The sequence below is a fragment of the Oncorhynchus mykiss genome, unplaced genomic scaffold (genome assembly GCF_013265735.2).
Source record: "Oncorhynchus mykiss isolate Arlee unplaced genomic scaffold, USDA_OmykA_1.1 un_scaffold_121, whole genome shotgun sequence".
In the NCBI taxonomy this organism is placed as follows: domain Eukaryota; kingdom Metazoa; phylum Chordata; class Actinopteri; order Salmoniformes; family Salmonidae; genus Oncorhynchus; species Oncorhynchus mykiss.
The window spans coordinates 717,079-861,257 of record NW_023493662.1 but is presented as its reverse complement, the minus strand read 5'-3'; the positions used below and the strand labels follow the sequence as shown (position 1 = coordinate 861,257).

General features: G+C 45.3%; 5 protein-coding genes across 8 annotated transcripts in view; 2 read left to right on the top strand and 3 right to left on the bottom strand.

Annotated features, from left to right (window-relative positions):
* Positions 1-21,719, bottom strand: part of LOC110517712 (E3 ubiquitin/ISG15 ligase TRIM25-like) — a 26,134-nt gene extending 4,415 nt beyond the window's left edge. Inside the window, exons 1-5 of one of the 2 annotated variants that reach the window (XM_036972181.1) lie at positions 21,082-21,718; positions 20,563-20,658; positions 13,317-13,476; positions 13,132-13,191; positions 4,475-4,547 (exon numbers count right to left, since the gene is read on the bottom strand). In XM_036972181.1, the coding sequence (XP_036828076.1) occupies positions 4,475-4,547; positions 13,132-13,191; positions 13,317-13,476; positions 20,563-20,658; positions 21,082-21,678 (986 nt within the window). In that variant the 5' untranslated portion in view covers positions 21,679-21,718. Of the gene's footprint in view, positions 1-4,474; positions 4,548-12,315; positions 12,901-13,131; positions 13,192-13,316; positions 13,477-20,562; positions 20,659-21,081 lie in introns of those variants that run through there. The other variant, XM_036972180.1, reaches the window with a different exon arrangement.
* Positions 21,720-32,892: 11,173 nt separating this feature from the next.
* LOC118947075 (E3 ubiquitin/ISG15 ligase TRIM25-like) lies at positions 32,893-59,392 on the top strand. The gene is made up of 4 exons (XM_036972149.1): positions 32,893-33,648; positions 34,077-34,172; positions 37,905-38,138; positions 59,282-59,392. Exons 1-4 carry the CDS (start codon positions 33,067-33,069, stop codon positions 59,390-59,392), a joined length of 1,023 nt encoding a protein of 340 aa, XP_036828044.1. The 5' UTR covers positions 32,893-33,066.
* Positions 59,393-60,337: 945 nt separating this feature from the next.
* LOC110518290 (tripartite motif-containing protein 16) lies at positions 60,338-105,462 on the bottom strand. 2 transcript variants are annotated; one of them, XM_036972174.1, is made up of 7 exons: positions 104,820-105,461; positions 104,297-104,392; positions 100,845-101,078; positions 90,914-91,073; positions 90,729-90,788; positions 89,957-90,497; positions 60,338-61,159 (listed from the first exon to the last, which is right to left on the bottom strand). In XM_036972174.1, the coding sequence occupies exons 1-6, from the start codon at positions 105,399-105,401 to the stop codon at positions 89,986-89,988; spliced, it is 1,644 nt and encodes a 547-aa protein (XP_036828069.1). In that variant the 5' UTR covers positions 105,402-105,461; the 3' UTR covers positions 60,338-61,159; positions 89,957-89,985. The 2 variants fall into 2 exon arrangements, with proteins under 2 accessions (XP_036828069.1, XP_036828070.1); XM_036972175.1 differs by lacking the exons at positions 89,957-90,497; positions 90,729-90,788 and adding an exon at positions 61,935-61,994 and having other exon boundaries at positions 60,346-60,849; positions 104,820-105,462.
* On the bottom strand, positions 60,340-71,724 carry LOC110491257 (E3 ubiquitin/ISG15 ligase TRIM25). 2 transcript variants are annotated; one of them, XM_036972196.1, is made up of 3 exons: positions 71,035-71,724; positions 70,505-70,600; positions 62,952-63,309 (listed from the first exon to the last, which is right to left on the bottom strand). In XM_036972196.1, exons 1-3 carry the CDS (start codon positions 71,629-71,631, stop codon positions 63,049-63,051), a joined length of 954 nt encoding a protein of 317 aa, XP_036828091.1. In that variant the 5' UTR covers positions 71,632-71,724; the 3' UTR covers positions 62,952-63,048. The 2 variants fall into 2 exon arrangements, with proteins under 2 accessions (XP_036828092.1, XP_036828091.1); XM_036972197.1 differs by lacking the exons at positions 62,952-63,309; positions 70,505-70,600 and adding an exon at positions 60,340-60,686 and having other exon boundaries at positions 71,035-71,723.
* Positions 105,463-123,632: 18,170 nt separating the features above from the next.
* Positions 123,633-135,720, top strand: LOC110510765 (tripartite motif-containing protein 16). The gene is made up of 6 exons (XM_036972231.1): positions 123,633-124,299; positions 129,663-129,758; positions 133,821-134,054; positions 134,532-134,691; positions 134,817-134,876; positions 135,108-135,720. The coding sequence occupies exons 1-6, from the start codon at positions 123,703-123,705 to the stop codon at positions 135,614-135,616; spliced, it is 1,656 nt and encodes a 551-aa protein (XP_036828126.1). The 5' UTR covers positions 123,633-123,702; the 3' UTR covers positions 135,617-135,720.
* The last annotated feature ends 8,459 nt before the right edge of the window (positions 135,721-144,179 follow it).

Here is a 144,179-nt window from a genome sequence, read left to right as displayed (position 1 = left end):
GATCTCATACACCTTCCTTCACATAGAATCTGTAACCTCTATCGATCGAACCGAGGCTATACACCGATATGTGACATTTCCTCTCCTGCTGCTCTCAAAAGGATGAATCGAACCGAGGCTAACCCAGTCTTTTTATAGGTTTTGTTCCAGTCCCACTTTACTCTCCCTTCTCCAATGACCAAATAGCCCCACCCCTAAAACAGTACTCTGTCTCCCTACGCTGTGATGTCTTTACTCTCCCTTTTCCAATGACCAATAGCCCCACCCCTAAAACAGTACTCTGTCTCCCTACGCTGTGATGTCTTTACACTCCCTTTTCCAATGACCAATAGCCCCACCCCTAAAACAGGACCCAGTCTTTTTGTAGCTAAGTAAGTGGAGGTTTTGCCAACTATTCCACCTTCTTCCTGTCTGACTTTTCATTCTTTCTTCAACATTCCTCCAGTTTTCTTTATACTTTCCAACAATCCTTCTGCTTTGAACATGTTTATCACCTCGTGTTCTCTTTCCTTTTCTTTCCTGTGTCACTAGTTTTATGTGTTTTTATTAGAGTTTCCATTTCCTCACATACTGAGACATCAAATGTTCCCTCCTCTGGCCATTTAGTGCCCATTTTCCTGCTGCGTTTTCCCATTTCTAAACATTTCTATTAGTTCTTCCTTACATAGGGGACGCCTGGCGCCCAGAATTTATACTGCTGTTTTACTCATTTTTGCAGCCTGTATTTGTGGTCTTCCTACCTGCTAGTTACTAGTATTGTCTTTAATATTAGTCTACTGACAGTTTATATTTTTATTATTGCTGCTCTTTCATTTATTAACTTCCTTATTTGTTCTAACGTTACTGATATTCTTATTTCCGGGTTTATTTGTCTGTTTATTCCTTTAACTTCCTGCGATATTCCTATTTATTTTGCTCCCTAGTTTCGTTGTATTGTGCTCTTCACTTTATTAAAACCTCTCTGTTTCTCTTGTTGTTATATTTCTCCCTCCTGGTCCAGGGCCAAACCTTCCTAACAGTCCGTTAAGTCCTGGATGTCTTGACCCCACGCTGTTCCCTCCTATTGATATCCACATTACTTTTCTTTCTCTGATTATTGCACTATTGGTTATTGGTTATTACCCCTGTCTCTAGGTTTTATAATTGTTCTCTCTTATTGAGTATCTGCTTACTTCAAATGTTATTACTTGTATGTTTCTCTGTACTGTATATTCTTCTACCTTGCAGCACAGTATGTAATGTTTAATGGTCTTACTGGTCAATCGCTGATATCGTCATGACATTTATTACCATTTTATTTTGTAGTGTTCATGTATTTTTAATTTATCCTGTTCAAACTTCTAGTATTATATTAGTTCAATGGTTATTCATGTTCCATTCACACTTGCCTCCTTCAGTGTGGGAATGGGTTTGTCCTCCCTGCCAGGTCACAGTCAAGTGACGGTCCGGGAGAAGTAGTGTGGGACTGGGTGCGTCCTCCCTACCAGGTCACAGTCAAGTGTCGGTCCGGGAGAAGTAGTGTGGGACTGGGTGCATCCTCACTGCCAGGTCACAGTCAAGTGTCGGTCCGGGAGAAGTAGTGTGGGACTGGGTGCATCCTCACTGCCAGGTCACAGTCAAGTGACGTTCCAGGAGAAGTAGTGTGGGACTGGATGTGTCCTCCCTGCCAGGTCACAGTCAAGTGACGGTCCGGGAGAAGTAGTGTGGGACTGGGTGTGTCCTCCCTGCCAGGTCACAGTCAAGTGACGGTCCGGGAGAAGTAGTGTGGGACTGGGTGTGTCCTCCCTGCCAGGTCACAGTCAAGTGACGGTCCGGGAGAACTAGTGTGGGACTGGGTGCGTCCTCCCTACCAGGTCACAGTCAAGTGACGGTCCGGGAGAAGTAGTGTGGGACTGGGTGCGTCCTCCCTACCAGGTCACAGTCAAGTGACGGTCCGGGAGAAGTAGTGTGGGACTGGGTGCGTCCTCCCTACCAGGTCACAGTCAAGTGACGGTCCGGGAGAAGTAGTGTGGGACTGGGTGCGTCCTCCCTACCAGGTCACAGTCAAGTGACGGTCCGGGAGAAGTAGTGTGGGACTGGGTGCGTCCTCCCTGCCAGGTCACAGTCAAGTGACGGTCCGGGAGAAGTAGTGTGGGACTGGGTGTGTCCTCCCTACCAGGTCACAGTCAAGTGACGGTCCGGGAGAAGTGTGCAACCCCTTCAGCACCAACAGCAGAGAACTTTTACACTCACCTTTACACAACTCTTACGCTTTCCTAAACCACCTGCAAATTCAGCCTTTTTCTGATATACTTCCTCGTCACAGAAAAAAGCGGTATTAAACGGGGTTTTACCTGTCTGAGTAGTCCTTTACTGATTCACTTCCTCAACACAGCCAAGCAGTAACCACAGGATTTTACCTGTCTGAGTAGTAACCACAGGGTTTTACCTGTCTGAGTAGTAACCTCAGGGTTTTACCTGTCTGAGTAGTAACCACAGGGTTTTACCTGTCTGAGTAGTAACCTCAGGGTTTTACCTGTCTGAGTAGTAACCACAGGGTTTTACCTGTCTGAGTAGTCCTTTACTGATTCACTTCCTCAACACAGCCAAGCAGTAACCACAGGGTTTTACCTGTCTGAGTAGTAACCACAGGGTTTTACCTGTCTGAGTAGTCCTTTACTGATTCACTTCCTCAACACAGCCAAGCGGTAACAACAGGATCTTTGCCTATCTGAGCAGTCCCTAATTGATTCACTTCATTTTCACAATAGGCGGTCAACATAGGTATTTTTGCCTGTCTGATCAGTCCCCTATCAATACACTTCCTAGACACTATAGGGCAGTAACCACAGGTCTTTTTGCCTGTCTGATCAGTCCCCTATCGATACATTTCCTAGACACTATAGGACAGTAACCATAGGTATTTTTGTCTGTCTGATCAGTCCCCTATCGATACATGTCCTAGACACTATAGGACAGTAACCACAGGTCTATTTGCCTGTCTGATCAGTCCCCTATCGATACATGTCCACTCAACTGAACCATCCAGAACAGATGAATCACACAACTCCCAATCTGCAGCCACACTATTATTTATTTTATACTTTCATTGTTGCAACTCCTTTTATACAGTTTCAAGCTTATAGAAGTGTCATCGTCCCTCCACTTTATGCTAATAACCAGATCCCCTCGGCTTTACTCCACCATTGTTTCCAAATCTAAGTTCTTTCCTCTAGGCGGGGTTCCCCTCCCCTCTAGTTCCTTGGATCAATTATATTGGTGGCACACCTATACATTATTTCCAGGAAATAATAAGTACAGATTACTATAGTTCATTATAGAATTATACCAATAAGTACAGATAACTATAGTTCATTATAGAATTATACCAATAAGTACAGATAACTATAGTTCATTATAGAGTTATACCAATAACTACAGATAACTATAGTTCACTATATATGGGCCATTATAGGATTAAGTACAGATAACTATAGGTGAACAGATGATCTCAGCATGTGTATTTTCCATCGTGAAGCATGGAGGAGGAGGTGTGATGGTGCTTTGCTGGTGACTGTCAGTGATTTATTTAGAATTCAAGGCACACTTAACCAGCATAGCTACCACAGCATTCTGCAGTGATACGACATCCCATCTGGTTTGGGCTTAGTGGGACTATAATTAGTTTTTCAGCAGGACAATGACCCAACACCCCTCCAGGCTGTGTAAGGGCTATTTGACCAATAAGGAGAGTGATGGAGTGCTGCATCAGTTGACCTGACCTCCACTTGATTTGTTTAACACGTTGTTGGTTACTACATGATTCCATATGTGTTATTTCATAGTTTTGATGTCTTCACTATTATTCTACAATGTAGAAAATAGTAAAAATATGCCTTGAATGAGTAGGTGTGTCCAAACTTTTGACTGGTACTGTATGTTAAGGGGATGGTTCACCCCAATAGAAAGGTTCCATTGTGATGTCATTATGGAGTATTGTGATGTCATTATGGAGTATTGTGAGGTCAATGTGGAGTATTGTGATGTCATTATGGGGTATGGTGTGTAGATTGAATAGGAACATGATTTATTTAATCCATTGTAGAATGAGGCTGTAACGTGACAAAATGTTTCTGAATGCCCTGTATGTATGTTAATGGAATTTGTTCACCCCAATAGTACAGTTTGTGATGTTTTTCTCCATACCTCTAAATACCATCTTATTAGATGGATCCATTTCCCCCCATTAGTTTGGGATTCAGACCTGCAGTCATCTTGATTTCAGACCACTTTGGAGAAGTGATCCACAGGCAGTAAATCTAATGTAGAATAAATGGAACCTGGATCCATTTCATTCTATTAACATGGTTTATGTATTATAGCAGTAATGGGGTTAAACTGATATTAAAATGACAACTCCATAGGTGGTACCAGGTCAGGGGAGTTCATCTCTGCTCCCAGCATCCCTGGGACAGTACTGATCAACATAGCTGACCTGATGCAGAGGTGGACCAGTGATGTTTTCCTCTCAGTGGTGAGACTTGCCCTTCCATTTGACACACCTTTACCTGATGAGATCATACAAGACGTTACAGGCTTATTGCATGTGGAAACAGACCTGCGTTAAAATAATGTTGAATACTTAATAAGCAGTGTTTGATTGAGTTTGTTGTAATGGAACCAATAGAAAAGTCCTAAAAATACAAACAAACCCCGCCTACCTGGAGGACAAAGGAAATGCTCAAAGTGTTGGAAAGATTTCAAATAGTATTTGAATCCAGGGTGTTATTCGTTAGAGAACACTGTAGCAAAACATTTAGCAACAGAATTATTTTAGTTCAGTTAGTCCCTTCGTGTTTCAGTTCATATTCTTCAGTTTGGTGCCTCGTGGATATGATTCATGTCTTCGTGGAAACATCAATGTAAATTCACCTTTGATTTTTACTCCTCACTTTCCCTTTCAGGTCCATAGGGTTTTACTGCCCCTTGCTGGTGACTGGAGCACACTGCCATCCCTTTCAGGTTCATAGGGTTTTACTGCCCCCTGCTGGAGACTGGAGCACACTGCAGTCCCTTTCAGGTCCATAGGGTTTTACTGCCCCCTGCTGGAGACTGGAGCACACTGCAGTCCCTTTCAGGTCAATAGGGTTTTCCTGCCCTTTGCGGGTGACTGGAGCACACTGCCATCCCTTTCAGGTTCATAGGGTTTTACTGCCCCCTGCTGGAGACTGGAACACACTGCAGTCCCTTTCAGGTCCATAGGGTTTTACTGCCCCTTGCTGGTGACTGGAGCACACTGCAGTCCCTTTCAGGTCCATAGGGTTTTACTGCCCCTTGCTGGTGACTGGAGCACACTGCCATCCCTTTCAGGTTCATAGGGTTTTACTGCCCCCTGCTGGAGACTGGAGCACACTGCAGTCCCTTTCAGGTCCATAAAACATAAAGCAAAATCTACAATGGAATGGTTCAAAAATAAACATATCCAGGTGTTAGAATAGCCAAGTCAAAGTCCAGACCTGAATCCAATCAAGAATCTGTGGAAAGAACTGAAAACTGCTGTTCACAAATGCTCTCCATCCAACCTTTTTTATTTATTTTTATTTATTTTACCTTTATTTAACCAGGTAGGCCAGTTGAGAACAAGTTCTCATTTACAATTGCGACCTGGCCAAGATAAAGCAAAGCAGTTCGACACATACAACGACACAGAGTTACACATGGAGTAAAACAAACATACAGTCAATAATACAGTATAAACAAGCCTATATACGATGTAAGCAAATGAGGTGAGATAAGGGAGGTAAAGGCAAAAAGGCCATGGTGGCAAAGTAAATACAATATAGCAAGTAAAACACTGGAATGGTAGATTTGCAATGGGAGAATGTGCAAAGTAGAAATAAAAAATAATGGGGTGCAAAGGAGCAAAATAAATAAATACAGTTACACTCAAACAGTTCTAATCAAACAAGTCTGGCCAAACTGAATCAGACAACACAATCCTAACTCAAACAGACGGAACAAACAAGTCTGGCCAAACTGAATCAGACAACACAATCCTAACTCAAACAGACTGAACAAACAAGTCTGGCCAAACTGAATCAGACAACACAATCCTAACTCAAACAGACTGAACAAACTGAATCAGACAACACAATCCTAACTCAAATAGACTGAACAAACAAGTCTGGCCAAACTGAATCAGACAACACAATCCTAACTCAAACAGACTGAACAAACAAGTCTGGCCAAACTGAATCAGACAACATAATCCTAACTCAAACAGACTGAACAAACTGAATCAGACAACACAATCCTAACTCAAACAGACTGAACAAACAAGTCTGGCCACACTGAATCAGACAACACAATCCTAACTCAAACAGACTGAACAAACAGAATCAGACAACACAATCCTAACTCAAACAGACTGAACAAACTGAATCAGACAACACAATCCTAACTCAAACAGACTGAACAAACTGAATCAGACAACACAATCCTAACTCAAACAGACTGAACAAACTGAATCAGACAACACAATCCTAACTCAAACAGACTGAACAAACTGAATCAGACAACACAATCCTAACTCAAACAGACTGAACAGACTGAATCAGACAACACAATCCTAACTCAAACAGACTGAACAAACTGAATCAGACAACACAATCCTAACTCAAACAGACTGAACAAACTGAATCAGACAACACAATCCTAACTCAAACAGACTGAACAAACTGAATCAGACAACACAATCCTAACTCAAACAGACTGAACAGACAAGTCTGGCCAAACTGAATCAGACAACACAATCCTAACTCAAACAGACTGAACAAACTGAATCAGACAACACAATCCTAACTCAAACAGACTGAACAAACAAGCCTGGCCAAACTGAATCAGACAACACAATCCTAACTCAAACAGACTGAACAGACAAGTCTGGCCAAACTGAATCAGTCAACACAATCCTAACTCAAACAGACTGAACAGACAAGTCTGGCCAAACTGAATCAGTCAACACAATCCTAACTCAAACAGACTGAACAGACAAGTCTGGCCAAACTGAATCAGTCAACACAATCCTAACTCAAACAGACTGAACAGACAAGTCTGGCCAAACTGAATCAGTCAACACAATCCTAACTCAAACAGACTGAACAAACTGAATCAGACAACACAATCCTAACTCAATCAGACTGAACAGACTGGTCAGATGAACCACCTGAACAAGACAGGTGAATAACTCCACTCAACTGAACCATCCAGAACAGATGAAACACACAACTCCCAATCTGCAGCGGCCACAATATTATTTATTTTATACTTTCATTGTTGCAACTCCTTTTATACAGTTTCAAGCTTATAGAAGTGTCATCGTCCCTCCACTTTATGCTAATAACCAGATCCCCTCGGCTTTACTCCACCATTGTTTCCAAATCTAAGTTCTTTCCTCTAGGCGGGGTTCCCCTCCCCTCTAGTTCCTTGGATCAATTATATTGGTGGCACACCTATACATTATTTCCAGGAAATAATAAGTACAGATTACTATAGTTCATTATAGAATTATACCAATAAGTACAGATAACTATAGTTCATTATAGAATTATACCAATAAGTACAGACCACTATAGTTCATTATAGAATTATACCAATAAGTACAGACCACTATAGTTCATTATAGAATTATACCAATAAGTACAGATAACTATAGTTCACTATAGAATTATACCAATAAGTACAGATCACTATAGTTCACTATAGAATTATACCAATAAGTACAGATCACTATAGTTCACTATATAATTATACCAATAAGTACAGACCACTATAGTTCATTATAGAATTATACCAATAAGTACAGATAACTATAGTTCACTATAGAATTATACCAATAAGTACAGATCACTATAGTTCACTATAGAATTATACCAATAAGTACAGATCACTATAGTTCACTATATAATTATACCAATAAGTACAGACCACTATAGTTCATTATAGAATTATACCAATAAGTACAGACCACTATAGTTCATTATAGAATTATACCAATAAGTACAGACCACTATAGTTCATTATAGAATTATACCAATAAGTACAGATAACTATAGTTCATTATAGAATTATACCAATAAGTACAGATAACTATAGTTCATTATAGAATTATACCAATAAGTACAGATCACTATAGTTCATTATAGAATTATACCATTAAGTACAGATAACTATAGTTCATTATAGAATTATACCAATAAGTACAGATAACTATAGTTCATTATAGAATTATACCAATAAGTACAGATAACTATAGTTCATTATAGAATTATACCAATAAGTACAGATAACTATAGTTCATTATAGAATTATACCAATAAGTACAGATAACTATAGTTCATTATAGAATTATACCAATAAGTACAGATAACTATAGTTCATGATAGAATTATACCAATAAGTACAGATAACTATAGTTCATAACTCATTTCTAGAATTACACATAGTGTCTTTGCTTATTCCCTTTAGTGATATTCAGTCTTTTAACAAGAAACACATTCTGTTAACAGAAAACTCCCTCACTATCAATTGCTGCAAAGAAACCACTACTAAAGGACACCAATAATAAGAAGAGACTTGCTTGGGTCAAGAAACACGAGCAATGGACATTAGACCGGTGGAAATCTGTCCTTTGGTTTGATGAGTCCAGATTTAAGACTTCTGGTTCCAACCGCCGTGTCTTTGTGAGAAGCAGAGTAGGTGAACAGATGATCTCTGCATATGTATTTTCCACCGTGAAGCATGGAGGAGGAGGTGTTGTGTCTTTGTGAGAAGCAGAGTAGGTGAACAGATGATCTCTGCATATGTATTTTCCACCGTGAAGCATGGAGGAGGAGGTGTGATGGTGCTTTGCTGGTGACACTGTCAGTGATTTATTTAGAATACAAGGCACACTTAACCAGCATAGCAACCACAGCATTCTGCAGCGATACGCCATCTCATCTGGTTTGTGCTTAGTGGGACTATAATTTGTTTTTTCTGCAGGACAATGACCCAACACCCCTCCAGGCTGTGTAAGGGCTATTTGACCAAGAAGGAGAGTGATGGAGTGCTGCATCAGATGACCTGGCCTCCACTTAATTTGTTGAACACGTTGTTGGTTACTACATGATTCCATATGTGTTATTTTATAGTTTTGATGTCTTCACTATTATTCTACAATGTTGAAAATAGTAAAAATAAAGAAAAACCCTTGAATGAGTTGGTGTGTCCAAACTTTTCCCTGGCTTTCTTTGTGCAGCTTGATGATGAGGTCCTCATCAATACAGGTACTGTATGTAGAACCATAGTAAAGACCAGTATGGACTATCAATACAGGTACTGTATGTAGAACCATAGTAAAGACCAGTATGGACTATCAACACAGATACTGTATGTAGAACCATAGTAAAGACCAGTATGGACTATCAACACAGATACTGTATGTAGAACCATAGTAAAGACCAGTATGGACTATCAATACAGATACTGTATGTAGAACCATAGTAAAGACCAGTATGGACTATCAATACAGGTACTGTATGTAGAACCATAGTAAAGACCAGTATGGACTATCAATACAGATACTGTATGTAGAACCATAGTAAAGACCAGTATGGACTATCAATACAGATACTGTATGTAGAACCATAGTAAAGACCAGTATGGACTATCAATACAGATACTGTATGTAGAACCATAGTAAAGACCACTATGGACTATCAATACAAAGTGACCATTTAGATTGAGGCCCAGTTCAATGAGAGGAAGTCTTAACAGAACTGGGGGATGACAGACAGGAAGTGGGGGGATGGAGATCTAATATATTTTGTGCCAAACACTAAAGCATGATATTGTAATAAATCTACACCCTATTCCCTACGTAGAACACTACTTTAGACCTGGTCAGAAGCACCGTAGTGCACTACATAGGGAATAGGGAACCATTTGGAACAGAGACAGTAATTCCCCTGAACATCTTCCTCTTCCTCATCTGGTTTCTTGAACAGCCCTTCACTCCTCCCCTCTTCCTCCCCTCCTCCCTTTTCATTCTATTCTATCAGCCACACCACTAGCTCACCTCCACACAATACATTTACAAGTTAAAGACACACCTTGGAATAAATAACAAAGGAAAACTATTACTAGATGAAGTTGAGTGTTTTTTATTATTTCCCATCACCATAAATCATATTTAATCACTGAACAGTAGCAGACCTAACTTCATCTGTTCCTGACTCTGGATAGTGGATTAAAAAGACCATCAATCTCCAATGATATTAAAGTACTATTCTGAACATTACTGATATACTGAGTGGCAAGTCAAGATATCTGCTGGTTTTATTGTTTGGTCAACAGCACCACCTGCTGGACAGGTTTAATGTTGCTGGACTGAGCAGTATGGGAGGATGAAAGATGACACATTTAGGGCCGGTTTCCTGGACATCTACATTGAACATACTGTTTAGTCCAGGACTAGGATTCATCTGTGTCTGGGAAACCAGACCATATAGTTTAGTAGAAAGTAAGTGATACCAGCTTGTAGTGGGAAGTGAGTAGTCCTGAATTGTCCTTTAGTTCCTGGACCATTTTCCATGCAGCTCCAGGTGACAGAGAACACATCAATTAGGACCGAGCCAACAAGCTGATCAATGATACTGAGGAGAATTACATAGAGACAGAGAACCAACTGAGAAAACATATCAATGGTTCTGAATGACAACCAATATACATCAACACCAGACATCATGATTCATGGAAATGTACAAGATTAAAACATTGTATTGAATTTTAATTAATAACAAATCAGTTTACAGTTTAACCAGCTCAGCTATAGACTACACCAGCATGACTAGTATCTATGTGGACCCTACTACAGTTTAACCAGCTCAGCTATAGACTACACCAGCATGACTAGTATCTATGTGGACCCTACTACAGTTTAACCAGCTCAGCTATAGACTACACCAGCATGACTAGTATCTATGTGGACCCTACTACAGTTTAACCAGCTCAGCTATAGACTACACCAGCATGACTAGTATCTATGTGGACCCTACTACAGTTTGACCAGCTCAGCTATAGACTACACCAGCATGACTAGTATCTATGTGGACCCTACTACAGTTTAACCAGCTCAGCTATAGACTACACCAGCATGACTAGTATCTATGTGGACCCTACTACAGTTTGACCAGCTCAGCTATAGACTACACCAGCATGACTAGTATCTATGTGGACCCTACTACAGTTTAACCAGCTCAGCTATAGACTACACCAGCATGACTAGTATCTATGTGGACCCTACTACAGTTTGACCAGCTCAGCTATAGACTACACCAGCATGACTAGTATCTATGTGGACCCTACTACAGTTTAACCAGCTCAGCTATAGACTACACCAGCATGACTAGTATCTATGTGGACCCTACTACAGTTTGACCAGCTCAGCTATAGACTACACCAGCATGACTAGTATCTATGTGGACCCTACTACAGTTTAACCAGCTCAGCTATAGACTACACCAGCATGACTAGTATCTATGTGGACCCTACTACAGTTTAACCAGCTCAGCTATAGACTACACCAGCATGACTAGTATCTATGTGGACCCTACTACAGTTTAACCAGCTCAGCTATAGACTACACCAGCATGACTAGTATCTATGTGGACCCTACTACAGTTTAACCAGCTCAGCTATAGACTACACCAGCATGACTAGTATCTATGTGGACCCTACTACAGTTTAACCAGCTCAGCTATAGACTACACCAGCATGACTAGTATCTATGTGGACCCTACTACAGTTTAACCAGCTCAGCTATAGACTACACCAGCATGACTAGTATCTATGTGGACCCTACTACAGTTTAACCAGCTCAGCTATAGACTACACCAGCATGACTAGTATCTATGTGGACCCTACTACAGTTTAACCAGCTCAGCTATAGACTACACCAGCATGACTAGTATCTATGTGGACCCTACTACAGTTTAACCAGCTCAGCTATAGACTACACCAGCATGACTAGTATCTATGTGGACCCTACTACAGTTTAACCAGCTCAGCTATAGACTACACCAGCATGACTAGTATCTATGTGGACCCTACTACAGTTTAACCAGCTCAGCTATAGACTACACCAACATGACTAGTATCTATGTGGACCCTACTACAGTTTAACCAGCTCAGCTATAGACTACACCAGCATGACTAGTATCTATGTGGACCCTACTACAGTTTAACCAGCTCAGCTATAGACTACACCAGCATGACTAGTATCTATGTGGACCCTACTACAGTTTAACCAGCTCAGCTATAGACTACACCAGCATGACTAGTATCTATGTGGACCCTCCTACAGTTTAACCAGCTCAGCAGAACCATCGAAAATAGAATTGAAACAAAACCCAGGATAGAGGGGCTGAGTGAATGTGGTCTGGACTCTGTGGAGGAGGGTCATTGTTTCAGAGACACTGTAGAAGGAAAGAGTACCTGCCTTGTGATCCAGGTACACTCCTACTCTGGAGGACTGAGGACCTGATACTTTAGTCACAACATTATTGTGTCTGAAACAATAACCACCACTATAGTACTCTAAACTCCAGGACTTGTTATTGAGTCCAAATCCACCATCATCCTCTGTTCTGCTGATGTCTTTATATGAGACTGCTGGAACAACAACACCACCAGTCCTCTCCACCTCCCAGTAACAGCATCCAGACAGACCCTCTCTACACAGAACCTGCCAACAGTAGGTGAATCTGTCTGGATGGTCAGGATATGGTTGGACTTGGTCTGTAAAGGTCACCTTTCTGTTCCCTTCAGACAGAGAGAGGCGTGTGTGTGCTGTGTTTGGGTCCAGTGTGAGCTGACAGGAATCTGGGAGAAGAGCAGAGACCAATGAGGGGAGTCAGAACAATAAGTTAAGTCAGATACTGTATCTACCCTGTCTTTGATTAGAGCACAGCAGAGATCAAATCAGAGAAATATGAGGAGTCAGATAGATACCCAGTCTTTGATTAGATCTACTATTGCTATATATTTCTAGAGGGATTGTTAGGAGTGTCAGTAAAAAGAGACTGTTAGTTACTTCACAATAAAGAGACTCACATTGTAACAACTGTTCTCTGGTCTTGGGCTCTGGAGGCAGTACAACATCCACTATATTCACTACAGACACACAAACACATTGACAGAGAGAGGGAATGTTATCATCAGACCATATTCCACATGTATATGACTAGTAGGGAACTTTCAATGGTCTAAAGTTGATGTTCTTATTGTTTTCAACACACCTGTAGTGGAGATCTTGGTCCATTCTCCTTTAAGGAAGTCTTCTAGTTTCTCTCTCAGTTCAGACACAGTCTTACTCACATCTCCAAAGTACTGAAGAGGACGGACAACGATGCTGGATAAGTCTGAAGATACACTGATACTGGAGAGAGACTGATACCTCTGGAGAGAGAGAGAGAGAGAGAGAGAGACTGATAACTCTGGAGAGAGAGAGAGAGAGAGAGAGACTGATAACTCTGGAGAGAGAGAGAGAGAGAGAGAGAGACTGATAACTCTGGAGAGAGAGAGAGAGAGAGACTGATAACTCTGGAGAGAGAGAGAGAGAGAGACTGATAACTCTGGAGAGAGAGAGAGAGAGAGACTGATAACTCTGGAGAGAGAGAGAGAGAGAGACTGATAACTCTGGAGAGAGAGAGAGAGAGAGAGAGACTGATAACTCTGGAGAGAGAGAGAGAGAGAGAGAGAGAGAGGGACGGACAGAGAGAGAGAGGGACGGACAGAGAGAGAGAGGGACGGACAGAGAGAAAGAGGGACAGACAGAGAGAGAGAGGGACGGACAGAGAGAGAGAGAGAGAGGGACGGACAGAGAGAGAGCGAGGGACGGACAGAGAGAGAGAGAGAGGGACGGACAGAAAGAGAGAGAGAGAGAGGGACGGACAGAAAGAGAGAGAGAGAGGGACGGACAGAGAGAGAGAGGGACGGACAGAGAGAGAGAGAGAGAGGGACGGACAGAGAGAGAGAGAGGGACGGACAAAGAGAGAGAGAGAGGGACGGACAGAAGGAGAGAGAGACGGACGGACAGAGAGAGAGGGACGGACAGAGAGAGAGAGGGACAGAGAGAGAGAGGGGCGGACAGAGAGAGACGGACAGAGAGAGAGGCGCGGACAGAAAGAGAGAGAAGGACGGACAGAGAGAGAGAAGGACGGACAGAGAGAGAGAGGACCCTGACCCTAAACAGAGAATATGAATTGGCTGATTATCTCTACTCTGTCAGAGATACGAAGCAGAGACAGATCCTTACCAAGTACAGGCTGAGTGACCACCGATTGGCAATAGAAACCGGCAGACATAAAAAGACATGGCTACCCAAAGAGGAGCGTGTATGTGGTCACTGCATGACAGGGGAGGTAGAGACAGAGATGCACTTTCTCCTTTACTGTGATAAATATTCCTCACAAAGAGATTCATTATTCACAGAAATGAATACATATATTCCACATTTTTACAAATTGAACCCAGAGGAAAAACTAAGAATACTCATGGGCGAAGGAGCAATGGCTCCTCTTGCAGCCAAATATGTATTTTCCTGCCATAGCCTGAGGGACACTGAATAATAACATCTGCATAGTAAACAGTAACTTACTTATTATTACTATTATTGTTATTACTATAATTATTAATGTTTACTGTAGACTGTTACCATTTTATTGTTATTATTTTTGTATTTAATTTTGTATTATTATTGACTACCATTTTATATTATTATTTGCTATAATTTATAATTTTGTTACAATGTATATTGTATACATTGTTGCTTTGGCAATATTGACACAATGTTTTTCATGCCAAAAAAGCAGCTTGAATTTGAATTTGAATTTGAGAGGGACGGACAGAGAGAGAGAGGGACGGACAGAGAGAGAGAGGGGCGGACAGAGAGAGAGAGGGACGGACAGAGAGAGAGAGGGGCGGACAGAGAGAGAGAGGGACAGAAAGAGAGAGGGACGGACAGAGAGAGAGGGACGGACAGAGAGAGAGAGAGAGAGAGAGGGACAGAGAGAGAGAGGGACGGACAGAGAGAGAGGGGCGGACAGAGAGAGAGGGGCGGACAGAGAGAGAGGAACGGACAGAGAGAGAGGGGCGGACAGAGAGAGAGAGGGGCGGACAGAGAGAGAGAGGGGCGGACAGAGAGAGAGAGGGGCGGACAGAGAGAGAGAGGGGCGGACAGAGAGAGAGAGGGACGGACAGAGAGAGAGGGACGGACAGAGAGAGAGGGACGGACAGAGAGAGAGAGGGGCGGACAGAGAGAGAGAGGGGCGGACAGAAAGAGAGAGGGACGGACAGAGAGAGAGGGACGGACAGAGAGAGAGGGACGGACAGAGAGAGAGAGGGACGGATAGAGAGAGAGAGGGGCGGACAGAGAGAGAGAGGGGCGGACAGAGAGAGAGAGAGGGGCGGACAGAGAGAGAGAGAGGGGCGGACAGAGAGAGAGAGGGGCGGACAGAGAGAGAGAGGGGCGGACAGAGAGAGAGAGGGGCGGACAGAGAGAGAGGGACGGACAGAGAGAGAGAGGGAAGGACAGAGAGAGAGGGGCGGACAGAAAGAGAGAGGGACGGACAGAGAGAGAGAGAGAGGGACGGACAGAGAGAGAGAGGGACGGACAGAGAGAGAGAGGGACGGATAGAGAGAGAGAGGGGCGGACAGAGAGAGAGAGGGACGGACAGAGAGACAGGGACGGATAGAGAGAGAGGAACGGATAGAGAGAGAGAGGGGCGGACAGAGAGAGACAGGGACGGATAGAGAGAGAGAGGGGCGGACAGAGAGAGAGGGGCGGACAGAGAGAGAGAGGGACGGATAGAGAGAGAGAGGGACGGACAGAGAGAGAGAGGGACGGACAGAGAGAGAGAGGGACGGACAGAGAGAGAGAGGGACGGACAGAGAGAGAGGGACGGATAGAGAGAGAGGGGCGGACAGAGAGAGAGAGGGACGGATAGAGAGAGAGAGGGACGGACAGAGAGAGAGAGGGACGGACAGAGAGAGAGGGACGGACAGAGAGAGAGAGGGACGGACAGAGAGAGAGGGACGGATAGAGAGAGAGAGGGACAGACAGAGAGAGAGAGAGGGGGACGGACAGAGAGAGAGGGACGGACAGAGAGAGAGAGAGGGACGGACAGAGAGAGAGGGACGGACAGAGAGAGAGAGGGACGGACAGAGAGAGAGAGAGGGGGACGGACAGAGAGAGAGGGACGGATAGAGAAAGAGAGGGACGGACAGAGAGAGAGAGGGACGGACAGAGAGAGAGAGGGACGGACAGAGAGAGAGGGACGGATAGAGAGAGAGAGGGACGGACAGAGAGAGAGAGGGACGGACAGAGAGAGAGAGGGACGGATAGAGAGAGAGAGGGACGGACAGAGAGAGAGAGGGACGGACAGAGAGAGAGAGGGACAGAAAGAGAGAGGGGAGGACAGAGAGAGAGAGGGACGGACAGAGAGAGAGAGGGACGGATAGATAGAGGGAGAGAGAGAGGGGGACGGACAGAGAGAAAGAGGGAGAGAGGGACAGATAGAGAGGGAGGGACGGACAGAGAGAGAGAGAGGGACGGACAGAGAGAGAGAGAGCGAGAGAGAGGGACAGACAGAGAGAGAGAGGGACGGACAGAGAGAGAGAGGGACGGACAGAGAGAGAGAGGGACGGACAGAGAGAGAGAGGGACGGACAGAGAGAGAGAGGGACGGACAGAGAGAGAGAGAGGGACGGACAGAGAGAGAGAGGGACATGGCTCTCAAGAGAAGACAGGCTATGTGCTCACTGCCCACAAAATGAGGTGGAAACTGAGCTGCACTTCCTAACCTCCTGCCCAATGTATGACCATATTAGAGAGACATATTTCCCTCAGATTACACAGATCCACAAAGAATTCGAAAACAAATCCAATTTTGAAAAACTCCCATATCTACTGGGTGAAATTCAACAGTGTGCCATCACAGCAGCAAGATTTGTGACCTGTTGCCACGAGAAAAGGGCAACCAGTGAAGAACACACACCATTGTAAATACAACCCATATCTATGCTTATTTATTTTATCTTGTGTCCTTTAACCATTTGTACATTGTTAAAACACTGTATATATATATAATATGACATTTGTAATGTCTTTATTGTTTTGAAACAGACAGTTTAGTTACCAGGAGGAAATGGATGTGATCCTCTGTGTGTGAGAGCTGCTCCAGCTCAGTGCTTCTCTTCCTCAGCTCAGCTATCTCCTGCTTCAGTTGCTCCAGGAGTCCTTCAGCTTGACTCACTTGAGCCTTCTCTTGGGCTCTGATCAGCTCCTTCACCTCAGAGCTCCTTCTCTCAATGGAGCGGATCAGCTCAGTAAAGATCTGATCACTGTCCTCCACTGCTGACTGTGCAGAGCGCAGGAGAGAGAGAGACAGAGACAGAGAGAGAGAAAGACAGAGAGAGACAGAGACAGAGACAGAGAGAGAGAGAGAGAGAGAGAGAGAGAGAGAGAGAGAGAGAGAGAGAGAGAGAGAGAGAGAGAGAGAGAGAGAGAGAGAGAGAGAGAGAGAGAGAGAGAGAGAGAGAGAGAGACAGAGAGACAGAGAGACAGTAGGTTCAGGTTCTCTGCACCTCATTGAGTCAGAACAGGTCCAGAACCAGGTCCACCAGGCCTTGTCCTCCCTCCTGGACAGACAGGTACAGAACACCTCTTGGTCCTGCTCTACTCTCCTCCCTCCTGGACAGACAGATACAGAACACCTCTTGGTCCTGCTCTACTCTCCTCCCTCCTGGACAGACAGGTACAGAACACCTCTTGGTCCTGCTCTACTCTCCTCCCTCCTGGACAGACAGGTACAGAACACCTCTTGGTCCTGCTCTACTCTCCTCCCTCCTGGACAGACAGGTACAGAACACCAGTCTCTCTTTTCCGGGAAAGAAAATTTCTGTCCACCAACATGTCTTCTGTTTTGACATCAATACCGTAGTTCTTGGTAAACTCAGTTCAGCATGATGTATCTAGGAAGTTGTTTGAGTTTTATTTTAGTTTTACTATTGAGAGTTCCCTCTATTTGTGTTTTCACTAGATTCATAATTGTCACAGAAAGAGAGTCCCTGTCTTCCTAACATTGATGTGACCACAACAATTCTCCTCAGATACTCCCTTCTCTCTGCAATATCACCAGCATGGTCAGATGTTCAAACCCATCAATTAAATACAACGTTAACTAGATATTATCTGTGTCATTTATAGCCTGGCACAGATAGTAAAACTACATTAAATACAACGTTAACTAGATATTATCTGTGTCATTTATAGCCTGGCACAGATAGTAAAACTACATTAAATACAACGTTAACTAGATATTATCTGTGTCATTTATAGCCTGGCACAGATAGTAAAACTACTGTAGCGACCCGCACAGACAGCTGTGTGTTATGTGTTCGGCTAGTAGGTGGTTGTGTTGTACTTACCAGTTCCCAGTGTTCGCGGGGTCCGACATGCCAATCAACCTGCTATCTGCCAATCACAGGAATGCCTGGGATGTTCTGATGCCGGGCATCCTGGTGGTTGGCGGAGTGGCGTGGAGGGGGCGGGGCATTGGAAGTTAAGGTTCAGCCTTTGTTCTCTCTCTTACGTCTGGGCGTCACAAGAGAAGGTCCCGATTGGCTTGTGGGGTATCTTTCATTTATTTGGCGTGAGCTAAGGCCAAACAGTAGCCTGTGTAAAGTTGCTAATAAACCGTCAATTCGTAACTCAATCCTCTGTCTGGACAATTGTTCCTTTATGATCTAGTCAGGTCATTACACTACATTAAATACAACGTTAACTAGATATCATCGCCACATAACTTATGTCGAATTTAAAAGACACCGTTACCGTTAGTAACGTCTGTTACACTGTAACTTACAGGCAGCCTCACATAAAAACCTATTGGTTAACAAAGCTTTGATTATGACCAAAGTCTATAGTAGTGAAAACTCTCTCTCTCTATTCTAACTTACCACACATTCACATCACTGCCTCGACATGAATGTGTCCTGTCAGAGCCGTTTCCTGTCCGTTAACTGTTAACAGTCTCGAGCCACAGCTTAACCAATGAGCTACAAGGAGGACTGACAGTCACGAGCGGTGCAGCAGCCTCTGCAGCAGCAGCCTCCCCCGGGTCCTAGTGCCCGCCCGGTAAGACGGTTAAGATGCGATGGAACGGTTGACGGAGAGAAAATAAATCACAGAGAAAATATATTGACTGATATATTGAATTTTTTAGGGAAGCTTTAGCTTTGGCTTTAATACATTCTGAAAATACTTGAAAACCAAAAGAGAAAAGAATAGTAGCCCTCCTCAGGAACAACAAAACCCTCACAGACCAACTTCTTCTTCTATGATATAATGGAGGTCCTCAAATCTTATTTTAGGGATATGGAGGCGTCTCGTGTGGCCAATAGCCTGGGGAAATGCATAGCGCCAAATTCAAATAATACGCGATAAAACTCAAACTTTCATTAAATCACACATGCAGGGTACTCAATTAAAGCTACACTCGTTGTGAATCCAGCCAACATGTCAGATTTTAAAAATGCTTTTCGGCGAAAGCATGAGAAGCTATTATCTGATAGCATGCACCCCCCTGAATCAAACCCCTAACCTCTGCCTCTTCTTCATTTCACCAATGATTAACTTCAACTCAATTCCAAAGACTGGTGACATCCTGTGGAAGTTGTAGGAACTGTAAACTGGGCGCTATCTAATTTCCCTTGACAAAGACAATTCAGGCAACTGCCAGAGTGATTTTTTTTTTCTGAACAGTTTTTCCTTGGGGTTTTGCCTGCTACATAAGTTCTGTTATAGTCACAGACATGATTGAACCAGTTTTAGAAACTTCAGAGTGTTTTCTATCCACACATACTAATCATATGCATATACTATATTCCTGGCATGAGTAGCAGGAAGTTGAACAACAAAACCCTCACAGACCAACTTCTTCTTCTATGATATAATGGAGGTCCTCAAACCAACGTTAAAGGGGCATGGCGCCACCTCCTGTTCTGGAGTGTGTTCAATCACAGTTTACACCACTCTAAATCCTCCTACCTAACTCAGAACTTCTGAGAAAATAAAAGAGTCCTACTAACTTCTAATAGACCCTCCCCCATCCCCCAAATCACTTCCAAGTGTAATGTTTACTGTTCATTTCTGATTGTTTATTTCACTTTTGTTTATTGTCTATTTCACTTGTTTTGGCAATGTAAACATATATTTCCATGCCAATAAAGCCCTATGAATTTAATTCAATTGAGAGAGAGAGACAGCTCCATGTTAATGTATAGGGATATGGGTCGTCATGGTTACTCATGGTTATGTGATGAGGCAGCCCAGTCAGTTACATGAACCAGTCTATTCTCTGAAAGGGGTCCAGACAGCCTGTTCCCAACAGTGGGGTCAGTGGGATTGGATAGGGGCCCCTCTATCTCTCTGACTGGAGGAGAGAAGTGAAATGGTGTGTCTCCTCTGGTCAACAATACTCACCTTGAGAGACTCCACAGCCTGTTGGAGCTCCTTCAGCTCCTTCTCTCTCTCCTGGAATCTCTGATGGACCTTCTGCTGACTCATCCCCAGCTGCCTCTGTGGAGAATCACTCTTCAATGAGCTATCAAGCTTTATTAGTCCAGTAGATCAATAGTATAGTAATGTGACATAGGACCCATAGAGAGGAAGGTCTACAATCCTGAGGAAGTCCCTTTACAATATTATATTATGTTGCTATGTGAATGATTATAGTTTTTATGGTAGGCCTACGTGTATCAAGGGGTTGAGACTGAACTTTGGACTCATAAAAGGCCATTCAGAATGATAATAGTGTTTGACTTTAGAAAATGGTGATACATTTGTAACAAACTCAATATACTCAAGGTTTGTGTTCATATTTGTGGATCCATTTCATATTGTATATAATATAATGATCTCATATTCAAACAGATTTAGTTCCTACTGTATCTTTAATTCTTTGTTTATCAGACAGTCACCAACAAGTTGTTCTGGTCTTACCTGTTTCTCAGTCCTCTCTGCTGCAGCTGACACTGTATCATGGCCTTTATGTTCATCCATTGTACACAGCAGACAGATACACTGCTGATCGGTACGACAGTAAACCTCCAGCAGTTTGTCATGATGAGAGCAGATCTTCTCTTGTAGGTGTGCGGTGGCTTTGTCCAGCTTGTGCTTCTTCAAAGCAGGAAATTCATAGTGAGGTTGGAGGTGAGTCTCACAGTAAGAGGCCAGACACACCAGACAGGACATGAGGGCTTTCTGCTTTCTGGTCCCAGTGCAGAAATCACACACCACATCTCCAGGTCCAGCATAGCACAGAGCAGGAGGGGGAGCAGCCTGGTGTCCTGTCTTCTTCAGTTTCTCCACATGCTCAGCCAACATGTTATTTTTCCTCAGATTAGGCCTTGGAGCGAAAGTCTCTCTGCACTGAGGACAGCTATAGACCCCTTTCAGATCATCCTGATCCCAGCAGCCCTCAATACAGATTCTACAGTAATTGTGTCCACAGGCAGTAGTGACCGGCTCCTTCAGTAGATCCAGACAGACAGAACAACAGAACTGGTCCTGGTCCAGCAGATCTCCCTGCTGAGCCATTTGGACGGTTGTTCACTGTCACACAGACAGACGACAGAGAGACTCAGATCAGTTTCGTTTCCACAGAAGTTATTTTTGGGGAGTTGTGGACTTTCTGGTTCTGCCAGAGGTGAGTTTAGGGGGAGGGAGAACTGCATGCAACGTTGAGAAGAAGGAGGGAGGGGTTAGCGGGAGGGTGGGGTTAGAGGGACGGAGGGGTTAGATGAATGGAGGGGTTAGAAGGAGGGAGGGGTTAGAGGGAGGGAGAGAGAACTGCATGCAACGTTGAGAAGAAGGAGGGAGTGAGAGAGGGAGGGGTTAGAAAGAGGGAGGGGTTAGAGGGAGGGAGGGGTTAGAGGGAGGGAGGGGTTAGAGGAAGGAAGAGAGAGAGAACTGCATGCAACGTTGAGAAGAAGGAGGGAGTGAGAGAGGGAGGGGTTAGAGAGAGGGAGGGGTTAGAGGGAGGGAGGGGTTAGAGGAAGGAAGAGAGAGAGAGAACTGCATGCAATGTCGAGAAGGAGACAAATATTTTAGATCCCAGGTTAGGACCCTTAATATTAAATAGAGTGGTTAGAATATATAAAGGGTAACAGTTTCTATGAAGTACATATCTATAATTATTTTAATGATCTTTATAATGCCTTATAACTCACGTATGTATTATAACACTGATTATAAGTGTCTATAATGATTAATACGTGGTTGTAATGAGGAGGGAACTTGATATTGATACAATGTACTGTAGGTGAAATGAATACTGTATGTATTGACTGATCATTGAGAATGAGGTAATACTTTACATTACAGTGTGGTTATTACTGACAGGTCTAGGGTCAGGGTTAGAGGTACTACATTCAGCAGTAACCCTAGAATGGAACACTTTACATTACAGTGTGGTTATTACTGACAGGTCTAGGATCAGGGTTAGAGGTACTACATTCAGCAGTAACCCTAGAATGGAACACTTTACATTACAGTGTGGTTATTACTGACAGGTCTAGGGTCAGGGTTAGAGGTACTACATTCAGCAGTAACCCTAGAATGGAACACTTTACATTACAGTGTGGTTATTACTGACAGGTCTAGGATCAGGGTTAGAGGTACTACATTCAGCAGTAACCCTAGAATGGAACACTTTACATTACAGTGTGGTTATTACTGACAGGTCTAGGGTCAGGGTTAGAGGTACTACATTCAGCAGTAACCCTAGAATGGAACACTTTACATTACAGTGTGGTTATTACTGACAGGTCCAGGGTCAGGGTTAGAGGTACTACATTCAGCAGTAACCCTAGAATGGAACACTTTACATTACAGTGTGGTTATTACTGACAGGTCTAGGATCAGGGTTAGAGGTACTACATTCAGCAGTAACCCTAGAATGGAACACTTTACATTACAGTGTGGTTATTACTGACAGGTCTAGGATCAGGGTTAGAGGTACTACATTCAGCAGTAACCCTAGAATGGAACACTTTACATTACAGTGTGGTTATTACTGACAGGTCTAGGATCAGGGTTAGAGGTACTACATTCAGCAGTAACCCTAGAATGGAACACTTTACATTACAGTGTGGTTATTACTGACAGGTCTAGGATCAGGGTTAGAGACATATCTAGGACTAAAAAGAGAAGACGTTTTACTATCAGAGTTCTTTGTGTCTCTTCTTAGTCACACAGATCCCCCACATCTTATAGGTGGACGGGGTTATGAACATATACAATACATTATTTCTGAAACCAGATGAAATTAAACTGTCTTTCAGCAGGAAATGCTTCTCTAATAATCCTAACCATGGCTGGGTGTCTTCAGAGACTGAGAGGTAGAGAGACACACTGTCAAGGTGACAGGTATCCTAGTGGTTTAGAGACTGAGAGGTACAGAGACACACTGTCAAGGTGACAGGTATCCTAGTGGTTTAGAGACTGAGAGGTACAGAGACACACTGTCAAGGTGACAGGTATCCTAGTGGTTTAGAGACACACTGTCAAGGTGACAGGTATCCCAGTGGTTCAGAGACTGAGAGGTTTAGAGACACACTGTCAAGATGACAGGTATCCTAGTGGTTTAGAGACTGAGAGGTACAGAGACACACTGTCAAGATGACAGGTATCCTAGTGGTTTAGAGACTGAGAGGTACAGAGACACACTGTCAAGGTGACAGGTATCCTAGTGGTTTAGAGACTGAGAGGTACAGAGACACACTGTCAAGGTGACAGGTATCCTAGTGGTTTAGAGACTGAGAGGTACAGAGACACACTGTCAAGGTGACAGGTATCCTAGTGGTTTAGAGACTGAGAGGTACAGAGACACACTGTCAAGGTGACAGGTATCCTAGTGGTTTAGAGACTGAGAGGTACAGAGACACACTGTCAAGGTGACAGGTATCCTAGTGGTTTAGAGACTGAGAGGTACAGAGACACACTGTCAAGGTGACAGGTATCCTAGTGGTTCAGAGACTGAGAGGTACAGAGACACACTGTCAAGGTGACAGGTATCCTAGTGGTTTAGAGACTGAGAGTTATAGAGACACACTGTCAAGGTGACAAGTATCCTAGTGGTTTAGATACTGAGAGGTACAGAGACACACTGTCAAGGTGACAGGTATCCTAGTGGTTTAGAGACTGAGAGGTACAGAGACACACTGTCAAGATGACAGGTATCCTAGTGGTTTAGAGACTGAGAGGTACAGAGACACACTGTCAAGGTGACAGGTATCCTAGTGGTTTAGAGACTAAGAGTTATAGAGACACACTGTCAAGGTGACAGGTATCCTAGTGGTTTAGAGACACACTGTCAAGGTGACAGGTATCCTAGTGGTTTAGAGACTGAGAGGTACAGAGACACACTGTCAAGGTGACAGGTATCCTAGTGGTTTAGAGACTGAGAGGTTTAGAGACACACTGTCAAGGTGACAGGTATCCTAGTGGTTTAGAGACTGAGAGGTACAGAGACAAGTCAAAACATCTGGCTCTTTCATGTCCAAACTCTTATTCTATTCTAGTCATTATATGATATTGTATTATATAATATGATGATATATTACATCCATAGAATCCACTCAGTGTAATGATGACTGATTGTTGTGTACATTGATTGAATGGTTAGTACTCTCTCTCTGTAGTCACAGTTTATATCCCAAGAGACCAGGAGACCTAAAGGAAGCATTCAACACTGCATCCCTACATCCAGTCATAGTAAACTGTCTGTCTGTCTGTCTGTCTGTCTGTCTGTCTGTCTGTCTGTCTGTCTGTCTGTCTGTCTGTCTGTCTGTCTGTCTGTCTGTCTGTCTGTCTGTCTGTCTCTCTACTGTGACAGATGTAAATACAACCAACTTCCCTGAGGTGGTTGTTGTTGCTGTCTGTGCTGCACAGCTATTTTCAGTTCTCTCCAGAGATGGTTGATCAGGTTCAACTCTGGCTGGGCCAGTCAGAGACATTCAGAGACTTGTCCCAAAGCCACTCCTGAGTTGTCTTGGCTGTGTTCTTAGGGCTGTTGTACTGTTGGAAGGTGAACCTTCACCCCAGTCTGAGATCCTGAGCGCTCTGAAGCAGGTTTTCATATTGGATCTATCTGTACTTTGCTCTGTTCATCTTGCCCTCAATCCTGACTAGTCTCCCAGTCCGTGCCGCTGAAGAACATCCCCACAGCTTGATGCTGCACCACCATGCTTCACCGTAGAAATGGTGCCAGGTTTCCTCCAGACGTGACGCTTGGCATTCAGGCCATAGAGTTCAATCTTGGTTTCATCAGACCAGAGCATCTTATTTCTCATGGTCTGAGAGTTCGTTAGGTTCGTTAGGTGCCTTTTGGCAAACTCCAAGCGGGCTGTCATGTGCCTTTTACTGAGGAGTGGCTTCCGTCTGGCCACGCAAACATATAGGCCTGATTGTGGGAGTGCTGCAGAGATGGTTGTCCTTCTGGAAGGTTCTCCCATCTCCACAGAGGAACTCTGGAGCTCTGTTAGAGTGGCCATCAGGTTATTGGTCACCTACCTGACAAAGGCTCTTCTCTCGCGAATGCTCAGTTTTTCGGGTGGCCAGCTTGAAGGAAGAGTCTTGGTGATTCCAAATTTCTTAATTTAAGAATGATGGAGGCCACTGTGTTCTTGGGGACCTTCAATTCTGCAGAAATGTTTTGGTACCCTTCCCCAGATCTGTGCCTTAACACAATCCTGTCTCGGAGCTCTGCGGACAATTCCTTTTCCCTCATGGCTGGTTTTTGCTCTGACATGCACTGTATTGGACCTTATATAGACAGGTACACACCTGGTCAGAGAAACCACAACCTTCTGGCCTGCAGCCCTGTGTGCTGTCAGAGAACCCTCAACCTTCTGGCCTTCTGTCCTGTGTGCTGTCAGAGAACCCTCAACCTTCTGGCCTGCAGTCCTGTGTGCTGTCAGAGAACCCTCAACCTTCTGGCCAGCAGCCCTGTGTGCTATCAGAGAACCCACAACCTTCTGGCCAGCAGTCCTGTGTGCTGTCAGAGAACCCACAACCTTCTGGCCAGCAGCCCTGTGTGCTATCAGAGAACCCACAACCTTCTGGCCAGCAGTCCTGTGTGCTATCAGAGAATCCACAACCTTCTGGCCAGCAGTCCTGTGTGCTATCAGAGAACCCACAACCTTCTGGCCAGCAGTCCTGTGTGCTATCAGAGAACCCTCAACCTTCTGGCCAGCAGTCCTGTGTGCTGTCAGGATGAAGAACAGTTTGTTCAACTGCAGAGACCAATCACAGTCCCTGGTCTGTCCTAGAAGTAGTGGTAAACAGTTGTTTTCTGCTATCCACTTAATGTGTCTCTCTGCCTAGTAGGTCCATCAATGAATCATATCATCTCTTTGATCATTACGTTAAGCCTACTACTAACTTCAATGTCTATATTGTCATCCACCTGAACTCAACCCGGTTGATGCTGTCCTCTGTTGCTGGTCTCTATTGAAGCTGGGTTGTGTTCACACACCATAATGTCTATATTGTCATCCACCTGAACTCAACCCTGTTGATGCTGTCCTCTGTTGCTGGTCTCTATTGAAGCTGGGTTGTGTTCACACACCATAATGTCTATATTGTCATCCACCTGAACTCAACCCTGTTGATGCTGTCCTCTGTTGCTGGTCTCTATTGAAGCTGGGTTGTGTTCATTTGAGCACAAATCATAACAAAATGTGTTGCAAAACCAAACAGTCATTTGATATTTCAGATAGTTTTCTACCTCCTGTTTTACTGTGTTTTCTTCTGTATTGAGCTTCTAAACACGACCCTGTCCATTATTGACTTCTTCTCTGTCCGTCTCTGTAGTGGTCTGTTGTTGTTGTTGTTGTTGTTGTATTGACCATGTTGTCCTCTGTTCTTAGTTCCCTCAGTGGTCTGTTGTTGTTGTTGTTTTGACCATGTTGTCCTCTGTTCTTATGTCCCCCAGTGGTGTTGTTGTTGTTGTTGTTGTTGTTGTTGTTGTTGTTGTTGTTGTTGTTGTTTTGACCATGTTGTCCTCTGTTCTTATGTCCCCCAGTGGTGTTGTTGTTGTTGTTGTTGTTGTTGTTGTTGTATTGACCATGTTGTCCTCTGTTCTTATTTCCCCCACTGGTCTTGTTGTTGTTGTTGTTGTTGTATTGACCATGTTGTCCTCTGTTGAGCCGCTCTGCTCTGACCTCCCTAGAGACACTGGTAGGAGGCAGCCTCAGCAATGGCAACAGACCCAGAAACAGGTGAGGAATGGATGAGGGGAGACGACACACAGAGAGATGCACACACACACACACACACACACACACACACAGATGTGGTAAAGTACTGTACTACAACAAGCAGGCTTAGCATCCCCTCTCCACACACACACACACACACACATACACACACACACACACACACACACACACACACACACACACACACACACACACACACACACACAGACGTGGTAAAGTACCTTACTCCAACAAGCAGGCTTAGCATCCCCTCCACACACACACACACACACACACACACACACACACACACACACACACACACACACACACACACACACACACACACACACACACACACACGTGGTACAGTACTGTACTCCAACAAGCAGGCTTAGCATCCCCTCTCCACATACACACACACACACACACACACACACACACACACACACACACACACACACACACACACACACACACACACACACACACACACACACACACACACACACACACACACACACACACACACACACACACACACAGAGATGTGGTAAAGTACTGTACTACAACAAGCAGGCTTAGCATCCCCTCTCCAAACACACACACACACATACACACACTTTACATATTAATGCAAGGCTCCATGGGAAATTAAATGTTAGCACTATTAGATCAGCCCCCCTTTTGAGAACATGTTTGAAGTTGACGACCAGTCTTCAACTACCATAAGACAGTCAGATCTTCTACCTTCCATCCTGACTGGGATTTACATGTAGTCATTTAGCAGACCCTCTTATCCAGAGACTTACAGGAGCATTTAGGGTTATGTTCCTTGCTAAAGGGCACACCGGCAGATTTTTCACCTTGTGGGCAGATTTATAGTAGAGGGTAGGTTAGTCAGATAAATCATTGATGTGACTGAGGGGGAGTAGAGATGATTTACCTGAAATATTTCCCCTGAGGACCAAGAAGGTATGTAACACAGATAAGAGGAGAGATGTCTTCCACTGTTCTGTTCTCACCACAACATGCTCTTACACATTCTCACACACATTCCTCACTGCTGCAGACCTTAGCCTGAGTCCCAGTCTATTTGTGTCATCATGCCAACTCCTTGTCACTCATGGTGATGCCAAATGTTTGGCTTGACAATGACATCAATAGAGTTGGCGAGGACACAAATCTATGACCAGGCTACAGACACCTTGGATCATTTCTGTAGTCAACTCACACTGCACCACAAAAACACACACTAACACACAACCTGTAGGTCCCCTCTGTCTAGGATCAGTAACCCACACTAACCCACTACCTGTATGTCCCCTCTGTCTAGGATCAGTAACCCACACTAACCCACTACCTGTAGGTCTCCTCTGTCTAGGATCAGTAACCCACACTAACCCACTACCTGTAGGTCTCCTCTGTCTAGGATCAATAACCCACACTAACCCACAACCTGTATGTCTCCTCTGTCTAGGATCAGTAACCCACACTAACCCACTACCTGTATGTCTCCTCTGTCTAGGATCAGTAACCCACACTAACCCACTACCTGTATGTCTCCTCTGTCTAGGATCAGTAACCCCACACTAACCCACTACCGGTATGTCTCCTCTGTCTAGGATCAGTAACCCACTACCTGTATGTCTCCTCTGTCTAGGATCAGTAACCCACACTAACCCACAACCTGTAGGTCCCCTCTGTCTAGGATCAGTAACCCACACTAACCCACTACCTGTAGATCCCCTCTGTCTAGGATCAGTAACCCACACTAACCCACTACCTGTATGTCTCCTCTGTCTAGGATCACTAACCCACACTAACCCACTACCTGTAGGTCTCCTCTGTCTAGGATCAGTAACCCACACTAATCCACTACCTGTATGTCTCCTCTGTCTAGGATCAGTAACCCACAATAACCCATTACCTGTATGTCTCCTCTGTCTAGGATCAGTAACCCACGCTAACCCACAACCTGTAGGTCCCCTCTGTCTAGGATCAGTAACCCACTACCTGTATGTCTCCTCTGTCTAGGATCAGTAACCCACACTAACCCACTACCTGGATGTCTCCTCTGTCTAGGATCAGTAACCCACTACCTGTAGGCCTCCTTTGTCTAGGATCAGTAACCCACTACCTGTATGTCTCCTCTGTCTAGGATCAGTAACCCACTACCTGTAGGCCTCCTCTGTCTAGGATCAGTAACCCACTACCTCTATGTCTCCTCTGTCTAGGATCAGTAACCCACTCTAACCCATTACCTGTATGTCTCCTCTGTCTAGGATCAGTAACCCACACTAACCCACTACCATCTATGTCTCCTCTGTCTACGATCAGTAACCCACACTAACCCACTACCTGTATGTCTCCTCTGTCTAGGATCAGTAACCCACACTAACCCACTACCTGTAGGTCCCCTCTGTCTAGGATCAGTTTCCCACTACCTGTATGTCTCCTCTGTCTAGGATCAGTAACCCACTCTAACCCATTACCTGTATGTCTCCTCTGTCTATGATCAGTAACCCACACTAACCCACTACCTGTAGGCCTCCTCTGTCTAGGATCAGTAACCCACACTAACCCACTACCTGTATGTCTCCTCTGTCTAGGATCAGTAACCCACTACCTGTATGTCTCCTCTGTCTAGGATAAGTAACCCACACTAACCCACTACCTGTATGTCTCCTCTGTCTAGGATCAGTAACCCACACTAACCCACTACCTGGATGTCTCCTCTGTCTAGGATCACTAACCCACACTAACCCACTACCTGTATGTCTCCTCTGTCTAGGATCAGTAACCCACTACCTGTATGTCTCCTCTGTCTAGGATCAGTAACCCACTACCTTTATGTCTCCTCTGTCTAGGATCAGTAACCCACTACCTGTAGACCCCCTCTGTCTAGGATCAGTAACCCACACTAACCCACTACCTTTATGTCTCCTCTGTCTAGTATCAGTAACTCACTACCTGTATGTCTCCTCTGTCTAGGATCAGTAACCCACACTAACCCACAACCTGTAGGTCCCCTCTGTCTAGGATCAGTAACCCACTACCTGTATGTCTCCTCTGTCTAGGATCAGTAACCCACACTAACCCACTACCTGGATGTCTCCTCTGTCTAGGATCAGTAACCCACTACCTGTAGGCCTCCTTTGTCTAGGATCAGTAACCCACTACCTGTATGTCTCCTCTGTCTAGGATCAGTAACCCACTACCTGTAGGCCTCCTCTGTCTAGGATCAGTAACCCACTACCTCTATGTCTCCTCTGTCTAGGATCAGTAACCCACTCTAACCCATTACCTGTATGTCTCCTCTGTCTAGGATCAGTAACCCACACTAACCCACTACCATCTATGTCTCCTCTGTCTACGATCAGTAACCCACACTAACCCACTACCTGTATGTCTCCTCTGTCTAGGATCAGTAACCCACACTAACCCACTACCTGTAGGTCCCCTCTGTCTAGGATCAGTTTCCCACTACCTGTATGTCTCCTCTGTCTAGGATCAGTAACCCACTCTAACCCATTACCTGTATGTCTCCTCTGTCTACGATCAGTAACCCACACTAACCCACTACCTGTAGGCCTCCTCTGTCTAGGATCAGTAACCCACACTAACCCACTACCTGTATGTCTCCTCTGTCTAGGATCAGTAACCCACTACCTGTATGTCTCCTCTGTCTAGGATAAGTAACCCACACTAACCCACTACCTGTATGTCTCCTCTGTCTAGGATCAGTAACCCACACTAACCCACTACCTGGATGTCTCCTCTGTCTAGGATCACTAACCCACACTAACCCACTACCTGTATGTCTCCTCTGTCTAGGATCAGTAACCCACTACCTGTATGTCTCCTCTGTCTAGGATCAGTAACCCACTACCTTTATGTCTCCTCTGTCTAGGATCAGTAACCCACTACCTGTAGACCCCCTCTGTCTAGGATCAGTAACCCACACTAACCCACTACCTTTATGTCTCCTCTGTCTAGTATCAGTAACTCACTACCTGTATGTCTCCTCTGTCTAGGATCAGTAACCCACACTAACCCACTACCTGTATGTCTCCTCTGTCAATCCTCTGTCAATCCTCTGTTTTCTACTCAGAGAATGATGCATAGTTATTAGCTAGTAAGTTTCTACTGAAACAAACTGCCTTTGTGTACCTCAGGAATGCGGCCAAGTGCTGTTTGGGTGTGACCACTGTAAGTGACATGTCCTGTTTTTTGGTATCTGCAAAGGATCCAGCTGGGTGGAGACATGCCAGAGAACAGAAACTAGCTGGAGCAGCAGCACCTAAATATCATCAGAAAAGAGTCATGAAACTGGTGGTTATCACTGTCTGCACTCTATGCCTCCACCCATGTCTTCACACAGCTGCTACCTGCCATGTAGACAAAGAGGTTGTACTTTTCTAGAAAAGAAGACCCAACAGTGTTTGTTGAACTTTAGACTCTGCACTGTTGAGTGATGGTCAACTGATCCAGATTTGATCTGATAATAAAGTTGCTGTTTGAATAATCTAGTCTCTCTCCCTATTGGTTAGAATCTCCATGACAGGCCTCCCGAGTTGTCGGTGTCCTAAGGCACTGTATCTTACTGCTGTGCCACTAGAGATCCTGGTTTGAGTCCAAACTCTGTTGACCCAGTAGACCCATGGGGCGGTCCACATTTTGCCCAGCGTTGTCCGGGTTTGGGGAGTGTTTGGCCGGCAGGGATGTCCTTGTGCCAACGCGCACGAGCGACTCCTGTGGCGGGCCGGGCGCAGTGCACGCTGACATGGTCGCCGGGTGTACAGTGCACGCTGACACGGTCGCCGGGTGTACAGTGCACGCTGACACGGTCGCCGGGTGTACAGTGCACGCTGACACGGTCGCCAGTGTTTCCTCCGACACATTGGTGCTTCCGGGTTAAGAGGGCATTGTGTCAAGAAGCAGTGCGGCTTGGTTGGGTTGCGTTTCGGGAGGACGCAAGGCTCTCGACTTTTGCCTCTCGAGTCCTTATGGATGGTTCAGCGATGGGACGAGATTGTAACTACCAATTGGAAACTAGGAAAAAGGGGTAAAAAATACAACTATTTCGGATTTTAAATAAAAAATACAAAATACATTGGAGAGCAGTTCAGCCCAGTGTAATTCAAACGACAAAATACTCAGAAGTAATTCAAATATATGTTTCAAATACATATAACATAAATACTGACCACCTCTGTCTACTACCCAACACACTGTCACACTTCCTTTCAAAGAAACCACACCCCCTCTACATACAGAGAACCCAGTCCAATAGGAAGCCACTCCCCCGCTACATACAGGGAACACAGTCCAGAAGGAAGCCACTCCCCCTCTACATACAGAGAACCCAGTCCAGGAGGAAGCCACTCCCCCTCTACATACAGAGAACCCAGTCCAGGAGGAAGCCACTCCCCCTCTACATACAGAGAACCCAGTCCAGGAGGAAGCCACTCCCCCTCTACATACAGAGAACACAGTCCAGTAGGAAGCCACTCCCCCTCTACATACAGAGAACCCAGTCCAGGAGGAAGCCACTCCCCCTCTACATACAGAGAACCCAGTCCAGGAGGAAGCCACTCCCCCTCTACATACAGAGAACCCAGTCCAGTAGGAAGCCACTCCCTGTCCTCTGGTGTAGAGTTCCATGAAACAGAAAGTAATCTTTCACACTGCCACTGCTTAACCTACGGGAGAGAGCACCAAAATGGCAGAGAATCAGGAACTGTTCTGTTGCTCCATCTGTCTGGGTCTACTGAAGGATCCGGTGACTACTGCCTGTGGACACAGTTACTGTATGGGCTGTATTAAAGAAAGCTGGGATCAGGATGATCTGAAAGGTGTCTACAGCTGTCCACAGTGCAGACAGACCTTTATCCCAAGGCCTGTTCTGAACAGGAGCACTGTGCTGACTGAAGTGGTGAAGAAACTGAAGAAGACAGGACTCCAGGCTGCTCCCCCTCAGGCTCTGTGCTATGATGGACCTGGAGATGTGGTGTGTGATGTCTGCACTGGGACCAGAAAGCAGAAAGCCCTCATGTCCTGTCTGGCGTGTCTGGCCTCTTACTGTGAGACTCACCTCCAACCTCACTATGAATCTCCTGCTTTCAAGAAGCACAAGCTGGTCAAAGCCACCGCACAACTACAGGAGAAGATCTGCTCTCATCATGACAAACTGCTGGAGGTTTACTGTCGTACCGATCAGCAGTGTATCTGTCTGCTGTGTGTGATGGATGAACATAAAGGCCATGATACAGTGTCAGCTGAGGCAGAGAGGACTGAGAAACAGGTAAGACCAGAACAACTTATTGGTGACTGTCTGATAAACAAAGAATTTAAGATACAGTAGGAACTAAATCTGTTTGAATATGAGATTCAAATTAAATCAATCCACGGCAGAACAAATATGAACACAAACCTTGAGTATATAGATATGTTAACCCAGATTCTCCAAATGTATCTCCATTTTCTAAAGTCAAACACTATTATCATTCTGAATGGCCTTTTATGAGTCCAAAGTTCAGTCTCAACCCCTTGATACATGTAGGCCTACCATAAAAACTATAATCATTCACATAGCAACATAATATAATATTGTAAAGGGACTTCCTCAGGATTGTAGACCTTCCTCTCTATGGGTCCTATGTCACATTACTATACTATTGATCTACTGGACTAATAAAGCTTGATAGCTCATTGAAGAGTGATTCTCCACAGAGGCAGCTGGGGATGAGTCAGCAGAAGGTCCAGCAGAGATTCCAGGAGAGAGAGAAGAAGCTGAAGGAGCTCCAACAGGCTGTGGAGTCTCTCAAGGTGAGTATTGTTGACCAGAGGAGACACACCATTTCACTTCTCTCCTCCAGTCAGAGAGAGAGAGGGGCCCCTATCCAATCCCACTGACCCCACTGTTGGGACCAGGCTGTCTGGACCCCTTTCAGAGAATAGACTGGTTCATGTAACCAGCTGGGCTGCCTCATTACATAACCATGAGTAACCATGACGACTCATGTCCCCTAGACATTAATATGGAACTGTCTCTCTCTCAATTGAATTAAATTCATAGGGCTTTATTGGCATGGAAATATATGTTTACATTGCCAAAGCAAGTGAAATAGACAATAAACAAAGTGAAATAAACAATCAGAAATGGACAGTAAACATTACACTTGGAAGTGATTTGGGGGATGGGGGAGGGTCTATTAGAAGTTAGTAGGACTCTTTTATTTTCTCAGAAGTTCTAAGGTAGGAGGATTTAGAGTGGTGTAAACCGTGATTGAACACACTCCAGAACAGTAGGTGGCGCCATGCACCTTTAACGTTGGTTTGAGGACCTCCATTATATCATAGAAGAAGAAGTTGGTCTGTGAGGGTTTTGTTGTTCCTGAGGAGGGCTACTATTCTTTTCTCTTTTGGTTTTCAAGTATTTTCAGAATGTATTAAAGCCAAAGCTAAAGCTTCCCTAAACAATTCAATATATCAGTCAATATATTTTCTCTGTGATTTATTTTCTCTCCGTCAACCGTTCCATCGCATCTTAACCGTCTTACCGGGCGGGCACTAGGACCCGGGGGAGGCTGCTGCTGCAGGGGCTGCTGCACCGCTCGTGACTGTCAGTCCTCCTTGTAGCTCATTGGTTAAGCTGTGGCTCGAGACTGTTAACAGTTAACGGACAGGAAACGGCTCTGACAGGACACATTCATGTCGAGGCAGTGATGTGAATGTGTGGTAAGTTAGAATAGAGAGAGAGAGTTTTCACTACTATAGACTTTGGTCATAATCAAAGCTTTGTTAACCAATAGGTTTTTATGTGAGGCTGCCTGTAAATTACAGTGTAACAGACGTTACTAACGGTAACGGTGTCTTTTAAATTCGACATAAGTTATGTGGCGATGATATCTAGTTAACGTTGTATTTAATGTAGTGTAATGACCTGACTAGATCATAAAGGAACAATTGTCCAGACAGAGGATTGAGTTACGAATTGACGGTTTATTAGCAACTTTACACAGGCTACTGTTTGGCCTTAGCTCACGCCAAATAAATGAAAGATACCCCACAAGCCAATCGGGACCTTCTCTTGTGAAGCCCAGACGTAAGAGAGAGAACAAAGGCTGAACCTTAACTTCCAATGCCCCGCCCCCTCCACGCCACTCCGCCAACCACCAGGATGCCCGGCATCAGAACATCCCAGGCATTCCTGTGATTGGCAGATAGCAGGTTGATTGGCATGTCGGACCCCGCGAACACTGGGAACTGGTAAGTACAACACAACCACCTACTAGCCGAACACATAACACACAGCTGTCTGTGCGGGTCGCTACAGTAGTTTTACTATCTGTGCCAGGCTATAAATGACACAGATAATATCTAGTTAACGTTGTATTTAATGTAGTTTTACTATCTGTGCCAGGCTATAAATGACACAGATAATATCTAGTTAACGTTGTATTTAATGTAGTTTTACTATCTGTGCCAGGCTATAAATGACACAGATAATATCTAGTTAACGTTGTATTTAATGTAGTTTTACTATCTGTGCCAGGCTATAAATGACACAGATAATATCTAGTTAACGTTGTATTTAATATAGTTTTACTATCTGTGCCAGGCTATAAATGACACAGATAATATCTAGTTAACGTTGTATTTAATATAGTTTTACTATCTGTGCCAGGCTATAAATGACACAGATGATATCTAGTTAACGTTGTATTTAATGTAGTTTTACTATCTGTGCCAGGCTATAAATGACACAGATGATATCTAGTTAACGTTGTATTTAATGTAGTTTTACTATCTGTGCCAGGCTATAAATGACACAGATAATATCTAGTTAACGTTGTATTTAATTGATCACAGCTTTCTGCTTTCCATGTAGAGTTTTTGGTAAAAAACATTACATTTGATTATTTTGTCAGTAATGGCTGCAAAAATGGGAAAAAAAATCTTAGTTTATCTTTGATAATATCTTTGTCAAACATGAGATGACACAAACACACAGAGACAGTGTTGTGGCAAAGCTACCAGGAAACTATCAATCATGGGAACATTGCTCAGATTTGAACATCTGACCATGCTGGTGATATTGCAGAGAGAAGGGAGTATCTGAGGAGAATTGTTGTGGTCACATCAATGTTAGGAAGACAGGGACTCTCTTTCCGTGACAATGATGAATCTAGTGAAAACACAAATAGAGGGAACTCTCAATAGTAAAACTAAAATAAAACTCAAACAACTTCCTAGATACATCATGCTGAACTGAGTTTACCAAGAACTACGGTATTGATGTCAAAACAGAAGACATGTTGGTGGACAGAAACTTTCTTGCCCGGAAAAGAGAGACTGGACGTCCTCCCAAAGATATGCTTGTTGTGCAGGAGGAGGAGAGTAGAGCAGGACCAAGAGGTGTTCTGTACCTGTCTGTCCAGGAGGGAGGAGAGTAGAGCAGGACCAAGAGGTGTTCTGTACCTGTCTGTCCAGGAGGGAGGAGAGTAGAGCAGGACCAAGAGGTGTTCTGTACCTGTCTGTCCAGGAGGGAGGAGAGTAGAGCAGGACCAAGAGGTGTTCTGTACCTGTCTGTCCAGGAGGGAGGAGAGTAGAGCAGGACCAAGAGGTGTTCTGTACCTGTCTGTCTAGGAGGGAGGAGAGTAGAGCAGGACCAAGAGGTGTTCTGTACCTGTCTGTCTAGGAGGGAGGAGAGTAGAGCAGGACCAAGAGGTGTTCTGTACCTGTCTGTCCAGGAGGGAGGAGAGTAGAGCAGGACCAAGAGGTGTTCTGTACCTGTCTGTCCAGGAGGGAGGAGAGTAGAGCAGGACCAAGAGGTGTTCTGTACCTGTCTGTCCAGGAGGGAGGAGAGTAGAGCAGGACCAAGAGGTGTTCTGTACCTGTCTGTCCAGGAGGGAGGAGAGTAGAGCAGGACCAAGAGGTGTTCTGTACCTGTCTGTCCAGGAGGGAGGAGAGTAGAGCAGGACCAAGAGGTGTTCTGTACCTGTCTGTCCAGGAGGGAGGAGAGTAGAGCAGGACCAAGAGGTGTTCTGTACCTGTCTGTCCAGGAGGGAGGAGAGTAGAGCAGGACCAAGAGGTGTTCTGTACCTGTCTGTCCAGGAGGGAGGAGAGTAGAGCAGGACCAAGAGGTGTTCTGTACCTGTCTGTCCAGGAGGGAGGAGAGTAGAGCAGGACCAAGAGGTGTTCTGTACCTGTCTGTCCAGGAGGGAGGAGAGTAGAGCAGGATCAAGAGGTGTTCTGTACCTGTCTGTCCAGGAGGGAGGAGAGAAGAGCAGGACCAAGAGGTGTTCTGTACCTGTCTGTCCAGGAGGGAGGACAAGGCCTGGTGGACCTGGAGAGCAGTAGAGAGGTAATGAGGTGTAGAGAGACTACTGAACCTACTGTCTCACTCTGTCTTTCTCTCTCTCTCTCTCTCTCTCTCTGTCTGTCTGTCTGTCTCTCTCTGTCTGTCTCTCTCTCTCTGTCTCTCTCTCTCTGTCTCTCTCTCTCTGTCTCTCTCTCTGTCTCTCTCTCTCTCTCTCTGTCTCTCTCTCTCTCCAGCGCTCTGCACAGTCAGCAGTGGAGGACAGTGATCAGATCTTTACTGAGCTGATCCGCTCCATTGAGAGAAGGAGCTCTGAGGTGAAGGAGCTGATCAGAGCCCAAGAGAAGGCTCAAGTGAGTCAAGCTGAAGGACTCCTGGAGCAACTGAAGCAGGAGATAGCTGAGCTGAGGAAGAGAAGCACTGAGCTGGAGCAGCTCTCACACACAGAGGATCACATCCATTTCCTCCAGGTAACTAAACTGTCTTGTTACATGTGATATGAAATTAACTTCATGTGGAACTATTCATCTCAATCATTATGTTGTCCTGTCTGTCTCTCTGTCCCTGTCTGTCCCTCTGTCTGTCTCTCCCTCTGTCTGTCTGTCCCTCTCCCTCTCTCTCTGTGTGTCACTCTCTCTCTGTCTGTCCCTGTCTATCCCTCTCTCTGTCTCTTCCTCTCTCTTTCCCTGTCTCTCCCTCTCTCTGTCCCTGTCTCTCCCTCTCTCTGTCCCTGTCTTTCCCTCTCTCTGTCCCTGTCTCTCTCTGTCTCTCCCTCTCTCTGTCCCTGTCTATCCCTCTCTCTGTCTCTTCCTCTCTCTTTCCCTGTCTCTCCCTCTCTCTGTCCCTGTCTCTCCCTCTCTCTGTCCCTGTCTTTCCCTCTCTCTGTCGGTCTCTCCCTCTCTCTGTCACTCTCTTCCTCTCTCCGTCCCTGTCTCTCCCTCTCTCCGTCCCTGTCTCTCCCTCTCTCTGTCGGTCTCTCCCTCTCTCTGTCGGTCTCTCCCTCTCTCCGTCCCTGTCTCTCCCTCTCTCTGTCGGTCTCTCCCTCTCTCTGTCGGTCTCTCCCTCTCTCTGTCGGTCTCTCCCTCTCTCTGTCGGTCTCTCCCTCTCTCTGTCCCTGTCTCTCCCTCTCTCTGTCTCTGTCTCTCCCTCTCTCTGTCCCTGTCTTTCCCTCTCTCTGTCCCTGTCTCTCTCTCTCTCTCTCCAGAGGTATCAGTCTCTCTCTCTCTCTCTCCAGAGTTATCAGTCTCTCTCTCTCTCTCTCTCTCTCTCTCTCTTTCTCTCTCTCTCTCTCTCCAGAGGTATCAGTCTCTCTTTCTCTCTCTCCAGAGTTATCAGTCTCTCTCTCTCTCTCTCTCTCTCCAGAGGTATCAGTCTCTCTCCAGTATCAGTGTATCTTCAGACTTACCCAGCATCGTTGTCCGTCCTCTTCAGTACTTTGGAGATGTGAGTAAGACTGTGTCTGAACTGAGAGAGAAACTAGAAGACTTCCTTAAAGGAGAATGGACCAAGATCTCCACTACAGGTGTGTTGAAAACAATAAGAACATCAACTTTAGACCATTGAAAGTTCCCTACTAGTCATATACATGTGGAATATGGTCTGATGATAACATTCCCTCTCTCTGTCAATGTGTTTGTGTGTCTGTAGTGAATATAGTGGATGTTGTACTGCCTCCAGAGCCCAAGACCAGAGAACAGTTGTTACAATGTGAGTCTCTTTATTGTGAAGTAACTAACAGTCTCTTTTTACTGACACTCCTAACAATCCCTCTAGAAATATATAGCAATAGTAGATCTAATCAAAGACTGGGTATCTGACTCCTCATATTTCTCTGATTTGACCTCTGCTGTGCTCTAATCAAAGACAGGGTAGATACAGTATCTGACTTAACTTATTGTTCTGACTCCCCTCATTGGTCTCTGCTCTTCTCCCAGATTCCTGTCAGCTCACACTGGACCCAAACACAGCACACACACGCCTCTCTCTGTCTGAAGGGAACAGAAAGGTGACCTATACAGACCAAGTCCAACCATATCCTGTCCATCCAGACAGATTCACCTACTGGTGTCAGGTTCTGTGTAGAGAGGGTCTGTCTGGACGCTGTTACTGGGAGGTGGAGAGGACTGGTTATGTTGTTACAGCAGTCTCATATAAAGACATCAGCAGAACAGAGAGAGGTAATGGTGGTAGATTTGGATACAATAACAAGTCCTGGAGTTTAGAGTGCTCTAGAGGTGGTTATTGTTTCAGACACAATAATGTTGAGACTAAAGTATCAGGCCCTCAGTCCTCCAGAGTAGGAGTGTACCTGGATCACAAGGCAGGTACTCTGTCCTTCTACAGTGTCTCTGACACAATGACCCTCCTCCACAGAGTCCAGACCACGTTCACTCAGCCCCTCTATCCTGGGTTTGGTCTCTCTGGTTCTGCTGAGCTGGTTAAACTGTAGTAGGGTCCACATAGATACTAGTCATGCTGGTGTAGTCTATAGCTGAGCTGGTTAAACTGTAGTAGGGTCCACATAGATACTAGTCATGCTGGTGTAGTCTATAGCTGAGCTGGTTAAACTGTAGTAGGGTCCACATAGATACTAGTCATGCTGGTGTAGTCTATAGCTGAGCTGGTTAAACTGTAGTAGGGTCCACATAGATACTAGTCATACTGGTGTAGTCTATAGCTGACCTGGTTAAACTGTAGTAGGGTCCACATAGATACTAGTCATGCTGGTGTAGTCTATAGCTGAGCTGGTTAAACTGTAGTAGGGTCCACATAGATACTAGTCATGCTGGTGGAGTCTATAGCTGAGCTGGTTAAACTGTAGTAGGGTCCACATAGATACTAGTCATGCTGGTGTAGTCTATAGCTGAGCTGGTTAAACTGTAGTAGGGTCCACATAGATACTAGTCATGCTGGTGTAGTCTATAGCTGAGCTGGTTAAACTGTAGTAGGGTCCACATAGATACTAGTCATGCTGGTGTAGTCTATAGCTGAGCTGGTTAAACTGTAGTAGGGTCCACATAGATACTAGTCATGCTGGTGTAGTCTATAGCTGAGCTGGTTAAACTGTAGTAGGGTCCACATAGATACTAGTCATGCTGGTGTAGTCTATAGCTGAGCTGGTTAAACTGTAAACTGATTTGTTATTAATTAAAATTCAATACAATGTTTTAATCTTGTACATTTCCATGAATCATGATGTCTGGTGTTGATGTATATTGGTTGTCATTCAGAACCATTGATATGTTTTCTCAGTTGGTTCTCTGTCTCTATGTAATTCTCCTCAGTATCATTGATCAGCTTGTTGGCTCGGTCCTAATTGATGTGTTCTCTGTCACCTGGAGCTGCATGGAAAATGGTCCAGGAACTAAACAATAAAACCAGCAGATATCTTGACTTGCCACTCAGTATATCAGTAATGTTCAGAATAGTACTTTAATATCATTGGAGATTGATGGTCTTTTTAATCCACTATCCAGAGTCAGGAACAGATGAAGTTAGGTCTGCTACTGTTCAGTGATTAAATATGATTTATGGTGATGGGAAATAATAAAAAACACTCAACTTCATCTAGTAATAGTTTTCCTTTGTTATTTATTCCAAGGTGTGTCTTTAACTTGTAAATGTATTGTGTGGAGGTGAGCTAGTGGTGTGGCTGATAGAATAGAATGAAAAGGGAGGAGGGGAGGAAGAGGGGAGGAGTGAAGGGCTATTCAAGAAACCAGATGAGGAAGAGGAAGATGTTCAGGGGAATTACTGTCTCTGTTCCAAATGGTTCCCTATTCCCTATGTAGTGCACTACGGTGCTTCTGACCAGGTCTAAAGTAGTGTTCTACATAGGGAATAGGGTGTAGATTTATTACAATATCATGCTTTAGTGTTTGGCACAACAATATATTAGATCTCCACCCCCCCACTTCCTGTCTGTCATCCCCCAGTTCTGTTAAGACTTCCTCTCATTGAACTGGGCCTCATTCTAAATGGTCACTTTGTATTTGTTACGGATACCATTATCCTGTGTGTGTGTGTATCCTGTGTGTTTCTTTTCTCTCCGTCTCCCCTCACAGGTGAAAATCATCACTCCCCAATCAGTCAACAATCAATCATCAATCTGAAGACACACCTCCTCCTGTTTCCTACCCTATCACAGTTCCTTCCCCATGGTTTAAAAACCCCATCATTTGTTTGCTCCCCCCTAGACTGTCGGGCCAAAAAGGGATTCGTAACAGTATTGATAGTCCATACTGGTCTTTACTATGGTTCTACATACAGTATCTGTATTGATAGTCCATACTGGTCTTTACTATGGTTCTACATACAGTATCTGTATTGATAGTCCATACTGGTCTTTACTATGGTTCTACATACAGTACCTGTATTGATAGTCCATACTGGTCTTTACTATGGTTCTACATACAGTACCTGTATTGATAGTCCATACTGGTCTTTACTATGGTTCTACATACAGTACCTGTATTGATAGTCCATACTGGTCTTTACTATGGTTATACATACAGTATCTGTATTGATAGTCCATACTGGTCTTTACTGTGGTTCTACATACAGTACCTGTATTGATAGTCCATACTGGTCTTTACTATGGTTCTACATACAGTACCTGTATTGATAGTCCATACTGGTCTTTACTATGGTTCTACATACAGTATCTGTATTGATAGTCCATACTGGTCTTTACTATGGTTCTACATACAGTACCTGTATTGATAGTCCATACTGGTCTTTACTATGGTTCTACATACAGTACCTGTATTGATAGTCCATACTGGTCATTACTATGGTTCTACATACAGTATCTGTATTGATTTTTTATTATAGTTTTTATTTTACCTTTATTTAACACAACATTAAACAACACTATAAACACACAAAGAACACCAATTACATATTACATTAAAAACACAAACATCTTGACTAATAACAGCTGGCCTAAAAACAATAACACTCTTCTATGATATATACATCGATCAAGTGTTTAAACTCCACCAACGGAACTAGATCATCACATTCTAAAATGTTCAGGAGAGAATTCCAGAACCACGTTGCTTAGTAACTAAATCTATTTCTACCAGGACCTGTTCTACTTCTTGGTTCTGTTAGAAGCAAATCAGAATGGGACCGTAATTTATATTTATTTACTGACCTGACTAAAAAATAACTATGGCATTTTTCCCAATATAAATCAGTGTATACCAGTGTTTAAGCCTACAATATGACCTTATAAATCAGAGATTCATGACGTGGTGAGACAGTTCATCATAACACCTTTCCATAAAGAGATGGAGTCATACACATGTTTTAAACGTACACACTATCTGCCTACATCCTCCATTAAAATATAGGATATTTTAAACAGACACGGATTGAACCCCTATGAAAAGGTCCAAAAATACACAAACCTCTTGCAAAGATATTTGGCCTTGGTAAAACAATGTGAGAGAGAGACCAACCATCAACCTCTTGGATCCGGGAGAATTGTCATCAACTACACTCATTAGCATAGCGGTCACAAAATATTACTAGAAAATATTCATATTCATGAAATCACAAGTGAAATATAGCGAAACACAGCTTAGCCTTTTGTTAATCACCCTGTCATCTCAGATTTTGAAATTATGTTTTACAGCCAAAGCAAGACAAGCGTTTGTGTAAGTTTATCGATAGCCTAGAATAGCATTATGTCCAGCTAGCAGCAGGAAGCTTGGTCACGAAAATCCGAAAAGCAATCAAATTAATCGTTTACCTTTGATGATCTTCGCATGTTTTCACTCACGAGACTCCCAGTTAGACAGCAAATGTTCCTTTTGTTCCTAAAGATAATTTTTATACCCAAAATAACTCAGTTTGTTGGTCAAATTATGTTGAGAAATCCACCGGAAATAGTGGTCACGACAACGGCGAAAAAAATTATATCCACAATATCGACAGAAACATGGCAAACATTTTTTATAATCAATCCTCAAGGTGTTTTTCAAATACGTAAATTAAACTACGTCTAAAGGCTGTAGACACCTTCTGGAATACGTAGAAAAAGGAATCTGGTTGATATCCCTTTCAATGGCCAATAGGGATACATAGGAGCACAACGGTTTCAAAATAAGAGGCACTTCCGAATTGGATTTTCCTCAGGGTTTCACCTGCAATATCAGTTCTGTTATACTCATAGACAACATTTTGACAGTTTTGGAAACGTTAGAGTGTTTCCTATCCTAAGCTGTCAATTATATGCATATTCTAGTATCTGGTCCTGAGAAATAGGCCGTTTACTTTGGGAACGTTATTTTTCCAAAAATAAAAATAGTGCCACCTAGTTTCAAGAGGTTATTAAGCGCTTTCCCTACCGGACCCTTTAAAATATGACGCGAGAGAACCAAGCCCCTGTAATGCCTGGACCGGCGATCTTACCTGTTGAAGATCAAATGCATGTTGAAGATAATGTTATGCACAACATGTTGACACATGTTCCGGCACGTAACAGGAAAAATGTTAGAGACATTATGAACAAGATAAAAGACTCAAAGGGGGCCGCTACTTGGAATGACAAAGGAGAGTTTATCTTTCAGGGGGATGTTCTCATATGATGGACTTGCTTAAAAGTACCACAGCATCCCACAAGGTTGCTGATGACAGAAGACCTCCAGGATGGCTTCAGTTTCTTAAGGCAATCCTCAACATTCTCCTCTCGGGTCTACCCAACTATAAGCTTCGTCAACACATTCAAACTTTAAAACAAAAACCTTCAACGAGCTACAGACGTTCTAACAACCCCTCCCCCCTTTGAAAGGGCTGATAATAACTCATTTACACCACTAATCCTGATCTCTCAGGGTGGTTAGACTTCTGAATAACTTTCGAATGACTATGATTAAATTCAATGCATTTTATTTGAAAAAAATTATACAATTTAACATTTGTGAAACATTTGACGTGATCATACGCCTTGATTACAGGCTCTTAAAACTTCATACTACACCCGATCCCTTCAGCGGGATCATTGACATCTACGTCCGGTGAATTGCAGAGCGCCAAATTCAAATTAAATATAAAAAATATTTAATCTTCATGAAATCACAAGTGCAATACATCGAAACACAGCTTAACTAGTTGTTTATCCAGCTGGCATATCAGATTTCAAAAATACTTTATGGTGAAAGCAAACCATGCGATTATGTGATGACATCGCTCAGCTGACAAAACATTACAAACAGCTAGCAGCAAAGAAGATTTGTCACGAAAGTCAGAAAAGCAATAAAATGAATCGCTTGCCTTTGATGATCTTCGTATATTTGCACTCACGAGACTCCCAGTTACACAATAAATGTTTGTTTTGTTCCATAAAGACTTTCTGTATATCTGTATATTCTGATTGTCTTTATATCCAAAAACCTCCATTTGGTTGGTGCGTTTTGTTCAGTAATTCCACAGGCTCGTGAGGCCACGATGGGCATTATCCGTAAAGTTCGTAAAAACATGTCAAACATTTTTTATAATCAATCCTTAGGTTGTTTTTTACAAAAAATAATAAATAATATTTCAACCGGCCTTTTCATTAGAATAGAGAAAGAAAATGTGTTCCTCCCAGCGCGAGCGCATAAAAAATTCAACGGACACCACTGGCGCAATGTGATCATTCTCGCTTATTTTTCAGAATAAAAGTCTGAAACTATGTCTAAAGACTGGTCACACCTTGTGGAAGCCATAGGGAAAGGAATCTGGGTCCTTTCTTTTGAAATGGAGGATAGGCTTGCTATGGAAAACAGTACTTTCAGAATAACAGCCATTTCCTGGTTGGATTTTCCTAGCATTTGCCTGCTATATCAGTTATGTTATACTCACAGACAATATTTTGACAGTTTTGGAAACTTTAGAGTGTTTTCTATCTTAATCTGTCATTATATGCATATTCTAGCTTCTGGGCATGAGAAATATGCAGTTTAATTTGGGCACGTTTTTCATCCAAATATCACAATTACTGCCCCTGGTGTTCTATGAATTAAGTAAGAGAAACCACTTACCCGTGTGCCCCTACTGCTGGTCAGGTGTATCATGTGAAGGATCGGTGTAATTAATAGATTGTTTAAAACTGTGAAATGAACATGGTTGATTTTTAAGGTTCCGGAGAAGTGCAGTGATTAGTGACACTCTATGGGATGTGTATTTATGGTTGTTTGTAATTTAGTCTTTTAATCATTATATTTGTTATTGCTTTCATCATGGAAGACCACTTTGGAAACGTTTTAATGAATACCTTCAAGTGATTTCCTCTGGGTTCACATTGTACAGTTTGTTGTATATGTCTGTTACCCAAAATACATTAAATTCAACACAAAGTAATCAGATCACGTTGACCCCACAGTAATCAGATCACGGTGACCCCACAGTAATCAGATCACGGTGACCCCACAGTAATCAGATCACGGTGACCCCACAGTAATCAGATCACGTTGACCCCACAGTAATCAGATCACGGTGACCCCACAGTAATCAGATCACGGTGACCCCACAGTAATCAGATCACAGTGACCCCACAGTAATCAGATCACAGTGACCCCACAGTAATCAGATCACGGTGACCCCACAGTAATCAGATCACGGTGACCCCACAGTAATCAGATCACGGTGACCCCACAGTAATCAGATCACCGTGACCCCACAGTAATCAGATCACGGTGACCCCACAGTAATCAGATCACGGTGACCCCACAGTAATCAGATCACGGTGACCCCACAGTAATCAGATCACGGTGACCCCACAGTAATCAAATCACGGTGACCCCAGAGTGAAACGGTGACCCCACAGTAATCAGATCACGGTGACCCCACAGTAATCAGATCACGGTGACCCCACAGTAATCAGATCACGGTGACCCCACAGTAATCAGATCACGGTGACCCCACAGTAATCAGATCACAGTGACCCCACAGTAATCAGATCACCGTGACCCCACAGTAATCAGATCACCGTGACCCCACAGTAATCAGATCACGGTGACCCCACAGTAATCAGATCACGGTGACCCCACAGTAATCAGATCACGGTGACCCCACAGTAATCAGATCACGGTGACCCCACAGTAATCAGATCACGGTGACCCCACAGTAATCAGATCACAGTGACCCCACAGTAATCAGATCACCGTGACCCCACAGTAATCAGATCACCGTGACCCCACAGTAATCAGATCACGGTGACCCCACAGTAATCAGATCACGGTGACCCCACAGTAATCAGATCACCGTGACCCCACAGTAATCAGATCACCGTGACCCCACAGTAATCAGATCACGGTGACCCCACAGTAATCAGATCACGGTGACCCCACAGTAATCAGATCACCGTGACCCCACAGTAATCAGATCACGGTGACCCCACAGTAATCAGATCACCGTGACCCCACAGTAATCAGATCACGGTGACCCCACAGTAATCAGATCACGGTGACCCCACAGTAATCAGATCACGGTGACCCCACAGTAATCAGATCACGGTGACCCCACAGTAATCAGATCACGGTGACCCCACAGTAATCAGATCACGGTGACCCCACAGTAATCAGATCACGGTGACCCCAGAGTGACACGGTGACCCCACAGTAATCAGATCACGGTGACCCCACAGTAATCAGATCACGTTGACCCCACAGTAATCAGATCACGGTGACCCCACAGTAATCAGATCACGGTGACCCCACAGTAATCAGATCACGGTGACCCCACAGTAATCAGATCACGGTGACCCCACAGTAATCAGATCACGGTGACCCCACAGTAATCAGATCACGGTGACCCCACAGTAATCAGATCACGGTGACCCCACAGTAATCAGATCACGGTGACCCCACAGTAATCAGATCACGGTGACCCCACAGTAATCAGATCACGGTGACCCCACAGTAATCAGATCACGGTGACCCCACAGTAATCAGATCACGGTGACCCCACAGTAATCAGATCACGGTGACCCCACAGTAATCAGATCACGGTGACCCCACAGTAATCAGATCACGGTGACCCCACAGTAATCAGATCACGGTGACCCCACAGTAATCAGATCACGGTGACCCCACAGTAATCAGATCACGGTGACCCCACAGTAATCAGATCACGGTGACCCCACAGTAATCAGATCACGGTGACCCCACAGTAATCAGATCACGGTGACCCCACAGTAATCAGATCACGGTGACCCCACAGTAATCAGATCACGGTGACCCCACAGTAATCAGATCACGGTGACCCCACAGTAATCAGATCACGGTGACCCCACAGTAATCAGATCACCGTGACCCCACAGTAATCAGATCACGGTGACCCCACAGTAATCAGATCACGGTGACCCCACAGTAATCAGATCACGGTGACCCCACAGTAATCAGATCACGGTGACCCCACAGTAATCAGATCACCGTGACCCCACAGTAATCAGATCACGGTGACCCCACAGTAATCAGATCACGGTGACCCCACAGTAATCAGATCACGGTGACCCCAGAGTGACACGGTGACCCCACAGTAATCAGATCACGGTGACCCCAGAGTGACACGGTGACCCCACAGTAATCAGATCACGGTGACCCCAGAGTGACACGGTGACCCCACAGTAATCAGATAACAGTGAACATCCTCATAGTTCGTTGTTTTTACAGTATAGTTCCAATATGATGTTGTGAAGTAGAATGTACATTTAATAATACTTGTTTACCTTCATTTAACTCAGCAAGTCAGTTAAGAACAAATTCTTATTTCCAATGACGGCCTACCGGGGAACAGTGGGTTAACTGTCTTGTTCAGGGGAACAGTGGGTTAACTGTCTTGTTCAGGGGAACAGTGGGTTAGCTGCCTTGTTCAGGGGAACAGTGAGTTAACTGCCTTGTTCAGGGGAACAGTGGGTTAACTGTCTTGTTCAGGGGAACAGTGGGTTAACTGCCTTGTTCAGGGGAACAGTGGGTTAACTGTCTTGTTCAGGGGAACAGTGGGGTTAACTATCTTGTTCAGGGGAACAGTGGGGTTAACTGCCTTGTTCAGGGGAACAGTGGGTTAACTGTCTTGTTCAGGGGAACAGTGGGGTTAACTGCCTTGTTCAGGGGAACAGTGGGTTAACTGCCTTGTTCAGGGGAACAGTGGGTTAACTGCCTTGTTCAGGGGAACAGTGGGATAACTGCCTTGTTCAGGGGAACAGTGAGTTAACTGCCTTGTTCAGGGGAACAGTGGGCTAACTGTCTTGTTCAGGGGAACAGTGGGTTAACTGTCTTGTTCAGGGGAACAGTGGGGTTAACTGCCTTGTTCAGGGGAACAGTGGGGTTAACTGTCTTGTTCAGGGGAACAGTGGGGTTAACTGTCTTGTTCAGGGGAACAGTGGGTTAACTGCCTTGTTCAGGGGAACAGTGGGTTAACTGCCTTGTTCAGGGGAACAGTGGGGTTAACTGCCTTGTTCAGGGGAACAGTGAGGTTAACTGCCTTGTTCAGGGGAACAGTGGGTTAACTGTCTTGTTCAGGGGAACAGTGGGTTAACTGTCTTGTTCAGGGGAACAGTGGGTTAGCTGCCTAGTTCAGGGGAACAGTGGGTTAACTGTCTTGTTCAGGGGAACAGTGGGTTAACTGCCTTGTTCAGGGGAACAGTGGGGTTAACTGCCTTGTTCAGGGGAACAGTGGGTTAACTGCCTTGTTCAGGGGAACAGTGGGTTAACTGCCTTGTTCAGGGGAACAGTGGGTTTACTGCCTTGTTCAGGGGAACAGTGGGGTTAACTGTCTTGTTCAGGGGAACAGTGGGTTAACTGTCTTGTTCAGGGGAACAGTGGGGTTAACTGCCTTGTTTAGGGGAACAGTGGGGTTAACTGCCTTGTTCAGGGGAACAGTGGGTTGGCTGCCTTGTTCAGGGGAACAGTGGGGTTAACTGCTTTGTTTCTCGGAACAGTGGGTTAACTGCCTTGTTCAGGGGAACAGTGGGTTAACTGCCTTGCTCAGGGGAACAGTGGGGTTAACTGCCTTGTTCAGGGGAACAGTGGGTAAACTGCCTTGTTCAGGGGAACAGTGGGTAAACTGCCTTGTTCAGGGGAACAGTGGGTAAACTGCCTTGTTCAGGGGAACAGTGGGTTAACTGCCTTGTTCAGGGGAACAGTGGGTTAACTGCCTTGTTCAGGGGAACAGTGGGTTAGCTGCCTTGTTCAGGGGAACAGTGGAGTTAACTGCCTTGTTCAGGGGAACAGTGGGGTTAACTGCCTTGTTCAGGGGAACAGTGGGGTTAACTGCCTTGTTCAGGGGAACAGTGGGGTTAACTGCTTTGTTCAGGGGAACAGTGGGTTAACTGCCTTGTTCAGGGGAACAGTGGGTTAACTGCCTTGTTCAGGGGAACAGTGGGTTAACTGCCTTGTTCAGGGGAACAGTGGGTTAACTGCCTTGTTCAGGGGAACAGTGGCTTAACTGCCTTGTTCAGGGGAACAGTGGCTTAACTGCCTTGTTCAGGGGAACAGTGGCTTAACTGCCTTGTTCAGGGGAACAGTGGCTTAACTGCCTTGTTCAGGGGAACAGTGGGGTTAACTGCTTTGTTCAGGGGAACAGTGGGTTAACTGTCTTGTTCAGGGGAACAGTGGGTTAACTGTCTTGTTCAGGGGAACAGTGGGGTTAACTGCCTTGTTCAGGGGAACAGTGGGGTTAACTGCTTTGTTAACTGTCTTGTTCAGGGGAACAGTGAGTTAACTGCCTTGTTCAGGGGAACAGTGGGTTAACTGTCTTGTTCAGGGGAACAGTGGGTTAACTACCTTGTTCAGGGGAACAGTGGGTTATCTGCCTTGTTCAGGGGAACAGTGGGTTAACTGTCTTGTTCAGGGGAACAGTGGGTTAACTGCCTTGATCAGGGGAACAGTGGGGTTAACTGCTTTGTTCAGGGGAACAGTGGGTTAACTGCCTTGTTCAGGGGAACAATGGGGTTAACTGCCTTGTTCAGGGGAACAGTGGGGTTAACTGCTTTGTTCAGGGGAACAGTGGGTTAACTGCCTTGTTCAGGGGAACAGTGGGTTGGCTGCCTTGTTCAGGGGAACAGTGGGTTGGCTGCCTTGTTCAGGGGAACAGTGGGTTGGCTGCCTTGTTCAGGGGAACAGTGGGGTTAACTGCTTTGTTTCTCGGAACAGTGGGTTAACTGCTTTGTTCAGGGGAACAGTGGGTTAACTGCCTTGTTCAGGGGAACAGTGGGTTAGCTGCCTTGTTCAGGGGAACAGTGGAGTTAACTGCCTTGTTCAGGGGAACAGTGGGGTTAACTGCCTTGTTCAGGGGAACAGTGGGGTTAACTGCCTTGTTCAGGGGAACAGTGGGGTTAACTGCTTTGTTCAGGGGAACAGTGGGTTAACTGCCTTGTTCAGGGGAACAGTGGGTTAACTGCCTTGTTCAGGGGAACAGTGGGTTAACTGCCTTGTTCAGGGGAACAGTGGGTTAACTGCCTTGTTCAGGGGAACAGTGGCTTAACTGCCTTGTTCAGGGGAACAGTGGCTTAACTGCCTTGTTCAGGGGAACAGTGGCTTAACTGCCTTGTTCAGGGGAACAGTGGCTTAACTGCCTTGTTCAGGGGAACAGTGGGGTTAACTGCTTTGTTCAGGGGAACAGTGGGTTAACTGTCTTGTTCAGGGGAACAGTGGGTTAACTGTCTTGTTCAGGGGAACAGTGGGGTTAACTGCCTTGTTCAGGGGAACAGTGGGGTTAACTGCTTTGTTAACTGTCTTGTTCAGGGGAACAGTGAGTTAACTGCCTTGTTCAGGGGAACAGTGGGTTAACTGTCTTGTTCAGGGGAACAGTGGGTTAACTACCTTGTTCAGGGGAACAGTGGGTTATCTGCCTTGTTCAGGGGAACAGTGGGTTAACTGTCTTGTTCAGGGGAACAGTGGGTTAACTGCCTTGATCAGGGGAACAGTGGGGTTAACTGCTTTGTTCAGGGGAACAGTGGGTTAACTGCCTTGTTCAGGGGAACAATGGGGTTAACTGCCTTGTTCAGGGGAACAGTGGGGTTAACTGCTTTGTTCAGGGGAACAGTGGGTTAACTGCCTTGTTCAGGGGAACAGTGGGTTGGCTGCCTTGTTCAGGGGAACAGTGGGTTGGCTGCCTTGTTCAGGGGAACAGTGGGTTGGCTGCCTTGTTCAGGGGAACAGTGGGGTTAACTGCTTTGTTTCTCGGAACAGTGGGTTAACTGCTTTGTTCAGGGGAACAGTGGGTTAACTGCCTTGTTCAGGGGAACAGTGGCTTAACTGCCTTGTTCAGGGGAACAGTGGGGTTAACTGCTTTGTTCAGGGGAACAGTGGGTTTACTGCCTTGTTCAGGGGAACAGTGGGGTTAACTGTCTTGTTCAGGGGAACAGTGGGTTAACTGTCTTGTTCAGGGGAACAGTGGGGTTAACTGCCTTGTTCAGGGGAACAGTGGGGTTAACTGCCTTGTTCAGGGGAACATTGGGTTGGCTGCCTTGTTCAGGGGAACAGTGGGGTTAACTGCCTTGTTCAGGGGAACAGTGGGGTTAACTGCTTTGTTCAGGGGAACAGTGGGGTTAACTGCTTTGTTCAGGGGAACAGTGGGTTAACTGCCTTGTTCAGGGGAACAGTGGCTTAACTGCCTTGTTCAGGGGAACAGTGGGGTTAACTGCTTTGTTCAGGGGAACAGTGTGTTTACTGCCTTGTTCAGGGGAACAGTGGGGTTAACTGTCTTGTTCAGGGGAACAGTGGGTTAACTGTCTTGTTCAGGGGAACAGTGGGGTTAACTGCCTTGTTCAGGGGAACAGTGGGGTTAACTGCCTTGTTCAGGGGAACATTGGGTTGGCTGCCTTGTTCAGGGGAACATTGGGTTGGCTGCCTTGTTCAGGGGAACATTGGGTTGGCTGCCTTGTTCAGGGGAACAGGGGGTTAACTTCCTTGTTCAGGGGAACAGTGGGGTTAACTGCCTTGTTCAGGGGAACATTGGGTTGGCTGCCTTGTTCAGGGGAACAGTGGGTTAACTGCCTTGTTCAGGGGAACAGTGGCTTAACTGCCTTGTTCAGGGGAACAGTGGGGTTAACTGTCTTGTTCAGGGGAACAGTGGGTTAACTGTCTTGTTCAGGGGAACAGTGGGGTTAACTGCCTTGTTCAGGGGAACAGTGGGGTTAACTGCCTTGTTCAGGGGAACATTGGGTTGGCTGCCTTGTTCAGGGGAACAGGGGGTTAACTGCCTTGTTCAGGGGAACAGTGGGTTAACTGCCTTGTTCAGGGGAACAGTGGGTTAACTGCCTTGTTCAGGGGAACAGTGGGGTTAACTGCCTTGTTCAGGGGAACAGTGGGGTTAACTGCCTTGTTCAGGGGAACAGTGGGTTAACTGCCTTGTTCAGGGGAACAGTGGGTTAACTGCCTTGTTCAGGGGAACAGTGGGTTAACTGCCTTGTTCAGGGGAACAGTGGGTTAACTGCCTTGTTCAGGGGAACAGTGGCTTAACTGCCTTGTTCAGGGGAACAGTGGCTTAACTGCCTTGTTCAGGGGAACAGTGGCTTAACTGCCTTGTTCAGGGGAACAGTGGCTTAACTGCCTTGTTCAGGGGAACAGTGGGGTTAACTGCTTTGTTCAGGGGAACAGTGGGTTAACTGTCTTGTTCAGGGGAACAGTGGGTTAACTGTCTTGTTCAGGGGAACAGTGGGGTTAACTGCCTTGTTCAGGGGAACAGTGGGGTTAACTGCTTTGTTCAGGGGAACAGTGGGTTAACTGTCTTGTTCAGGGGAACAGTGAGTTAACTGCCTTGTTCAGGGGAACAGTGGGTTAACTGTCTTGTTCAGGGGAACAGTGGGTTAACTACCTTGTTCAGGGGAACAGTGGGTTATCTGCCTTGTTCAGGGGAACAGTGGGTTAACTGTCTTGTTCAGGGGAACAGTGGGTTAACTGCCTTGATCAGGGGATCAGTGGGGTTAACTGCTTTGTTCAGGGGAACAGTGGGTTAACTGCCTTGTTCAGGGGAACAATGGGGTTAACTGCCTTGTTCAGGGGAACAGTGGGGTTAACTGCTTTGTTCAGGGGAACAGTGGGTTAACTGCCTTGTTCAGGGGAACAGTGGGTTGGCTGCCTTGTTCAGGGGAACAGTGGGTTGGCTGCCTTGTTCAGGGGAACAGTGGGTTGGCTGCCTTGTTCAGGGGAACAGTGGGTTGGCTGCCTTGTTCAGGGGAACAGTGGGGTTAACTGCTTTGTTTCTCGGAACAGTGGGTTAACTGCTTTGTTCAGGGGAACAGTGGGTTAACTGCCTTGTTCAGGGGAACAGTGGCTTAACTGCCTTGTTCAGGGGAACAGTGGGGTTAACTGCTTTGTTCAGGGGAACAGTGGGTTTACTGCCTTGTTCAGGGGAACAGTGGGGTTAACTGTCTTGTTCAGGGGAACAGTGGGTTAACTGTCTTGTTCAGGGGAACAGTGGGGTTAACTGCCTTGTTCAGGGGAACAGTGGGGTTAACTGCCTTGTTCAGGGGAACATTGGGTTGGCTGCCTTGTTCAGGGGAACAGTGGGGTTAACTGCCTTGTTCAGGGGAACAGTGGGGTTAACTGCTTTGTTCAGGGGAACAGTGGGGTTAACTGCTTTGTTCAGGGGAACAGTGGGTTAACTGCCTTGTTCAGGGGAACAGTGGCTTAACTGCCTTGTTCAGGGGAACAGTGGGGTTAACTGCTTTGTTCAGGGGAACAGTGTGTTTACTGCCTTGTTCAGGGGAACAGTGGGGTTAACTGTCTTGTTCAGGGGAACAGTGGGTTAACTGTCTTGTTCAGGGGAACAGTGGGGTTAACTGCCTTGTTCAGGGGAACAGTGGGGTTAACTGCCTTGTTCAGGGGAACATTGGGTTGGCTGCCTTGTTCAGGGGAACATTGGGTTGGCTGCCTTGTTCAGGGGAACATTGGGTTGGCTGCCTTGTTCAGGGGAACAGGGGGTTAACTTCCTTGTTCAGGGGAACAGTGGGGTTAACTGCCTTGTTCAGGGGAACATTGGGTTGGCTGCCTTGTTCAGGGGAACAGTGGGTTAACTGCCTTGTTCAGGGGAACAGTGGCTTAACTGCCTTGTTCAGGGGAACAGTGGGGTTAACTGTCTTGTTCAGGGGAACAGTGGGTTAACTGTCTTGTTCAGGGGAACAGTGGGGTTAACTGCCTTGTTCAGGGGAACAGTGGGGTTAACTGCCTTGTTCAGGGGAACATTGGGTTGGCTGCCTTGTTCAGGGGAACAGGGGGTTAACTGCCTTGTTCAGGGGAACAGTGGGTTAACTGCCTTGTTCAGGGGAACAGTGGGTTAACTGCCTTGTTCAGGGGAACAGTGGGGTTAACTGCCTTGTTCAGGGGAACAGTGGGGTTAACTGCCTTGTTCAGGGGAACAGTGGGGTTAACTGCCTTGTTCAGGGGAACAGTGGGGTTAACTGTCTTGTTCAGGGGAACAGTGGGTTAGCTGCCTTGTTCAGGGGAACAGTGGGGTTAACTGACTTGTTCAGGGGAACAGTGGGGTTAACTGCCTTGTTCAGGGGAACAGTGGGGTTAACTGCCTTGTTCAGGGGAACAGTGGGTTGGCTGCCTTGTTCAGGGGAACAGTGGGGTTAACTGCCTTGTTCAGGGGAACAGTGGGTTAACTGCCTTGTTCAGGGGAACAGTGGTTTAGCTGCCTTGTTCAGGGGAACAGTGGGGTTAACTGCCTTGTTCAGGGGAACAGTGGGTTAACTGCCTTGTTCAGGGGAACAGTGGGTTAACTGACTTGTTCAGGGGAACAGTGGGTTAACTGACTTGTTCAGGGGAACAGTGGGTTAACTGACTTGTTCAGGGGAACAGTGGGTTAACTGTCGTGTTCAGGGGAACAGTGGGTAAACTGCCTTGTTCAGGGGAACAGTGGTTTAGCTGCCTTGTTCAGGGGAACAGTGGGGTTAACTGCCTTGTTCAGGGGAACAGTGGGGTAACTGCCTTGTTCAGGGGAACAGTGGGTTAGCTGCCTTGTTCAGGGGAACAGTGGGTTAGCTGCCTTGTTCAGGTGAACAGTTGGGTTACCTGCCTTGTTCAGGGGAACAGTGGGTTAACTGCCTTGTTCAGGGGAACAGTGGGTTAACTGCCTTGTTCAGGGGAACAGTGGGTTAACTGCCTTGTTCAGGGGAACAGTGGGTTAACTGCCTTGTTCAGGGGAACAGTGGGTTAACTGCCTTGTTCAGGGGAACAGTGGGGTTAACTGCTTTGTTCAGGGGAACAGTGGGTTAACTGCCTTGTTCAGGGGAACAGTGGGTTAACTGCCTTGTTCAGGGGAACAGTGGGTTAACTGCCTTGTTCAGGGGAACAGTGGGTTAACTGCCTTGTTCAGGGGAACAGTGGGTTAACTGCCTTGTTCAGGGGAACAGTGGGTTAAATGCCTTGTTCAGGGGAACAGTGGGTTAACTGCCTTGTTCAGGGGAACAGTGGGTTAAATGCCTTGTTCAGGGGAACAGTGGGTTAACTGCCTTGTTCAGGGGAACAGTGGGGTTAACTGCTTTGTTCAGGGGAACAGTGGGTTAACTGCCTTGTTCAGGGGAACAGTGGGTTAACTGCCTTGTTCAGGGGAACAGTGGGTTAACTGCCTTGTTCAGGGGAACAGTGGGTTAACTGCCTTGTTCAGGGGAACAGTGGGTTAACTGCCTTGTTCAGGGGAACAGTGGGTTAACTGCCTTGTTCAGGGGAACAGTGGGTTAAATGCCTTGTTCAGGGGAACAGTGGGTTAACTGCCTTGTTCAGGGGAACAGTGGGTTAAATGCCTTGTTCAGGGGAACAGTGGGTTAACTGCCTTGTTCAGGGGAACAGTGGGTTAACTGTCTTGTTCAGGGGAAGAACAACAGATTTCTACCTTGTCAGCTCGGGGATTCGATCAAACAACATTCAATCAAACAACAACGCTCTAACCACTACGTTACCTGCCACACGGCCCAACACTCTAACCACTACGCTACCTGCCACACGGCCCAACGCTCTAACCACTGCGCTACCTGCCACACGGCCCAACGCTCTAACCACTACGCTACCTGCCGCACGGCCCAACGCTCTAACCACTACGCTACCTGCCACACGGCCCAACGCTCTAACCACTACGCTACCTGCAGCACGGCCCAACGCTCTAACCACTACGCTACCTGCAGCACGGCCCAACGCTCTAACCACTACGCTACCTGCAGCACGGCCCAACGCTCTAACCACTACGCTACCTGCAGCACGGCCCAACGCTCTAACCACTACGCTACCTGCAGCACGGCCCAACGCTCTTACCACCACGCTACCTTCAGCACGGCCCAACTCTCTAACCACCACGCTACCTGCCACACGGCCCAACGCTCTTACCACCACGCTACCTGCCACACGGCCCAACGCTCTAACCACCACGCTACCTGCCGCACGGCCCAACGCTCTTACCACTACGCTACCTGCCACACGGCCCAACGCTCTTACCACCACGCTACCTGCCACACGGCCCAACGCTCTAACCATTACGCTACCTGCCGCACGGCCCAACGCTCTTACCACCACGCTACCTGCCACACGGCCCAACGCTCTAACCATTACGCTACCTGCCACACGGCCCAACGCTCTTACCACCACGCTACCTGCCACACGGCCCAACGCTCTTACCACCACGCTACCTGCCACACGGCCCAACGCTCTAACCACCACGCTACCTGCCGCACGGCCCAACGCTCTAACCACCACGCTACCTGCCACACGGCCCAACGCTCTAACCACCACGCTACCTGCCGCACGGCCCAACGCTCTAACCACCACGCTACCTGCCGCACGGCCCAACGCTCTAACCATTACGCTACCTGCCGCACGGCCCAACGCTCTAACCACTACGTTACCTGCCACACGGCCCAACGCTCTAACCACCACGCTACCTGCCGCACGGCCCAACGCTCTAACCATTACGCTACCTGCCGCACGGCCCAACGCTCTAACCACTACGTTACCTGCCACACGGCCCAACGCTCTAACCACCACGCTTCCTGCCGCACGGCCCAACGCTCTAACCACTACGTTACCTGCCACACGGCCCAACGCTCTTACCACCACGCTACCTGCCACACGGCCCAACGCTCTAACCACTACGCTACCTGCCACACGGCCCAACGCTCTAACCACTACGCTACCTGCCACACGGCCCAACGCTCTAACCACTACGCTACCTGCCACACGGCCCAACACTCTAACCACTACACTACCTGCCCAACGCTCTAACCACTACGCTACCTGCCACACGGCCCAACGCTCTAACCACTACGCTACCTGCCACACGGCCCAACGCTCTAACCACTACGCTACCTGCCGTACGGCCCAACGCTCTAACCACTACGCTACCTGCCGTACGGCCCAACGCTCTAACCACTACGCTACCTGCCACACGGCCCAAGGCTCTAACCACCACTCTACCTGCCGCACGGCCCAACGCTCTAACCACCACGCTACCTGCCACCCCAATAATAATAACTCGGCCTGCAGCTGTTTCACCTGGTCGTTGTTTCTCAGAGGCACCAGGTAAATGTGTTTCATAGACACCTGCTGCCTCTTCAAAAGGCAGGATGATGGACGCCACGTTGGCAAAGGTGTCTTCGTTCTCCTCATTGGCCTGATTTATTTCAGACAGCTGTATGTCATTCCTGTCCCTCACCATTTCCTCCACTGTCCTCTCCCTCTGGTCAGTATATCATTCCTGTCCCTCACCATTTCCTCCACTGTCCTCTCCTGCTGGTCAGTATATCATTCCTGACCCTCACCATTTCCTCCACTGTCCTCTCCTGCTGGTCAGTATATCATTCCTGTCCCTCACCATTTCCTCCACTGTCCTCTCCTGCTGGTCAGTATATCATTCCTGTCCCTCACCATTTCCTCCACTGTCCGCTCCTGCTGGTCAGTATATCATTCCTGTCCCTCACCATTTCCTCCACTGTCCTCTCCTGCTGGTCAGTATATCATTCCTGTCCCTCACCATTTCCTCCACTGTCCTCTCCTGCTGGTCAGTATATCATTCCTGTCCCTCACCATTTCCTCCAATGTCCTCTCCTGCTGGTCAGTATATCATTCCTGTCCCTCACCATTTCCTCCACTATCCTCTCCTGCTGTTCAGTATATCATTCCTGTCCCTCACCATTTCCTCCACTGTCCTCTCCTACTGGTCAGTATATCATTCCTGTCCCTCACCATTTCCTCCACTGTCCTCTCCTGCTGGTCAGTATATCATTCCTGTCCCTCACCATTTCCTCCACTGTCCTCTCCTGCTGGCCAGTATATCATTCCTGTCCCTCACCATTTCCTCCACTGTCCTCTCCTGCTGGTCAGTATATCATTCCTGTCCCTCACCATTTCCTCCACTGTCCTCTCCTGCTGGTCAGTCAGCACACAACCACCACCATGGGGTCTTCTGTCTATTCTGAGGGTAGAACAGAGTTTACTGTCAATAGATCCTACTGGAACAATCCTGGAACATGTTGACATGCATTACAATATGTCATTTCCTGTAAAGGTAAAGCATAGTTCACATCCTGCTGACTTACCGCTTTTCTTAGTGAAATGTTCTCATGATGGAATTTGCCGGTTGATCTTTTCAGATTGGGGTGAACTAATGTGTCGGCCTCTGTCATGGTAAGACCTCTGTTGACCACATGATCAACGACGATGGACCGGACTTCATTAGATACAACAGTTCCCTGCCGCCTGCCTCCATCTCTCTGATGTCCACCTCTCTGAGGGCTCCTTAGAGAGGGCTTCATGTTTTGAGTTTGTACTAAGAGTTGTGAAATGTAGCTTTCCTTCTCTACTCCTCACAAATGTAAAAGCATTGGATTGGTGTTGACATGGGGTAGAGGGAGTTTACATAAACCAGTCATTTCCTTTAAATCCATGAAGGGAAGTGGACAAGTTCACACTTAGAAAGGAGAGATAATTGTTACACACCCCATGTGTTCTGATAACTACAGGAATGAAACCAGATTGAGGTTGTCTGCTTTCTACACACACACACACACACACACACACACACACACACACACACACACACACACACACACACACACACACACACACAGACACACACACACAGAGAGAACATCAGGTGAAGTTGTGGAGATGAGGGAATATGTGATCAGAACCCCTCCAGTCTGGTTAACCACAGTCAGGTCCAGTATGGACTATCAATACAAGTCACCATTCAGAATGTGACCCAGTTCAATGGGTCTGAACAGAACTGGGGGACGTCAGACATCAAGTTGTCTAAACACAACTGGAATATAATTAGTTTGTGATTCATTGTTAATGGATTTTCAATGAGGAACACAGAGGAACAACCCTGACAACACACATAACAAAATAACACTAAAAACAAAGGGGGAGGAAACCACTAAAGTCATGACCATATTGTCATGTTGTAATGACAGGGAGAAACCATCTAACATCTAGAACACTACTTTAGACCTGGTTATAAGATGCCTAGTGCACTACGCAGGGAATAGGGAGCTATTTGGAACAGAGACACTAACTCCTGGATGAAAATCTCTCTCTCCCTCATCTGTCTGATATATCTGCCCATTTCCCCTCCCATCCTCCCTTTTCATTCTATTCTATCAGCCACACCACTAGCTCACCTCCACACAATACATTTACAAGTTAAAGACACACCTTGGAATAAATAACAAAGGAAAACTATTACTAGATGAAGTTGAGTGTTTTTTATTATTTCCCATCACCATAAATCATATTTAATCACTGAACAGTAGCAGACCTAACTTCATCTGTTCCTGACTCTGGATAGTGGATTAAAAAGACCATCAATCTCCAATGATATTAAAGTACTATTCTGAACATTACTGATATACTGAGTGGCAAGTCAAGATATCTGCTGGTTTTATTGTTTGGTCAACAGCACCACCTGCTGGACAGGTTTAATGTTGCTGGACTGAGCAGTATGGGAGGATGAAAGATGACACATTTAGGGCCGGTTTCCTGGACATCTACATTGAACATACTGTTTAGTCCAGGACTAGGATTCATCTGTGTCTGGGAAACCAGACCATATAGTTTAGTAGAAAGTAAGTGATACCAGCTTGTAGTGGGCTGACTAGTCCTGAATTGTCCTTTAGTTCCTGGACCATTTTCCATGCAGCTCCAGGTGACAGAGAACACATCAATTAGGACCGAGCCAACAAGCTGATCAATGATACTGAGGAGAATTACATAGAGACAGAGAACCAACTGAGAAAACATATCAATGGTTCTGAATGACAACCAATATACATCAACACCAGACATCATGATTCATGGAAATGTACAAGATTAAAACATTGTATTGAATTTTAATTAATAACAAATCAGTTTACAGTTTAACCAGCTCAGCTATAGACTACACCAGCATGACTAGTATCTATGTGGACCCTACTACAGTTTAACCAGCTCAGCTATAGACTACACCAGCATGACTAGTATCTATGTGGACCCTACTACAGTTTAACCAGCTCAGCTATAGACTACACCAGCATGACTAGTATCTATGTGGACCCTACTACAGTTTAACCAGCTCAGCAGTACCATCGAGACTAAACCCAGGATAGAGGGGCTGAGTGAATGTGGTCTGGACTCTGTGGAGGAGGGTCATTGTGTCAGAGACACTGTAGAAGGACAGAGTACCTGCCTTGTGATCCAGGTACACTCCTACTCTGGAGGACTGAGGGCCTGATACTTTAGTCACAACATTATTGTGTCTGAAACAATAACCACCTCTAGAGCACTCTAATCTCCAGGACTTGTTATTGAGTCCAAATCCACCATCATTACCTCTCTCTGTTCTGCTGATGTCTTTATATGAGACTGCTGTATGAACATCACCAGTCCACTCCACCTCCCAGTAACAGCGTCCAGACAGACCCTCTCTACACAGAACCTGACACCAGTAGGTGAATCTGTCTGGATGGTCAGGATATGGTTGGACTTGGCCTATATTGGTCACCTTTCTGTTCCCTTCAGACAGAGAGAGGTGTGTGTGTGCTGTGTTTGGGTCCAGTGTGAGCTGACAGGAATCTGGGAGAAGAGCAGAGACCAATGAGGGGAGTCAGAACAATAAGTTAAGTCAGATACTGTATCTACCCTGTCTTTGATTAGAGCACAGCAGAGATCAAATCAGAGAAATATGAGGAGTCAGATAGATACCCAGTCTTTGATTAGATCTACTATTGCTATATATTTCTAGAGGGATTGTTAGGAGTGTCAGTAAAAAGAGACTGTTAGTTACTTCACAATAAAGAGACTCACATTGTAACAACTGTTCTCTGGTCTTGGGCTCTGGAGGCAGTACAACATCCACTATATTCACTACAGACACACAAACACATTGACAGAGAGAGGGAATGTTATCATCAGACCATATTCCACATGTATATGACTAGTAGGGAACTTTCAATGGTCTAAAGTTGATGTTCTTATTGTTTTCAACACACCTGTAGTGGAGATCTTGGTCCATTCTCCTTTAAGGAAGTCTTCTAGTTTCTCTCTCAGTTCAGACACAGTCTTACTCACATCTCCAAAGTACTGAAGAGGAGGGACAACGATGCTGGGTAAGTCTGAATATACACTGATACTGGAGAGAGACTGATACCTCTGGAGAGAGAGAGAGAGACTGATAACTCTGGAGAGAGAGAGAGAGAGAGAGAGAGACTGATACCTCTGGAGAGAGAGAGAGAGAGACTGATAACTCTGGAGAGAGAGAGACTGATACCTCTAGAGAGAGAGAGAGAGAGAGAGAGAGACTGATACCTCTGGAGAGAGAGAGAGAGACTGATACCTCTGGAGAGAGAGAGAGAGAGAGAGACTGATAACTCTGGAGAGAGAGAGAGAGAGAGAGAGAGAGAGACTGATACCTCTGGAGAGAGAGAGAAAGAGAGACTGATAACTCTGGAGAGAGAGAGACTGATACCTCTAGAGAGAGAGAGAGAGAGAGAGAGACTGATACCTCTGGAGAGAGAGAGAGAGACTGATACCTCTGGAGAGAGAGAGACAGAGAGACTGATAACTCTGGAGAGAGAGAGACTGATACCTCTGGAGAGAGAGAGAGAGAGAGAGAGACTGATACCTCTGGAGAGAGAGAGAGACTGATACCTCTGGAGAGAGAGAGACAGAGAGACTGATAACTCTGGAGAGAGAGAGAGACTGATACCTCTGGAGAGAGAGAGAGAGAGAGAGAGAGAGAGAGAGAGGGACGGACAGAGACAGAGGGACGGACAGAGAGAGAGAGAGAGGGACGGACAGTGAGAGAGAGAGAGAGGGACGGACAGAGAGAGAGAGGGACGGACAGAGAGAGAGACAGGGACAGAGAGACAGGACAACATAATGATTGAGATGAATAGTTTCACGTGAAGTTAATTTCATATCACATGTAACAAGACAGTTTAGTTACCTGGAGGAAATGGATGTGATCCTCTGTGTGTGAGAGCTGCTCCAGCTCAGTGCTTCTCTTCCTCAGCTCAGCTATCTCCTGCTTCAGTTGCTCCAGGAGTCCTTCAGCTTGACTCACTTGAGCCTTCTCTTGGGCTCTGATCAGCTCCTTCACCTCAGAGCTCCTTCTCTCAATGGAGCGGATCAGCTCAGTAAAGATCTGATCACTGTCCTCCACTGCTGACTGTGCAGAGCGCTGGAGAGAGAGAGAGAGAGAGAGAGAGAGAGAGAGAGAGAGTGAGACAGAGAGAGACAGAGAGAGAGACAGAGAGAGAGACAGAGAGAGAGACAGAGAGAGAGACAGTAGGTTCAGTAGCCTCTCTGCACCTCATTGAGTCAGACCTCCGCCACCCTGCTCTCCAGGTCCACCAGGACTTGTCCTCCCTCCTGGACAGACAGGTACAGAACACCTCTTGGTCCTGCTCTACTCTCCTCCCTCCTGGACAGACAGGTACAGAACACCTCTTGGTCCTGCTCTACTCTCCTCCCTCCTGGACAGACAGGTACAGAACACCTCTTGGTCCTGCTCTACTCTCCTCCCTCCTGGACAGACAGGTACAGAACACCTCTTGGTCCTGCTCTACTCTCCTCCCTCCTGGACAGACAGGTACAGAACACCTCTTGGTCCTGCTCTACTCTCCTCCCTCCTGGACAGACAGGTACAGAACACCTCTTGGTCCTGCTCTACTCTCCTCCCTCCTGGACAGACAGGTACAGAACACCTCTTGGTCCTGCTCTACTCTCCTCCCTCCTGGACAGACAGGTACAGAACACCTCTTGGTCCTGCTCTACTCTCCTCCCTCCTGGACAGACAGGTACAGAACACCTCTTGGTCCTGCTCTACTCTCCTCCCTCCTGGACAGACAGGTACAGAACACCTCTTGGTCCTGCTCTACTGTCCTCCCTCCTGGACAGACAAGTACAGAACACCTCTTGGTCCTGCTCTACTCTCCTCCCTAAAACTACATTAAATACAACGTTAACTAGATATTATCTGTGTCATTTATAGCCTGGCACAGATAGTAAAACTACATTAAATACAACGTTAACTAGATATTATCTGTGTCATTTATAGCCTGGCACAGATAGTAAAACTACATTAAATACAATGTTAACTAGATATTATCTGTGTCATTTATAGCCTGGCACAGATAGTAAAACTACATTAAATACAACGTTAACTAGATATTATCTGTGTCATTTATAGCCTGGCACAGATAGTAAAACTACATTAAATACAACGTTAACTAGATATTATCTGTGTCATTTAAAGCCTGGCACAGATAGTAAAACTACATTAAATACAACGTTAACTAGATATTATCTGTGTCATTTATAGCCTGGCACAGATAGTAAACCTACATTAAATACAACGTTAACTAGATATTATCTGTGTCATTTATAGCCTGGCACAGATAGTAAAACTACCTGAAATACAACGTTAACTAGATATTATCTGTGTCATTTATAGCCTGGCACAGATAGTAAAACTACATTAAATACAACGTTAACTAGATATTATCTGTGTCATTTATAGCCTGGCACAGATAGTAAAACTACATTAAATACAACGTTAACTAGATATTATCTGTGTCATTTATAGCCTGGCACAGATAGTAAAACTACATTAAATACAACGTTAACTAGATATTATCTGTGTCATTTATAGCCTGGCACAGATAGTAAAACTACATTAAATACAACGTTAACTAGATATTATCTGTGTCATTTATAGCCTGGCACAGATAGTAAAACTACATTAAATACAACGTTAACTAGATATTATCTGTGTCATTTATAGCCTGGTACAGATAGTAAAACTACATTAAATACAACGTTAAATAGATATTATCTGTGTCATTTATAGCCTGGCACAGATAGTAAAACTACTGTAGCGACCCGCACAGACAGCTAGCTGTGTGTTATGTGTTCGGCTAGTAGGTGGTTGTGTTGTACTTACCAGTTCCCAGTGTTCGCGGGGTCCGACATGCCAATCAACCTGCTATCTGCCAATCACAGGAATGCCTGGGATGTTCTGATGCCGGGCATCCTGGTGGTTGGCGGAGTGGCGTGGAGGGGGCGGGGCATTGGAAGTTAAGGTTCAGCCTTTGTTCTCTCTCTTACGTCTGGGCTTCACAAGAGAAGGTCCCGATTGGCTTGTGGGGTATCTTTCATTTATTTGGCGTGAGCTAAGGCCAAACAGTAGCCTGTGTAAAGTTGCTAATAAACCGTCAATTCGTAACTCAATCCTCTGTCTGGACAATTGTTCCTTTATGATCTAGTCAGGTCATTACACTACATTAAATACAACGTTAACTAGATATCATCGCCACATAACTTATGTCGAATTTAAATGACACCGTTACTGTTAGTAACGTCTGTTACACTGTAACTTACAGGCAGCCTCACATAAAAACCTATTGGTTAACAAAGCTTTGATTATGACCAAAGTCTATAGTAGTGAAAACTCTCTCTCTCTATTCTAACTTACCACACATTCACATCACTGCCTCGACATGAATGTGTCCTGTCAGAGCCGTTTCCTGTCCGTTAACTGTTAACAGCCTCGAGCCACAGCTTAACCAATGAGCTACAAGGAGGACTGACAGTCACGAGCGGTGCAGCAGCCTCTGCAGCAGCAGCCTCCCCCGGGTCCTAGTGCCCGCCCGGTAAGACGGTTAAGATGCGATGGAACGGAGAGAAAATAAATCACAGAGAAAATATATTGACTGATATATTGAATTGTTTAGGGAAGCTTTAGCTTTGGCTTTAATACATTCTGAAAATACTTGAAAACCAAAAGAGAAAAGAATAGTAGCCCTCCTCAGGAACAACAAAACCCTCACAGACCAACTTCTTCTTCTATGATCTAATGGAGGTCCTCAAACCACCTTTAAAAGTGCATGGCGCCACCTACTGTTCTGGAGTGTGTTCAATCAGGGTTTACACCACTCTAAATCCTCCTACCTAACTCAGTACTTCTGAGAAAATAAAAGAGTCCTACTAACTTAACTTCTAATAGACCCTCCCCATCCCCCAAATTCCTTCCAAACTCTCCCAACCCTGTCCAACCCCAATGACACTTCAATCTTTCCCTCTCTTCAACATCCTTATAACAATATCACAACACATACAAGTCTTGATATTACCTCAACTAACCTATGACCCCGTGCATTGACTCTGTACCGGTTCCCACCTGTATATAGTCTGATTTTAGTCTCACTATTGTTACTGCAGCTCTTTAATTACTTGTTACTTTTAATTCTTATTCTTATCCATATATATTTTTTTGTTAGTTAGGATCTCGTAAGTAAACATTTCACTGTGAGGTAAAAACACCTGTTGTATTCAGTATTTCACTGTCAGGTAAAAACACCTGTTGTATTCAGTATTTCACTGTGAGGTAAAAACACCTGTTGTATTCAGTATTTCACTGTGAGGTAAAAACACCTGTTGTATTCAGTATTTCACTGTGAGGTAAAAACACCTGTTGTATTCAGTATTTCACTGCCAGGTAAAAACACCTGTTGTATTCAGCATTTCACTGTAAGGTAAAAACACCTGTTGTATTCAGCATTTCACTGTGAGGTAAAAACACCTGTTGTATTCAGCATTTCACTGTCAGGTAAAAACACCTGTTGTATTCAGTATTTCACTGTAAGGTAAAAACACCTGTTGTATTCAGTATTTCACTGTGAGGTAAAAACACCTGTTGTATTCAGTATTTCACTGTAAGGTAAAAACACCTGTTGTATTCAGTATTTCACTGTGAGGTAAAAACACCTGTTGTATTCAGCATTTCACTGTCAGGTAAAAACACCTGTTGTATTCAGTATTTCACTGTGAGGTAAAAACACCTGTTGTATTCAGTATTTCACTGCCAGGTAAAAACACCTGTTGTATTCAGCATTTCACTGTAAGGTAAAAACACCTGTTGTATTCAGCATTTCACTGTGAGGTAAAAACACCTGTTGTATTCAGCATTTCACTGTCAGGTAAAAACACCTGTTGTATTCAGCATTTCACTGTAAGGTAAAAACACCTGTTGTATTCAGTATTTCACTGTGAGGTAAAAACACCTGTTGTATTCAGTATTTCACTGCCAGGTAAAAACACCTGTTGTATTCAGCATTTCACTGTAAGGTAAAAACACCTGTTGTATTCAGCATTTCACTGTGAGGTAAAAACACCTGTTGTATTCAGCATTTCACTGTCAGGTAAAAACACCTGTTGTATTCAGCATTTCACTGTCAGGTAAAAACACCTGTTGTATTCAGCATTTCACTGTCAGGTAAAAACACCTGTTGTATTCAGCATTTCACTGTCAGGTAAAAACACCTGTTGTATTCAGCATTTCACTGTGAGGTAAAAACACCTGTTGTATTCAGCATTTCACTGTCAGGTAAAAACACCTGTTGTATTCAGCATTTCACTGTCAGGTAAAAACACCTGTTGTATTCAGCATTTCACTGTCAGGTAAAAACACCTGTTGTATTCAGTATTTCACTGTGAGGTAAAAACACCTGTTGTATTCAGCATTTCACTGTCAGGTAAAAACACCTGTTGTATTCAGTATTTCACTGTGAGGTAAAAACACCTGTTGTATTCAGTATTTCACTGTCAGGTAAAAACACCTGTTGTATTCAGTATTTCACTGTCAGGTAAAAACACCTGTTGTATTCAGTATTTCACTGTCAGGTAAAAACACCTGTTGTATTCAGCATTTCACTGTAAGGTAAAAACACCTGTTGTATTCAGCATTTCACTGTCAGGTAAAAACACCTGTTGTATTCAGTATTTCACTGTGAGGTAAAAACACCTGTTGTATTCAGCATTTCACTGTAAGGTAAAAACACCTGTTGTATTCAGTATTTCACTGTCAGGTAAAAACACCTGTTGTATTCAGTATTTCACTGTGAGGTAAAAACACCTGTTGTATTCAGTATTTCACTGTGAGGTAAAAACACCTGTTGTATTCAGTATTTCACTGTCAGGTAAAAACACCTGTTGTATTCAGTATTTCACTGTCAGGTAAAAACACCTGTTGTATTCAGTATTTCACTGTCAGGTAAAAACACCTGTTGTATTCAGCATTTCACTGTCAGGTAAAAACACCTGTTGTATTCAGTATTTCACTGTCAGGTAAAAACACCTGTTGTATTCAGCATTTCACTGCCAGGTAAAAACACCTGTTGTATTCAGTATTTCACTGTGAGGTAAAAACACCTGTTGTATTCAGCATTTCACTGTCAGGTAAAAACACCTGTTGTATTCAGCATTTCACTGCCAGGTAAAAACACCTGTTGTATTCAGTATTTCACTGTGAGGTAAAAACACCTGTTGTATTCAGCATTTCACTGTGAGGTAAAAACACCTGTTGTATTCAGTATTTCACTGTCAGGTAAAAACACCTGTTGTATTCAGCATTTCACTGTGAGGTAAAAACACCTGTTGTATTCAGTATTTCACTGTCAGGTAAAAACACCTGTTGTATTCAACGCATGTGACTAACCTACACTCATTAAAAACCCACTACCACATTCCACTACTTTGACCCTATCTGCTCCATCACCATGACAACTAACCTACACTCATTAAAACCCCACTACCACATTCCACTACTTTGACCCTATCTGCTCCATCACCATGACAACTAACCTACACTCATTAAAACCCCACTACCACATTCCACTACTTTGACCCTATCTGCTCCATCACCATGACAACTAACCCTACACTCATTAAAACCCCACTACCACATTCCACTACTTTGACCCTATCTGCTCCATCACCATGACAACTAACCTACACTCATTAAAAACCCACTACCACATTCCACTACGTTGACCCTATCTGCTCCATCACCATGACAACTAACCTACACTCATTAAAACCCCACTACCCCATTCCACTACTTTGACCCTATCTGCTCCATCACCATGACAACTAACCTACACTCATTAAAAACCCACTACCACATTCCACTACGTTGACCCTATCTGCTCCATCACCATGACAACTAACCTACACTCATTAAAACCCCACTACCCCATTCCACTACTTTGACCCTATCTGCTCCATCACCATGACAACTAACCTACACTCATTAAAACCCCACTACCACATTCCACTACTTTGACCCTATCTGCTCCATCACCATGACAACTAACCTACACTCATTAAAAACCCACTACCACATTCCACTACTTTGACCCTATCTGCTCCATCACCATGACAACTAACCTACACTCATTAAAACCCCACTACCACATTCCACTACTTTGACCCTATCTGCTCCATCACCATGACAACTAACCTACACTCATTAAAACCCCACTACCACATTCCACTACTTTGACCCTATCTGCTCCATCACCATGACAACTAACCTACACTCATTAAAACCCCACTACCACATTCCACTACTTTGACCCTATCTGCTCCATCACCATGACAACTAACCTACACTCATTAAAAACCCACTACCCCATTCCACTACTTTGACCCTATCTGCTCCATCACCATGCCAACTAACCCTACACTCATTAAAAACCCACTAACCCATTCCACTACTTTGACCCTATCTGCTCCATCACCATGACAACTAACCTACACTCATTAAAAACTCACTACCACATTCCACTACTTTGACCCTATCTGCTCCATCACCATGACAACTAACCTACACTCATTAAAAACCCACTACCACATTCCACTACTTTGACCCTATCTGCTCCATCACCATGACAACTAACCTACACTCATTAAAAACCCACTACCCCATTCCACTACTTTGACCCTATCTGCTCCTGCACCATGACAACGACCTGGGAGGACGGGACACCACCACTCAACACCCCCTGGAACTCTTCTGAAGTCAAATCTCATATGACCAAATTCTTCTCTGGTTCTGAACTCTTCTCCACACCTTCTACCTCACTGAACTCTCCCTCATTCATTTCCATTTCACCTCCAGGACTCAGTCTGGGGCACGACTCACTCTGTTTGCACTTGAATTATAACATTTGAAATGTCTCTATTCTTTTGAAAATAAATGTTGTTCAATGTTTACTGTTCATTATTATTTCACTTGCTTTGGCATAGTAAAGATATGTTTCCCATGCCAATAAAGACCTTTGAATTGAATTGAGAGAGAGAGAGACAGCTCCATGTTAATGTATAGGGAACATGAGTCGTCATGGTTACTCATGGTTATGTGATGAGGCAGCCCAGTCGGTTACATGAACCAGTCTATTCTCTGAAAGGGGTCCAGACAGCCTGTTCCCAACAGTGGGGTCAGTGGGATTGGATAGGGGCCCCCCCCTCTCTCTCTCTCTCTGACTGGAGGAGAGTAGTGAAATGGTGTGTCTCCTCTGGTCAACAATACTCACCTTGAAAGACTCCACAGCCTGTTGGAGCTCCTTCAGCTCCTTCTCTCTCTCCTGGAATCTCTGCTGGACCTTCTGGTGACTCATCCCCAGCTGCCTCTGTGGAGAATCACTCTTCAATGAGCTATCAAGCTTTATTAGTCCAGTAGATCAATAGTATAGTAATGTGACATAGGACCCATAGAGAGGAAGGTCTACAATCCTGAGGAAGTCCCTTTACAATATTATATTATGTTGCTATGTGAATGATTATAGTTTGTATGGTAGGCCTACATGTATCAAGGGGTTGAGACTGAACTTTGGACACATAAAAGGCCATTCAGAATGATAATAGTGTTTGACTTTAGAAAATGGTGATACATTTGGAGAATCTGGGTTAACATATCTATATTCTCAAGGTTTGTGTTCATATTTGTGGATCCATTTCATATTGTATATAATATAATGATCTCATATTCAAACAGATTGAGTTCCTACTGTATCTTTAATTCTTTGTTTATCAGACAGTCACCAACAAGTTGTTCTGGTCTTACCTGTTTCTCAGTCCTCTCTGCTGCAGCTGACACTGTATCATGACCTTTATGTTCATCCATTGTACACAGATAACAGATACACTGCTGATCGGTACGACAGTAAACCTCCAGCAGTTTGTCATGATGAGAGCAGATCTTCTCCTGTAGTTGTGCGGTGGCTTTGACCAGCTTGTGCTTCTTGAAACCAGGAAATTCATAGTGAGGTTGGAGGTGAGTCTCACAGTAAGAGGCCAGACACACCAGACAGGACATGAGGGCTTTCTGCTTTCTGGTCCCAGTGCAGAAATCACACGCCACATCTCCAGGTCCAGCATAGCACAGAGCAGGAGGGGGAGCAGCCTGGAGTCCTGTCTTCCTCAGTTTCTCCACCAGCTCAGCCAACATGTTATTTTTCCTCAGATTAGGCCTTGGAGTGAAGGTCTCTCTGCACTGAGGACAGCTATAGACCCCTTTCAGATCATCCTGATCCCAGCAGCCCTCAATACAGCTCCTACAGTAACTGTGTCCACAGGGAATAGCCACCGGCTCCTTCAGTAGATCCAGACAGACAGAACAACAGAACTGGTCCTGGTCCAGCAGAACTCCCTGTTGAGCCATTTGGACGGTTGTTCACTCTCACACAGACAGACGACAGAGAGACTCAGATCAGTTTCGTTTCCTCAGAAGAGAGTTTGTGGGAAGGGGAGGGACTTCCTGGTTCTGCCAGAGGGCTGGGGTTAGAAGGAGGGAGGGGTTAGAGGAATGGAGGAAGAGAGAGAGGAACTGCATGCAACAGCGAGAGGGAGACAAATAGTTTAGTTCCAAGGTTAGAGCCCTTAACATGGAACAAATGACATAATGAATCTTAAAATGTGAGTTGTTAGAATATATGAAGGGTAACAGTTTCTATGAAGTACGTATGTATCATTATTTTAATGACCTTTGTAATGCCTTATAATACACCTGTGTGTTGTAATTCATCAATAAGGACTGAGGAGGTGTGGTATATAGTTAATATACAGTACCACAGATAAGGACTGAGGAGGTGTGGTATATAGTTACTATACAGTACCACAGATAAGGACTGAGGAGGTGTGGTACATAGTTAATATACAGTACCACAGATAAGGACTGAGGAGGTGTGGTACATAGTTACTATACAGTACCACAGATAAGGACTGAGGAGGTGTGGTACATAGTTAATATACAGTACCACAGATAAGGACTGAGGAGGTGTGGTACATAGTTAATATACAGTACCACAGATAAGGACTGAGGAGGTGTGGTATATAGTTACTATACAGTACCACAGATAAGGACTGAGGAGGTGTGGTACATAGTTAATATACAGTACCACAGATAAGGACTGAGGAGGTGTGGTACATAGTTACTATACAGTACCACAGATAAGGACTGAGGAGGTGTGGTACATAGTTAATATACAGTACCACAGATAAGGACTGAGGAGGTGTGGTACATAGTTAATATACAGTACCACAGATAAGGACTGAGGAGGTGTGGTATATAGTTACTATACAGTACCACAGATAAGGACTGAGGAGGTGTGGTATATAGTTAATATACAGTACCACAGATAAGGCCTGAGGAGGTGTGGTATATAGTTAATATACAGTACCACAGATAAGGACTGAGGAGGTGTGGTATATAGTTAATATACAGTACCACAGATAAGGCCTGAGGAGGTGTGGTATATAGTTAATATACAGTACCACAGATAAGGCCTGAGGAGGTGTGGTATATAGTTAATATACAGTACCACAGATAAGGCCTGAGGAGGTGTGGTATATAGTTAATATACAGTACCACAGATAAGGACTGAGGAGGTGTGGTATATAGTTAATATACAGTACCACAGATAAGGCCTGAGGAGGTGTGGTATATAGTTAATATACAGTACCACTGATAAGGACTGTTCTTAGACAACGCAGATTGAGACACATACACATATTTATCAGATGTTATCGCGGGTGTAGTGAAATGCTTGTGTTCCTGGCTCCAACAGGGCAGTAATATCTAACAATGCTTGTGTTCCTGGCTCCAACAGGGCAGTAATATCTAACAATGATTGTGTTTCTAGCTCCAACAGGGCAGTAATATCTAACAATGCTTGTGTTTCTAGCTCCAACAGGGCAGTAATATCTAACAATGCTTGTGTTTCTAGCTCCAACAGGGCAGTAATATCTAACAATGCTTGTGTTCCTGGCTCCAACAGGGCAGTAATATCTAACAATGCTTGTGTTTCTGGCTCCAACAGGGCAGTAATATCTAACAATGCTTGTGTTCCTGGCTCCAACAGGGCAGTAATATCTAACAATGCTTGTGTTTCTAGCTCCAACAGGGCAGTTATATCTAACAATGCTTGTGTTTCTAGCTCCAACAGGGCAGTAATATCTAACAATGCTTGTGTTCCTGGCTCCAACAGGGCAGTAATATCTAACAATGCTTGTGTTTCTAGCTCCAACAGGGCAGTAATATCTAACAATGCTTGTGTTCCTGGCTCCAACAGGGCAGTAATATCTAACAATGCTTGTGTTCCTGGCTCACAGAGGGCAAATCTAAAAAGTAAAAGAAAATATTAGGACAAGCATTGATAGATATAGATATATATACTGTTTACTGTGATGTGATGCATAGACAATTTGGAGTACATCTGTAGTATATCTGAAGAATAGTATATGTACAGTAGTAGTTAAATAGGACAGGCCTTGACTAGAATACAGTATATACATATGAAGTGGACAGTAGTAGTTAAATAGGACAGGCCTTGACTAGAATACAGTATATACATATGAAGTGGACAGTAGTAGTTAAATAGGACAGGCCTTGACTAGAATACAGTATATACATATGAAGTGGACAGTAGTAGTTAAATAGGACAGGCCTTGACTAGAATACAGTATATACATATGAAGTGGACAGTAGTAGTTAAATAGGACAGGCCTTGACTAGAATACAGTATATACATATGAAGTGGACAGTAGTAGTTAAATAGGACAGGCCTTGACTAGAATACAGTATATACATATGAAGTGGACAGTAGTAGTTAAATAGGACAGGCCTTGACTATAATACAGTATATACATATGAAGTGGACAGCAGTAGTTAAATAGGACAGGCCTTGACTAGAATACAGTATATACATATGAAGTGGACAGTAGTAGTTAAATAGGACAGGCCTTGACTAGAATACAGTATATACATATGAAGTGGACAGTAGTGGTTAAATAGGACAGGCCTTGACTAGAATACAGTATATACATATTGTAGCAGTATTTATTAGAGGGGTAAAGATAAAGATTTTGTTGGGGCGCCAGGCAGGTAGCCTAGTGGTTAGAGTGTAGAGGCGTCAGGGTAGCCTAGTGGTTAGAGTGTAGAGGCGGCAGGGTAGCCTAGTGGTTAGAGTGTAGAGGTGGCAGGTAGCCTAGTGGTTAGAGTGTAGAGGTGGCAGGTAGCCTAGTGGTTAGAGTGTAGGGACGGCAGGGTAGCCTAGTGGTTAGAGTGTAGAGGCGGCAGGGTAGCCTAGTGGTTAGAGTGTAGAGGTGGCAGGTAGCCTAGTGGTTAGAGTGTAGAGGCGGCAGGGTAGCCTAGTGGTTAGAGTGTAGAGGCGGCAGGGTAGCCTAGTGGTTAGAGTGTAGAGGCGGCAGGGTAGCCTAGTGGTTAGAGTGTAGAGGCGGCAGGGTAGCCTAGTGGTTAGAGCATTGGACTAGTAACCGGAAGGTTGCAAGTTTAAACCCCCGAGCTGACAAGGTACAAATCTGTCGTTCTGCCCCTGAACAGGCAGTTAACCCACTGTTCCTAGGCCGTCATTGAAAATAAGAATTTGTTCTTAACTGACTTGCCTAGTTAAATAAAGGTTACATTTAAAAAAAAAAAAAAAATTAAAACTATTAATAAACCTGCAATTCAAAATGGTTGGTTTTCAGTATGTTTGGCTTGGAGTCTTACATCAGCAGTTATCTATCTGCTGTGGTGATGACAGTAATACCCAGGATGTAGAACACAGTTATCTAGCTGCTGTGGTGATGACAGTAATACCCAGGATGTAGAACACAGTTATCTAGCTGCTGTGGTGATGACAGTAATACCCAGGATGTAGAACACAGTTATCTAGCTGCTGTGGTGATGACAGTAATACCCAGGATGTAGAACACAGTTATCTAGCTGTTGTTGTGATGACAGTAATACTGGATGAGGTGCTGGGTAAACTCCAGGATGTAGAACACAGTTATCTATCTGCTGTGGTGATGACAGTAATACCCAGGATGTAGAACACAGTTATCTAGCTGCTGTGGTGATGACAGTAATACTGGAGGAGGTGATGGGTAAACCCCAGGATGTAGAACACAGTTATCTATCTGCTGTGGTGATGACCGTAATACTGGAGGAGGTGATGGGTAAACCCCAGGATGTAGAACACATATGGTTTATGGTGTCAATCAGTTTCTAACATGGTTGATGGAGACCCACCTTTCCCACGGTCCTATCAATGAAATGTCCTGTTTTATGTAGAAGCCCCATCTGACTTCAGATTGGTTCATAGGATCATACTGAAGCATAGGACCTCAACAACCTCCTAGAGGAGCATAGGACCTCAACAACCTCCTAGAGGAGCATAGGACCTCAACAACCTCCTGGAGGAGCATAGGACCTCAACAGCCTCCTAGAGGAGCATAGGACCTCAACAGCCTCCTAGAGGAGCATAGGACCTCAACAGCCTCCTAGAGGAGCATAGGACCTCAACAGCCTCCTAGAGGAGCATAGGACCTCAACAACCTCCTAGAGGAGCATAGGACCTCAACAACCTCCTAGAGGAGCATAGGACCTCAACAGCCTCCTAGAGGAGCATAGGGTCTCAACAGCCTCCTAGAGAGCTGTTGACAGCACTTACAATGCAATGGTTCATTGGATCAGTCTAAAATGTTGCACATACACTGCTGCCATCAAGTGGCCAACATCTAAATTGCGCCTATACTGGAATAGTACATTATGGCCTTTCTCTTGCATGTCAAATATTTGTTTTCCTTTGTATGATATTTTACCAGATCTAATGTGTCATATTTTCCTACATTAAGTTCCACAAACTTTAAATTGTTTCTTTTCAAATGGTATCAATAATATACATATCCTTGCTTCAGGTCCTGAGCTACAAGAAGTTAAATTTGGGTTTGTTATTTTAGGCCGAAAATTGAAAAAAGGGTCTGATCCTTAAGGGCTTACTGCTACATTAGCCAATAGGATATCTCTGAGATCTATGCTCTCACTTCTTTATTCTCCAATGTATTATAAGACATTTGAAATTATTAATATGTTACCAATTACATTTACTTATGATACCTAAGTATATTTAAAAACAAATACTTTTACTTTTAGACTTTTACTCAAATAGTATTTTACTGGGTGACTTTCACTTTTACTTGAGTCATTGTCTTATAAGGTATCTTTACTTTTACATAAGTATGACAATTGGGTACTTTTCCTACCGCTGTCTTTAATTTTTAAAAACATTGTGAACACTCAAAGGACTGCACACATAGGTGTGGTATATAGGTGCCCCTATTGAAATCAAATCAGACATCAACAGCATCATCCTGGAAACCCTAGACCCACTCCAATTCACATACTGCCCCAACAGATCCACAGATGACGCAATCCCAATGGCACTCTACACTGCCCTTTCCCACCTGGACAACAGGATCAGTTACATGAGAATGCTGAATGCTGTTCATTGATTACAGCTCAGCGTTCAACACCATAGTGCTCACAAAGCTCATCACTAAGCTAAGGAGCCTGGGACTAAACACCTCCCTCTGCAACTGGATCATGGACTTCCTGATGGGCCGCAATGGTGGAAAAAATCATATTTAGATTAGACCTGATATGTTGAATTAACCTTAGAGAATTGTCTTGTTATGTGCTTGTATTTCTTCACTGATTCAGGCGTGTCTTTGTGTGACTTAGTCACAAGGCCGCACAGCTAAGAGCCGTTTGGGTTACGACCGTGTGACACATCCCGTTTTCAGTTCTATCTGAAGGAAGTCATCTCTATAGAAACGGGCAGGAATAAACAGAGAAGAGTGTGAGCCTTCGTCAACGTCAGCAATCTGAACAGACAAGCTTTTCTATACTCTGTTTCTACACACTAACTGTCATATAGAGGAGAGGAAGTAGTTTCTAGAAAAGGATTCGGATCGGTTAACTACTCCATTGTTGTAAATCTTATAATTAATTGTTTGAAAGAATCTGCAGCCTAAGGGGTGCGTGCTCAGTCCCCTCCTGTACTCCCTGTTCACCCACAACTGCGTGGTCAGGCACGACTCCAACACCATCATTAAGTTTGGTGTTTGCAGTGTTTTGGACACTGCTGCTACAAACTGTGTATTACCTATGCAAAGTCACTTCCCCCCTACCTACATGTGCAAACTAACCTAACGAACCTAAACCCCTGCACATTGACTCCTACCATATCTGTTATTTTATCATGTTAAACTAACCTAACTAACCTAAACCCCTGCACGTTGACTCCTACCATATTTTATCATGTTAAACTAACCTAACTAACCTAAACCCCTGCACATTGACTCCTACCATATCTGTTATTTTATCATGTTAAACTAACCTAACTAACCTAAACCCCTGCACATTGACTCCTACCATATTTTATCATGTTAAACTAACCTAACTAACCTAAACCCCTGCACATTGACTCCTACCATATTTTATCATGTTAAACTAACCTAACTAACCTAAACCCCTGCACATTGACTCCTACCATATTTTATCATGTTAAACTAACCTAACTAACCTAAACCCCTGCACATTGACTCTTACCATATCTGTTATTTTATCATGTTAAACTAACCTAACTAACCTAAACCCCTGCACATTGACTCCTACCATATTTTATCATGTTAAACTAACCTAACTAACCTAAACCCCTGCACATTGACTCCTACCATATCTGTTATTTTATCATGTTAAACTAACCTAACTAACCTAAACCCCTGCACATTGACTCCTACCATATTTTATCATGTTAAACTAACCTAACTAACCTAAACCCCTGCACGTTGACTCCTACCATATTTTATCATGTTAAACTAACCTAACTAACCTAAACCCCTGCACATTGACTCCTTGTCATGTATTGTCATGTTGTGTCTTGTTTCTGTCCTTTCCCTTCACCTTGTCTCCCTCTGCTGGTCGTATTAGGTTACCTTTTCTTCCCCTCTTTCCCCCAGCTGTTCCTTGTCTTCTCTAACTACCTCGTCACCCCTTTTCCCACCTGTTCCCTTTTTCCCTCTGATTAGGTCTCTATATCTCTCTCTGTTCCTGCTTCTGTCTTTGTCGGATTCTTGTTTGTGTTATTCATGCCTGAACCAGACTATCGTCGTGTTTGCTGCAACCTTGTCCTGTCCTGTCGGAATCTGCCTGTTCATCTAACCTTGTCCTGTCCTGTCGGAATCTGCCTGTCCATCTGAGCCTACGTGTGTTTCGTATTAAAGAAACTCTGTTTTGTTAACTCGCTTTTGGGTCCTCATTCACGCACCGTAACAGAAGAATCCGACCAAGAATGGACCCAGCGACTTCGGATCCTCTCCACTCAGCCGTCGAGATCCAGGGAGCGATGCTAGGCAGACACGAGCAGGAATTGTCTGCTGCTCGACATGCCGTTGAGACCCTGGCCACCCAAGTCTCCAACCTCACAGAACAGGTTCACCATCTCCGCCTCGATCCACCGGCCACTTCCAGGGCTTTCGAATCTCCGGAGCCCAGAATCAATAACCCGCCGTGTTACTCTGGGGAGCCCACTGAATGCCGCTCGTTCCTCACCCAGTGTGATATTGTGTTTTCTCTCCAGCCCAACACTTACTCCAGGAGCACTGCTCGTATCGCCTACGTCATATCTCTCCTTACTGGACGGGCTCGTGAGTGGGGCACGGCAATCTGGGAGGCAAGGGCTGAGTGTACTAACCAGTATCAGGACTTTAAGGAGGAGATGATACAGGTTTTTGATCGATCTGTTTTTGGGGAGGAGGCTTCCAGGGCCCTGTCTTCCCTATGTCAAGGTAATCGATCCATAACAGACTACTCTATTGAGTTTCGCACTCTTGCTGCCTCCAGTGGCTGGAACGAGCCGGCTTTGCTCGCTCGTTTTCTGGAGGGTCTCCGCGCAGAGGTAAAGGATGAGATTCTCTCCCGGGAGGTTCCTTCCAGCGTGGATTCCTTGATTGAACTCGCTATTCGCATTGAGCGACGGGTTGATCTTCGTCACCGAGCTCGTGGAAAGGAGCTCGCGTTCTCCGTTGCCCCCCTCTCCGCATCACTACCATCTTCCTCTGCCGGCTCGGGTGCTGAGCCTATGCAGCTGGGAGGTATCCGCATCTCGACTAAAGAGAGGGAACGGAGAATCACCAACCGCCTCTGTCTCTATTGCGGTTCCGCTGGTCATTTTGTCACTTCATGTCCAGTAAAAGCCAGAGCTCATCAGTAAGCGGAGGGCTACTGGTGTCTCTCCTTCAAGATCCTGCACTACCTTGTCGGTCCATCTACGCTGGACCGGTTCGTCAGCTTCCTGCAGTGCCTTAATAGACTCTGGGGCGGAGGGCTGTTTTATGGACGAGACCTGGGCTCGGGAACATGACATTCCTCTCAGACAGTTAAGGAAGCCCACGGCCTTGTTCGCCTTGGATGGTAGTCCTCTCCCCAGGATTCAGCGTGAGACGCTACCTTTAACCCTCACTGTCTCTGGTAATCATAGCGAAACCATTTCTTTTTTAATTTTTCGTTCACCTTTTACACCTGTTGTTTTGGGCCATCCCTGGCTAGTTTGTCATAATCCTTCTATTAATTGGTCTAGTAATTCTATCCTCTCCTGGAACGTCTCTTGTCATGTGAAATGTTTAATGTCTGCTATCCCTCCTGTTTCCTCTGTCTCTTCTTCACAGGAGGAGCCTGGTGATTTGACAGGGGTGCCGGAGGAATATCACGATCTGCGCACGGTGTTCAGTCGGTCCAGGGCCACCTCTCTTCCTCCACACCGGTCGTATGATTGTAGTATTGATCTCCTTCCGGGAACCACTCCCCCCCGGGGTAGACTATACTCTCTGTCGGCTCCCGAACGTAAGGCTCTCGAAGATTATTTGTCTGTAGCTCTTGCCGCCGGTACCATAGTCCCCTCCTCCTCTCCCGCCGGAGCGGGGTTTTTTTTTGTTAAGAAGAAGGACGGGTCCCTGCGCCCCTGCATAGATTATCGAGGGCTGAATGACATAACAGTGAAGAATCGTTATCCGCTTCCTCTTATGTCTTCAGCCTTCGAGATCCTGCAGGGAGCCAGGTTTTTCACTAAGTTGGACCTTCGTAATGCTTACCATCTCGTGCGCATCAGGGAGGGGGACGAGTGGAAGACGGCGTTTAACACTCCGTTAGGGCACTTTGAATACCGGGTTCTTCCTTTCGGCCTCGCTAACGCTCCAGCTGTCTTTCAGGCATTAGTCAATGATGTCCTGAGAGACATGCTGAACATCTTTGTTTTCGTTTACCTTGACGATATCCTGATTTTTTTCACCGTCACTCCAGATTCATGTTCAGCACGTTCGACGTGTCCTCCAGCGCCTTTTAGAGAATTGTCTTTTTGTGAAGGCTGAGAAGTGCACTTTTCATGCCTCCTCCGTCACATTTCTCGGTTCTGTTATTTCCGCTGAGGGCATTAAGATGGATCCCGCTAAGGTCCAGGCTGTCATTGATTGGCCCGTCCCTAAGTCACGCGTCGAGCTGCAGCGCTTTCTCGGCTTCGCGAACTTCTATCGTCGTTTCATCCGTAATTTCGGTCAGGTGGCAGCTCCTCTCACAGCCCTTACTTCTGTCAAGACGTGCTTTAAGTGGTCCGTTTTCGCCCAGGGAGCTTTTGATCTCCTCAAGAATCGTTTTACATCCGCTCCTATCCTTGTTACACCTGACGTCTCTAGACAGTTCGTGGTCGAGGTTGACGCGTCAGAGGTGGGCGTGGGAGCCATTCTTTCTCAACGCTCCCTCTCTGACGACAAGGTCCACCCTTGCGCGTATTTTTCTCATCGCCTGTCGCCGTCGGAACGTAACTATGATGTGGGAAACCGCGAACTGCTCGCCATCCGCTTAGCCCTAGGCGAATGGCGACAGTGGTTGGAGGGGGCGACCGTTCCTTTTGTCGTTTGGACTGACCATAGGAACCTTGAGTACATCCGTTCTGCCAAACGACTTAATGCGCGTCAGGCGCGCTGGGCGCTGTTTTTCGCTCGTTTCGAGTTCGTGATTTCTTATCGTCCGGGCTCTAAGAACACCAAGCCTGATGCTTTATCTCGTCTCTTCAGTTCTTCAGTAGCCTCCACTGACCCCGAGGGGATTCTCCCTGAGGGGCGTGTTGTTGGGTTGACTGTCTGGGGAATTGAGAGGCAGGTAAAGCAAGCACTCACTCAAACTCCGTCGCCGCGCGCTTGTCCCAGGAACCTTATTTTCGTTCCCGTTCCTACTCGTCTGGCCGTTCTTCAGTGGGCTCACTCTGCCAAGTTAGCCGGCCACCCTGGCGTTCGGGGTACGCTTGCTTCCATTCGCCAGCGTTTTTGGTGGCCCACCCGGGAGCATGACACGCGTCGCTTCGTGGCTGCTTGTTCGGTCTGCGCGCAGACTAAGTCCGGTAACTCCCCTCCTGCCGGCCGTCTCAGGCCGCTTCCCATTCCCTCTCGACCGTGGTCTCACATCGCCTTAGATTTTGTCACCGGACTGCCTTCGTCAGCGGGGAAGACTGTTATTCTTACGGTTGTCGACAGGTTCTCTAAGGCGGCTCATTTTATTCCCCTTGCTAAGCTTCCTTCTGCTAAAGAGACGGCACAAATCATCATCGAGAATGTTTTCAGAATTCATGGCCTTCCGTCAGACGTCGTTTCGGACAGAGGTCCGCAATTCACGTCTCAATTTTGGAGGGAGTTTTGCCGTTTGATTGGGGCTTCCGTCAGTCTCTCTTCCGGCTTTCACCCCCAGTCTAACGGTCAAGCAGAACGGGCCAATCAGACTATTGGTCGCATCTTACGCAGTCTTTCTTTTCGCAACCCTGCGTCTTGGTCAGAACAGCTCCCCTGGGCAGAATACGCCCACAACTCGCTTCCTTCGTCTGCGACCGGGCTATCCCCTTTTCAGAGTAGCCTCGGGTAACAGCCTCCGCTGTTCTCATCTCAGTTCGCCGAGTCCAGCGTCCCCTCCGCTCAGGCTTTTGTCCAACGTTGCGAGCGCACCTGGAAGAGGGTCAGGTCTGCACTTTGCCGTTATAGGGCGCAGACTGTGAGGGCTGCTAATAAACGTAGAACTAAGAGTCCTAGATATTGTCGCGGTCAGAGAGTTTGGCTCTCCACTCAGAACCTTCCCCTTAAGACCGCTTCTCGCAAGTTGACCCCGCGGTTCATTGGTCCGTTCCGTATTTCCCAGATCATTAACCCTGTCGCAGTTCGACTTCTTCTTCCGCGATATCTTCGTCGCGTCCACCCGGTCTTCCATGTCTCCTGTGTCAAGCCCGTTCTTCGCGCCCCCGCTCGTCTCCCCCCCCCCCCCCCCCATCCTTGTCGAGGGCGCACCCATCTACAGGGTCCGTAGGATTTTGGATATGCGTCCTCGGGGCCGTGGTCATCAGTACCTAGTAGATTGGGAGGGGTACGGTCCTGAGGAGAGGAGTTGGGTTCCCTCTCGGGACGTGCTGGACCGTGCGCTGATCGATGATTTCCTCCGTTGCCGCCAGGTTTCCTCCTCGAGTGCGCCAGGAGGCGCTCGGTGAGTGGGGGGGTACTGTCATGTATTGTCATGTTGTGTCTTGTTTCTGTCCTTTCCCTTCACCCTGTCTCCCTCTGCTGGTCGTTATTAGGTTACCTTTTCTCCCCCTCTTTCCCCCAGCTGTTCCTTGTCTCCTCCTAACTACCTCGTCACCCCTTTTCCCACCTGTTCCCTTTTTCCCTCTGATTAGTCCTCTATATCTCTCTCTGTTTTTGTTTCTGTCCTTGTCGGATTCTTGTTTGTGTTGTTCATGCCTGAACCAGACTATCGTCATGTTTGCTGCAACCTTGTCCTGTCCTGTTGGAATCTGCCGGTCCATCTGAGCCTACATTTGTTTTGTTATTAAAGAAGCTCTGTTTACGTTAATTCGCTTTTGGGTCCTCATTCACGCACCTTGACAATCTTATTAGATGGAGCCATTTCCCCCCATTAGTTTGGGATTCAGACCTGCAGTCATCTTGATTTAAGACCACTTTGGAGAAGTGTTCCACAGGCAGTAAATCTAATGTAGAATAAATGGAACCTGGATCCATTTCATTCTATTAACATGGTTTATGTGTTATAGCAGTAATGGGGTTAAACTGATATTAAAATGACAACTCCATAGGTGGTACCAGGTCAGGGGAGTTCATCTCTGCTCCCAGCATCCCTGGGACAGTACTGATCAACATAGCTGACCTGATGCAGAGGTGGACCAGTGATGTTTTCCTCTCAGTGGTGAGACTTGCCCTTCCATTTGACACACCTTTACCTGATGAGATCATACAAGACGTTACAGGCTTATTGCATGTGGAAACAGACCTGCGTTAAAATAATGTTGAATACTTAATAAGCAGTGTTTGATTGAGTTTGTTGTAATGGAACCAATGGAAAAGTCCTAAAAATACAAACAAACCCCGCCCACCTGGAGAACAAAGGAAATGCTCAAAGTGTTGGAAAGATTTCAAATAGTATTTGAATCCAGGGTGTTATTCGTTAGAGAACACTGTAGCAAAACATTTAGCAACAGAATTATTTTAGTTCAGTTAGTTCCTTCGTGTTTCAGTTCATATTCTTCAGTTTGGTGCCTCGTGGATATGATTCATGTCTTCGTGGAAACATCAATGTAAATTCACCTTTAATTTTTACTCCTCACATTCCCTTTCAGGTCCATAGGGTTTTACTGCCCCCTGCTGGTGACTGGAGCACACTGCAGTCCCTTTCAGGTCCATAGGGTTTTACTGCCCCCTGCTGGAGACTGGAGCACACTGCAGTCCCTTTCAGGTCCATAGGGTTTTACTACCCCTGCTGGAGACTGGAGCACACTGCAGTCCCGTTCAGGTCCATAGGGTTTTACTGCCCCTGCTGGAGACTGGAGTACACTGCAGTCCCTTTCAGGTCCATAGGGTTTTACTGCCCCTTGCTGGTGACTGGAGCACACTGCCATCCCTTTCAGGTTCATAGGGTTTTACTGCCCCCTGCTGGAGACTGGAGCACACTGCAGTCCCTTTCAGGTCCATAAAACATAAAGCAAAATCTACAATGGAATGGTTCAAAAATAAACATATCCAGGTGTTAGAATAGCCAAGTCAAAGTCCAGACCTGAATCCAATCAAGAATCTGTGGAAAGAACTGAAAACTGCTGTTCACAAATGCTCTCCATCCAACCTTTTTTATTTATTTTTATTTATTTTACCTTTATTTAACCAGGTAGGCAAGTTGAGAACAAGTTCTCATTTACAATTGCGACCTGGCCAAGATAAAGCAAAGCAGTTCGACACATACAACGACACAGAGTTACACATGGAGTAAAACAAACATACAGTCAATAATACAGTATAAACAAGTCTATATACGATATGAGCAAATGAGGTGAGATAAGGGAGGTAAAGGCAAAAAGGCCATGGTGGCAAAGTAAATACAATATAGCAAGTAAAACACTGGAATGGTAGATTTGCAATGGGAGAATGTGCAAAGTAGAAATAAAAAATAATGGGGTGCAAAGGAGCAAAATAAATAAATTAATTAAATACAGTAGGGAAAGATGTAGTTGTTTGGGCTAAATTATAGGTGGGCTATGTACAGGTGCAGTAATCTGTGAGCTGCTCTGACAGTTGGTGCTTAAAGCTAGTGAGGGAGATAAGTGTTTCCAGTTTCAGAGATTTTTGTAGTTCGTTCCAGTCATTGGCAGCAGATAACTGGAAGGAGAGGCGGCCAAAGAAAGAATTGGTTTTGGGGGTGACTAGAGAGATATACCTGCTGGATATACCAGCGAGCTGAGATAAGGGGGGACTTTACCTAGCAGGGTCTTGTAGATGACATGGAGCCAGTGGGTTTGGCGACGAGTATGAAGCGAGGGCCAGCCAACGAGAGCGTACAGGTCGCAATGGTGGGTAGTATATGGAGCTTTGGTGACAAAACGGATTGCACTGTGATAGACTGCATCCAATTTGTTGAGTAGGGTATTGGAGGCTATTTTGTAAATGACATCGCCAAAGTCGAGGATTGGTAGGATGGTCAGTTTTACAAGGGTATGTTTGGCAGCATGAGTGAAGGATGCTTTGTTGCGAAATAGGAAGCCAATTCTAGATTTAACTTTGGATTGGAGATGTTTGATATGGGTCTGGAAGGAGAGTTTACAGTCTGACCAGACACCTAAGTATTTGTAGTTGTCCACGTATTCTAAGTCAGAGCCGTCCAGAGTAGTAATGTTGGACAGGCGGGTAGGTACAGGTAGTGATCGGTTGAAGAGCATGCATTTAGTTTTACTTTTATTTAAGAGCAATTGGAGGCCACGGAAGGAGAGTTGTATGGCATTGAAGCTTGCCTGGAGGGTTGTTAACACAGTGTCCAAAGAAGGGCCAGAAGTATACAGAATGGTGTCGTCTGCGTAGAGGTGGATCAGAGACTCACCAGCAGCAAGAGCGACCTCATTGATGTATACAGAGAAGAGAGTCGGTCCAAGAATTGAACCCTGTGGCACCCCCATAGAGACTGCCAGAGGTCCGGACAGCAGACCCTCCGATTTGACACACTGAACTCTATCAGAGAAGTACTTGGTGAACCAGGCGAGGCAATCATTTGAGAAACCAAGGCTGTCGAGTCTGCCGATGAGGATGTGGTGATTGACAGAGTCGAAAGCCTTGGCCAGATCAATGAATACGGCTGCACAGTAATGTTTCTTATCGATGGCGGTTAAGATATCATTTAGGACCTTGAGCGTGGCTGAGGTGCACCCATGACCAGCTCTGAAACCAGATTGCATAGCAGAGAAGGTATGGTGAGATTCGAAATGGTCGGTAATCTGTTTGTTGACTTGGCTTCCGAAGACCTTAGAAAGGCATGGTAGGATAGATATAGGTCTGTAGCAGTTTGGGTCAAGAGTGTCACCCCCTTTGAAGAGGGGGATGACCGCAGCTGCTTTCCAATCTTTGGGAATCTCAGAAAGAGAGGTTGAACAGGCTAGTAATAGGGGTGGCAACAATTTTGGCAGATAATTTTAGAAAGAAAGGGTCCAGATTGTCTAGCCCGGCTGATTTGTAGGGTCCAGATTTTGCAGCTCATTCAAAACATCAGCTGAGCAGATTTGGGAGAAGGAGAAATGGGGAAGGCTTGGGCGAGTTGTTGTGGGGGGTGCAGTGCTGTTGACCGGGGTAGGAGTAGCCAGGTGGAAAGCCGTAGAAAAATGCTTATTGAAATTCTCAATTATGGTGGATTTATCAGTGGTGACAGTGTTTCCTATCTTCAGTGCAGTGGGCAGCTGGGAGGAGGTGTTGTTATTCTCCATGGACTTTACAGTGTCCCAGAACTTTTTTGAGTTAGTGTTGCAGGAAGCAAATTTCTGCTTGAAAAAGCGAGCCTTGGCTTTTCTAACTGCCTGTGTATAATGGTTTCTAGCTTCCCTGAACAGCTGCATATCACGGGGGCTGTTCGATGCTAATGCAGAACGCCATAGGATGTTTTTGTGTTGGTTAAGGGCAGTCAGGTCTGGGGAGATCCAAGGGCTATATTTGTTCCTGGTTCTAAATTTCTTGAATGGGGCATGTTTATTTAAGATGGTTAGGAAGGCATTTTTAAAAAATATCCAGGCATCCTCTACTGACGGGATGAGATCAATATCCTTCCAGGATACCCCGGCCAGGTCGATTAGAAAGGCCTGCTCGCTGAAGTGTTTCAGGGAGCGTTTTACAGTGATGAGTGGAGGTCGTTTGACAACTGACCCATTACGGATGCAGGCAATGAGGCAGTGATCGCTGAGATCTTGGTTGAAAACAGCAGAGGTGTATTTAGAGGGCAAGTTGGTTAGGATGATATCTATGAGGGTGCCCGTGTTTAAGGCTTTGGGGAGGTACCTGGTAGGTTCATTGATAATTTGTGTGAGGTTGAGGGCATCAAGTTTAGATTGTAGGATGGCTGGGGTGTTAAGCATGTTCCAGTTTAGGTCGCCTAGCAGCACAAGCTCTGAAGATAGATGGGGGGCAATCAGTTCACATATGGTGTCCAGAGCACAGCTGGGGGCAGAGGGTGGTCTATAGCAGGCGGCAACGGTGAGAGACTTGTTTTTAGAGAGGTGGATTTTTAAAAGTAGAAGTTCAAATTGTTTGGGTACAGACCTGGATAGTAGGACAGAACTCTGCAGGCTATCTTTGCAGTAGATTGCAATACCGCCCCCTTTGGCAGTTCTATCTTGTCTTAAAATGTTGTAGTTTGGAATTAAAATGTCTGAATTTTTGGTGGTCTTCCTAAGCCAGGATTCAGACACAGCTAGAACATCCGGGTTGGCAGAGTGTGCTAAAGCAGTGAATAGAACAAACTTAGGGAGGAGGCTTCTAATGTTAACATGCATGAAACCAAGGCTATTACGGTTACAGAAGTCGTCAAAAGAGAGCGCCTGGGGAATAGGAGTGGAGCTAGGCACTGCAGGGCCTGGATTCACCTCTACATCGCCAGAGGAACAGAGTAGGAGTAGAATAAGGGTGCGGCTAAAAGCAATAAGAATTGGTCGTTTAGAACGTCTGGAACAGAGAGTAAAAGGAGGTTTCTGGGGGCGATAAAATAGCATCAAGGTATAATGTACAGACAAAGGTAAGGTAGGATGTGAATACAGTGGAGGTAAACCTAGGTATTGAGTGATGAAGAGAGAGATATTGTCTCTAGAAACATCATTGAAACCAGGAGATGTCATTGCATGTGTGGGTGGTGGAACTAATAGGTTGGATAAGGTATAATGAGCAGGACTAGAGGCTCTACAGTGAAATAAGCCAATAAACACTAACCAGAACAGCAATGGACAAGGCATATTGACATTAAGGAGAGGCATGCTCAGTCGAGTGATCAAAAGGGTCCAGTGAGTGGAGAGGTTGGTTGGGGGTCACAGCGATTTAGACAGCTAAATCGGTAGCAAGCTAGCATAGGAGCAAGCTAGCATAGAATGGAGGTCTGTTATTAGCCAACTCTTGCGTTCCGTCAGTAGATTAGTGGGTTTCCGTGTGGTAGAGGGGATTAATCCAAATCACACAACAACAAAAATAAAAACAATAGATATAGTTATAGAGGCCCAAGAAGAAAAATAAATAAATAAATAAAAATTGTCCGATTGTCTATTCAGATAGCAGCCGATAAGATAGCCAACTAGCAGGCCGCAGATGGGCGCCCAGGCAACGTTGCGCCGGAGGAGCCAGCCGGACAATTCCCTCGGGTAGACAACGTCGGCAGTCCAACTGTGAAGGCCCGGTGGGGCTCCGCGTAGGCAGCAAAACGGGTCCGGATAGGTGACTGCAGCCCAGGAGTGATTGATGGAACTCTTCAGCTGGCTAGCTCCGGAACAATTGATGTTAGCTCCGGAATCGACGAAAGCCGATAGTCACACGGATAGCAGCTAGCTAGCTGTGAGATCCAGGTATGGATGTCCAGAGCCAGCGGCCGAAATCCGGTATGTTCCGTTCCGAGCCGCGATGCGCTGCACCGCGCCGTACAAAACTGCCGATAGATCTCGAGCCAAAGGACAGCCGATGACCACAAACCGTGGTTAGCTGAGTACTAACGATTAGCCAGTAAATAAGCTAACTAGCTTCTGAACCAGCTTCAGAGTAGCTTCTGGACCAGCTTCTGGCTAGCTCCCGGCTAGCTTCTGGCTAATTTCTGGCTAGCCTCTCGGAGGATTACAGATCTGAGGTAAATAATACTTTTTTATATAAATATAAATTGGTGAAGCGGATTGCAGGAGAGTGTTCTGAAGATGAGTTTTTGGAAAATTAAAAATGTATGTGAAAAAAAAAAGTTGTAAATATATCTATATATTTATATACAAGACAAGACGAGGACAAAAATACGTCTATGCCGTCTTGGGATGCGATGTGATGCGATGAATAAATAACAAAGGAAAACTATTACTAGATGAAGTTGAGTGTTTTTTTATTATTTCCCATCACCATAAATCATATTTAATCACTGAACAGTAGCAGACCTAACTTCATCTGTTCCTGACTCTGGATAGTGGATTAAAAAGACCATCAATCTCCAATGATATTAAAGTACTATTCTGAACATTACTGATATACTGAGTGGCAAGTCAAGATATCTGCTGGTTTTATTGTTTGGTCAACAGCACCACCTGCTGGACAGGTTTAATGTTGCTGGACTGAGCAGTATGGGAGGATGAAAGATGACACATTTAGGGCCGGTTTCCTGGACATCTACATTGAACATACTGTTTAGTCCAGGACTAGGATTAATCTGTGTCTGGGAAACCAGACCATATAGTTTAGTAGAAAGTAAGTGATACCAGCTTGTAGTGGGCTGACTAGTCCTGAATTGTCCTTTAGTTCCTGGACCATTTTCCATGCAGCTCCAGGTGACAGAGAACACATCAATTAGGACCGAGCCAACAAGCTGATCAATGATACTGAGGAGAATTACATAGAGACAGAGAACCAACTGAGAAAACATGTCAATGGTTCTGAATGACAACCAATATACATCAACACCAGACATCATGATTCATGGAAATGTACAAGATTAAAACATTGCAATTACAAAATTATGAATACATTGAATTTTAATTCATAACATCTTCTGAAGATCAAATCAGTTAAATCATTGTATATAAAACAGAGCAGAATTAATCATCACATCTGGGGACCATCACCACCAGCATGACTAGTATCTATGTGGACCCTCCTACAGTTTAACCAGCTCAGCAGAACCATCGAGCCAAAACCCAGGATAGAGGGGCTGAGTGAATGTGGTCTGGACTCTGTGGAGGAGGGTCATTGTGTCAGAGACACTGTAGAAGGACAGAGTACCTGCCTTGTGATCCAGGTACACTCCTACTCTGGAGGACTGAGGGCCTGATACTTTAGTCACAACATTATTGTGTCTGAAACAATAACCATCACTATAGTAATATAAACTCCAGGACTTGTTATTATTTCCAAATCCACCATCTGTCCATGTTCTGCTGATGTCTTTATATGAGACTGCTATAACAATAACAACACCAGTCCTCTCCACCTCCCAGTAACAGCGTCCAGACAGACCCTCTCTACACAGAACCTGCCTGTAGTTGGTGAATCTGTCTGGATGGACAGGATATGGTTGGACTTGGCCTGTATTGGTCACCTTTCTGTTCCCTTCAGACAGAGAGAGGTGTGTGTGTGCTGTGTTTGGGTCCAGTGTGAGCTGACAGGAATCTGGGAGAAGAGCAGAGACCAATGAGGGGAGTCAGAACAATAAGTTAAGTCAGATACTGTATCTACCCTGTCTTTGATTAGAGCACAGCAGAGATCAAATCAGAGAAATATGAGGAGTCAGATAGATACCCAGTCTTTGATTAGATCTACTATTGCTATATATTTCTAGAGGGATTGTTAGGAGTGTCAGTAAAAAGAGACAGTTAGTTACTTCACAATAAAGAGACTCACATTGTAACAACTGTTCTCTGGTCTTGGGCTCTGGGGGCAGTACAACATCCACTATATTCACTACAGACACACAAACACATTGACATAGAGAGGGAATGTTATCATCAGACCATATTCCACATGTATATGACTAGTAGGGAACTTTCAATGGTCTAAAGTTGATGTTCTTATTGTTTTCAACACACCTGTAGTGGAGATCTTGGTCCATTCTCCTTTAAGGAAGTCTTCTAGTTTCTCTCTCAGTTCAGACACAGTCTTACTCACATCTCCAAAGGACTGAAGAGGACGGACAACGATGCTGGGTAAGTCTGAAGATACAGTGATACTGGAGAGAGACTGATAACTCTGGAGAGAGAGAGAGAGAGAGAGAGAGAGAGAGAGAGAGAGAGAGAGAGAGAGACTGATAACTCTGGAGAGAGAGAGAGAGAGAGAGAGAGACTGATAACTCTGGAGAGAGAGAGAGAGAGAGAGACTGATAACTCTGGAGAGAGAGAGAGATAGAGCAGAGCAGAGGTCACGATCAGAGCAGAGGTCACGATCAGATGAGCTCCTGCATTTTTCAGAATTTACTTTAAAAAAGAAAGATTAGGAGTTAGATAAACTTCGATTTTTTGTCAGAAACACTAACTGGATTCTAACCTCTACAACATAACCCCAACTTCAAATCAAAACTTAAAACCTACAACCTGATTTTGGACGGAGTTACGGAATCACCTGGAAGGTTCACAACTATACCAAGGATTATTACTCTATAAATCAAATTCTCTGGAAAACAACAGAAACCTGAAAACACCATCCAACCTGGAACTGAGTGAGTAATGTTTAGTCTGAAACTATATTTTATTTCCAAAAGTCAAGAAGAAAAATACACAACATTACTTTATAAGGACTGAATTCTATCATAATTCTGCCAAGCTTGATACAGCTTCAACTAGCACTGACATGTCAAGTGAGAGGTGTCAAAGCCCATTAGCCCAAAAATGGCAGGAGAGTCAAACAGTCTACCCCAACCAAATGGAGAGGCCTTAGAAGCTCCCTCCCGCTGTTCAGAGGTAATTAAAATACAGTACCCTCTGCATGTAAAGAATGATAAGGCAAGAAAAGATTACAAAATGAAGCTCCTTATGGAAAATCAAGAGACACTTTTTGCTGACTATTACAAAAGTGGGACCATCAGCAACCTTATCTTCCACACAAACCATCCCCTGGCATGGCACAGTGCTATATTAGCACACTACCCCTTTGTTAAGAGAGGGGGGGTTAACGAGGGGTGGAAACTCAGACTACCGAGGACTCTGAGTCAGGTAATATAAATATCTATAAGTCCGGAACAGTAATGGTACAGGGTAACCCCAAACAGTTTCAGCTGGACTTTCACATAATCAAAGAATTAGGCCAGCAGGAGAAGCTCTCCCTTGATAAAGATACCCCCACACCGAGCGGGTCAGACCAGACCTCTTCATTATGTAACCCCACAGATGAGCAACCCCCAGCGGAGAGTCAACCTCCCAGCACAGATTACCACTCCCTCATTGAAATGAAGGACAAATTCACCCAGCTGGAGGTAAGGCAGGTGGAGCTGGAACAGCAGGTGATTACACTTCAGTCAGCACAGACCCAGACAACAGTCCAGCACGACAACACCCCCTTAACCAGACCCGGAATGCTGGAGATGGAGAGAGACATATCTGCACTCTGGACAGTGGTGAGACAAATACAACAGGAGAAAGAGGAGCAGAACAGAGCACTAGAGGAGAGGATCAGACTGGTGGTGGAGGAGAGGTTGAGGGGGATGGAGGAGAGGGTGAGGGGGAGGGAGGAGAGGTTGAGGGGGACGGCGTGTGACAGAGAACAACCCACTAGAGAGGTGGCCACCCCCACAGAGAAGCCAGCAGAACAGCCTACCTCAGCACCCGACAAAAGTCTCAAAACCACAGCAGAACAGTCCACACCAGACCCTGATCATAGAGTCGACATCACAGCAGAACAGACAAATGAAGAACCCCAAGCCCAGCGGCTCTCACCCCCTCTGAGCGCCCCCCTGTAAGCCACCCTGATAGCCCTTCTGACAACCCCCCCACACCCACTGAGGACAAACACAAGACACAGATTGTACTACTTATGGACGCAAATGGGAAATTTATAGAAGAAAAAAAACTTTTTCCCAAACACAGTGTGTCTAAACTCTGGTGTCCAAACACCCAGCGCGCCCTCAACCTTCTGTCTGAGGACCAACTAGGCTCACCTAGCCACATAATAATACACACAGGCACAAACGACCTGAGAGCACAGCAGGAAAGGGTGGCCACAGCACTGAAGGGAGTGATTGAAAAGGCTTCTTCTACTTTCCCCAACGCACAAGTGGTTATCTCCACCCTGCTACCCCGAAAAGACTTCCACCCTGCCACAATACAGCGGGTAAACGCAAGTATTTCTCGTGACTGTGCCTCAAAACCAAATGTTTTCCTGGCCCACCACTCCACCCTGGACTTGAACAGCCTCTATGACCAGGTCCACCTCTACAAGGCAGCAGTGCCCACCTTTGCCCGAACCCTAAAGGACATCGCTCTCAAACGTATCCCCAACACTTCACACAGGAGCAACAGATCAATAGACACCCCACCCAGACCAGCGAGACACCCTCCCAGACCTGCAGGACCCCCCCCTGGACCTACACATAGAGGACCCACGCCAAGAGGAATTACATCCAGACCACAGCACCCCCAGACACATCCACACCCCCACCCCAACCAATCAACACCCCCCCCACGTCAACCATGCCCACACCCCATTTAGGCCCCCTCAGATCAGACCTATGCCACTCCTGCCCACCCCATGCACCCCACCCCCGCAAAGAGGGCCTCAACATGGAAGCCACACATACGCCCAGGTAGTGAGCGGGCAAACAGTCCCAACCCCTACTCTCACACTCGCCCAAGCCAATGGCATGTACCAGATGCTCAGCAGGCTCTGCTCACACTTACTGGCCTGAGGACAAACCACGACCAACAACATTGGACACTCTATGGAACAAAAAGCCTTCACTATATCATCCTGGAATATCCAAGGCCTGAGGTCATCTGCCTTTGGCCTAAAGAGCAGAAACCCAGACTTCACCAAAGAAATCGGTAATACAGACATTGTCATCCTGCAAGAAACCTGGTATAGAGGAGACGGACCCACTGGTTGCCCTCTAGGTTACAGAGAGCTGGTAGTCCCATCCACCAAACTACTAGGTGTGAAACAGGGAAGGGACTCAGAGAGTATGCTAATTTGGTATAGAGCAGACCTAACTCACTCCATTAAATTAATCAAAACAGGAACATTCTACATTTGGCTAGAAATTCAAAAGGAAATAATCCTAACAGAGAAAAATGTCCTCCTGTGTGCTACCTATATCCCCCCACTAGAATCCCCATACTTTAATGAAGCCAGCTTCTCCATCCTGGAGGAGAAAATCAATCATTTCCAGGCCCAGGGACATGTACTAGTCTGTGGCGACCTAAATGCCAGAACCGGACAAGAACCTGACACCCTCAGCACACAGGGGGACAAACACCTGCCTGGAGATGACAGCATCCCCTCCCACATATGCCCCCCTAGGCACAACTATGACAACATAACCAACAAAAACGGGTCACAACTCCTGCAGCTCTGTCGCACGCTGGGTATGTACATAGTCAATGGTAGGCTACGAGGGGACTCCTATGGTAGGTACACCTATAGCTCATCTCTTGGCAGTAGTACCGTAGACTACTTTATCACTGACCTCAACCCAGAGTCTCTCAGAGCGTTCACAGTCAGCCCACTGACACCCCTATCAGACCACAGCAAAATCACAGTCTACTTAAACAGAGCAATACTCAATCATGAGGCATCAAAGCCAAAGGAACTGAGTAACATTAAGAAATGCTATAGATGGAAGGAATGCAGTTTGGAAACCTACCAAAAAACAATTAGGCAACAACAAATTCAATCCCTTTTAGACAATTTCCTGGGTAAAACGTTCCACTGTAATAGTGAAGGTGTAAACTTGGCAGTAGAAAATCTCCACAGTATATTTGACCTCTCAGCTTCCCTATCAAATCAAAAAATCTCAAATCGAAAACGGAAGAAAATTAACAACAATGACAAATGGTTTGATGAAGAATGCAAAAATCTAAGAAAGAAATTGAGAAACCTGTCCAACCAAAAACATAGAGACCCGGAAAACCTGAGTCTACGCCTTCACTATGGTGAATCACTAAAACAATACAGAAATACACTACGGAAAAAGAAGGAACAGCATGTCAGAAATCAGCTCAATGTAATTGAAGAATCCATAGACTCTAACCACTTCTGGGAAAATTGGAAAACACTAAACAAACAACAACACAAAGAATTATCTATCCAAAATGGAGATGTATGGGTAAACCACTTCTCCTTTCTTTTTGGCTCTATAACAAAGAATAAAGAGCAAAAACATATACATGATCAAATACAGATCTTAGAATCAACTATTAAAGACTACCAGAACCCACTGGATTCTCCAATTACATTGAATCAAGGACAAAATAAAAACCCTCCAACCCAAAAAGGCCTGTGGTGTTGATGGTATCCTCAATTAAATGATCAAATATACAGACAACAAATTCCAATTGGCTATACTAAAACTCTTTAACATCATCCTTAGCTCTGGCATCTTCCCCAATATTTGGAACCAAGGACTGATCACCCCAATCCACAAAAGTGGAGACAAATTTGACCCCAATAACTACCGTGGAATATGTGTCAACAGTAACCTTGGGAAAATCCTCTGCATTATCATTAACAGCAGACTCGTACATTTCCTCAATGAAAACAATGTACTGAGCAAATGTCAAATAGGCTTTTTACCAAATTACCGTACAACAGACCATGTATTCACCCTGCACACCCTAATTGACAACCAAACAAACCAAAACAAAGGCAAAGCCTTCTCATGCTTTGTTGATTTCAAAAAAGCCTTCGACTCAATTTGGCATGAGGGTCTGCTATACAAACTGATGGAAAGTGGTGTTGGGGGTAAAACATACGACATTATAAAATCCATGTACACAAACAACAAGTGTGCGGTTAAAATTGGCAAAAAACACACACATTTCTTCACACAGGGTCGTGGGGTTAGACAGGGATGCAGCTTAAGCCCCACCCTCTTCAACATATATATCAACGAATTGGCGCAGGCACTAGAAAAGTCTGCAGCACCCGGCCTCCCCCTGCTAGAATCCGAAGTCAAATGTCTGCTGTTTGCTGAAGATCTGGTGCTTCTGTCACCAACCAAGGAGGGCCTACAGCAGCACCTAGATCTTATGCACAGATTCTGTCAGACCTGGGCCCTGACAGTAAATCTCAGTAAGACCAAAATAATGGTGTTCCAAAAAAGGTCCAGTCACCAGGACCACAAATACAAATTCCATCTAGACACTGTTGCCCTAGAGCACACAAAAAACTATACATACCATGGCCTAAACATCAGCGCCACAGGTAACTTCCACAAAGCTGTGAAGGATCTGAGAGACAAGGCAAGAAGGGCATTCTATGCCATCAACAGGAACATAAATTTCAACATACCAATTAGGATTTGGCTAAAAATACTTGAATCAGTCATAGAGCCCATTGCCCATTATGGTTGTGAGGTCTGCGGTCCGCTCACCAACCAAGACTTCACAAAATGGGACAAACACCAAATTGAGACTCTGCACGCAGAATTCTGCAAAAATATCCTCTGTATTCAACGTAGAACACCAAATAATGCATGCAGAGCAGAATTAGGCTGATACCCACTAATTATCAAAATCCAGAAAAGAGCCGTTAAATTCTATAACCACCTAAAAGGAAGCGATTCCCAAACCTTCCACAACAAAGCCATCACCTACAGAGAGATGAACCTGGAGAAGAGTCCCCTAAGCAAGCTGGTCCTGGGGCTCTGTTCACAAACACAAACACACCCTACAGAGCCCCAGGACAACAGCACAATTAGACCCAACCAAATCATGAGAAAACAAAAAGATAATTACTTGACACATTGGAAAGAATTAACAAAAAAACAGAGCAAACTAGAATGCTATTTGGCCCTACACAGAGAGTACACAGCGGCAGAATACCTGACCACTGTGACTGACCCAAAATTAAGGAAAGCTTTGACTATGTACAGACTCAGTGAGCATAGCCTTGCTATTGAGAAAGGCCGCCGTAGGCAGACATGGCTCTCAAGAGAAGACAGGCTATGTGCTCACTGCCCACAAAATGAGGTGGAAACTGAGCTGCACTTCCTAACCTCCTGCCCAATGTATGACCATATTAGAGAGACATACAGTGCCTTGCGAAAGTATTCGGCCCCCTTGAACTTTGCGACCTTTTGCCACATTTCAGGCTTCAAACATCAAGATATAAAACTGTATTTTTTTGTGAAGAATCAACAACAAGTGGGACACAATCATGAAGTGGAACGACATTTATTGGATATTTCAAACTTTTTTAACAAATCAAAAACTGAAAAATTGGGCGTGCAAAATTATTCAGCCCCTTTACTTTCAGTGCAGCAAACTCTCTCCAGAAGTTCAGTGAGGATATCTGAATGATCCAATGTTGACCTAAATGACTAATGATGATAAATACAATCCACCTGTGTGTAATCAAGTCTCCGTATAAATGCACCCGCACTGTGATAGTCTCAGAGGTCCGTTAAAAGCGCAGAGAGCATCATGAAGAACAAGAAACACACCAGGCAGGTCCGAGATACTGTTGTGAAGAAGTTTAGGCACTGTATTTCCCTCAGATTACACAGATCCACAAAGAATTCGAAAACAAATCCAATTTTGAAAAACTCCCATATCTACTGGGTGAAATTCCACAGTGTGCCATCACAGCAGCAAGATTTGTGACCTGTTGCCACGAGAAAAGGTCAACCAGTGAAGAACAAACACCATTGTAAATACAACCCATATCTATGCTTATTTATTTTATCTTGTGTCCTTTACCATTTGTACATTGTTAAAACAATGTATATATATACATAATATAACATTTGTAATGTCTTTATTGTTTTGAAACTTCTGTATGTGTAATGTTTACTGTTAATTTTTGTTGTTTTTCACTTTATATTTTCACTTTGTATGTTGTCTACCTCACTTGCTTTGGCAATGTTAACACATGTTTCCCATGCCAATAAAGCCCTTGAATTGAAAATTGAATTGAGAGAGAGGGGGTCGGACAGAGAGAGAGAGACGGACAGAGAGAGAGAGAGAGAGAGAGAGAGAGGGACGGACAGAGAGAGAGGGACGGACAGAGAGAGAGAGAGGGATGGACAGAGAGAGAGGGACGAACAGAGAGAGAGAGAGAGGGACGGACAGAGAGAGAGAGACGGACAGAGAGAGAGAGGGACGGACAGAGAGAGAGAGAGAGAGAGAGAGAGGGGGGGGGGGACGGACAGAGAGAGAGAGAGAGAGAGAGGGACGGACAGAGAGAGAGGGACAGAGAGAGAGAGGGACAGACAGAGAGAGAGGGACAGACAGAGAGAGAGGGACAGACAGAGAGAGAGGGACAGACAGAGAGAGAGGGACAGACAGAGAGAGAGGGACGGACAGAGAGAGAGGGGACGGACAGAGACAGAGAGAGAGAGAGAGGGACGGACAGAGAGAGAGAGAGAGAGAGGGACGGACAGAGACAGAGAGAGAGAGAGAGAGAGAGAGAGAGAGAAGAACAGAGAGAGAGAGAGAGAGAGAGGGACAGAGAGAGAGAGAGAGAGAGAGGGACAGACAGAGAGAGAGAGAGGGACGGACAGAGAGAGAGAGAGGGACGGACAGAGAGAGAGAGAGGGACGGACAGAGAGAGAGGGACGGTCAGAGAGAGAGGGACGGACAGAGAGATTAGGGACGGACAGAGACGGAAAGAGACAGAGAGAGGGATAGACAGAGAGAGAGAGAGAGGGACGGACAGAGAGAGAGAGAGAATGAGGGACGGACAGAGAGAGAGAGGGACGGACAGAGAGAGAGAGGGATGGACAGAGACAGAGAGAGAGAGAGAGAGAGAGAGAGAGAGAGAGAGAGAGAGGGAAGAACAGAGAGAGAGAGGGACGGACAAAGAGAGAGAGAGAGACAGGGACGGACAGAGAGAGAGAGGGACGGACAGAGACAGAGAGAGAGAGAGAGAGAGAGAGAGAGGGAAGAACAGAGAGAGAGAGGGACGGACAGAGAGAGAGAGAGAGAGAGAGAGAGAGAGAGAGAGAGAGAGAGGGAAGAACAGAGAGAGAGAGAGAGAGAGAGGGACAGGGAGAGAGAGAGAGAGAGAGGGACGGACAGAGAGAGAGAGGAACGGACAGAGAGAGATAGGGACAGACGGACAGAGCGAGAGGGACGGACAGAGAGAGAGAGAGGGACGGACAGAGAGAGGGACGGACAGAGAGAGAGGGACGGACAGAGACGGAGAGAGACAGAGAGAGGGATAGACAGAGAGAGAGAGAGGGACGGACAGAGAGAGAGAGAGAATGAGGGACGGACAGAGAGAGAGAGGGACGGACAGAGAGAGAGAGAGAGAGAGAGAGGGACGGACAGAGACAGAGAGAGAGAGAGAGAGAGAGAGAAGAACAGAGAGAGAGAGAGAGAGAGAGAGAGAGAGGGACAGATAGAGAGAGAGAGAGAGAGGGGGACGGACAAAGAGAGAGAGGGACGGACAGAGAGAGAGGGACGGACAAAGAGAGAGGAACGAACAGAGAGAGTGAGGGACGGACAGACGAAGAGGGACGGACAGACGAAGAGGGACGGACAGACAGAGAGGGACGGACAGACAGAGAGGGACGGACAGACAGAGAGAGAGGGACGGACAGACAGAGAGAGCGAGGGACGGACAGAGAGAGAGAGCGAGGGACGGACAGAGAGAGAGAGAGACAGGGACAGAGAGAGACAGGACAACACAATGATTGAGATGAATAGTTTCACATTAAGTTAATTTCATATCACATGTAACAAGACAGGGACGGACAGAGACGGAAAGAGACAGAGAGAGGGATAGACAGAGAGAGAGAGAGAGGGACGGACAGAGAGAGAGAGAGAATGAGGGACGGACAGAGAGAGAGAGGGACGGACAGAGAGAGAGAGGGATGGACAGAGACAGAGAGAGAGAGAGAGAGAGAGAGAGAGAGAGAGAGAGAGAGAGGGAAGAACAGAGAGAGAGAGGGACGGACAAAGAGAGAGAGAGAGACAGGGACGGACAGAGAGAGAGAGGGACGGACAGAGACAGAGAGAGAGAGAGAGAGAGAGGGAAGAACAGAGAGAGAGAGGGACGGACAGAGAGAGAGAGAGAGAGAGAGAGAGAGAGAGAGAGAGAGAGAGAGAGAGAGAGAGAGAGGGAAGAACAGAGAGAGAGAGAGAGAGAGGGACAGGGAGAGAGAGAGAGAGAGAGGGACGGACAGAGAGAGAGAGGAACGGACAGAGAGAGATAGGGACAGACGGACAGAGCGAGAGGGACGGACAGAGAGAGAGAGAGGGACGGACAGAGAGAGGGACGGACAGAGAGAGAGGGACGGACAGAGACGGAGAGAGACAGAGAGAGGGATAGACAGAGAGAGAGAGAGGGACGGACAGAGAGAGAGAGAGAATGAGGGACGGACAGAGAGAGAGAGGGACGGACAGAGAGAGAGAGAGAGAGAGAGAGGGACGGACAGAGACAGAGAGAGAGAGAGAGAGAGAGAGAAGAACAGAGAGAGAGAGAGAGAGAGAGAGAGAGAGAGAGAGGGACAGATAGAGAGAGAGAGAGAGAGGGGGACGGACAAAGAGAGAGAGGGACGGACAGAGAGAGAGGGACGGACAAAGAGAGAGGAACGAACAGAGAGAGTGAGGGACGGACAGACGAAGAGGGACGGACAGACGAAGAGGGACGGACAGACAGAGAGGGACGGACAGACAGAGAGGGACGGACAGACAGAGAGAGAGGGACGGACAGACAGAGAGAGCGAGGGACGGACAGAGAGAGAGAGCGAGGGACGGACAGAGAGAGAGAGAGACAGGGACAGAGAGAGACAGGACAACACAATGATTGAGATGAATAGTTTCACATTAAGTTAATTTCATATCACATGTAACAAGACAGTTTAGTTACCTGGAGGAAATGGATGTGATCCTCTGTGTGTGAGAGCTGCTCCAGCTCAGTGCTTCTCTTCCTCAGCTCAGCTATCTCCTGCTTCAGTTGCTCCAGGAGTCCTTCAGCTTGACTCACTTGAGCCTTCTCTTGGGCTCTGATCAGCTCCTTCACCTCAGAGCTCCTTCTCTCAATGGAGCGGATCAGCTCAGTAAAGATCTGATCACTGTCCTCTACTGCTGACTGTGCAGAGCGCTGGAGAGAGAGAGAGACAGAGAGACAGAGAGAGAGACAGAGAGACAGAGAGACAGAGAGACAGAGAGACAGAGAGACAGAGAGACAGAGAGAGAGAGAGAGAGAGAGAGAGAGAGAGAGAGAGAGACAGAGAGACAGAGAGAGAGAGAGAGAGAGAGAGAGAGAGAGAGAGAGAGAGAGAGAGAGAGGAATTAAAGAAAGCTCTGACTATGTACAGACTCAGTGAGCATAGCCTTGCTATTGAGAAAGGCCGCCGTAGGCAGACATGGCTCTCAAGAGAAGACAGGCTATGTGCTCACTGCCCACAAAATGAGGTGGAAACTGAGCTGCACTTCAGATCCTCCTGCCCAATATATGACCATATTAGAGAGACATATTTCCCTCAGATTACACAGATCCACAAAGAATTTGAAAAACAAATCCAATTTTGAAAAACTCCCATATCTACTGGGTGAAATACCACAGTGTGCCATCACAGCAGCAAGATTTGTGACCTGTTGCCACGAGAAAAGGGCAACCAGTGAAGAACAAACACCATTGTAAATACAACCCATATTTATGCTTATTTATTTTATCTTGTGTCCTTTAACCATTTGTACATTGTTAAAACACTGAATATATAATATGACATTTGTAATGTCTTTATTGTTTTGAAACTTCTCTATGTGTAATGTTTACTGTTAATTTTTATTGTTTATTTCACTTTATATATTATCTACCTCACTTGCTTTGGCAATGTTAACACATGTTTCCCATGTCAATAAAGCCCTTGAATTGAATTGAATTGACAGACAGAGAGAGACAGTAGGTTCAGTAGTCTCTCTGCACCTCATTGAGTCAGACCTCTACCACCCTGCTCTCCAGGTCCACCAGGCCTTGTCCTCCCTCCTGGACAGACAGGTACAGAACACCTCTTGGTCCTGCTCTACTCTCCTCCCTCCTAGACAGACAGGTACAGAACACCTCTTGGTCCTGCTCTACTCTCCTCCCTCCTGGACAGACAGGTACAGAACACCTCTTGGTCCTGCTCTACTCTCCTCCCTCCTGGACAGACAGGTACAGAACACCTCTTGGTCCTGCTCTACTCTCCTCCCTCCTGGACAGACAGGTACAGAACACCTCTTGGTCCTGCTCTACTCTCCTCCCTCCTGGACAGACAGGTACAGAACACCTCTTGGTCCTGCTCTACTCTCCTCCCTCCTGGACAGACAGGTACAGAACACCTCTTTGTCCTGCTCTACTCTCCTCCCTCCTGGACAGACAAGTACAGAACACCTCTTGGTCCTGCTCTACTCTCCTCCCTCCTGGACAGACAGGTACAGAACACCTCTTGGTCCTGCTCTACTCTCCTCCCTCCTGGACAGACAGGTACAGAACACCTCTTGGTCCTGCTCTACTCTCCTCCCTCCTGGACAGACAGTTACAGAACACCTCTTGGTCCTGCTCTACTCTCCTCCATCCTGGACAGACAGCACACCTCTTGGTATATCATATATATATATATATCATCATTCAGGATGTTTGACAAAGATAAACAAAGATTTTTTCCAATTTTTGCAGCCATTACTGACAAAATAATCAAATGTAATGTTTTTTACCAAAAACTCTACATGGAAAGCAGAAAGCTGTGATCAATTAAATACAACGTTAACTAGATATCATCTGTGTCATTTATAGCCTGGCACAGATAGTAAAACTACTGTAGCGACCCGCACAGACAGCTGTGTGTTATGTGTTCGGCTAGTAGGTGGTTGTGTTGTACTTACCAGTTCCCAGTGTTCGCGGGGTCCGACATGCCAATCAACCTGCTATCTGCCAATCACAGGAATGCCTGGGATGTTCTGATGCCGGGCATCCTGGTGGTTGGCGGAGTGGCGTGGAGGGGGCGGGGCATTGGAAGTTAAGGTTCAGCCTTTGTTCTCTCTCTTACGTCTGGGCTTCACAAGAGAAGGTCCCGATTGGCTTGTGGGGTATCTTTCATTTATTTGGCGTGAGCTAAGGCCAAACAGTAGCCTGTGTAAAGTTGCTAATAAACCGTAAATTCGTAAGTCTATCCTCTGTCTGGACAATTGTTCCTTTATGATCTAGTCAGGTCATTACACTACATTAAATACAACGTTAACTAGATATCATCGCCACATAACTTATGTCGAATTTAAAAGACACCGTTACCGTTAGTAACGTCTGTTACACTGTAACTTACAGGCAGCCTCACATAAAAACCTATTGGTTAACAAAGCTTTGATTATGACCAAAGTCTATAGTAGTGAAAACTCTCTCTCTCTATTCTAACTTACCACACATTCACATCACTGCCTCGACATGAATGTGTCCTGTCAGAGCCGTTTCCTGTCCGTTAACTGTTAACAGTCTCGAGCCACAGCTTAACCAATGAGCTACAAGGAGGACTGACAGTCACGAGCGGTGCAGCAGCCTCTGCAGCAGCAGCCTCCCCCGGGTCCTAGTGCCCGCCCGGTAAGACGGTTAAGATGCGATGGAACGGTTGACGGAGAGAAAATAAATCACAGAGAAAACATATTGACTGATATATTGAATTGTTTAGGGAAGCTTTAGCTTTGGCTTTAATACATTCTGAAAATACTTGAAAACCAAAAGAGAAAAGAATAGTAGCCCTCCTCAGGAACAACAAAACCCTCACAGACCAACTTCTTCTTCTATGATATGATGGTGGTCCACAAACCAACGTTAAAGGTGCTTGGCGCCACCTACTGTGCTGGAGTGTGTTGAATCACAGTTTACACCACTCTAAATCCTCCTACCTAACTCAGTACTTCTGAGAAAATAAAAGAGTCCTACTAACTTCTAATAGACCCTCCCCCATCCCCCAAATCACTTCCAAGTGTAATGTTTACTGTTCATTTCTGATTGTTTATTTCACTTTTGTTTATTGTCTATTTCACTTGCTTTGGCAATGTAAACATATATTTCCATGCCAACAAAGCCCTATGAATTTAATTCAATTGAGAGAGAGACAGTTCCATATTAATGTATAGGGGACATGAGTCGTCATGGTTACTCATGGTTATGTGATGAGGCAGCCCAGTCAGTTACATTAACCAGTCTATTCTCTGAAAGGGGTCCAGACAGCCTGTTCCCAACAGTGGGGTCAGTGGGATTGAATAGGGGTCCCTCTCTCTCTCTCTCTGACTGGAGGAGAGAAGTGAAATGGTGTGTCTCCTCTGGTCAACAATACTCACCTTGAGAGACTTCACAGCTTTTTGGAGATTCTTCAGCTCCTTCTCTCTCTCCTGGAATCTCTGCTGGACCTTCTGCTGACTCATCCCCAGCTGCCTCTGTGGAGAATCACTTTTCAATGAGCTATCAAGCTTTATTAGTCCAGTAGATCAATAGTATAGTAATGTGACATATGAGCCATAGAGAGGAAGGTCTACAATCCTGAGGAAGTCCCTTTACAATATTATATTATGTTGCAATGTGAATGATTATAGTTTGTATGGTAGGCCTACATGTATCAAGGGGTTGAGACTGAACTTTGGACTCATAAAAGGCCATTCAGAATGATAATAGTGTTTGACTTTAGAAAATGGAGATACATTTGGAGAATCTGGGTTAACATATCTATATACTCAAGGTTTGTGTTCATATTTGTTCTGCCGTGGTTGATTTAATTTGAATCTCATATTCAAACAGATTTAGTTCCTACTGTATCTTAAATTCTTTGTTTATCAGACAGTCACCAATAAGTTGTTCTTGTCTTACCTGTTTCTCAGTCCTCTCTGCCTCAGCTGACACTGTATCATGGCCTTTATGTTCATCCATCACACACAGCAGACAGATACACTGCTGATCGGTACGACAGTAAACCTCCAGTAGTTTGTCATGATGAGAGCAGATCTTCTCCTGTAGTTGTGCCGTGGCTTTGACCAGCTTGTGCTTCTTGAAAGCAGGAGATTCATAGTGAGGTTGGAGGTGAGTCTCACAGTAAGAGGCCAGACACGCCAGACAGGACATGAGGGCTTTCTGCTTTCTGGTCCCAGTGCAGACATCACACACCACATCTCCAGGTCCAACATAGCACAGAGCCTGAGGGGGAGCAGCCTGGAGTCCTGTCTTCTTCAGTTTCTTCACCACTTCAGTCAGCACAGTGCTCCTGTTCAGAACAGGCCTTGGGATAAAGGTCTGTCTGCACTGTGGACAGCTGTAGACACCTTTCAGATCATCCTGATCCCAGCTTTCTTTAATACAGCCCATACAGTAACTGTGTCCACAGGCAGTAGTCACCGGATCCTTCAGTAGATCCAGACAGATGGAGCAACAGAACAGTTCCTGATTCTCTGCCATTTTGGTGCTCTCTCCCGTAGGTTAAGCAATGGCAGTGTGAAAGATTACTTTCTGTTTCATGGAACTCTACACCAGAGGACAGGGAGTGGCTTCCTCCTGGACTGGGTTCTCTGTATGTAGAGGGGGAGTGGCTTCCTCCTGGACTGGGTTCTCTGTATGTAGAGGGGGAGTGGCTTCCTACTGGACTGGGTTCTCTGTATGTAGAGGGGGAGTGGCTTCCTCCTGGACTGGGTTCTCTGTATGTAGAGGGGGAGTGGCTTCCTTCTGGACTGTGTTCCCTGTATGTAGCGGGGGAGTGGTTTCCTATTGGACTGGGTTCTCTGTATGTAGAGGGGGTGTGGTTTCTTTGAAAGGAAGTGTGACAGTGTGTTGGGTAGTAGACAGAGGTGGTCAGTATTTATGTTATATGTATTTGAAACATATATGTGAATTACTTCTGAGTATTTTGTCGTTTGAATTACACTGGGCTGAACTGCTCTCCAATGTATTTTGTATTTTTTATTTAAAATCCAAAATAGTTGTATTTTTCTACCCCTTTTTCCTAGTTTCCAATTGGTAGTTACAATCTCGTCCCATCGCTGAACCATCCATAAGGACTCGAGAGGCAAAGGTCGAGAGCCTTGCGTCCTCCCGAAACGCAACCCAACCAAGCCGCACTGCTTCTTGACACAATGCCCTCTTAACCCGGAAGCACCAATGTGTCGGAGGAAACACTGGCGACCGTGTCAGCGTGCACTGTACACCCGGCGACCGTGTCAGCGTGCACTGTACACCCGGCGACCGTGTCAGCGTGCACTGTACACCCGGCGACCATGTCAGCGTGCACTGCGCCCGGCCCGCCACAGGAGTCGCTCGTGCGCATTGGCACAAGGACATCCCTGCCGGCCAAACACTCCCCAAACCCGGACAACGCTGGGCAAAATGTGGACCGCCCCATGGGTCTACTGGGTCAACAGAGTTTGGACTCAAACCAGGATCTCTAGTGGCACAGCAGTAAGATACAGTGCCTTAGGACACCGACAACTCGGGAGGCCTGTCATGGAGATTCTAACCAATAGGGAGAGAGACTAGATTATTCAAACAGCAACTTTATTATCAGATCAAATCTGGATCAGTTGACCATCACTCAACAGTGCAGAGTCTAAAGTTCAACAAACACTGTTGGGTCTCATCTTTTCTAGAAAAGTACAACCTCTTTGTCTACATGGCAGGTAGCAGCTGTGTGAAGACATGGGTGGAGGCATAGAGTGCAGACAGTGATAACCACCAGTTTCATGACTCTTTTCTGATGATATTTAGGTGCTGCTGCTCCAGCTAGTTTCTGTTCTCTGGCATGTCTCCACCCAGCTGGATCCTTTGCAGATACCAAAAAACAGGACATGTCACTTACAGTGGTCACACCCAAACAGCACTTGGCCGCATTCCTGAGGTACACAAAGGCAGTTTGTTTCAGTAGAAACTTACTAGCTAATAACTATGCATCATTCTCTGAGTAGAAAACAGATTGACAGAGGAGACATACAGGTAGTGGGTTAGTGTGGGTTACTTATCCTAGACAGAGGAGACATAAAGGTAGTGAGTTACTGATACTAGACAGAGGAGACATACAGGTACAGGGTTAGTGTGGGTTACTGATACTAGACAGAGGAGACATACAGGTAGTGGGTTAGTGTGGGTTAGTGATCCTAGACAGAAGAGACATCCAGGTAGTGGGTTAGTGTGGGTTACGTATCCTAGACAGAGGAGACATACAGGTAGTGGGTTACTGATCCTAGACAGAGGAGACATCCAGGTAGTGGGTTAGTGTGGGTTACTTATCCTAGACAGAGGAGACATACAGGTAGTGGGTTACTGATCCTAGACAGAGGAGACATACAGGTAGTGGGTTAGTGTGGGTTACTGATCCTAGACAGAGGAGGCCTACAGGTAGTGGGTTAGTGTGGGTTACTGATCGTAGACAGAGGAGACATACAGGTAATGGGTTAGAGTGGGTTACTGATCCTAGACAGAGGAGACATACAGGTAGTGGGAAACTGATCCTAGACAGAGGGGACCTACAGGTAGTGGGTTAGTGTGGGTTACTGATCCTAGACAGAGGAGACATACAGGTAGTGGGTTAGTGTGGGTTACTGATCGTAGACAGAGGAGACATAGATGGTAGTGGGTTAGTGTGGGTTACTGATCCTAGACAGAGGAGACATACAGGTAATGGGTTAGAGTGGGTTACTGATCCTAGACAGAGGAGACATACAGGTAGTGGGAAACTGATCCTAGACAGAGGGGACCTACAGGTAGTGGGTTAGTGTGGGTTACTGATCCTAGACAGAGGAGACATACAGGTAATGGGTTAGTGTGGGTTACTGATTCTAGACAGAGGAGACATACAGGTAGTGGGTTACTGATCCTAGACAGAGGAGGCCTACAGGTAGTGGGTTACTGATCCTAGACAGAGGAGACATACAGGTAGTGGGTTACTGATCCTAGACAGAGGAGGCCTACAGGTAGTGGGTTACTGATCCTAGACAGAGGAGACATCCAGGTAGTGGGTTAGTGTGGGTTACTGATCCTAGACAGAGGAGACATACAGGTAGTGGGTTAGTGTGGGTTACTGATCCTAGACAGAGGAGACCTACAGGTAGTGGGTTACTGATCCTAGACAGAGGAGACCTACAGGTAGTGGGTTACTGATCCTAGACAGAGGAGACATACAGGTAGTGGGTTAGTGTGGGTTACTGATCCTAGACAGAGGAGACATACAGGTAGTGTGTTACTGATCCTAGACAGAGGGGACCTACAGGTAGTGGGTTAGTGTGGGTTACTGATCCTAGACAGAGGAGACATACAGGTAGTGGGTTAGTGTGGGTTACTGATCGTAGACAGAGGAGACATAGATGGTAGTGGGTTAGTGTGGGTTACTGATCCTAGACAGAGGAGACATACAGGTAATGGGTTAGAGTGGGTTACTGATCCTAGACAGAGGGGATCTACAGGTAGTGGGTTAGTGTGGGTTACTGATCCTAGACAGAGGAAACATACAGGTAGTGGGTTAGTGTGGGTTACTGATCCTAGACAGAGGGGACCTACAGGTTGTGGGTTAGTGTGGGTTACTGATCCTAGACAGAGGAGACATACAGGTAGTGGGTTACTGATCCTAGACAGAGGGGACCTACAGGTAGTGGGTTAGTGTGGGTTACTGATCCTAGACAGAGGAGACATACAGGTAGTGGGTTAGTGTGGGTTACTGATCCTAGACAGAGGAGACATACAGGTAGTGGGTTACTGATCCTAGACAGAGGGAACCTACAGGTAGTGGGTTAGTGTGTGTTTTTGTGGTGCAGTGTGAGTTGACTACAGAAATGATCATAGGTGTCTGTAGCCTGGTCAGGTAGTGGGTTACTGATCCTAGACAGAGGAGACCTACAGGTAGTGGGTTACTGATCCTAGACAGAGGAGACATACAGGTAGTGGGTTAGTGTGGGTTACTGATCCTAGACAGAGGAGACATACAGGTAGTGGGTTACTGATCCTAGACAGAGGGGACCTACAGGTAGTGGGTTAGTGTGGGTTACTGATCCTAGACAGAGGAGACATACAGGTAGTGGGTTAGTGTGGGTTACTGATCGTAGACAGAGGAGACATAGATGGTAGTGGGTTAGTGTGGGTTACTGATCCTAGACAGAGGAGACATACAGGTAATGGGTTAGAGTGGGTTACTGATCCTAGACAGAGGGGATCTACAGGTAGTGGGTTAGTGTGGGTTACTGATCCTAGACAGAGGAAACATACAGGTAGTGGGTTAGTGTGGGTTACTGATCCTAGACAGAGGGGACCTACAGGTTGTGGGTTAGTGTGGGTTACTGATCCTAGACAGAGGAGACATACAGGTAGTGGGTTACTGATCCTAGACAGAGGGGACCTACAGGTAGTGGGTTAGTGTGGGTTACTGATCCTAGACAGAGGAGACATACAGGTAGTGGGTTAGTGTGGGTTACTGATCCTAGACAGAGGAGACATACAGGTAGTGGGTTACTGATCCTAGACAGAGGGAACCTACAGGTAGTGGGTTAGTGTGTGTTTTTGTGGTGCAGTGTGAGTTGACTACAGAAATGATCATAGGTGTCTGTAGCCTGGTCATAGATTTGTGCCAACTCTATTGATGTCATTGTCAAGCCAAACATTTGGCATCACCATGAGTGACAAGGAGTTGGCATGATGACACAAATAGACTGGGACTCAGGCTAAGGTCTGCAGCAGTGAGGAATGTGTGTGAGAATGTGGAAGAGCATGTTGTGGTGAGAACAGAACAGTGGAAGACATCCCTCCTCTTATCTGTGTTACATACCTTCTTGGTCCTCAGGGGAAATATTTCAGGTAAATCATCTCTACTCCCCCTCAGTCACATCAATGATTTATCTGACTAACCTACCCTCTACTATAAATCTGCCCACAAGGTGAAACATCTGCTCGTGTGCCCTTTAGCAAGGAACTTAACCCTAATTGCTCCTGTAAGTCTCTGGATAAGAGGGTCTGCTAAATGACTAAATGTAAATCCCAGTCAGGATGGAAGGTAGAAGATCTGACTGTCTTATGGTAGTTGAAGACTGGTCGTCAACTTCAAACATGTTCTCAAAAGGGGGGCTGATCAAATAGTGCTAACATTTCATTTCCCATGGAGCCTTGTGTTAATAAGTAAAGTGTGTGTATGTGTGTGTGTGTTTGGAGAGGGGATGCTAAGCCTGCTTGTTGTAGTACAGTACTTTACCACATCTCTGTGTGTGTGTGTGTGTGTGTGTGTGTGTGTGTGTGTGTGTGTGTGTGTGTGTGTGTGTGTGTGTGTGTGTGTGTGTGTGTGTGGAGAGGGGATGCTAAGCCTGCTTGTTGGAGTAAGGTACTTTACCACGTCTGTGTGTGTGTGTGTGTGTGTGTGTGTGTGTGTGTGTGTGTGTGTGTGTGTGTGTGTGTGTGTGTGTGTGTGGAGAGGGGATGCTAAGCCTGCTTGTTGTAGTACAGTACTTTACCACATCTGTGTGTGTGTGTGTGTGTGTGTGTGTGTGTGTGTGTGTGTGTGTGTGTGTGTGTGTGTGTGTGTGTGTGTGTGTGTGTGTGTGTGTGTGTGTGTGTGTTTGTGTGTGTGTGTGTGCATCTCTCTGTGTGTCGTCTCCCCTCATCCATTCCTCACCTGTTTCTGGGTCTGTTGCCATTGCTGAGGCTGCCTCCTACCAGTGTCTCTAGGGAGGTCAGAGCAGAGCGGCTCAACAGAGGACAACATGGTCAATACAACAACAACAACAACAACAAGACCACTGGGGGAAATAAGAACAGAGGACAACATGGTCAATACAACAACAACAACAACAACAAGACCACTGGGGGAAATAAGAACAGAGGACAACATGGTCAAAACAACAACAACAACAACAACAACAACAACAACAACAACAACAACAACAACACTGGGGGACATGAGAACAGAGGACAACATGGTCAATACAACAACAACAACAACAACAACAACAACAACAACAACACCACTGGGAGAAATAAGAACAGAGGACAACATGGTCAATACAACAACAACAACAGACCACTGGGGAACATAAGAACAGAGGACACCATGGTCAATACAACAACAACAACAACAGACCACTGAGGGAAATAAGAACAGAGGACAACATGGTCAATACAACAACAACAACAACAACAACAGACCACTACAGAGACGGACAGAGAAGAAGTCAATAACGGACAGGGTCGTGATTAGAAACTCAATACAGAAGAAAACACAGTGAAACAGGAGGTAGAAAACTATCTGAAATTGTTCAATGTCAAATGACTGTTTAGTTTTGCAACACATTTTGTTATGATTTGTGCTCAAATGAACACAACCCAGCTTCAATAGAGACCAGCAACAGAGGACAGCATCAACAGGGTTGAGTTCAGGTGGATGACAATATAGACATTATGGTGTGTGAACACAACCCAGCTTCAATAGAGACCAGCAACAGAGGACAGCTTCAACAGGGTTGAGTTCAGGTGGATGACAATATAGACATTATGGTGTGTGAACACAACCCAGCTTCAATAGAGACCAGCAACAGAGGACAGCATCAACAGGGTTGAGTTCAGGTGGATGACAATATAGACATTATGGTGTGTGAACACAACCCAGCTTCAATAGAGACCAGCAACAGAGGACAGCATCAACAGGGTTGAGTTCAGGTGGATGACAATATAGACATTATGGTGTGTGAACACAACCCAGCTTCAAAAGAGACCAGCAACAGAGGACAGCATCAACAGGGTTGAGTTCAGGTGGATGACAATATAGACATTATGGTGTGTGAACACAACCCAGCTTCAATAGAGACCAGCAACAGAGGACAGCTTCAACAGGGTTGAGTTCAGGTGGATGACAATATAGACATTATGGTGTGTGAACACAACCCAGCTTCAATAGAGACCAGCAACAGAGGACAGCATCAACAGGGTTGAGTTCAGGTGGATGACAATATAGACATTATGGTGTGTGAACACAACCCAGCTTCAATAGAGACCAGCAACAGAGGACAGCATCAACCGGGTTGAGTTCAGGTGGATGACAATATAGACATTATGGTGTGTGAACACAACCCAGCTTCAATAGAGACCAGCAACAGAGGACAGCATCAACAGGGTTGAGTTCAGGTGGATGACAATATAGACATTATGGTGTGTGAACACAACCCAGCTTCAATAGAGACCAGCAATAGAGGACAGCATCAACAGGGTTGAGTTCAGGTGGATGACAATATAGACATTGAAGTTAGTAGTAGGCTTAACGTAATGATCAAAGAGATGATATGATTCATTGATAGACCTACTAGGCAGAGAGACACATTAAGTGGATAGCAGAAAACAACTGTTTACCACTACTTCTAGGACAGACCAGGGACTGTGATTGGTCTCTGCAGTTGAACAAACTGTTCTTCATCCTGACAGCACACAGGACTGCTGGCCAGAAGGTTGAGGGTTCTCTGATAGCACACAGGACTGCTGGCCAGAAGGTTGTGGGTTTTCTGATAGCACACAGGACTGCTGGCCAGAAGGTTGTGGGTTCTCTGATAGCACACAGGGCTGCAGGCCAGAAGGTTGAGGATTCTCTGACAGCACACAGGACTGCAGGCCAGAAGGTTGAGGGTTCTCTGACAGCACACAGGACTGCAGGCCAGAAGGTTGAGGGTTCTCTGACAGCACACAGGACTGCAGGCCAGAAGGTTGAGGGTTCTCTGACAGCACACAGGGCTGCAGGCCAGAAGGTTGTGGTTTCTCTGACCAGGTGTGTACCTGTCTATATAAGGTCCAATACAGTGCATGTCAGACCAAAAACCAGCCATGAGGGAAAAGGAATTGTCCGCAGAGCTCCGAGACAGGATTGTGTTAAGGCACAGATCTGGGGAAAGGTACCAAAACATTTCTGCAGAATTGAAGGTCCCCAAGAACACAGTGGCCTCCATCATTCTTAAATTAAGAAATTTGGAATCACCAAGACTCTTCCTTCAAGCTGGCCACCCGAAAAACTGAGCATTCGGGAGAGAAGAGCCTTTGTCAGGTAGGTGACCGATAACCTGATGGCCACTCTAACAGAGCTCCAGAGTTCCTCTGTGGAGATGGGAGAACCTTCCAGAAGGACAACCATCTCTGCAGCACTCCCACAATCAGGCCTATATGTTTGCGTGGCCAGACGGAAGCCACTCCTCAGTAAAAGGCACATGACAGCCCGCTTGGAGTTTGCCAAAAGGCACCTAACGAACCTAACAAACTCTCAGACCATGAGAAATAAGATTCTCTGGTCTGATGAAACCAAGATTGAACTCTATGGCCTGAATGCCAAGCGTCACGTCTGGAGGAAACCTGCTTCAGAGCGCTCAAGATCTCAGACTGGGGTGAAGATTCACCTTCCAACAGTACAACAGCCTTAAGCACACAGCCAAGACAACTCAGGAGTGGCTTTGGGACAAGTCTCTGACTGGCCCAGCCAGAGTTGAACCTGATCTACCATCTCTGGAGAGAACTGAAAATAGCTGTGCAGCACAGACAGCAACAACAACCACCTCAGGGAAGTTGGTTGTATTTACATCTGTCACAGTAGAGAGACAGACAGAAAGAAAGACAGACAGACAGACAGACAGGCAGGCAGGCAGGCAGATAGGCAGGCAGGCAGGCAGGCAGGCAGGCAGGCAGGCAGACAGACAGACAGACAGACAGACAGACAGACAGACAGACAGACAGACAGACAGACAGACAGACAGACAGACAGACAGACAGACAGACAGACAGACAGACAGACAGACAGACAGACAGACAGACAGGCAGACAGACAGACAGTTTACTATGACTGGATGAAGGGATGCAGTGTTGAATGCTTCCTTTAAGTCTCCTGGTCTCTTGGGATTTGAACTGTGACTCCAGAGAGAGAGTCCTAACCATTCAATCAATGTACACAACACACAGTCATCATTACACTGAGTGGATTCTATGGATGTAATATATCATCATATTATATAATACAATATCATATAATGACTAGAATAGAATAAGAGTTTGGACATGAAAGAGCCAGATGTTTTGACTTGTCTCTATACCTCTCAGTCTCTAAACCACTAGGATACCTGTCACCTTGACAGTGTGTCTCTCTACCTCTCAGTCTCTAAACCACTAGGATACCTGTCACCTTGACAGTGTGTCTCTCTACCTCTCAGTCTCTAAACCACTAGGATACCTGTCATCTTGACAGTGTGTCTCTCTACCTCTCAGTCTCTAAACCACTAGGATACCTGTCACCTTGACAGTGTGTCTCTATACCTCTCAGTCTCTAAACCACTAGGATACCTGTCACCTTGACAGTGTGTCTCTGTACCTCTCAGTCTCTAAACCACTAGGATACCTGTCACCTTGACAGTGTGTCTCTGTACCTCTCAGTCTCTAAACCACTAGGATACCTGTCACCTTGACAGTGTGTCTCTGTACCTCTCAGTCTCTAAACCACTAGGATACCTGTCACCTTGACAGTGTGTCTCTCTACCTCTCAGTCTCTAAACCACTAGGATACCTGTCACCTTGACAGTGTGTCTCTCTACCTCTCAGTCTCTAAACCACTATTCAGGAACCTTATTCAGAAACTATTCAGGAAGTATTCAGAAACTATTCAGGAAGTATTCAGAAACTATTCAGGAAGTATTCAGAAACTATTCAGGAAGTATTCAGAAACTATTCAGGAAGTATTCAGAAACTATTCAGGAAGTATTCAGAAACTATTCAGGAAGTATTCAGAAACTATTCAGGAAGTATTCAGAAACTATTCAGGAAGTATTCAGAAACTATTCAGGAAGTATTCAGAAACTATTCAGGAAGTATTCAGAAACTATTCAGGAAGTATTCAGAAGTTTCTGTGCTAGTTTCTGTTCTCTGGCATGTCTCCACCCAGCTGTGCCCTTTGCAGATATCAACAAACAGCATGAGTCACTTACAGTAGTCACACCCAAACAGCACTTGGCCGCATTCCTGAGTTACACAAAGACAGTTTGTTTCAGTAGAAACTTACTAGCTAATAACTATGCATCATTCTCTGAGTAGAAAACAGATTGACAGAGAAGACACACAGGTCGTGGGTTAGTGTGGGTTACTGATCCTAGACAGAGGAGACCTACAGGTAGTGGGTTAGTGTAGGTTACTGATCCTAGACAGAGGAGACCTACAGGTAGTGGGTTATTGATCCTAGACAGAGGAGACCTACAGGTAGTGGGTTAGTGTGGGTTACTGATCCTAGACAGAGGAGACCTACAGGTAGTGGGTTAGTGTGGGTTACTGATCCTAGACAGAGGGGACATACAGGTAGTGGGTTAGTGTGTGTTTTTGTGGTGCAGTGTGAGTTGACTACAGAAATGATCCTAGGTGTCTGTAGCCTGGTCATAGATTTGTGTCCTCGCCAACTCTATTGATGTCATTGTCAAGCCAAACATTTGGCATCACCATGAGTGACAAGGAGTTGGCATGATGACACAAATAGACTGGGACTCAGGCTAAGGTCTGCAGTAGTGAGGAATGGTTGTGAGAATGTGGAAGAGCATGTTGTGGTGAGAACAGAACAGTGGAAGACATCTCTCCTCTTATCTGTGTTGTGTTACATACCTTCTTGGCCCTCAGGGGAAATATTTCAGGTAAATCATCTCTACTCCCCCTCAGTCACATCAATGATTCATCTGACTAACCTACCCTCTACTATAAATCAGCCCACAAGGTGAAAAATCTGCCGGTGTGCCCTTTAGCAAGGAACTTAACCCTAATTGCTCCTGTAAGTCTCTGGATAAGAGGGTCTGCTAAATGACTAAATGTAAATCCCAGTCAGGATGGAAGGTAGAAGATCTGACTGTCTTATGGTAGTTGAAGACTGGTCGTCAACATCAAACATGTTCTCAAAAGGGGGGCTGATCAAATAGTGCTAACATTTAATTTCCCATGGAGCCTTGCGTTAATACGTAAAGTGTGTGTATGTGTGTGTGTGTTTGGAGAGGGGATGCTAAGCCTGCTTGTTGTAGTACAGTACTTTACCACATCTCTCTGTGTGTGTGTGTGTGTGTGTGTGTGTGTGTGTGTGTGTGTGTGTGTGTGTGTGTGTGTGTGTGTGTGTGTGTGTGTGTGTGTGTGTGTGTGTGTGTGTGTGTGTGTGTGTGTGTGTGTGTGTGTGTGGAGAGGGGATGCTAAGCCTGCTTGTTGGAGTACCACGTGTACCACTGTACCACGTGTGTGTACCACGTGTACCACGTGTGTGTGTGTGTGTGTGTACCACTGTACCACGTGTGTGTGTGTGTGTGTGTGTGTGTGTGTGTGTGTGTGTGTGTGTGTGTGTGTGTGTGTGTGTGTGTGTGTGTGTGTGTGTGTGTGTGTGTGTGCGTGTGTGTGTGTGTGTGGAGGGGATGCTAAGCCTGCTTGTTGGAGTACAGTACTGTACCACGTGTGTGTGTGTGTGTGTGTGTGTGTGTGTGTGTGTGTGTGTGTGTGTGTGTGTGTGTGTGTGTGTGTGTGTGTGTGTGTGTGTGTGTGTGTGTGGAGAGGGGATGCTAAGCCTGCTTGTTGTAGTACAGTACTTTACCACATCTGTGTGTGTGTGTGTGTGTGTGTGTGTGTGTGTGTGTGTGTGTGTGTGTGTGTGTGTGTGTGTGTGTGTGTGTGTGTGTGTGTGGAGAGGGGATGCTAAGCCTGCTTGTTGTAGTACAGTACTTTACCACATCTGTGTGTGTGTGTGTGTGTGTGTGTGTGTGTTTCTGTTTCTGGGTCTGTTGCCATTGCTGAGGCTGCCTCCTACCAGTGTTTCTAGGGAGGTCAGAGCAGAGCGGCTCAACAGAGGACAACATGGTCAATACAACAACAACAACAACAACAAGACCACTGGGGGAAATAAGAACAGAGGACAACATGGTCAAAACAACAACAACAACAACAACAACAACACCAACAACAACAACAACAACAACAACACCACTGGGGGACATAAGAACAGAGGACAACATGGTCAAAACAACAACAACAACAACAACAACAACAACAACAACACCACTGGGGGACATAAGAACAGAGGACAACATGGTCAAAACAACAACAACAACAACAACAACACCAGACCACTGAGGGAAATAAGAACAGAGGACAACATGGTCAATACAACAACAACAACAGACCACTGAGGGAAATAAGAACAGAGGACAACATGGTCAATACAACAACAACAACAGACCACTGAGGGAAATAAGAACAGAGGACAACATGGTCAATACAACAACAACAACAACAACAACAACAACAACAACAACAACAACAACAACAACAACAACACCACTGGGGGAAATAAGAACAGAGGACAACATGGTCAATACAACAACAACAACAGACCACTGAGGGAAATAAGAACAGAGGACAACATGGTCAATACAACAACAACAACAACAGACCACTGTGGGAAATAAGAACAGAGGACAACATGGTCAATACAACAACAACATCAGACCACTACAGAGACGGACAGAGAAGAAGTCAATAACGGACAGGGTCGTGTTTAGAAACTCAATACAGAAGAAAACACAGTGAAACAGGAGGTAGAAAACTATCTGAAATTGTTCAATGTCAAATGACTGTTTAGTTTTGCAACACATTTTGTTATGATTTGTGCTCAAATGAACACAACCCAGCTTCAATAGAGACCAGCAACAGAGGACAGCATCAACCGGGTTGAGTTCAGGTGGATGACAATATAGACATTATGGTGTGTGAACACAACCCAGCTTCAATAGAGACCAGCAACAGAGGACAGCATCAACAGGGTTGAGTTCAGGTGGATGACAATATAGACATTATGGTGTGTGAACACAACCCAGCTTCAATAGAGACCAGCAACAGAGGACAGCATCAACAGGGTTGAGTTCAGGTGGATGACAATATAGACATTATGGTGTGTGAACACAACCCAGCTTCAATAGAGACCAGCAACAGAGGACAGCATCAACAGGGTTGAGTTCAGGTGGATGACAATATAGACATTATGGTGTGTGAACACAACCCAGCTTCAAAAGAGACCAGCAACAGAGGACAGCATCAACAGGGTTGAGTTCAGGTGGATGACAATATAGACATTATGGTGTGTGAACACAACCCAGCTTCAAAAGAGACCAGCAACAGAGGACAGCATCAACCGGGTTGAGTTCAGGTGGATGACAATATAGACATTATGTTGTGTGAACACAACCCAGCTTCAATAGAGACCAGCAATAGAGGACAGCATCAACCGGGTTGAGTTCAGGTGGATGACAATATAGACATGGAAGTTAGTAGTAGGCTTAACGTAATGATCAAAGAGATGATATGATTCATTGATAGACCTACTAGGCAGAGAGACACATTAAGTGGATAGCAGAAAACAACTGTTTACCACTACTTCTAGGACAGACCAGGGACTGTGATTGGTCTCTGCAGTTGAACAAACTGTTCTTCATCCTGACAGCACACAGGACTGCTGGCCAGAAGGTTGAGGGTTCTCTGACAGAACACAGGACTGCTGGCCAGAAGGTTGTGGGTTCTCTGATAGCACACAGGGCTGCTGGCCAGAAGGTTGTGGGTTCTCTGACAGCACACAGGGCTGCAGGCCAGAAGGTTGTGGTTTCTCTGACCAGGTGTGTACCTGTCTATATAAGGTCCAATACACTACATGTCAGAGCAAAAACCAGCCATGAGGGAAAAGGAATTGTCCGCAGAGCTCCGAGACAGGATTGTGTTAAGGCACAGATCTGGGGAAGGGTACCAAAACATTTCTGCAGAATTGAAGGTCCCCAAGAACACAGTGGCCTCCATCATTCTTAAATTAAGAAATTTGGAATCACCAAGACTCTTCCTTCAAGCTGGCCACCCGAAAAACTGAGCATTCGGGAGAGAAGAGCCTTTGTCAGGTAGGTGACCAATAACCTGATGGCCACTCTAACAGAGCTCCAGAGTTCCTCTGTGGAGATGGGAGAACCTTCCAGAAGGACAACCATCTCTGCAGCACTCCCACAATCAGGCCTATCTATATGTTTGCGTGGCCAGACGGAAGCCACTCCTCAGTAAAAGGCACATGACAGCCCGCTTGGAGTTTGCCAAAAGGCACCTAACGAACGTAACGAACTCTCAGACCATGAGAAATAAGATTCTCTGTTCTGATAAAACCAAGATTGAACTCTATGGCCTGAATGCCAAGCATTACATCTGGATAAAACCTGGGGGTGGCAGCATCATGCTGTGGGGATGTTTTTGAGCGGCACGGACTGGGAGACTAGTCAGGATTGAGGGCAAGATGAACAGAGCAAAGTACAGATAGATCCAATATGAAAACCTGCTTCAGAGCGCTCAGGATCTCAGACTGGGGTGAAGATTCACCTTCCAACAGTACAACAGCCCTAAGCACACAGCCAAGACAACTCAGGAGTGGCTTTGGGACAAGTCTCTGAATGTCTTTGACTGGCCCAGCCAGAGTTGAACCTGATCTACCATCTCTGGAGAGAACTGAAAATAGCTGTGCAGCACAGACAGAAACAACAACCACCTCAGAGAAGTTGGTTGTATTTACATCTGTCACAGTAGAGAGACAGACAGACAGACAGACAGACAGACAGACAGACAGACAGACAGACAGACAGATAGAGACAGACAGACAGACAGACAGACAGACAGACAGACAGACAGACAGACAGACAGACAGACAGACAGACAGACAGACAGACAGACAGACAGTTTACTATGACTGGATGAAGGGATGCAGTGTTGAATGCTTCCTTTAGGTCTCCTGGTCTCTTGGGATTTAAACTGTGAATACAGAGAGAGAGTACTAACCATTCAATCAATGTACACAACACACAGTCATCATTACACTGAGTGGATTCTATGGATGTAATATATCATCATATTATATAATACAATATCATATAATGACTAGAATAGAATAAGAGTTTGGACATGAAAGAGCCAGATGTTTTGACTTGTCTCTATACCTCTCAGTCTCTAAACCACTAGGATACCTGTCACCTTGACAGTGTGTCTCTGTACCTCTCAGTCTCTAAGCCACTAGGATACCTGTCACCTTGACAGTGTGTCTCTGTACCTCTCAGTCTCTAAACCACTAGGATACCTGTCACCTTGACAGTGTGTCTCTAAACCACTAGGATACCTGTCACCTTGACAGTGTGTCTCTGTACCTCTCAGTCTCTAAACCACTAGGATACCTGTCACCTTGACAATGTGTCTCTGTACCTCTCAGTCTCTAAACCACAAGGATACCTGGCACCTTGACAGTGTGTCTCTCTACCTCTCAGTCTCTAAACCACTAGGATACCTGTCACCTTGACAGTGTGTCTCTCTACCTCTCAGTCGCTAAACCACTAGGATACCTGTCACCTTGACAGTGTGTCTCTCTACCTCTCAGTCTCTAAACCACTAGGATACCTGTCACCTTGACAGTGTGTCTCTCTACCTCTCAGTCGCTAAACCACTAGGATACCTGTCACCTTGACAGTGTGTCTCTCTACCTCTCAGTCTCTAAACCACTAGGATACCTGTCACCTTGACAGTGTGTCTCTCTACCTCTCAGTCTCTAAACCACTAGGATACCTGTCACCTTGACAGTGTGTCTCTCTACCTCTCAGTCTCTAAACCACTAGGATACCTGTCACCTTGACAGTGTGTCTCTGTACCTCTCAGTCTCTAAACCACTAGGATACCTGTCACCTTGACAGTGTGTCTCTGTACCTCTCAGTCTCTAAACCACTAGGATACCTGTCACCTTGACAGTGTGTCTCTCTACCTCTCAGTCTCTAAACCACTAGGATACCTGTCACCTTGACAGTGTGTCTCTATACCTCTCAGTCTCTGAACCACTAGGATACCTGTCACCTTGACAGTGTGTCTCTCTACCTCTCAGTCTCTAAACCACTAGGATACCTGTCACCTTGACAGTGTGTCTCTATACCTCTCAGTCTCTGAACCACTAGGATACCTGTCACCTTGACAGTGTGTCTCTATACCTCTCAGTCTCTAAACCACTAGGATACCTGTCACCTTGACAGTGTGTCTCTCTACCTCTCAGTCTCTGAACCACTAGGATACCTGTCATCTTGACAGTGCGTCTCTATAACTCTCAGTCTCTAAACCACTAGGATACCTGTCACCTTGACAGTGTGTCTCTGTACCTCTCAGTCTCTAAACCACTAGGATACCTGTCACCTTGACAGTGTGTCTCTGTACCTCTCAGTCTCTAAACCACTAGGATACCTGTCACCTTGACAGTGTGTCTCTGTACCTCTCAGTCTCTAAACCACTAGGATACCTGTCACCTTGACAGTGTGTCTCTCTACCTCTCAGTCTCTAAACCACTAGGATACCTGTCACCTTGACAGTGTGTCTCTATACCTCTCAGTCTCTGAACCACTAGGATACCTGTCACCTTGACAGTGTGTCTCTGTACCTCTCAGTCTCTAAACCACTAGGATACCTGTCACCTTGACAGTGTGTCTCTGTACCTCTCAGTCTCTAAACCACTAGGATACCTGTCACCTTGACAGTGTGTCTCTCTACCTCTCAGTCTCTGAAGACACCCAGCCATGGTTAGGATTATTAGAGAAGCTTTTCCTGCTGAAAGACAGTTTAATTTCATCTGGTTTCAGAAATAATGTATTGTATATGTTCATAACCCCGTCCACCTATAAGATGTGGGGGATCTGTGTGACTAAGAAGAGACACAAAGAACTCTGATTGTAAAACGTCTTCTCTTTTTAGTCCTAGATATGTCTCTAACCCTGATCCTAGACCTGTCAGTAATAACCACACTGTAATGTAAAGTGTTCCATTCTAGGGTTACTGCTGAATGTAGTACCTATAACCCTGACCCTAGACCTGTCAGTAATAACCACACTGTAATGTAAAGTGTTCCATTCTAGGGTTACTGCTGAATGTAGTACCTCTAACCCTGATCCTAGACCTGTCAGTAATAACCACACTGTAATGTAAAGTGTTCCATTCTAGGGTTACTGCTGAATGTAGTACCTCTAACCCTGATCCTAGACCTGTCAGTAATAACCACACTGTAATGTAGTGTTCCATTCTAGGGTTACTGCTGAATGTAGTACCTCTAACCCTGACCCTAGACCTGTCAGTAATAACCACACTGTAATGTAAAGTGTTCCATTCTAGGGTTACTGCTGAATGTAGTACCTCTAACCCTGATCCTAGACCTGTCAGTAATAACCACACTGTAATGTAAAGTGTTCCATTCTAGGGTTACTGCTGAATGTAGTACCTCTAACCCTGATCCTAGACCTGTCAGTAATAACCACACTGTAATGTAAAGTGTTCCATTCTAGGGTTACTGCTGAATGTAGTACCTCTAACCCTGATCCTAGACCTGTCAGTAATAACCACACTGTAATGTAGTGTTCCATTCTAGGGTTACTGCTGAATGTAGTACCTCTAACCCTGATCCTAGACCTGTCAGTAATAACCACACTGTAATGTAGTGTTCCATTCTAGGGTTACTGCTGAATGTAGTACCTCTAACCCTGACCCTAGACCTGTCAGTAATAACCAAACTGTAATGTAAAGTGTTCCATTCTAGGGTTACTGCTGAATGTAGTACCTCTAACCCTGACCCTAGACCTGTCAGTAATAACCACACTGTAATGTAAAGTGTTCCATTCTAGGGTTACTGCTGAATGTAGTACCTCTAACCCTGACCCTAGACCTGTCAGTAATAACCACACTGTAATGTAAAGTGTTCCATTCTAGGGTTACTGCTGAATGTAGTACCTCTAACCCTGACCCTAGACCTGTCAGTAATAACCACACTGTAATGTAAAGTGTTCCATTCTAGGGTTACTGCTGAATGTAGTACCTCTAACCCTGATCCTAGACCTGTCAGTAATAACCACACTGTAATGTAAAGTGTTCCATTCTAGGGTTACTGCTGAATGTAGTACCTCTAACCCTGATCCTAGACCTGTCAGTAATAACCACACTGTAATGTAAAGTGTTCCATTCTAGGGTTACTGCTGAATGTAGTACCTCTAACCCTGACCCTAGACCTGTCAGTAATAACCACACTGTAATGTAAAGTGTTCCATTCTAGGGTTACTGCTGAATGTAGTACCTCTAACCCTGACCCTAGACCTGTCAGTAATAACCACACTGTAATGTAAAGTATTACCTCATTCTCAATGATCAGTCAATACATACAGTATTCATTTCACCTACAGTACATTGTATCAATATCAAGTTCCCTCCTCATTACAACCACGTATTAATCATTATAGACACTTATAATCAGTGTTATAATACATAAGTGAGTTATAAGGCATTATAAAGGTCATTAAAATAATTATAGATATTTACTTCATAGAAACTGTTACCCTTAATATATTCTAACCACTCTATTTAATATTAAGGGTCCTAACCTGGGAACTAAAATATTTGTCTCCTTCTCTCTTCCTCCAACCCCTCCCTCCCTCTAACCCCTCCCTCCCTCGAACCCCTCCCTCTCTCTAACCCCTCCCTCTCTGTAACCCCTCCCTCTCTCACTCCCTCCTTCTTCTCAACGTTGCATTCAGTTCTCTCTCCCTCCCTCCTTCCATCCCTCTAAACTCACCTGTCTGGCAGAACCAGAAAGTCCACACCTCCCCAAAACTAACTTCTGTGAAAACAAAACTGATCTGAGTCTCTGTGTCGTCTGTCTGTGTGAGAGTGAACAACCGTCCAAATGGCTCAGCAGGGAGTTCTGCTGGACCAGGACCAGTTCTGTTGTTCTGTCTGTCTGGATCTACTGAAGGAGCCGGTCACTACTGCCTGTGGACACAGTTACTGTAGGAGCTGTATTGAGGGCTGCTGGGATCAGGATGTCCTGAAAGGGGTCTATAGCTGTCCTCAGTGCAGAGAGACCTTCACTCCAAGGCCTAATCTGAGGAAGAATAACATGTTGGCTGAGCTGGTGGAGAAACTGAGGAAGACAGGACTCCAGGCTGCTCCCCCTCCTGCTCTGTGCTATGCTGGACCTGGAGATGTGGCGTGTGATGTCTGCACTGGGACCAGAAAGCAGAAAGCCCTCATGTCCTGTCTGGCGTGTGTGGCCTCTTACTGTGAGACTCATCTCCAATCTCACTATGAATCTCCTGCTTTGAAGAAGCACAAGCTGGTCAAAGCCACCGCACATCTACAGGAGAAGATCTGCTCTCATCATGACAAACTGCTGGAGGTTTACTGTCGTACCGATCAGCAGTGTATCTGTTATCAGTGTGTGATGGATGAACATAAAGGCCATGATACAGTGTCAGCTGCAGCAGAGAGGACTGGGAAACAGGTAAGACCAGAACAACTTGTTGGTGACTGTCTGATAAACAAAGAATTAAAGATACAGTAGGAACTAAGGCTGTTTGAATATGAGATCATTATAATGAAATGGATCCACAAATATGAACACAAACCTTGACTATATAGATATGTTAACCCAGATTCTCCAAATATATCACCATTTTCTAAAGTCTGTTAGGTTCTGATCAGAGTAAAAACTCAAACCAAGTTTATTCACCCACTGGGTCATACAGCTGCAAAGACAATGTGTGATTATACAAGAACATATGTTTATAACCTCATACTAGGCAGGACCAACTCCTTACACACCTAGACAGCCAAAACATCTCTGTTACTAGTCAGGACCAACTCCTTACACATCTAGACAGCCAACACATCTCTGTTACTAGGCAGGACCAACTCCTTACACATCTAGACAGACAATACATCTCTGTTACTTGGCAGGAACAACTCCTTATACATCTAGACAGCCAACACATCTCTGTTACTAGGCAGGACCAACTCCTTACACATCAAGACAGCCGATACATCTCTGTTACTAGGCAGGACCAACTCCTTACACATCTAGACAGCCAATACATCTATGTTACTGGGCAAGACCAACTCCTTACACATCTAGACAGCCAACACATCTCTGTTACTAGGCAGAACCAACTCCTTACACATCTAGACAGCCAATACATCTCTGTTACTAGGCAGGACCAACTCCTTACACATCTAGACAGACAATACATCTATGTTACTAGGCAGGACCAACTCCTTACACATCTAGACAGACAATACATCTCTGTTACTAGGCAGGACCAACTCCTTACACATCTAGACAGCCAATACATCTCTGTTACTAGGCAGGACCAACTCCTTACACATCTAGACAGCCAACACATCTCTTTTACTAGGCAGGACCAACTCCTTACACATATAGACAGCCAATACATCTCTGTTACTAGGCAGGACCAACTCCTTACACATCAAGACAGCCGATACATCTCTGTTACTAGGCAGGACCAACTCCTTACACATCTAGACAGCCAACACATCTCTTTTACTAGGCAGGACCAACTCCTTACACATCTAGACAGCCAATACATCTCTGTTACTAGGCAGGACCAACTCCTTACACATCAAGACAGCCGATACATCTCTGTTACTAGGCAGGACCAACTCCTTACACATCTAGACAGCCAATACATCTCTGTTACTAGGCAGGACCAACTCCTTACACATCTAGACAGCCGATACATCTCTGTTACTAGGCAGGACCAACTCCTTACACATCTAGACAGCCAATACATCTCTGTTACTAGGCAGGAACTGAATTGGTTCCTCTCACTGGTGTAGTCATGGCCCTGCCTGATGCAAGAACCTTGGTGGGTGTGGAAGTGTATGTGTGTGAGATGACTGTAGTAGGAGGGTTGTTGTGGTGGGCCCCTCTGGCCCCCCTCCCAGAGGTTTCTTCACACTTCATCGTGTTGACTTGAACTTGAGCCGAATTCCTGGCTCCTCCCTAGTTCTGCAGCTGGCCTGCCTTATCAGAGACTAACTAGACTGTTGAATTCCTGGCTCCTCCCTAGTTCTGCAGCTGGCCTGCCTTATCAGAGACTAACTAGACTGTTGAATTCCTGGCTCCTCCCTAGTTCTGCAGCTGGCCTGCCTTATCAGAGACTAACTAGACTGTTGAATTCCTGGCTCCTCCCTAGTTCTGCAGCTGGCCTGCCTTATCAGAGACTAACTAGACTGTTGAATTCCTGGCTCCTCCCTAGTTCTGCAGCTGGCCTGCCTTATCAGAGACTAACTAGACTGTTGATTTCCTGGCTCCTCCCTAGTTCTGCAGCTGGCCTGCCTTATCAGAGACGGAAACTAGACTGTTGAATTCCTGGCTCCTCCCTAGTTCTGCAGCTGGCCTGCCTTATCAGAAACTAACTAGACTGTTGAATTCCTGGCTCCTCCCTAGTTCTGCAGCTGGCCTGCCTCATCAGAGACTAACTAGACTGTTGAATTCCTGGCTCCTCCCTAGTTCTGCAGCTGGCCTGCCTTATCAGAGACTAACTAGACTGTTGAATTCCTGGCTCCTCCCTAGTTCTGAAGCTGGCCTGCCTTATCAGAGACTAACTAGACTGTTGAATTCCTGGCTCCTCCCTAGTTCTGCAGCTGGCCTGCCTTATCAGAGACTAACTAGACTGTTGAATTCCTGGCTCCTCCCTAGTTCTGCAGCTGGCCTGCCTTATCAGAGACTAACTAGACTGTTGAATTCCTGGCTCCTCCCTAGTTCTGCAGCTGGCCTGCCTCATCAGAGACTAACTAACTAGACTGTTGAATTCCTGGCTCCTCCCTAGTTCTGCAGCTGGCCTGCCTTATCAGAGACTAACTAGACTGTTGAATTCCTGGCTCCTCCCTAGTTCTGCAGCTGGCCTGCCTCATCAGAGACTAACTAGACTGTTGAATTCCTGGCTCCTCCCTAGTTCTGCAGCTGGCCTGCCTTATCAGAGACTAACTAGACTGTTGAATTCCTGGCTCCTCCCTAGTTCTGAAGCTGGCCTGCCTTATCAGATACTAACTAGACTGTTGAATTCCTGGCTCCTCCCTAGTTCTGCAGCTGGCCTGCCTTATCAGAGACTAACTAGACTGTTGAATTCCTGGCTCCTCCCTAGTTCTGCAGCTGGCCTGCCTTATCAGAGACTAACTAGACTGTTGAATTCCTGGCTCCTCCCTAGTTCTGCAGCTGGCCTGCCTTATCAGAGACTAACTAGACTGTTGAATTCCTGGCTCCTCCCTAGTTCTGCAGCTGGCCTGCCTCATCAGAGACTAACTAGACTGTTGAATTCCTGGCTCCTCCCTAGTTCTGCAGCTGGCCTGCCTTATCAGAGACTAACTAGACTGTTGAATTCCTGGCTCCTCCCTAGTTCTGAAGCTGGCCTGCCTTATCAGAGACTAACTAGACTGTTGAATTCCTGGCTCCTCCCTAGTTCTGCAGCTGGCCTGCCTTATCAGAGACTAACTAGACTGTTGAATTCCTGGCTCCTCCCTAGTTCTGCAGCTGGCCTGCCTTATCAGAGACTAACTAGACTGTTGAATTCCTGGCTCCTCCCTAGTTCTGCAGCTGGCCTGCCTTATCAGAGACTAACTAGACTGTTGAATTCCTGGCTCCTCCCTAGTTCTGCAGCTGGCCTGCCTCATCAGAGACTAACTAGACTGTTGAATTCCTGGCTCCTCCCTAGTTCTGCAGCTGGCCTGCCTTATCAGAGACTAACTAGACTGTTGAATTCCTGGCTCCTCCCTAGTTCTGCAGCTGGCCTGCCTTATCAGAGACTAACTAGACTGTTGAATTCCTGGCTCCTCCCTAGTTCTGCAGCTGGCCTGCCTCATCAGAGACTGAAACTAGTTGCCCTTTGTCTCCCTTTTTAGGAACATTGATATTCAATATTTCAGCACTTCCCCTTATCTCTCTCAGTAACTTTCCATACACCAAGTTCCTATCCACCCTTCATTGACCCAACATATACATTCCTTATACATGTAAATTCATCAATACATTCTAGAATGGTAACATCAATAAGTATATTTCTAGATAGAATCCTACAAATCAAACACCATTATTATTTATTGTTATTCATTATTAAACATCATTGTTATTCATTATCAAACACCATTATCATCATTTCAGGGAAGTTAGGAACAAATATACAAAGGCAGTTAGAAAAGCTAAGGCGAGCTTTTTCAAACAGAAATTTGCATCCTGTAGTACTAATTCAAAAAAGTTCTGGGACACTGTAAAGTCCATGGAGAATAAGAGCACCTCCTTCCAGCTGTCCACTGCTCTGAGGATAGGAAACACTGTCACCACTGATACATCCACCATAATTGACAATTGCAATAAGCATTTTTCTATGGCTGGCCATGCTTTCCACCCTTCTACCGCTACCCCGGTCAACTTCCCGGCACCCTCCACAGCAACCCGCCAAAGCCCCCAACATTTGTTTACTCCATGTGTAACTCTGTGTTGTCTGTTCACACTGCTATGCTTTATCTTGGCCAGGTCGCAGTTGCAAATTAGAACTTGTTCTCAACTAGCCTACCTGGTTAAATAAAGGTTAAATAAATAAAACCTGTACACTCTCGTTGGTTGGCCCTTGCTTCATTCTCGTTGCCAAACCCACTGGCTACAGGTTATCTACAAGTCTCTGCTAGGTAAAGCCCTACCTTATCTCAGCTCACTGGTCACCATAGCAGCAAACACTCGTAGCACGCGCTCCAGCAGGTATATCTCACTGGTCATCCCCAAAGCCAATTCCTCCTTTGGTCGTCTTTCCTTCCAGTTTTCTGCTGCCAATGACTGGAATGAACTGCAAAAATATCTGAAGCTGGAAACACTTATCTCCCTCACTAGCTTTAAGCACCAGCTGTCAGAGCAGCTCACAGATTACTGCACCTGTACATAGCCCATCTATAATTTAGCCAAACAACTCCCTCTTTCCCTACTGTATTTATTTATTTATTTTGCTCCTTTGCACCCCATTATTTGTATTTCTACTTTGCACATTCTTCCACTGCAAATCTCCCATTCCAGTGTTTTACTTGCTATATTGTATTTACTTTGCCACCATGGCCTTTTTTTGCCTTTACCTCCCTTATCTCACCTCATTTGCTCACATTGTATATAGACTTATTTTTCTACTGTATTATTGACTGTATGTTTTGTTTATTCCATGTGTAACTCGTTGTTGTTGAATGTGTCGAATTGCTTTGCTTTATCTTGGACAGGTCGCAGTTGCAAATGAGAACTTGTTCTCAACTAGCCTACTTGGTTAAATAAAGGTGAAATAAAGTAAAAATAAACTAAATAATATTAGTTACCAAACATCATTATCATTAGTTACCAAACATCATTATCATTAGTTACCAAACATCATTATCATTAGTTACCAAACATCATTATCATTAGTTACCAAACATCATTATCATTAGTTACCAAACATCATTATCATTAGTTACCAAACATCATTATCATTAGTTACCAAACATCATTATCATTAGTTACCAAACATCATTATCATTAGTTACCAAACATCATTATCATTAGTTACCAAACATCATTATCATTAGTTACCAAACATCATTATCATTAGTTACCAAACATCATTATCATTAGTTACCAAACACCCAAACAGCTCCCTGATTTGTGTTCTGTTAAATCTATAATTATTCACATGACTACATAATAATATATTTTCACACAGACACTTCCTCTATATTTGTATCCCTATATTCTATCGGCCCTATGTCACATTACTATACTATTGATCTACTGGACCAATAAAACTTGATAGCTCATTGAAGAGTGATTCTCCACAGAGGCAGCTGGGGATGAGTCAGCAGAAGGTCCAGCAGAGATTCCAGGAGAGAGAGAAGCAGCTGAAGGAGCTCCAAGAGGCTGTGGAGTCTCTCAAGGTGAGTATTGTTGACCAGAGGAGACACACCATTTCACTTCTCTCCTCCAGTCAGAGAGAGAGAGGGGCCCCTGTCCAATCCCACTGACCCCACTGTTGGGAACAGGCTGTCTGGACCCCTTTCAGAGAATAGGCTGGTTCATGTAACTGACTGGGCTGCCTCATCACATAACCATGAGTAACCATGACGACTCATGTCCCCTATACATTAAAATGGAACTGTCTCTCTCTCAATTGAATTAAATTCATAGGGCTTTATTGGCATGGAAATATATGTTTACATTGCCAAAGCAAGTTTAATAGACAATAAACAAAAGTGAAATTAACAATCAGAAATGAACAGTAAACATTAAACTTGGAAGGGATTTGGGGGATGGGGGAGGGTCTATCAGAAGTTAGTAGGACTCTTTTATTTTCTCAGAAGTACTGAGTTAGGTAGGAGGATTTAGAGAGGTGTAAACCGTGATTGATTACACTCCAGAACAGTAGGTGGCGCCATGCACTTTTAAAGGTGGTTTGAGGACCTCCATTAGATCATAGAAGAAGAAGTTGGTCTGTGAGGGTTTTGTTGTTCCTGAGGAGGGCTACTATTCTTTTCTCTTTTGGTTTTCAAGTATTTTCAGAATGTATTAAAGCCAAAGCTAAAGCTTCCCTAAACAATTCAATATATCAGTCAATATATTTTCTCTGTGATTTATTTTCTCTCCGTCAACCGTTCCATCGCATCTTAACCGTCTTACCGGGCGGGCACTAGGACCCGGGGGAGGCTGCTGCTGCAGAGGCTGCTGCACCGCTCGTGACTGTCAGTCCTCCTTGTAGCTCATTGGTTAAGCTGTGGCTCGAGACTGTTAACAGTTAACGGACAGGAAACGGCTCTGACAGGACACATTCATGTCGAGGCAGTGATGTGAATGTGTGGTAAGTTAGAATAGAGAGAGAGAGTTTTCACTACTATAGACTTTGGTCATAATCAAAGCTTTGTTAACCAATAGGTTTTTATGTGAGGCTGCCTGTAAGTTACAGTGTAACAGACGTTACTAGCGGTAACGGTGTCTTTTAAATTCGACATAAGTTATGTGGCGATGATATCTAGTTAACGTTGTATTTAATGTAGTGTAATGACCTGACTAGATCATAAAGGAACAATTGTCCAGACAGAGGATTGAGTTACGAATTGACGGTTTATTAGCAACTTTACACAGGCTACTGTTTGGCCTTAGCTCACGCCAAATAAATGAAAGATACCCCACAAGCCAATCGGGACCTTCTCTTGTGAAGCCCAGACGTAAGAGAGAGAACAAAGGCTGAACCTTAACTTCCAATGCCCCGCCCCCTCCACGCCACTCCGCCAACCACCAGGATGCCCGGCATCAGAACATCCCAGGCATTCCTGTGATTGGCAGATAGCAGGTTGATTGGCATGTCGGACCCCGCGAACACTGGGAACTGGTAAGTACAACACAACCACCTACTAGCCGAACACATAACACACAGCTGTCTGTGCGGGTCGCTACAGTAGTTTTACTATCTGTGCCAGGCTATAAATGACACAGATAATATCTAGTTAACGTTGTATTTAATGTAGTTTTACTATCTGTGCCAGGCTATAAATGACACAGATAATATCTAGTTAACGTTGTATTTAATGTAGTTTTACTATCTGTGCCAGGCTATAAATGACACAGATAATATCTAGTTAACGTTGTATTTAATGTAGTTTTACTATCTGTGCCAGGCTATAAATGACACAGATAATATCTAGTTAACGTTGTATTTAATGTAGTTTTACTATCTGTGCCAGGCTATAAATGACACAGATAATATCGAGTTAACGTTGTATTTAATGTAGTTTTACTATCTGTGCCAGGCTATAAATGACACAGATAATATCGAGTTAACGTTGTATTTAATGTAGTTTTAAGGAGGAGAGTAGAGCAGGACCAAGAGGTGTTCTGTACTTGTCTGTCCAGGAGGGAGGAGAGTAGAGCAGGACCAAGAGGTGTTCTGTACCTGTCTGTCCAGGAGGGAGGAGAGTAGAGCAGGACCAAGAGGTGTTCTGTACCTGTCTGTCCAGGAGGGAGGAGAGTAGAGCAGGACCAAGAGGTGTTCTGTACCTGTCTGTCCAGGAGGGAGGAGAGTAGAGCAGGACCAAGAGGTGTTCTGTACCTGTCTGTCCAGGAGGGAGGAGAGTAGAGCAGGACCAAGAGGTGTTCTGTACCTGTCTGTCCAGGAGGGAGGAGAGTAGAGCAGGACCAAGAGGTGTTCTGTACCTGTCTGTCCAGGAGGGAGGAGAGTAGAGCAGGACCAAGAGGTGTTCTGTACCTGTCTGTCCAGGAGGGAGGAGAGTAGAGCAGGACCAAGAGGTGTTATGTACCTGTCTGTCCAGGAGGGTGGAGAGTAGAGCAGGACCAAGAGGTGTTCTGTACCTGTCTGTCCAGGAGGGTGGAGAGTAGAGCAGGACCAAGAGGTGTTCTGTACCTGTCTGTCCAGGAGGGAGGAGAGTAGAGCAGGACCAAGAGGTGTTCTGTACCTGTCTGTCCAGGAGGGAGGAGAGTAGAGAAGGACCAAGAGGTGTTCTGTACCTGTCTGTCCAGGAGGGAGGAGAGTAGAGCAGGACCAAGAGGTGTTCTGTACCTGTCTGTCCAGGAGGGAGGAGAGTAGAGCAGGACCAGGAGGTGTTCTGTACCTGTCTGTCCAGGAGGGAGGAGAGTAGAGCAGGACCAAGAGGTGTTCTGTACCTGTCTGTCCAGGAGTGAGGAGAGTAGAGCAGGACCAAGAGGTGTTCTGTACCTGTCTGTCCAGGAGGGAGGAGAGTAGAGCAGGACCAAGAGGTGTTCTCTACCTGTCTGTTCAGGAGGGAGGAGAGTAGAGCAGGACCAAGAGGTGTTATGTACCTGTCTGTCCAGGAGGGAGGAGAGTAGAGCAGGACCAAGAGGTGTTCTGTACCTGTCTGTCCAGGAGGGAGGAGAGTAGAGCAGGACCAAGAGGTGTTCTGTACCTGTATGTCCAGGAGGGAGGAGAGTAGAGCAGGACCAAGAGGTGTTATGTACCTGTCTGTCCAGGAGGGAGGAGAGTAGAGCAGGACCAAGAGGTGTTCTGTACCTGTCTGTCCAGGAGGGAGGAGAGTAGAGCAGGACCAAGAGGTGTTCTGTACCTGTATGTCCAGGAGGGAGGAGAGTAGAGCAGGACCAAGAGGTGTTATGTACCTGTCTGTCCAGGAGGGAGGAGAGTAGAGCAGGACCAAGAGGTGTTCTGTACCTGTCTGTCCAGGAGGGAGGAGAGTAGAGCAGGACCAAGAGGTGTTCTGTACCTGTATGTCCAGGAGGGAGGAGAGTAGAGCAGGACCAAGAGGTGTTCTGTACCTGTCTGTCCAGGAGGGAGGAGAGTAGAGCAGGACCAAGAGGTGTTCTGTACCTGTCTGTCCAGGAGGGAGGAGAGTAGAGCAGGACCAAGAGGTGTTCTGTACCTGTCTGTCCAGGAGGGAGGAGAGTAGAGCGGGACCAAGAGGTGTTCTGTACCTGTCTGTCCAGGAGGGAGGAGAGTAGAGCAGGACCAAGAGGTGTTCTGTACCTGTCTGTCCAGGAGGGAGGAGAGTAGAGCAGGACCAAGAGGTGTTCTGTACCTGTCTGTCCAGGAGGGAGGAGAGTAGAGCAGGACCAAGAGGTTTTCTGTACCTGTCTGTCCAGGAGGGAGGAGAGTAGAGCAGGACCAAGAGGTGTTCTGTACCTGTCTGTCCAGGAGGGAGGAGAGTAGAGCAGGACCAAGAGGTGTTCTGTACCTGTCTGTCCAGGAGGGAGGACAAGTCCTGGTGGACCTGGAGAGCAGGGTGGCGGAGGTCTGACTCAATGAGGTGCAGAGATGCTACTGAACCTACTGTCTCTCTCTCTCTCTCTCTCTCTCTCTCTCTCTGTCTCTCTCTCTCTCTCTGTCTCTCTCTCTCTCTCTGTCTCTCTCTCTCTCTCTGTCTCTCTCTCTCTCTCTGTCTCTCTCTCTCTCTCTCTCTCTCTCTCTCTGTCTCTCTCTCTCTCTCTCTCTCTCTCTCTCTTTCTCTCTCTCTCTCCAGCGCTCTGCACAGTCAGCAGTGGAGGACAGTGATCAGATCTTTACTGAGCTGATCCGCTCCATTGAGAGAAGGAGCTCTGAGGTGAAGGAGCTGATCAGAGCCCAAGAGAAGGCTCAAGTGAGTCAAGCTGAAGGACTCCTGGAGCAACTGAAGCAGGAGATAGCTGAGCTGAGGAAGAGAAGCACTGAGCTGGAGCAGCTCTCACACACAGAGGATCACATCCATTTCCTCCAGGTAACTAAACTGTCTTGTTACATGTGATATGAAATTAACTTCATGTGAAACTATTCATCTCAATCATTATGTTGTCCTGTCTCTCTGTGTCTGTCCGTCCCTCTCTCTCTCTCTGTCCGTCCCTCTCTCTCTGTCCGTCTCTCTCTCTCTCGCTCTGTCCGTCTCTCTCTCTCTCTCTCTGTCCGTCCCTCTCTCTCTCTCTCTCTCTCTGTCCGTCCCTCTGTCTCTGTCCGTCTCTCTCTCTGTCTCTCTCTCTCTCTCCAGAGTTATCAGTCTCTCTCTCTCTCTCTCTCCAGAGGTATCAGTCTCTCTGTCCGTCTCTCTCTCTCTCTCTCCAGTTATCAGTCTCTCTCTCTCTCTCCAGAGTTATCAGTCTCTCTCTCTCTCTCTCTCTCTCTCTCTCTCTCTCTCCAGAATTTATCAGTCTCTCTCTATCTCTCTCCAGAGTTATCAGTCTCTCTCTCTCTCTCTCTCCAGAGGTATCAGTCTCTCTCCAGTATCAGTGTATCTTCAGACTTACCCAGCATCGTTGTCCGTCCTCTTCAGTACTTTGGAGATGTGAGTAAGACTGTGTCTGAACTGAGAGAGAAACTAGAAGACTTCCTTAAAGGAGAATGGACCAAGATCTCCACTACAGGTGTGTTGAAAACAATAAGAACATCAACTTTAGACCATTGAAAGTTCCCTACTAGTCATATACATGTGGAATATGGTCTGATGATAACATTCCCTCTCTCTGTCAATGTGTTTGTGTGTCTGTAGTGAATATAGTGGATGTTGTACTGCCTCCAGAGCCCAAGACCAGAGAACAGTTGTTACAATGTGAGTCTCTTTATTGTGAAGTAACTAACAGTCTCTTTTTACTGACACTCCTAACAATCCCTCTAGAAATATATAGCAATAGTAGATCTAATCAAAGACTGGGTATCTATCTGACTCCTCATATTTCTCTGATTTGATCTCTGCTGTGCTCTAATCAAAGACAGGGTAGATACAGTATCTGACTTAACTTATTGTTCTGACTCCCCTCATTGGTCTCTGCTCTTCTCCCAGATTCCTGTCAGCTCACACTGGACCCAAACACAGCAGGCACACACCTCTCTCTGTCTAAAGGGAACAGAAAGGTGACCTTTACAGGCCAAGTCCAACCATATCCTGACCATCCAGACAGATTCACCAGCTGGTGTCAGGTTCTGTGTAGAGAGGGTCTGTCTGGACGCTGTTACTGGGAGGTGGAGTGGACTGGTTATGTTGATATAGCAGTCTCATATAAAGACATCAGCAGAACAGAGGATGATAGTAGATTTGGAGACAATAACAAGTCCTGGAGTTTCCAGTGCTCTAGAGGTGGTTATTGTTTCAGACACAATAATGTTGAGACTAAAGTATCAGGCCCTCAGTCCTCCAGAGTAGGAGTGTACCTGGATCACAAGGCAGGTACTCTGTCCTTCTACAGTGTCTCTGACACAATGACCCTCCTCCACAGAGTCCAGACCACATTCACTCAGCCCCTCTATCCTGGGTTTGGTCTCTCTGGTTCTGCTGAGCTGGTTAAACTGTAGTAGGGTCCACATAGATACTAGTCATGCTGGTGTAGTCTATAGCTGAGCTGGTTAAACTGTAGTAGGGTCCACATAGATACTAGTCATGCTGGTGTAGTCTATAGCTGAGCTGGTTAAACTGTAGTAGGGTCCACATAGATACTAGTCATGCTGGTGTAGTCTATAGCTGAGCTGGTTAAACTGTAGTAGGGTCCACATAGATACTAGTCATGCTGGTGTAGTCTATAGCTGAGCTGGTTAAACTGTAGTAGGGTCCACATAGATACTAGTCATGCTGGTGTAGTCTATAGCTGAGCTGGTTAAACTGTAGTAGGGTCCACATAGATACTAGTCATGCTGGTGTAGTCTATAGCTGAACTGGTTAAACTGTAGTAGGGTCCACATAGATACTAGTCATGCTGGTGTAGTCTATAGCTGAGCTGGTTAAGCTGTAGTAGGGTCCACATAGATACTAGTCATGCTGGTGTAGTCTATAGCTGAGCTGGTTAAACTGTAGTAGGGTCCACATAGATACTAGTCATGCTGGTGTAGTCTATAGCTGAGCTGGTTAAACTGTAGTAGGGTCCACATAGATACTAGTCATGCTGGTGTAGTCTATAGCTGAGCTGGTTAAACTGTAGTAGGGTCCACATAGATACTAGTCATGCTGGTGTAGTCTATAGCTGAGCTGGTTAAACTGTAGTAGGGTCCACATAGATACTAGTCATGCTGGTGTAGTCTATAGCTGAGCTGGTTAAACTGTAGTAGGGTCCACATAGATACTAGTCATGCTGGTGTAGTCTATAGCTGAGCTGGTTAAACTGTAGTAGGGTCCACATAGATACTAGTCATGCTGGTGTAGTCTATAGCTGAGCTGGTTAAACTGTAGTAGGGTCCACATAGATACTAGTCATGCTGGTGTAGTCTATAGCTGAGCTGGTTAAACTGTAGTAGGGTCCACATAGATACTAGTCATGCTGGTGTAGTCTATAGCTGAGCTGGTTAAACTGTAGTAGGGTCCACATAGATACTAGTCATGCTGGTGTAGTCTATAGCTGAGCTGGTTAAACTGTAGTAGGGTCCACATAGATACTAGTCATGCTGGTGTAGTCTATAGCTGAGCTGGTTAAACTGTAGTAGGGTCCACATAGATACTAGTCATGCTGGTGTAGTCTATAGCTGAGCTGGTTAAACTGTAGTAGGGTCCACATAGATACTAGTCATGCTGGTGTAGTCTATAGCTGAGCTGGTTAAACTGTAGTAGGGTCCACATAGATACTAGTCATGCTGGTGTAGTCTATAGCTGAGCTGGTTAAACTGTAAACTGATTTGTTATTAATTAAAATTCAATACAATGTTTTAATCTTGTACATTTCCATGAATCATGATGTCTGGTGTTGATGTATATTGGTTGTCATTCAGAACCATTGATATGTTTTCTCAGTTGGTTCTCTGTCTCTATGTAATTCTCCTCAGTATCATTGATCAGCTTGTTGGCTCGGTCCTAATTGATGTGTTCTCTGTCACCTGGAGCTGCATGGAAAATGGTCCAGGAACTAAAGGACAATTCAGGACTAGTCAGCCCACTACAAGCTGGTATCACTTACTTTCTACTAAACTATATGGTCTGGTTTCCCAGACACAGATGAATCCTAGTCCTGGACTAAACAGTATGTTCAATGTAGATGTCCAGGAAACCGGCCCTAAATGTGTCATCTTTCATCCTCCCATACTGCTCAGTCCAGCATCATTAAACCTGTCCAGCAGGTGGTGCTGTTGACCAAACAATAAAACCAGCAGATATCTTGACTTGCCACTCAGTATATCAGTAATGTTCAGAATAGTACTTTAATATCATTGGAGATTGATGGTCTTTTTAATCCACTATCCAGAGTCAGGAACAGATGAAGTTAGGTCTGCTACTGTTCAGTGATTAAATATGATTTATGGTGATGGGAAATAATAAAAAACACTCAACTTCATCTAGTAATAGTTTTCCTTTGTTATTTATTCCAAGGTGTGTCTTTAACTTGTAAATGTATTGTGTGGAGGTGAGCTAGTGGTGTGGCTGATAGAATAGAATGAAAAGGGAGGAGGGGAGGGGAAATGGGCAGATATATCAGACAGATGAGGGAGAGAGAGATTTTCATCCAGGAGTTAGTGTCTCTGTTCCAAATAGCTCCCTATTCCCTGCGTAGTGCACTAGGCATCTTATAACCAGGTCTAAAGTAGTGTTCTAGATGTTAGATGGTTTCTCCCTGTCATCACAACATGACAATATGGTCATGACTTTAGTGGTTTCCTCCCCCTTTGTTTTTAGTGTTATTTTGTTATGTGTGTTGTCAGGGTTGTTCCTCTGTGTTCCTCATTGAAAATCCATTAACAATGAATCACAAACTAATTATATTCCAGTTGTGTTTAGACAACTTGATGTCTGACGTCCCCCAGTTCTGTTCAGACCCATTGAACTGGGTCACATTCTGAATGGTGACTTGTATTGATAGTCCATACTGGACCTGACTGTGGTTAACCAGACTGGAGGGGTTCTGATCACATATTCCCTCATCTACACAACTATACCTGATGTTCTCTCTCTGTGTGTGTGTGTCTCTGTGTGTGTGTGTCTCTCTGTGTGTGTGTGTCTCTCTGTGTGTGTGTGTCTCTCTGTGTGTGTGTGTGTCTGTGTGTGTGTGTGTCTCTCTCTGTGTGTGTGTGTGTGTGTAGAAAGCAGACAACCTCAATCTGGTTTCATTCCTGTAGTTATCAGAACACATGGGGTGTGTAACAATTATCTCTCCTTTCTAAGTGTGAACTTGTCCACTTCCCTTCATGGATCTAAAGGAAATGACTGGTATATGTAAACTCCCTCTACCCCATGTCAACACCAATCCAATGCTTTTACATTTGTAAGGAGTAGAGAAGGAAAGCTACATTTCACAACTCTTAGTACAAACTCAAAACATGAAGCCCTCTCTAAGGAGCCCTCAGAGAGGTGGACATCAGAGAGATGGAGGCAGGCGGCAGGGAACTGTTGTATCTAATGAAGTCCGGTCCATCGTCGTTGATCATGTGGTCAACAGAGGTCTTACCATGACAGAGGCCGACACATTAGTTCACCCCAATCTGAAAAGATCAACTGGCAAATTCCATCATGAGAACATTTCACTAAGAAAAGCGGTAAGTCAGCAGGATGTGCACTATGCTTTACCTTTACAGGAAATGACATATTGTAATGCATGTCAACATGTTCCAGGATTGTTCCAGTAGGATCTATTGACAGAAAACTCTGTTCTACCCTCAGAATAGACAGAAGACCCCATGGTGGTGGTCGTGTGCTGACTGACCAGCAGGAGAGGACAGTGGAGGAAATGGTGAGGGACAGGAATGATATACTGACCAGCAGGAGAGGACAGTGGAGGAAATGGTGAGGGACAGGAATGATATACTGACCAGCAGGAGAGGACAGTGGAGGAAATGGTGAGGGACAGGAATGATATACTGACCAGCAGGAGAGGACAGTGGAGGAAATGGTGAGGGACAGAAATGATATACTGACCAGCAGGAGAGGACAGTGGAGGAAATGGTGAGGGACAGGAATGATATACTGACCAGCAGGAGAGGACAGTGGAGGAAATGGTGAGGGACAGGAATGATATACTGACCAGCAGGAGAGGACAGTGGAGGAAATGGTGAGGGACAGGAATGATATACTGACCAGCAGGAGAGGACAGTGGAGGAAATGGTGAGGGACAGGAATGATATACTGACCAGCAGGAGTGGACAGTGGAGGAAATGGTGAGGGAAAGTGGAGGAAATGGTGAGGGACAGGAATGATATACTGACCAGCAGGAGAGGACAGTGGAGGAAATGGTGAGGGACAGGAATGATATACTGACCAGCAGGAGAGGACATTGTAGGAAATGGTGAGGGACAGGAATGATATACTGACCAGCAGGAGTGGACAGTGGAGGAAATGGTGAGGGAAAGTGGAGGAAATGGTGAGGGACATGAATGATATACTGACCAGCAGGAGTGGACAGTGGAGGAAATGGTGAGGGAAAGTGGAGGAAATGGTGAGGGACAGGAATGATATACTGACCAGCAGGAGAGGACAGTGGAGGAAATGGTGAGGGACAGGAATGATATACTGACCAGCAGGAGAGGACAGTGTAGGAAATGGTGAGGGACAGGAATGATATACTGACCAGCAGGAGAGGACAGTGGAGGAAATGGTGAGGGACAGAAATGATATACTGACCAGCAGGAGAGGACAGTGGAGGAAATGGTGAGGGACAGGAATGATATACTGACCAGCAGGAGAGGACAGTGGAGGAAATGGTGAGGGACAGGAATTATATACTGACCAACAGGAGAGGACAGTGGAGGAAATGGTGAGGGACAGGAATTATATACTGACCAACAGGAGAGGACAGTGGAGGAAATGGTGAGGGACAGGAATGATATACTGACCAGCAGGAGAGGACAGTGGAGGAAATGGTGAGGGACAGGAATGATATACTGACCAGCAGGAGAGGACAGTGGAGGAAATGGTGAGGGACAGGAATGATATACTGACCAGCAGGAGAGGACAGTGGAGGAAATGGTGAGGGACAGGAATGATATACTGACCAGCAGGAGAGGACAGTGGAGGAAATGGTGAGGGACAGGAATGATATACTGACCAGCAGGAGAGGACAGTGGAGGAAATGGTGAGGGACAGGACTGATATACTGACTAGCAGGAGAGTAGTACTATATACTGTATACTATTCAGGTACATCACACTATACTGTATACTATTCAGGTACATCACTATATACTGTATACTATCCAGGTACATCACTATATACTGTATACTATTCAGGTACATCACTATATACTGTATACTATTCAGGTACATCACTATATACTGTATACTATTCAGGTACATCACTATATACTGTATACTATTCAGGTACATCACTATATACTGTATACTATTCAGGTACAGGTACATCACTATATACTGTATACTATTCAGGTACAGCACTATATACTGTATACTATTCAGGTACATCACTATATACTGTATACTATTCAGGTACATCACTATATACTGTATACTACTCAGGTACAGCAATATATACTGTATACTATTCAGGTACAGCACTATATACTGTATACTATTCAGGTACATCACTATATACTGTATACTATTCAGGTACATCACTATATACTGTATACTATTCAGGTACATCACTATATACTGTATACTATTCAGGTACATCACTATATACTGTATACTATTCAGGTACATCACTATATAATATATACTATTCAGGTACAACACTATATACTGTATACTATTCAGGTACATCACTATATACTGTATACTATTCAGGTACATCACTATATAATATATACTATTCAGGTACAGGTACATTACTATATACTGTATACTATTCAGGTACATCACTATATACTGTATACTATTCAGGTACATCACTATATACTGTATACTATTCAGGTACATCACTATATAATATATACTATTCAGGTACAGGTACATTACTATATACTGTATACTATTCAGGTACATCACTATATACTGTATACTATTCAGGTACAGCACTATATACTATATACTATTCAGGTACATCACTATATACTGTATACTATTCAGGTACATCACTATATACTATATACTATTCAGGTACATCACTATATACTGTATACTATTCAGGTACATCACTATATACTGTATACTATTCAGGTACATCACTATATACTGTATACTATTCAGGTACAGGTACATCACTATATACTGTATACTATTCAGGTACAGTACTATATACTGTATACTATTCAGGTACATCACTATATACTGTATACTATTCAGGTAAAGTCATGGAGTTAGAACAGCCAGATAGACCAGATAAAAGCAGAGATACTGTAGACCAGTGATCCATGAACCTAGAAAGGTCTCATTATCACTAAGAGACCAGCTAACAGCAGAGATACTGTAGACCAGTGATCCATGTACCTAGAAAGGTCTCATTATCACTAAGAGACCAGCTAACAGCAGAGATACTGTAGACCAGTGATCCATGTACCTAGAAAGGTCTCATTATCACTAAGAGGCCAGTTAAAAGCAGAGATACTGTAGACCAGTGATCCATGAACCTAGAAAGGTCTCATTATCACTAAGAGACCAGTTAACAGCAGAGATACTGTAGACCAGTGATCCATGTACCTAGAAAGGTATCATTATCACTAAGAGACCAGTTAACAGCAGAGATACTGTAGACCAGTGATCCATGTACCTAGAAAGGTATCATTATCACTAAGAGACCAGTTAAAAGCAGAGATACTGAGGCTAGGGGCCTTAGATATCCTAGACAAAGTATCAGAGCCTACTGAATGGGTCCACTCACTAGTAATAGTGGAGAAGAAGACGACTCTCTCAGACTGTGTATGGATCCAACAGAGTTAAACAATCATGTAAAAAGGGAACACTTCCTGCTGCCTACCAGAGGGGAGATATTCAGGGACATAACAGGGGATAAATACTACTCAAAGCTAGACGCCTCATCAGGGTTTTGTCAGATCAGTCTAGACAAGGAGAGGACAAGGCTTTCTACTTTCAATACTCCTTCTGGTAGGTTCTCATTTAAAAGGCTCCCGTTTGGTCTCACTTCAGCACCACAAGTCTTTCATAGGACAGTCCAACAGATATTTGAGAGTGTGCCAGGCACCACAGTGTCCATTGATGATGTGTTAATATGGAGTCAGACTGTGGAAGAACACAACACCAGGTTGAAAACAGGACTTGATCTAACCAGAGAAAACGGACTAAAGAGAAACAAAGACAAATGCCAATTCAGAAAGACACAAATCACCTTCTTGGGTGACAAACTAACATGTGAAGGTGTTCAGATAGACGAGAGCAAAGTGACGCCCATCAAGAACATGTCACCTCCTATCGATCAAGAGGGTGTACAAAGGTTCTTAGATGTGGTTAACTATGTGGGTAAATGTGAACCTAGTCTGTCAACTCCCACGAGTCAGATGAGAAGTGTACTGTGTAAAACTACAGACTGGTGTTGGAACAGTAATCAGCAGAAAGAGTTGGAGCAGCTCAAGGCATTGATCATGTATGATCCAGTACTGAGGTTCTGTGATGCTCAACGCCAACATCTCAGCAGATGCCTCTAAAGCAGGTTTAGGTGCTGTGCTGTTACAGCAGTATGATACTAGGTGGTGTCCAGATGCCTCTAAAGCAGGGTTAGGTGCTGTGTTGTTACAGCAGTATGATACTAGGTGGTGTCCAGATGCCTCTAAAGCAGGTTTAGGTGCTGTGTTGTTACAGCAGTATGATACTAGATGAAGCCCAGTCACATATGACTCCAGGTGTCTTGACAACTTCTGAGTGGAACTATGATCAGATTGACAAAGAGGCATTGACACTGTCATATGCATGTGATAAATTCCATGTGTTTATCTCTGGTAAAACAGTGTGGGCAGAAACAGATGATAAACCTCTGGTTACTATTGTAAAGAAGGTCTAACATTCACACCACCAAGGCTACAGAGACTGTTTCTAATACTACACAAATATGACTTGCAACTGGAGTACAGACCAGGGAAATAATTGTTAGTGGCAGACACATTGTCCAGAGCTTTTGACAGCTCAGAACCAAACCAGATATAGGAGCAGGACGACACATGTAAACCTTATCAGAAAGAGTTGTAATGTGTTATTTCACGCTGCAGAAGATGAGTGTTTGTTAAAGGTGACTGAAGACATAACATGCAGGTGGTCTGTACAGCGTGCCCCACAAGGGTGTATACTCAGCCCCCTCCTCTACTCTGATCCTCAGTACAGGGGCCCCACAAGGGTGTATACTCAGCCCCCTCCTCTACTCTGATCCTCAGTACAGGGGCCCCACAAGGGTGTATACTCAGCCCCCTCCTCTACTCTGATCCTCAGTACAGGGGCCCCACAAGGGTGTGTACTCAGCCCCCTCCTCTACTCTGATCCTCAGTACAGGGGCCCCACAAGGGTGTGTACTCAGCCCCCTCCTCTACTCTGATCCTGAATACAGGGGCCCCACAAGGGTGTATACTCAGCCCCCTCCTCTACTCTGATCCTGAATACAGGGGCCCCACAAGGGTGTATACTCAGCCCCCTCCTCTACTCTGATCCTCAATACAGGGGCCCCACAAGGGTGTATACTCAGAACCATAACATGCAGGTGGTCTGTACAAGCTGTACCCTTATGGTCAATACAGGGATGAGATGTCTGTACTGGAGAGAGTTGACCTATACCCTACCATTATGGTCAATACAGGGATGAGATGTCTGTACTGGAGGGAGTTGACCTATACCCTACCATTATGGTCAATACAGGGATGAGATGTCTGTACTGGAGGGAGTCGACCTATACCCTACCCTTATGGTCAATACAGGGATGAGATGTCTGTACTGGAGGGAGTTGACCTATACCCTACCCTTATGGTCAATACAGGGATGAGATGTCTGTACTGGAGGGAGTTGACCTATACCCTACCATTATGGTCAATACAGGGATGTGATGTCTGTACTG

Excerpts from the sequence above, each read along its gene's own strand:
- LOC110491257 (XM_036972196.1), bottom strand. The coding sequence starts at position 71,631 with ATGGCTCAACAGGGAGTTCTGCTGGACCAGGACCAGTTCTGTTGTTCT. Across the intron at positions 70,601-71,034 it reads CAGAGAGGACTGAGAAACAG|AGGCAGCTGGGGATGAGTCA; the intron begins GTAAGACCAGAA and ends GATTCTCCACAG. Across the intron at positions 63,310-70,504 it reads AGGCTGTGGAGTCTTTCAAG|CGCTCTGCACAGTCAGCAGT; the intron begins GTGAGTATTGTT and ends CTCTCTCTCCAG.
- LOC110510765 (XM_036972231.1), top strand. The coding sequence starts at position 123,703 with ATGGCTCAGCAGGGAGTTCTGCTGGACCAGGACCAGTTCTGTTGTTCT. Across the intron at positions 129,759-133,820 it reads AGGCTGTGGAGTCTCTCAAG|CGCTCTGCACAGTCAGCAGT; the intron begins GTGAGTATTGTT and ends CTCTCTCTCCAG. Across the intron at positions 134,692-134,816 it reads GACCAAGATCTCCACTACAG|TGAATATAGTGGATGTTGTA; the intron begins GTGTGTTGAAAA and ends GTGTGTCTGTAG.
- LOC118947075 (XM_036972149.1), top strand. The coding sequence starts at position 33,067 with ATGGCAGAGAATCAGGAACTGTTCTGTTGCTCCATCTGTCTGGGTCTA. Across the intron at positions 33,649-34,076 it reads CAGAGAGGACTGAGAAACAG|AGGCAGCTGGGGATGAGTCA; the intron begins GTAAGACCAGAA and ends GATTCTCCACAG. Across the intron at positions 38,139-59,281 it reads ATCACATCCATTTCCTCCAG|ACCTCTGTTGACCACATGAT; the intron begins GTAACTAAACTG and ends TGTCATGGTAAG.
- LOC110518290 (XM_036972174.1), bottom strand. The coding sequence starts at position 105,401 with ATGGCAGAGAATCAGGAACTGTTCTGTTGCTCCATCTGTCTGGATCTA. Across the intron at positions 104,393-104,819 it reads CAGAGAGGACTGAGAAACAG|AGGCAGCTGGGGATGAGTCA; the intron begins GTAAGACAAGAA and ends GATTCTCCACAG. Across the intron at positions 91,074-100,844 it reads ATCACATCCATTTCCTCCAG|AGTTATCAGTCTCTCTCCAG; the intron begins GTAACTAAACTG and ends CTCTCTCTCCAG.